The sequence below is a fragment of the Cinclus cinclus genome, chromosome 11 (genome assembly GCF_963662255.1).
Source record: "Cinclus cinclus chromosome 11, bCinCin1.1, whole genome shotgun sequence".
Lineage (NCBI taxonomy): Eukaryota > Metazoa > Chordata > Aves > Passeriformes > Cinclidae > Cinclus > Cinclus cinclus.
The window spans coordinates 20,327,163-20,469,047 of NC_085056.1; the positions used below are offsets into that span (position 1 = coordinate 20,327,163).

Sequence of the window (141,885 nt, forward strand, 5' to 3'; positions counted from 1 at the left end):
AGGGGAGATGTGTGCCTTTGTGCAACTCGTCCTGGCAGGCTGCAAAGGGTATGGGGATTGTTCTGGGGAAACCAGGCACAGGCTGCTTTGGAGGACAGGAGGGATTGGTGGCATAAACAGCTCATGCCTTATAGGTGGTAATCTCAGTGTCTGACACAGAAAGTAGCTCATCTAAGCTGGAATCGAGGATAATTCTAGTTAATTAACCTTTCAAATGCTAGTAACTTTGGAAACATCTGTTATAAAATGTCTTGTCATCTCTCTGAGCACAAAAGAAGATGTCAGAAGATTTCTGGGAACCTTGAGCTTTCTCTGAAAGAAAGGAAATGTGACATTTGAAGAGTTGTTGCAAGGATTTCAACTTCCATTAAAACCTATGCAAATGAGGATGCCAAATTCCCTGGATGGCACCAATCATCTGAACCTGGGCCACTGTGGCACTGCACAGAAATCAGTCACCAGGAAGGACTGGCAGTGCAGGCTGTGCCAGTGAACCTGAAGTTGGACAAAACAGTTGTTTCAACTCTCAGGCTGCTTACCTTTTAAGCTGAGTCTCTCCCCACCACAATAACTAGTTGTTCAACTGTCTGCCTGGTCTTAACCTGACATTTCTTCCAAAGCTTTACCCTTGGGGCCAATAATTTGTACTTAGAAAGTTTGTCTTTACCTTGATCCTTTTGAATTTGGAGGTGAATGTGTAACTTTGTTTTCTTTTCCAAAAGCCCAGCATTTCAGCAGGAGAGTGGTAGCTGTCCCTAAAGAAAGTAACTTAGGCAGTGTTGAGCTGCTTAAGCTTTTCTAGGTTTCCCTGTTGAGGTTTGTTTTGGTTTTTCAAAAAATCTTTCTTGCTTGCTTCCTGGAACAGAGACAAGAATTACAGAGCACTGGACAGCTGGCAGACATCTACCCGAGTCCAAGGCTGATAGAGTTTGGCATGATCCCAGCACTACAGCCTAATTCACAAACTTTTACCCTCTTCAACAACGTCTTGTCCCTACAGACTTCAGGGCAGAGATAGTAAGTATCTGTGGGGCTGTTTTCCAGGGAAATTGACTGGTCAGTAGCAACCATTACTTGGTTTGTAGATGCAAGCTAGATCGCCCTGTGTGAGAGGAGGCAAGATACTCCAATATTCCATCTGAGCGAGGCAAGAGAAACCTGGTTCTGGAGGTTTTAGCTGGGGCACCCCTCAGTGAAATCAGGGGCAGAGATGCTGGAGCACAAATTAGTCTGGGTTGTGTTGACAAGTTCTCCCTTAATTTTACAGAAGGCATTTAGCTGGGTGTGTCACAGTTTTGGAGCTCTGAGATCAAGAGAAACCTGTGGTCCTTTGCTCCCCGGAGCGCATGGATCGCCGTAATGGTTTCCCTACATTTCCCTAGGGGTTCCATCTATCCATTTGCTTTGTGCCAAACTGCTGTTAATAGAGGAGGGCAGGCTACAAGGTCTGTCCTCAGACTGCTTGCGGGGAGGCAATTTTCACAGCTCCTGTGGGTCGAGCCAGTTGGGCTGTCCACACAAAGACATGTCTGGGGGTTGTGCACCCCCACATCCTATGGTCTCTGTGCCTGACACGGTGCCAGAGCTGCTCAGCCAGCTCCCGAGCCCATGCCCAGAGTGGCTGCTCCCCGACCAACGCTGGGCTGGGTAGCAGGAGGGCAGGGCTTGCTCTCTACAGCACACAGATACGTGGAAGCGTGGAGGACAGAGGCAAAGAGAAGACAGGGATCTTCCCTGTGGAACCCAAGTCAGCCTATTCCAAGGAAGGCCCAGGCACAATAGACACAGACACTGAGTGTGCAGGAAACTTTTATACAGGGGAGGTTCTAGGGGAGGGTACAAATCCTCAAGCAATAGGGGGAAGATTGGGGAGGAGCACAAGGCAGGGTTTACAATGCTTTAACCAATGAGGAAACACAGGGGGAGGGAGCAATTCAAACAAACCCATGGAGCTTCAAAGCTTAGGGGATTGCCCAAGGGGATTTCCAAAGCAGGGGCTTGGCACAAGGAGGGATTGACAGCTTGGCAGGGGGAAGGGCAAAGAACATTCCACAGCAAGGGGCAGGTACAATGTGGGATTGACAATTCAGGAGGAGGAGGGACAGAGAACATTCTGTAACAAAGGGGAGGTCTTAGGGAAGATTGACAACTGGGTAGGAGGGTACAACTTGGACTAGACCAGCAATAGAGGGGGGAACAGGGGCAAACCATTAAAGAAAAAACACACCGCAACATGTGCCGCTGAAGAGCATCTTTGGGGACCAGCTGCAGAGAAAGGCAGCTCCTCAATATGTGGAGGTTGCATTGGGCAGAAGGAGCTGGGGCTACTCCCCAGGCAGGGGGAGCAGGGCTGGTGCAGCCAGTGGAGGGCTTGTAGGCTGGGGCTGGGACTGGGGGGATGACTGATGGAGGGGGTGATCTGTGAGCAGCTTGAGATTTGTTCTTCTTAACGTTGGGTGTGTTGAACTTGTGGAGCTGGTTAAAACCTGATACTACGGACTTGTTTGAGTCTGTGGATAAAGCATAAGGCCGTGTGGGAGAGTCCAGGCTCAGCCTCCTGCGCCAAGGAGGAGGGCCGTGAACTTTCCTCTTGCTGCTTTTCCTGCTGTTTGGGGATAACCTTAAAGTGAGGGATTTTTCCAGGACAGCTTTCTCTAGCTCCACAATGAAATTCTGCTTTCAGCCTGTGCAGGGAGCAATGCACCTTGGCTGGGTGGGCCTGGCGTGTCAAGGATGGGTTTCACAAGCTCGTACCAGGGCCGGACCTGCAGAGCTGTGTCCGTGCAGATGTGCTGCTGCAAGGCCTTTCCTCCCTGCCTGGGGCAGCTTCCCACTCTCTTGCCCAATCCATGAAGTCCATGAGAAAGCAGATGAAGAGAAGAGTGGTGGGAAGAGTGGGCCATGTCCACACGGCGCATGTTATCCAGTTTCCTTTTTGCTTCCTGCTTTTCTGCCCTGCTGTAACCATTCAGAGGTGACTTTTCCAAAGCAGAGGGCACTGGGGCGCCTCTCTACAGCTGATGATAAGTGGGAAGTGAGGGCTTCAGTCCTTCAGGGGATGTTGAGAAGCACTGATGGCCCCTTGGGAAAGAACAGTTTGGTGCTGGGGTTTTGCTGAACTGGTTTTGCGGAGTTAATTCTTCAGGCTCTCAGCAGTATCCCCCAGCTCTGTGGTTTCTGGAGTGGGATTTGAGCAGTCCTGGCTTCCTCTGGCCTCGAGCCTTTGTAAGAAGCCACGAGAGACAAAGCAGCTTTCCTTGGCACATAGTGCAGAGAAAGACTGGGGAAGGAACAGTCTCCTGTGGAGGAGTGTCCCATCGGTCGGGCAAAACTGGGATAATTAGGAGAATCTGTTAAAGGAGGGGGAAATACAGGTTGTATAAGCTCTGCTGTTTCCCGATACTATAGCTTAAATTTAGGGAAATTAAGCCCTTACGATTTTTTATCCTCCCCTCTTTAGTCTTTCCTTTTCTTATATCCCCCAGAACACCAGGGTGTGTCATTTCCATCCTAAATGCGTAATATGCTTTTCTTACAGGCCTGCAATCCCCACTGCTATGTCATTGAACCCAGAGAAGGAGTGATCCCCGCTACGGGTGATATTCCTGTGACCATCACAGCAACCTTGGATGACACTGGGATTTTTGCTGACACTATTCAGCTTTTCATTGGGAACAGCCTTTGGACCACCTTCATGGTGCTGGCTGTGGGCACCGGCACCACAATTGTCGTGGACAAACCATTCGTCCCAGAGCTCAGCTTGGGACACCAGTTCAGGTAGGAGATCTCTCCACTGCCACCTCTCCTCCTGTCTCAACAAGGAGCAGTTTTGCTGTAGTTCTTCAGAAAAGATCTTCTTCAGTTTACAAAGCCCTGACACCTTCCCCAAAGGCAGAGACTCCTTTAGAAACATGGGATGGCCAGTTGAATGTTGTTAGATACCCTCAAAAGCCACTGAAAGGGAAACCAGTTGCTAAATGGCCAGTGAATTGTCTTTAGTTCTCATACATTGTCCTGACTTGACCAAGTAATGCTCTCACAGGCTCCCCAGAACAAAAGGTTCTGAAATGGTGCCCGGATGAGGCGGTCCCTCCATGTGGCTGAGGGACCAAGGGAAGATGGCATCACAGCCTTCCCTTCCAAAATGGTGCCTCTCAGGCAAGCAGGGGCCCTGGGAACAAAGAGACAGGAGGGTGATAACGCCCAGCCGGAGGGCAGGAGCCCTCAGAGCAGTTCCAGAGGCAGATGGAAACTTGCTGGTTTGTGTGGGGTCCACAGCACCGCTGCTGCCGCTTCCTCGTGCTGTTCGTGGGCTCTGCTGCTGCCCTCCTCTGCCCAGGACCTCGCTTGGTTTTTCGCTGCCAGCAGAGTTTGCAAAGTTCACTTTAAAACAGCCTCTAATTGCGAAATGGATACCAGTGCAAAAGTTTCTACAAATGGCTACCAGTGCAACCCAAAGGTGCTATGAACCTGGAGGAGAGTCCCTGCTGCCCTGGTTTCCGGTCCTGGAGCAGGCAGATGATTTTTACCAGCTTGCTGGGATCATCCAGAAAGTGCCTCTGAGCTGGCTTTTAAAAATGCCTGCAATCACACCCCCCCACACAAAAGGTCCCCAAGTGCAGGATCTCAAAGATTCAGTAACGGTTTTGGATGTAGAATACAATTATACAATATACAGTCACAGTATGAAGCACCCCAGAACAAGCATTTTGGAGGAAAAACCAGGTCCTGAAGGGCACCTTATCAGACACTGTTTCTGATCCACATTAAGAGTTGGAAATGCAGACAGTCTCCAAGCTATTAACACCTCAGACTGCTCACTGGGAACACTCTGTTGACCAAGGAAATAGCTACTCCCATACTGTTTTCCATCCTGGCCTCTATTCTAGGCTCGTTCCCTGTATTTGTCGGTTCAAAGTAACAAACAGGGGCCACCATTTCCATCGGCTCTTCTGGAGTGTGGAATGTCACAGCCCCCCTAAGAAGAAGGGCCAGAGCATCCCAGCCCTCAGTAGCCCCCTGGCCGAAGATGATTGCCAGAGCCCCAAAGGCACCAGCCCCGTGTTTGGGCTGGAGCCACTGTCGATGGAGCTGCAGCCGGGCGAGTCTGTGGACATGGTGCTGCGAGGCTTCTCCCCCATCGAGCAGGTGAGGTCCCCACCAAGGGCTGAGCCTGGAGAGCCATCAGATGCCCTCCCCTGGGCTTGTTCCACATTCCTTGACACTTGCCTGGGGAGATGAGCAGGGGCCTTCAAGAAACTGGTTTAAGGCCACATGTTCCTGTGGCAGCACCAGTTGCTTTCCTTGCTGGCCACCATCAGACCAGCTAAGGCTTTCTTGTGATTCCACAGCTACAAAACCCAGGGCTGATCCCAAAGCAGGGGCGGAAGGAAATGTTGCCCTTTTGAGGCAAACAGTGTTTCATGCTTAGTCAGCAAAGAAGGGCAGAGAAATAACTTACAGTTAGACTAGGAGTCCAAAAAGAAAGTGAATTTAAAAAGTACCAAGCGGTTTATCTGGGGTAAGAACAGAATAAAACATAAGCTGTGTGAAGGGAGGGAGTTTCTCACAGGTGCCTTTTGTGGTTTTTGGGTGCACTGTTAGGGACAATTGAGTGGAGAATAAAGAAGCTGCCTCACAGGAAGAATAAAGGCACAGTGGCCATAACTCTAAGGCAACAATAGGGCCTGTGGTGGGTAGTGGGTGCTGAGCCAGGGCAGGGCATTGTCTGGATGCTCTGCCACCACCCAGCAGTGACAAGAGACCCTTGCATGCAGGAGGTGCAGGATTATGTGATGTGTGAAGCTGTCACTGGGACAGCCAGCAGGACAGGGAAGATAATGGAAACAACCATTACCTGCAAGTTTATTGATCCCTCCATAGAAATATCAGCCAGACAATTCTCTTTCTGGGTGGAGAAGGTAAGTTTCTGGATTGCATCCTGACATTTAACAGCATGGCTGAGGCGGGGTGTGTGCTTGTGTTAAAGCCCCTCTTTACCCTTCCTGAGGCACTTTGTGAAGTGAGTGAAGATGCTTTTAGGGATGAGAGTGGTATTTAACTTCCCCAATGTAAAATTGCAGTTACAGTTTCACTGCCAAGGGGGATTGTGGCCACTTCCAGAGAAATGCCAGTCTCTCTGCTCACTGTAAAGGGAGGTTTTTCAGGAACCTCCAAGGCACAGGGATGTCTGTACCCCGATGCTGTAGGGAGGCTGGGAAAAATGGAGATTCCTGTGAATTCCTCAGGCTGACAAGGAAAAACCCATCATCTCCTGTGTCTCTTTGCCCTCTCTGCTGTTGGCATGGATGCTTTATGATATAGCTATATGGTATAGCTCTGTGCATTTCCCTGAGCCTCACCTGCTTCAAAGGACCCCCAGACATCCTGCAGCTGCAGTGATGATAACACTGAGGCAGAGCAGGTGTCCTTTAGTCTCTGGATCCCAACTCCAGCATCATCTTTTCCTCTCCTGCCAGTTGTCTGAAAAAGAGAGGCTGTTTCCTTATTTGGTGTCTGTAGTTTCAGGCCTCTCTTCCAATTCCTAGGCTTCCACTGAAGTACAGAATCCCTGGAACAGGCAGTTCAGGTGTAACTAGAAGCTTTTCAGCTCTCCCTGATTCTGCCTGGCTTCTGCTTGATGCCACACACACAAACTGATTCATTGCATGCCATGGCACAGCACCTGCCTGATATCAGTACATGCAGAACTAGTTTCCCAAACCCTCTGGTTTCTGCAAACCGTGCAGGAAGCCCATCACAATGGATAGAGAGGAAGGAGGAGCCTAGGCTGCTCATAGCTTTGAGACCAGACACTGTGTCCCTGTAGCAGGGGCTGCAGGACACATGTTTCAGATGAACTGCTTTGATGAGGCTGCTAGAGCCATTAAGGTTGTAAGAAATGTCTGTATGTGAGTGATGACCATCTACTGCTGTTCTGCCCAACAGAGAGACAAAACTGGAGACAAATGGTCTGGATTGACTTTTGTGATTTAGATCTTGTTTAAGCAATTGCCTCCTCTCAGGGGGCTATTCCCTCATCCATGTGTGGGAGTGTTTCCCTGTCCCCCAGGGAATGCTGTGGTTCTAAACATGAAAAACATCTGCTTTAAAGAAAAATCTCCTGGAAGGGTAGAAACAAATAGAAGGGGGAAATAGAGATGTATGCACTTCTGGGGCTGAAAACTGTGAGATGCAGCAGAAGCAGAAGGAGGTCTGTGGCTAGCTGAGGCTTCTTTTTCCTTGTCTCCCGTTTCCATAGAAACCCAGTGATGATGTCCTGACTCTGCAGTACAAGCCTTTGGCTTTAAAGAACACCTGCTTGCTGCCACTCGACCTTATGCTGGACTTGGAGCAGCCGTTTCTGCTCTGCGATGCGGACCAGCAGCCCCTCCCGGATGGCCAGGTGAGCAGCCCTGGACTCCTCCAGTGGGGTCTGAAGAGGAGGGATGTGGTGGTGCCTTTCTGTTGGGAGAGCCTTGAGTCAAGAAGTTTATTCTGTAGTGTCAGCAGTGGATTGGCCTGAGCTGCATCAGCAGAGCTGCTGAAGGAATCAAAATCTTATCTGAATTGAGAAGGTCCATCCTGGCTTTAAGGCACAAGGAGAAGGAGCAGGCAACTAGGTCTGGGCCAGCCATGCAGTAAAGGTGTCTCCTGGAAAGCATCCCAGCTCTCCAGCAGCCACCCCCTTGTCTTGCTGCTGAGCACAGAAACATGGGCTTGAGGGAATTCTGGACTAGACTGCTGTGGCTGCAGTCACACCCTTGCTGTAAAGAAATGCATGATGAACCAAGAAGCCCATGCTGGGAATCACACTTCAAGCATTTACTGTTTCAACTGTGAGACCTTGGGACGTCATCACTCGGGTGATTAATTACTGTTCATCTCCTTGCAGCCTGTGACAGTGGATGTAGGACAGACCTGTCATCTCTACATTGCATTTGACCCATCTTATAAACTGGATTTTCATAGCTGGAAGGAAGAGAAGGTTCTGAAGATAAACATGGTCAACGGCCATCCTTATGTGGAGTGTATCACCCTTCAAGGAGAAGTCCACTTCCCCAATCTCCAAATCCAGCCCAGCACCCTGGAGTTTGGCTGCATCCCAGCTGGCACTGAAGAAGTGCGTTCTCCGGAGATAACCAACTGCAGCCCACGGCCTGTCCAGTACCACTGGTCATTCCATTCAGACGGCCAGGTGGGCAGGCTGAGGTATGTGCACCTTTGCCCTCTCCTTGAAGCTCTTCTTCCTGGCATCCCGTTTGTACTTTGCAAAGAACAAAGCTGTTTGTGCACTGTACTGTAACAGTGGATAACAACTGGACATAGCCAGTAGGACAGCTGGATATACTTTTCAAACTTATTCTTAGTATTCATTGAAGTCTCATCCTTCTGTACACTTCAGCTCTGCTGTAAATTTCAGAGACTTTTTTTTCACAAACTTCTAACAACTTACTCTGGATCTATAATCACTGAGACCAAATTGAGCCAAAATGCCAAGTGGGATTACTCTTTCTCAAAGCCTGCAGTCACACAGAATGAAGCAGTAGATAAATCCTCGTGTGCATCCCCATACACATAATAGTCCAGTTACTGACAATACTACTTACAAAGGGAGATTCAACATGTGCAATAACTTTTTTACTTTTGCTACAAATTGCCTGAAAGAATAAGCTACAAATAATAACTTGAACCTGTTTAAATTCAGGGATGGCATTGCAATACCCTAAAAAATTCTAAGGGTACCTGGTGCTGGTGCAGTATTATAAGAGAACTGTAAGTGTGTATTACTAGTTGTTATTCGTCTTAGGTAAAAATGGCTCAACTCAGCTTTACAAAGCAGGAAACAAGTCATGGAGAGTTGAAATGAAGGAGTTGGGACAGTGTCACCTGTCTGTTTTCTGTGAGAGATGCTCTTAAGCAGTAGCGGTAGTAATGTACTCATCTCCTATAAGTTTGATCCTTGTCAACTACTATCCACCTCTGCAATTTTTTCTGACCTTTTTGTTTTCTCATTTCTGCAGTTGAGTGCCGAAAGGAAACAGAGAACTTAAATGTTACTTCCAAAATATTATGAATTGTTTTCAAAGTAAAAAATACTCAGAGCTTTTAGAAAACGCAACGGAAGGGTTGGAATGCATAAATAGTAGAAGATCTTGAACAGTATTTTTACATTATACTACGTCAGCCAAACAAATGGACAGTAGGGCTTGAGCAACAAGGATATAAATGAAGTTTTGTTAAAAGGGCTTGTTTTGGTCTCTATGTGATAACTGTCATCCCCATGATGGAAATACTTCACAATCCATTTAAATTTTCCTAAGCTGTATTATTTAGCGATCAGCCGTGATTTTTTTAATTTCTGTTGTACCCATCACTGAATCATCTGAGCACAATGTCCGAACAAGACAAACGGCAAAGTAGAAAAGGGCTGCAATAACTGAGCAGCCAACAGGATAAGTCATATTGGCATATATTGGCTTTGCAAAATCCTGTGTGAGTGCTTTCGTTTCTTCTCCTCTTTGGTTTAAAATGCAACACATTCTCATTACTTCTGATGACTCACCTCTGAAAGAAAAGGGCCGTAGATGCTTTTGGCAGGGTAAGTTGCATTTACAAATTGGTTCACCTTGTTGGCAGCAGGACTGCATTTTTTCTTATAAAAGCTGCTCATCAGCTTGAGAGGGGAGAAGGTGCAAAAGGGTGAGAGGGGCTGATGGATCTCTGATGGTCTGAGGATCCAATGGAGCCAAGAGCTGGAAGGTGAAATACCATTTATTGAGTTCAGGGGTCTTTAGGGGAAAGGAATATGTGCCTGAAAGCTCTGTTCTGTCAGCCACATTCACCTAGTCAAAGGGTTTTTTCCTGCACCCGTGTGTGTGGCCAGTGCCACGGGATGGCAGCTCTTTCTGCTGTGGGGGCACTGCAGCCTCCAGCTGCAGAGTATGCAAACTGAGCTGCATTGAAATGTGTTCCCCAGGGCTCAGTGTTGGGGCTGGTCCTGGTTAACACTTTAATCGACGATCTGGATGTGGGGATTGAGAGCAGCCTCAGTAGATCTGCAGGCTCCCGGTTGGGTGGCAGTGTGGATCTGCTGGAGGCCAGGAAGGCTCTGCAGGGAGACTGGGACAGACTCGATCCATGGGCCAAGCACAGAGGCGTGAGGTTCCACGAGGCCAAGTGCCACATCCTGCAGGTCAGCAGTCGCCTCAGCGTGAGCCAAAGCGTGCGCAAGGGGGCAAGAGGCCAATGGCCCCTGGTCTGTATCAGCACCGGTGTGGGCAGCAGGAGCAGGGCAGCGCCTGCCCCTCTGTGCTGGGCACTGGTGAGGCCACACGTCAAGTGCTGTGTCCAGCTCTGGGCCCCTCACTTGGAAAAGGACATGGAGGGGCTGGAGTGTGTCCAGAGAAGGGCAGCAAGGCTCATGAAGGGTTGAGAAAATGTGCTGCGAGGAACAGCTGAGGGAGTTGGGTTTGTTCAGTCTGGAGCAGAGGCTCAGGAGGGGCTCCAGGGCTCTCTCCAACTCCCTGACAGGAGCGTGCAGTGAGGCGGGGCCGGTCTCTTCTGCTGGGCCTGCAGTGAGATCCAGAGGAACTGGCCTCACGCTGAGAGAGGAAATTCAGGTTAGATTTTAGGGAAAACATAAATTCAGTGTTCAGGTGTTCAGGCCTAGGAACAGGTTGGCCAGGCAGGTGGTGGAGTTGCTATCCCTGGAGGTGTTCAAGAGGCCTCTGGATGTGACACTGGGAAATGGTTCATTGGTTTCGGGTTTGCAGTGGCAGTGCTGGGCTGACCTTGAACTGACGCTCTTCAAGATCTCTTCCACCCCTGACGCTTCTCCCATTCCAAGTGCTTCCCGCCGGGCTGAGGGGAAGGCTCAGTGCGGTCCCGAGTCCGAGGGTGGCCGCGCCCTGAGGCGCTCGGGCGGCGCAGCGGCTGCGGCGGATCCTGAGGGGCCGGGCCGGGCACCGCCCTCAGATCCCCTCCGCGGGGCTGCCGCTGCCCCTCAGTCCGGGGATCCTTTCCCTCAGCCAGGGGATCCTGTCCCTCATCCTGGTGATCCTGTCCCTTATCCCGGCGGGCAGCACTCGGCAGCGCAGACCCGCCTCTCCTCGGGGTCTGCCCGGAGCCCCCCGCGCCGCCAGATCAAAGGTACCTGAGCCGTGCCCCATTTTCTCCCTCGGGAGTCCCCAGCCCTCCCACAGAAGAATGCAGCTGCCGTTTCATCTTTATAGACTGGTGCCTTCCTGTTCCACCCCCCCCCCCCCCCCCATTTAATCTTAAAATTTTGATATGTTCTTTTCCTTTTTTATATTCGGGCTGGAGTGCTTGCTAAGGCTTCAAAGTGGAGCTCTGATAATGAGCTGTAAATCACACACGGCTCCTCTGAGGGAGGACGATGGGAGGGAGCTGAAATAGGCCAGGACACCCCCAAGTCCTGCTCACAGCGCAGCGTCCTCACGGCCTCAGCTGCTGCTGTGGGCTTTGGTTTCCATAGGGAGCCAACAATCCACACTTCTCCCCTCCGGGCTTTGGTCCCTGGATTCCAAAGGATGAGTCCCACCGAGGCTGCCTGGTCTAGTGACCGTGCCAGCCATGTGCTCTAGTGCTGCTGAACACACACATTGACAGATCTGCACTTCTGCGGGAATGGCTTTGGAGGTTTGAAGGGATGTTACTGGGTTATTTTCTGTAACTGATGGAGAAGAGGTAATCTGTTGTATATGCAACATTTGCCAGGTGTTTGTTGAAGCAAATCTAGTTGCTTGTCTTCCCACCTTGCCTTGTGATGGGACAACAGAGGTGTGCTATTTGCATCTAATGAATGGAGGCTGCCTTATAAATACTCTTTTGTGTACCTTCTGTAGGTTGGAAAAGTAAAAGATCCAGGAAAGGTCAAGATGTACCCTTGTATACCTACAGTTTTAAACCCCTTGTGCTTCCTATATTGTATAATTGCATAAACGTGTATTAAATTAAACTCTTCTGAAATGCAATTAGCTCCAGAGTGAAGTCTTTTTTACAGCCTTCCTTTTGTTTGGGTGATTTTTGTTGTATTTTAGGCTGGAGGGGTGGTAGCAGTAGGACAAAGAGGTGAGGAAGGCTCGCAAGCTCTTACCTGTTGTGGCAGGGTTGGATTTGCAGGAAAATGAAATGCAAGTCTGTTATCACTTCTGAAAGGCTAAAGGGAGATGAACTCTCTGAATTCTCCCTCTCTAATGGAAGCAGGAAAGGAACAGGGGCTATCAGTAACTCTAAACAGAAAGCAGGGCTGGCTATTTTCATTAAGATGACCATGATACTGCTTTGAGCCTTTGCTCCACTTTGAGAAGGTAAACAAATCCATTATTAAGCTGGATTTGCCACTGATAGGAAGTTTCTACCTGGAGCTAAGTCATTTTTTGAGTAAATGGCATAGGCTACTGTGATGCAGGACTCAGCACTTGGACTTGTTAAACTTCATGTTCTTGGATTCAGCCCCTCTATCCAGCCTGTCCAGGTCCTCCACAGAGCCCTCCTACCCTCCAACAGATGCTCCCAGATTGGTGTCATCTGCCAAATTACAGTCCACTCCCCTCTCATCCCACTTCTTTTTTAGTCCCTTCTTCAACCCCACCCCTCTCCCAGTTCACAGCAACACTGATCAAACCAAACAGAACAAGTCCAAACAATCCAAACAACAACACATAGAATCAACTACTTTCATTCTTTAACCTAATAACCTTTTGGCTTCAGCAAAATAGCGCCTCATCCCTCACAATCCACCCTTTCCTTTTATTCTCCTTTTCTGCTGAAGCCCTTGATTTAATTATCCCGTCTGGCCAGCTGTTGGGGATTGGTTCTTTCCCTTTTCCCTCTGTGGAATTTTCCCCATTGTCATGCTAAGATACCTGTTGGCTGGGCCCTGATGGCAAGGGGGAGGGGAGAGAAGAGGGAAACCCTGCGAGATTCAAAACAGCCAGAAGAGGAAGCGGAAGGCTCTGGCTCGCCCCATTTCCCCAGCAGAGTTTGGACGAGAAGGACGATCGCCGCCTCTGACCCATTCCTGCCTTCCCAGCGGCGGGAGCCATCCTCACTGCTGTCGGACCCTGCACTGCTGCCTTCTCGCTGTAACCTGCCACCATCCAGCACTCTGCTGAGTCGGGACCGACGCCGTGAGCGGAGGGCTCTCTCTCCATCTCTCTCTCCCACCTGGGACAGCGCTGCCATCACCCCCAGCCCTCCTGCAGCTCTGCGGGACCTGCCCGTCCCCAGAGCCGGGAACTGCAGCTCAGGGAAAAGGTGCCTGCAGCCAGAAAGGGACTGGGACTGAGTTACTGTTCTGTTTGTGGGCAATTTCATAGCTGTTGTTGTTCTTGTTTGTCTTGTTAGATATACTAGTAAAGAACTGTTATTCCTACCCCCATATCTTTGTCTGAGAGCTCCCTTAATTTCAAAATCATCATAATCTGCAGGAAGGAAGGAAGGATCATATTTTTCAGTTCAAAGGGAGGCTTCTGCTTTCCTTGGCAAACACCTGTCTTTCAAACCAGGACACCAGCATAAACAGACTGCTTTTGCGATGCAATTACAAATAAGATCGATCGGTCTTTAATTAGTTCCGTGTTAAATTCAGTCTGTTTAAAAGTTCCTGATTTGTCAGTTCACGTTGCTGTCCGTAGTTCTCCTCCAACTCAAGTAAAGTGAGCTGTAGATATACTTGTATGCAGTGCCTCCCATCAGCAGTTCCATCTGCGCCTGCTCGGATGAAGCAAAGCTCAGATTGTAACTGTGGCAACAGAAATGACCTTCCTCATCCATACCTGCTTCCTAAGTTCTGTGCACTAGAACAGCACGCTGTAGGGATATAGAGGTGAAGCACAGAAGCCATGACACTCCACCCAGCAATTTCCAGAGTCTTGGAACATCATTTCCTATTCCTCTTTTGTCAAGGTCTGGTATGATTTCTATTCCCACTGCTCAACACCCGAGCGATTCAGCCCACAGTGGAGCAAAAGTCTCGCTGGTGGCAAATACAGAGGTCAGTCCAGTCTTACCCTTGACTGTTTACTATTAAATCATCTTTTGAAGATTAACATTCAAGGGTCATTTCCTTGTACCACTGTCCAGGTTTGGGGAGGAGGTTCCACTGGTCCTTTGACTTGAGAGGTGTGAGACCACTCCTTTTCTGCAGTCCTGATAATTGCTTTGAGTTGTTAAAAGTGCCTTAAAGGGATCTTCCCATGCAGGTGTTGAGGTATCATCTTTCCAAGATTTTATTAGAACCAAATCTCCAGGTTCTACCTGGTGTACGTGAAAGTCTGGAGGTGATGCCTGGGGTAACAACCCTTTTCTTTTGAAGTCCGTGAGAGAAAGTGTGATTGCCTGCAAATAGTTTCTGAGATACAAGTCATTAGTTTCAGCCCTTCCTCCCTTCCCAGATAAGGTAACCCAAGTAACATTTCTTAGGGAGAATCTCCTTTGTCCTTTCTTGGAGCAGTTCTGAGCTGTAATAATGCTAATCTGGTTTCAGTCATTAATTTGATAATATGGTTCTTAAGGAAAGCATTCATTCTCTCCACACATCCAGAGCATTGAGGGTGCCATGGGGTATGAAATTTCCAATTTACATCTAATGCAGCACAAGTAAAATGTGTTCCCTTATCTTAGTCCATTCTTTCAATGATCCCATGTCTGGGAATTATTTCTTCTAATAGCATCTTAGCCACTTTGGAGGTAGTTGCAGCTGAAGTAGGAAACCCTTCTACCCAGTGGGCGAGGTGATCAGCTATTACAAGAAGATACTTCCATCTCTGGAGTTTGGGAAACTCAGTGTAATCTATTTGCCTATTTTGAAAGGGTCTAAGGGCTCTTCCCTCACTAGGGTGTATTCTCATCACTTTCTTCTTTCTCTTTGAACAAATCAAGCACTGTTCAGTCACTATTTAGCTACTCTATAGACTCCCTCACAGCAATAAGTGTTTAAGAATTGATGACACAGCGCTCGAGCTCTTCAGCGTATTCCCTGGTGTAGCTTAATTAAAACTTCTCTAGAAATTGCTTTATTCATTATTTGCCTCCCTTCCCTGCCTGGCTGGGACTGGAACTACACCACAGGGAAAGTGCCTGCAGCCAAGCGGAGGCTGTGGGTGGGTATCTGGTTCTGTTTGTTGTTGCTGCCAGTGCTGCTGCTTGTTTGTCTGGTTAGACATCCTAGAAAAGAATTGTTACTCCTTTTCCCGTATCTTTGCTGGAAAGCCTTTTAATTTCAAAGTTAGAATAATGTGGAGGGAAGGGGGTCACATTCTCCATTCCAGAGAGGTCCTGCAGAAACCTGTCTTTCCAAGCAAGACAAGCTGACAATTAACAATTTATTGCCAATTGTTTAATTAAAAATTAGTTAATTAACTTAGGTAATTAAAGATAGGATAAAGGTGTTCACTGGAGCTTGCAAGGGTAGCTGCAGAGGTGTCTGGTGAAGGGTGGAAGAAGCCAGTAGAAGACACGATGTTGCTGGCTCCTGCTGGATGCTGCAGCTAACACAAACGCTGTCACTCAGGTGTTAGTTTCCAGTGCACCTGCTTCTTGGGTCCTTGGCCTTTGTCTGTCTGCCGTAACGCAGAGCGTTTTGGTTTATCAAGACTCTCCTGCTCCTGGGCTCTGCCTTTCACAATCACCTCTACCTTCTTCAGAGCCGGCTTCAGCTTATGAGTCCTAGGAAGAAAGGGACTGGTATTAGTCAGATGAACATTTCCAGCCAGCCACTTTTCTGTCTCCTTGCACTGCACACAGTGTTGCATCCTCTGTCTGTGCAAGCAGTGAGCAGCAAATTAAACAACTGCACTCGCTGCATGGAGGCTGCAGAGGTGCAAGGGCAGCAACATGACCAGCTAAGTGCCTGGGGACCAGCCACAGCACATGGGGTTCCATGTGGAGAAGCAGGCCTTGCTTGTTCCAAAAGGAAGCAGAGCTAGGGACTGGCTGGTCCCCGTATCTCTCGTTACAGATTTTGCAACCCTCCAGGAGCTTAATGTTTCATAGAGTGTCTTTTTGCAGTGTCTCCCTAGCAAGGCCAGATGATGATCTTTCTGTGCTCCTCTGGGTGTTTTGCTGCCTCTCTGGGGCTGCCTGTCTCCAAGCCCACCTCCCCATCCCAGTCAGAGGGACTGAAGGGAGGGTCTTAAGGGATGAACCAGGCTGTGCTTGGTGATGGCCAGCAATAGGACAGGAGGCAATGGGCAGAATCTGAACAGGAAATTCCACTTGAACCTGAGGAAGACCTCCTCTCCTGTGCAGGTGACAGGTTGCCCAGAGAGGCAACAGTGAGGGAGTGTCCCTCACTGGAATTATTCCAGAGCCCTCTGGACCCAACCCTGTGTCATGTGCTCTGGGATGGCCCTGCTTGAGCAGGGAAGTGGGACCAGATGACCTACTGTGGTCCTTTCCATCCCATGCCACCCTGTGACTCAGTGATACCCATCCGAAGCGGGAGTTCTGGGCAAGTGTGTAGACGTTGCCCACCTGAAGAGTATGCTGGTCCTAAACTTCCCCGCGTGCTTTGGGGAGAACAGCACGTGAAAGATCTGCTTTTGGCCAGGAGGGATGATGCCGTGGCAGGGGTTGATGTAGAACAGTGGCAGGTCTTTTTTGTCATCTGGGCAGATTTCCAGGGAGGAACTAACACACTGCAAATAGAGGTGTTTTTGTTTGAAGCGCTGTAGCTTCTTGGAGTGGTCCTTCTGCTTGGGCTGCTGCTGAGAATAATGCTGCTGCTGCTGCTGCTGCTCAGAATCCTGCTGCTGCTGATGCTGCTGCTGCTCAGAATCCTGCTGTTGCTTGGCAAGCTGCCGCAGTCCAGAAGGATGCATCTCAAAAGGATGGTCCTGCTGCCACCAGAAAGGATGCAGCAGCTTTCTGTGATGGCTCAGAGGATTGGAGGAGAGGAACTGACCTGCAGAGAAGAAGAGAACACCTTTCAAAGACCAATCCTATGTTCCCAGCAAATCTGCCTTCTGCTGCAGGTAAGTGGAAGAGATCTGGAATGCACTTGGAACATCTCTAGCCGAGTACTTTCAGCAGGAAATAGAGCATCTGGGAGCAAGGTCTCTGCCTGCAGCACACATTCCTGTGCCAAATGAGAAGAGTTGGTTTTAGACAGTGACTTTACATTTGCCCTGGAGTGGGGAACTGCACACAGACAGTGGCTGCAGGGCAGCTCACTCATTACACCATTGTTTTTCCCAGTCTCAGACTTCTCAAAGAGATGACCTGATGTCCCCTTTCCCAGTCCTGACCCAGCGTGTGGCTCTTCCCAGAGCCTGGCTCAGCTCCTTTGCAGAGCAGAATGGGCAGAGCAAGAACAGAAGGGGCTGAAAGGCAGAGGGGGACAAGGAGAAAAATCTCCAGCTGCACTTGGGAAGATGCTGATGAAAGTGAACGTGTGGACAAGGATGCAAAAGCAATTCAGGGTCAAGTGGCAGGGTCTGCTCCCCAGGCCCTCAGCCACCAAGTGAAATGCCCTTACGCATCAGAGTGGTTGAGTATGGTTTCTTCACTGCTTTACTATCTGCAGCTTCCATCCAGCTGTATTCCAGGGCTATATTTCCTGTGTTGTGTATCCTGAAACTGAAAAGCAAGAAGGAGGAATAAAAAAACCAAGTCCAATAAATGTAAAGCAAATAGTGCAATAACATTGTCTGATGGACTCCTGGTACCACTTTCTGCTGAGGACCATCTTCTTCTCCAGGCAACTCTACTATGCTCAGACTGCTGTCCTGGGTGGCCCAAAAAGTATTTCCAAGTCTGGAAGTTTAAGAGGAAAGGGCCAACGCGGTGCCCAGGACATTGAAGCTAAGAGGCTTACTCTGCACTTTAGGTCTTGGCTTGACTGCAAACTTATTCTTGAGTAGATGAGGACAAGTGACATGCAGTAAAAACAAACCCATGGCTGGTCTCAGCAGAAAGATATGGCAGCACTAAACCTCTGCTGACCACCGTCTCCTGCTTGGCTTTGTATGCACATAAATGGGCTTGTGCTGGTTTTGGCTGGGGTAGAGTTCTGGGAAGCGGGCACTGGCTCAGCCCTGGCAAAGGCAGCTCCCGCTCACAGGGCCCTGCTGGCCTCCAGCACTCACATGTCTTTCCTTGTCTGGTTGGGCAAGGTATCCTTGAGCTGAACCACTATCAGGTTCCGTTTGAACTCAGTGTAGCCAACAACAGCACTGAGGTACACCTTGGCCTCCTGGATGCTCTCATCCACAATGTAAGCCGGTGCCGGTTCTGGTTCTGGGGCTGTCTGGACCATCTGCAAACAGAGGAGGGAAGAATCACTGAGCAGAGCCCACAGAGTCAGGCTGACAAGGGAATCTGTTGGCCCCCAAGATCAGCCTCACAGAGGGACTAGAAAGGACCATTCACTTCTACTTTCCTGGAAAGATGACAAGACTGGGACTGATCCGCTACAGTAGTTGTTCCTACCTGTTGATCAAAGCAGTCACTACCACAGCTGTTAATATATCCATGGAGACTATAGCTGCATTCCAGTCCCTGTACTTCAACCTTGTAAGAGGGACTGGCTTTTTTCCTGGTCCCCTACAAATCCAGCAGGTCTCACAATTAGGATTAAGTTTGCCTGCTGGAGCTCTGTGGATGGAGAACCCCAGGACTGAAGACCTCTAGAAAGCGCCTTTTTCTTCTTGTCTTAAGAGCAAGTGCTCTCCAGATGTCATGTGTGGAGCAACAGCCACACTGCTGGGAGCTGGGAGTGGGCACTTTGGGAAGTGAAAGATCTCAGTAGCAAAGTCTCCAACTGCAGATGTGCTGATAGAAAAGAGGATGGTTTAGAGGCCTTAAAATGGTCCAGAAACTCAGACAGGACTTTCACCCAAGATGAGTATGTTTGGTAATAATGACAATAAAAGCAGGAGTCTCTGGAGATGATCCTTCTCCAGACTCCTCCATTCTGTCATACAGTGCCTGGGCTACTCCATGATGAGATATCCCACACAATACAGAGACCACAACCATACTCTGGTATCCATGCAGACAAAACTCGGAGTTCACCAGTATGTGCAGCAGAAGTGTATTTCTCTCCACTTCAAAAGAAGAGACATGGTGCAAGAGACTTAACTGCTCGTTGGTGAAAAGGCACCTAATGAGATGAAGAGATTTCTAACACCATAAAATGGGATAAAATCATATAACGTTGTCTCCCATTCAACATGGGCTGCAACACTTGTGCTTGTGGCACAGACTGATAGTTTGTGTGTGGCTAAAGGTCTCTTGTCAAAAGGCTCTTGTGTGATTGTATGTGGTCACTGTGCATCTCCCCTAGAATGCACTGCTGCTGAACCCCACGGCTGCCCAATGTCCAGAGGAAGCAGGAGCTGCTCAGCCAGCCGTGATGGTGTTATGGTGGTCTTTTTGTAAAAGCTAGGTTGGCTTTTTGCTGTTTTGCTCCTTACCTTCTCTTTCTCAGGCCAGCTGGCTGACATGTCCTTCCTGGTGGTATCCTCCATTGTGACAATGCACATTCGGTCCTCCCAATCCTGAACCATCCTTTGTGGTAGCTCAGAGTTGGTCTTGATCACCTTACATTTCACAGGGTGCCTCCTGAAGGTGGCTGGGACATCTGATTTCAAGGTGACTGTGATGTCCTTGGCATAGCCAGGATGGAGGTGTCCCATCTAGGGAGAATCAGGCAGTCAAGACCAAACTGGAAGGAAGCACTGCCAAGGGCAGGACTGACAGCAAAAGGGACTGATGTGGTGAGGTGCTGTGCCAGGAATCTGCACCTCGGTGTGGATTTATGTGAACTCTGATAGACAAAAGTGTGAACAGAAGGTGCCACCTCCCATAACGTGAAGCCTTTTCTGCAAGGCTGGCAGCCTTGGCCCAGCCAAGCCAGGGACTGCATCTCCTACATGGATGGCACTGGAAGTGGCTATCACTGCTATGTCAGGACTCCCTGCCAGCGCCCAGGAACAGCAGGGCAGGGCTTGAGCAATGGGGAAAGGGAGAGCAGTCCACGCTCACCTTGGGGGAGAACTGGAATGCGGCGTCTGCCTCCCACTCAAAGCGCATGACCTTCATACTGGTATGGTTGGTGATGGTGAAGGTCCTGCGGTAGGGCCTCCCGACAGGACAGTCCCCAAACTGGATGTGATTCAATCTGACAGCTGTTAAGGAGGAGAGCAAGAGATCTCAGTATGCAGGGAGCTCCACCCGCCCCTTTCACGTGCACAGACAGCTGTATGTTCAATGCTTCCTTGCTCCAAGCCTTCCTCCCCGTGGGAGGGAGTTCCCCAGGCCTCTCCCCATCCCACCACTTTCAGAGAAACACTCTGACACATCCCTAAGCCAGCGACATGCAGCATGGCACACGCTGCTCTGCATGCATGGCTACCACAGCCACAGGCCACCAAGTCCCGTGGCTGACAGCCCAGGCCTGGCTAGAGAAAGGACACACTTGATCAGATATTTTCTTCTTCCTTGCTCCACCTTGGCAGCCTCTCCTCTCTTACCATCAATAATGTCTTTCTTCAGACTGCGCTTAGCTCTCCTCTCATCTGTGTCTTCCTCTAGTCCATCAAGGGTGAATTCATCCTTGTGGCCTTCACCCACCAGCTCTATTAGGGTCTTCTTAGAGTAGATGTCTTCCAGTAACACACAAATCTTCCCTTCCAGATGTTGAGTCAAGGTGGGTTTGAAAATGACGTCAATATTTGTTGATTGCCCATGATGCAGAAGGAAGAAAGGCTTCTCTGGGGGCTTGCTCTCTGCACAGCAATGGAAATCAAAGTGATACAGCTCTACAGAGGAAATACTTCCATAGGATATATGAGGAAGAAGAGGTTGAAACCAGCTGCCCTCTAAGCACAGGTTCTACCCCAGTGGTTCCAAACCCTCTTCCTATGTTCACGAGACTGCCACCTCCAGACACATCAGCACTTAGAGCAGCTGAACCTCATGTTGATGCCCAGCTGTCATTCCATCTGCTTCCAGCCAGTTCCAGCCATATGGAAAGCTGAGCCAGAGAGTGCTTTTGGCTTCTGCTGGCTGTTTGTGTGCTCAGGGGCTGCATCTGTTCCAGCTGGTACCTTCCCAATGCAGCAAATACCTCAGAGGGTCCACTGAGGTAGTGACAGTCCCCCACAGCTCAACCCACCGTGTCTAGAAGAACTGAACAACTTCTCACAACTTTCTAGGAGGAAACCCTGCAAAAGGTCCCCAAGAAAAGCTGGGAGGACAGAGAGCCCAAGGAAAGAAACTGTGTCTAACATCTGGCTGCTGCTCAGAGAAGCCAAGAGCAGGGCACATGTTTTCCCTCTGTGCATGATCACGCTTCATGGTTAATAAATTTACCATTTCCAACGCAGTCCTCTTCCACATCTTCAGTGTAGAATCTCTCAAGTGTGGAGCCCCTGCCTTTCAAGAAGAACGCTCCGTGCTCATCCTCCAGGTGTAACATAAACTGAGAAAAGGGAACAGAGAGCACAGTGATACTGGTGTGAGTACAGGATGGCACAGGGACTGACACCGCAGTGCTGCTAGTCCCGCAGGGGAACCCAGCACCTCTCCCACTGCAAACAGCCCTTAGCACAATAGGTTAAGTCAAACCAGCCAGGAAAAAAAGGGTCTTCAGAGACATCTGGATACCACTAACACAGAACCAAACGGGACAGAAAGTAATGAGCAGATTGTATTTAAACCACAACTAAGTTTGCTTGAAATGTAGTAAACTAGGATCAAATGCAATCTAATGGAACTGGGAAATCACACATCACCGTGAGAACAAAAGGTGACGAGAGACAGGGGGGAAAATACTCCATCACCACTCCACCTGTGTTTAACTTAAAGAAGAAAGACTGGATGGAAAATTCCCAAGAACTCCCTTCTTGGATGTCAGTCACTTGCTTAAAATTAATTTCTCACACCTCTTCTTAGGTGTGCCATGTTTTCTGGGACCCTCCCCCTGTGCCACAGGCATGTGTTCCCAAACCAAGCCATTCCTTGTGCAGGTTCTCACCTTGACAGGTACGATGCCATTGTTATGGATGACCAGGGGGAGCATCTCTGAATCCCCCACCCGGAGTCTCTTGAAGCGCAGCACAGCATTTCCCCTCTTGCTGCGAGCACTTGGGCACACGACTGTCACCTGTGGCTCATGCCCCTTCCCACTGATGGTGAAGGTCAGGGTTTGGGGCTTAATTTGCACAGAGCTGCAGGAGAGGCACAGAAACAATTTCAGCTGGCACTAACCCATTTCTCTCTGGGCAAGGGAAGCAGCAAGCGCCACCCACAATGTTTTCCCTGCCTGGTGCCCCTGTACCCCACAACACAGCCCCCCACCAGCCTCTTCCCAATCCACGCAGGGCCATTCACAAGAGGAATCTGCTCCAAAGAACCAGAGCCTTCCACAATAACAGTTAATAATTTCACTTAATTGAATCATGCAGTACAGCAGGTAAATAATGAGGCACTAGATGAGATATGGCAAATCCCCTGGCTGCAGGGAGATGAGACATCTGCAACAAGCAAAAGCACAGCAGGAAAGCAGTACAAAAGCAAGGAGGCAAAAGTAAATCATCACCATCAATAAAGATAATTTCCAAGAACAGTAAAATAGCAATTTTGTATTAGGAATGAGACTTCTCTTGTTCCAATTCAGCCACTAAAGGGTTGAGGAAGAACAGGTCAAAGCCCCACTAGAGAGGTCCCAGGGCAGAGGAACTGGGCTCCTCTTTCAAACCAGCTCCAATCACTCACATAAAACCGCTTAATGAATGCCAGGGAACCACAGAGGATCACTTAATTTTACAGAATCTAAGAGGAAATTTTGACTGCTGACTTGCTGGCACCAAACTGTTCATCTCAGCCTTTGTCCTTGGAAACCCGCAGCTCAGCTGCAGCACATCTCAGTAACTTCCAGTTGGCTACCTAATATTTCTGTGTCTTCATAGTTCCTCCTCCAGGCTAAACCATCAGCCTCATTTTTCTGCTCTTTCTAACAGCTACTGCCTCCCAGATCAACTCATGCCAAGTACTCTGCCTAAGGCTACTGAAAGCATTAGAGCTAACAAGAGATCTGTGCCTTCCCAGTGGAGAGGCAGTTTTCAGTGAGGCCTCCCCCAGTATTCCACTGGCAATTTACCTTTTTGGGATGACAAGGGAAGCCTTGAAAGTACAGCCGTAGTTCTGCTTCTCTGGTGGGGTGAAGGTCACCGTAGCAACGGCATTGGATGAGCCAGGAATGGACATCATGTCAGGATACAACTTGAAAATGTTATTGATAGGGCTTTTTTCCTTGGGGAAACCCAGAGAGAAAAATTAGGAGAAAGCACCTTTCAACATGACACAGTTTTATTCATAAATGCATTACTGAGAACAGCCCCAGACAGTGTGTCATCCTTCCTGCTTCCCGAGGCAGGCTCCCTCTCTCCCAGGGAATGCTGACCTCGTGCTAAAGCATTGTGTGTTTTGAGTGCTGGCAGCTGCCCCAGCATATACGGAAGGTGGGCGCTGCATGGAAAAACCCTGCAAATAACCTAGAACTGGCCTTCAAATAGAAGGAAAGGCCAGGGAGCCCGAGGAAATGCTCTGCTTTGAGCCCTGGCATGTCAGTTCATAACAGCCCCTCTCTGAGTGTGCTTCCCACTGAAGACCCAGAGGTGTGAGCCAAAACCTTGCTTGGGACATGCAAAATTCAACACAGCTGTTCCCTGGCTCTGCTGCTCTCCCTTGCACTTTAACCTGCACTAAGCTAGACTAGTCTGGGCCACAGGAAGCAATCCATCTGGAGAACAAAACAAACTCTCACAAGGCCTTTAGAGGGCAGCCATCACCTTGGCCTCTTGATCTTACCTTTCCAGGCAGGGGTTTGTTGGAGAGGACCACGTCACATGGCAGACCACTTGTATTGTAGACACTGAAATGAGCTTCAGCCTCTTGCCCAACCAGAACCTTGGTGAAGACAAATTTGTTCTCTTCTCTGACAAACAGACCCGTGCCTTTGACTGACCGCAGCTTGCAGCTGAGGTTGGTGCTGCTGCAGATCGGGTACTCCTCGAAGGTTAACGTGACATCCTCAACAAGTGCTGTGGACAGACAAGAGGAATGAGCGTGGAAAAGCCTCCCTGATGAATTTATCTGCACCCTGCTGGCCTCTCAGAAGGCTTGATGAGCCCCTTCTGCCGATGTGACTGCTAAACCCAAGCTTGGGTGGGGGAGCTGGCTGTGAGGATGGAGCTCAGTCATCCTCAGTCTTAGAGAGCATTGCTTTCCTTTTATCCTTCCGTGCATCCCTCTCAGCCTGGGAGGGATGAGTCCACTGGTGGACTTGAAGAGGGCTGGAACCTCTTCAAGGATTTTAAGGTGGGACACCAGGGTTAGTGTGCCTCTCTATCCTAGCAGCAAGTTGAGGTGCTGATCAGCAGCAGGTGTGACCAAGGGAACCTATGGACAGGATGTACCTGGGAGGCAGGATTCGGCAATCAGGGTAAAGGGAATGCCCACGGGATTGTCCTTGGGGTCTCTGCCCATGATGTCAATGTAGAGCTGCTCCTCACATGTCCCCTCCTGCCCTGCGAGGCATTCCACTGTGATCTTCTGCTGGCCCCACGGAGCGACAGAGCCGGAGCAGGGGGACACCGTGAACATGCCAAGACTGAGGTAACCCTGCAGAAAAAGTTCCAAGAGAGGCTGATGGCTAATAGCTGTGCCCTGAGCACCCCAGCAAAGAGTATGTCCTGCCTTGGCCTCCAGCTGGGGCCAAGTACCCAGTCCCAGGGCAGGGAAGGATGAATCCATGGCCCAAAGGCAGCTCCAGGCTGAGACCAACCAGCCAAGAGGAGCTGCAAGCCTGTCACAAGTGACAGAGAGAAAGGAGTTTGTGTGTACAGAATGAAGGTGGTAGCTGTGATCCTTCAACCTCCAGAGGTAACACAGGACAGTAGAAATGGCTGTGAGAAATGATGGGAGAGAGCTAAGGGACTGGGAAGAAGAAAAAGCAATGTGTTCTGAGCTCTGTGGACTGGGAGTTTAGTGGGGGATGTTTTTGCTTCTGTGGTGTTCACACACCTATGCTGGCTAGCAGCTGTCAAACACAGGACCTGCTCCCCTCTGTTGACCCCACAGCTCCAGGTCTGAGCCAGAGTACAGGACTGTCAGTGGGACTGAGCACATCCTGGACTCCATCCTGCAGACTACATCCCACCCTGTGGTGATCAGCCCCCAGCCTGGGCACAGCAGCATGTTCTCACATCCCCTGCAGCAGCACTGCTGGGGAGCAAGAGTCACCCACCTGTGTCAAGGAGCTTGATTTCAGCTTTGTCGCTGGTGGAGCGGATTCCTCTTGTTTTGAGCTGAGGAAGGAGAAAGCAGAGGTGTCTGTCATGCTGAGCTCCCCTGCCTTTCTCTGAGGTCAAAGCTGGCTTTCCTCCCCACAGAGGAAAGCCTTCCTGCTGCTGATGGCTCCCAGAGAGCAGCCTGCAGCACCCAGTGCTCGACAGAGCAGCTCTACCACCAGCTTCATAGTACACATGGGGATACCAAGGTGATGTTTTGCTCCCTCTCCCCAAGCTAGGGATGCAGATGGATGATAGCCCAGGTCTCCTGGCTGCCTGCCACATACCAGCCATGGGGTGGTGCCTCCTCAGACAGGAAGGGTGGTGCAGGGCTTCTCATACCTTTTGCTTTCCAATGCAGATGCATCCTCGGGTGCTTGGAGGATGTGGAATTTGAAGTTGAGCATGCCTCTGTTCTCCAGCACAACAGTCTGGGTCTTCTTGGTGCCCTTGAGCATGGCCCCAAAGTTGATGGGTGAGGCAGGCTCAATACTGTACTTGCTGTACACAGCTTTTGCCGACACCCTCACTGGGATGGTGGCAACAGTCTGGCTTCCTTCCCCTGAGCTGGCATCTGTCACCTGTGTGCACAGGAAGGGGTGGTAAACAAAGCCAAGAGGCCAGCTTGCTCTACCCCAGTCGCCAGCCTCCACCCCAGGCCTCCATCAATTTACCCTCCCTTAGGAGGTTTAAGCACCTCCTCCAGAGTCAGATTCTCAGCTCCACTTAGGAAGCCTCCCAATGGTTTTGAAAGACTTTGTGTATGTAGGAGAGAGGATTCTCCAGTTAAAGCCTTCCTTCCTTTAGATACCTATCCTGTTGATGCTCCCAAAACACCGTGTGATAACAGAGCCTGGCCCAGGGGGCTCACCTGGCAGTACAGGATGGGTTTGTTCTTGACGACCATTTCCCTTGTGGGGTGGAAGACCATCTCAACATTCACACCAGGCTGGGAGGCAATCAGCATGCCCGACTGAGGCTCAATAGTGAAGTGGGATGCCAAATCTTGCATCCTGGGACCTGCATTCTTCAGCACAAAACTGAAGGGGAGAAAGGGAAGGAATGGAGATCTCTGCAGTTAAAAGTATACATCCCACCAGCACAGCCAGGACTTTGTATAGGATTAGGGAAAAAAAAGAAAAGGGAGAGTCCAACTCTGCTCAGGGAATCCTGGATCTTGTCAGAGAGTGCAGGCAATCACGAGGTTACTGCAAGAACCCTTGACACCAAAATTTTTCATTCACTTCTTTACAGAGTTTCAGAAAGAGAAAGGAGGTGACCATCAAAGAAAGGCAATGAATCTCAGCATTTCAGTGGCTGACATTTCGGGAACTCTCTTTTGGGTTCCTCTTGGGCTGTGGAAAACTGCTGGTTTATGGCTGGGTTCTTTGGTAAAATAGTTGAGATTAGAGAGCCCAGGTTTTGTATTTATCAAGAGGTAGCCAGCATTGAAACACGTTCTAGCCATTGACAGAGGCAGAAGGCAGGCCTGGCAACCCCAGGAAATGTTCACTACCAGGTAGATGGACTCACCGGTACTCAATGTTGTGTATCCCTTTGTTCTTTAGACTCAGGACTTTCTTCACATTTTCCAGGACATGAATGGTTCCAAATTCCAAGCTTCCATCTGGACCTGCAGAAAACCCGCAGAACAAGGTCAAACACGGTATTTGTGAGCTGCTGCAGAATACACCAGGTCACAAGCTACATGGAGGTCTTGGCACAAAACCCTTTTCAGCAAGTTTCTGTTCTTGAAAGTGTTTTCCAGCTACTTGTCTGCCCGTTCTCTTCTTACTCAAAATATCTGCAAGCTTAGTAGCTAAGCCTTAGGAGCTTGGCTTCCATTTCCTCACTTCCAAGCACAAATCCAATTACTTTATATGCTGTGCTGAGCCTGTGGCAGTTGCCAACTGCCTGTTCACATCTCTGTGGTTTCAAAGCCCCCAAATCCAATCTGCACGTGAAGCTGTACACTTCAAAGGTCAGAGGGGAGAGACTTAAGGCTGTCAGTGCCCTGATGAGGTTTTATTACACACAGCTTGCAGGGTATGTGCTTTATGTATCCATCCCATCCCATCCCATCCCATCCCATCCCATCCCATCCCATCCCATCCCATCCCATCCCATCCCATCCCATCCCATCCCAAATGCTTTGGTCTCCCACCTCCCAAGGCAGTGCAGTGCACCTGGACTGCTTTCTTTGGGAGGCATCCACTGACCTTCAGGCATGTCGATACTCAGAGAAACATCACAGACCTCTGCAGAGATCTCAATGTCTTCAGCCTGAACAATCCCCAGGATGTTTCCTGTATCTGAAACCTGAAGCAGCAAGAAACAAACATTGTTCAGATGATTCTTTTAGTAGACAGCCTGTAAGTCCTTGTCTCTGCTGGCAGCTTCCTCTGTGGCCTCCTTGGCTTCACAAATGTTGGTGGACTCCCATGCTTTGTTCACCTGCCCCAGTGGGATTCTGCTGCAGAAAAAAGCCCTATCAGTCTGTGCTCCTACAGCAGGGAATGCTGCTGCCAAAGCATCCTTGAGAGGCACAGGGATGTAAGAACAACCACAAGAACTGTGAGGTGTCTCAGAGCAGATGGCATTGACATGCCTCTCCAATCACCTAGCACCCTCTCTGAAACGCAGCCCCTAAACCACGGGGAACAAAATCCCAGCGGGAGTGTTTGTTGCACTATGCAAGAGGTTCAGACAAAGTCCAAGAGGAATGTAGAGATAACACTGCAGTCTGTACAACCAAACAACAGCCTTCAACCACTCACAGGGACAAAGTGGTTGTGGTACAGGCTCAGGATGCAGTGTCTGGTTATTTGGGGGGATGTGGATGCACTGCACGTCCTGGCAAACGCTGTGTAGAGGCAGAGGTTGGGGTCACAGCACCCTTGAATCTGTCAGGTGCAGCTCTTCCTGAGTCCATCCCTAAGAGCACACAGCTGCAGGGCAGGGCCCAGTCCCTCTCACCTCTAGTCGTAGGGTCTTCTCAATGCTGCCAATCTGCTCGGCCTTGAAATTCAGGGTCACATCAAACTCTGAGCGGGGATCAATGATGCCGTTATCTTGTGACAAGGAGAAGGCCTCAACAAGGTCATCCAGCCCAGTGAGTTGCCAGGCCATGGGCAGTAGGGTGTTGTTTTTCAGGACCAAGGTCCTGCTGTCAGTCCTGCAGAGACAGGAAGGCACTTGGCATCAGCTGCTGGACGGTCACACCAGCCTCACCACTGAATGCAACTTGCAGCAGCTCCATCCATGCCCTGGAAACCAGGTCAAACATTTTCTCTTTGTCACAAGTCCTGGAGTGCTTGTGGGAGGACTGACCTGTGCAGAAGCAGCTTGTCAAAAGACAGCTCCAGGGGGCTGACCTCCAGCATCACGTGCACCCCATGGCAGCACAGGCTGAAAACCACTGGGTCTGGGTTCTTCTCAATGCAGCAGATGAGTTTGTCTTCCAGGAAGCCAGGGGAAGTGGGGTATGCCCAAATGGTCAGCTCCTGGACCCGGCCCCACAGAAAGAAATAGAAAGAGCACTGTGTGTGAGCAGGAGGAGCAGCTCCTGGGCACTTGTACAGTGCCAGCTCTACCTGCCCTCCTCCTACCTGCTTCTCCTTTGGTTTGAGTGTCATGCTGGGAGGGTCCAAAAGGAATGTCACTGCTTTCCCATCATTCTCAAAGGAGAACTGGACCTCTGCATCCACAGGGGAGTTGTTGAGGATGGTTAAATTCTCTGAGTTGCCGGGACAGTTCCGGGCCTTGTACCTGTCCACAAAAGGGGAAAAGGCTGCAGAGGAGACTGTTGCCTTTGCCACACGTCGAGGAGAGCTCCATGTGCACCCAAAGAAGCGGTGCTGGAAGACCCAGTTCTAACAAACAAGTGAGGGAAATGGATCCCAGTCAGGGGCATGGACGTGTGCTCATCCTTGCCTTACTTTGATGCCTTCCCCTGGACTTGGTGCCTCCACCCCAGAAGCCTGATGATGCTCAGGCCACTTCAAGAGTTTTTAATACAATGTAAATTCAAGGGTGCCTAGAAAAGCAACAGTACACCAGGCACATGGGTTCTTTCCCCTTCTTGGGGTGCCTTCCCTGCTGAGTACAAAGAAAGAAAACTCTTTCTTTAAACTCTTCTCTTTTGGAAAAAAGTTTAGCTAATCTCTTTCATAAAAGTCATAAAAATCCTTTGGATTTCATGCGTTAGCTCAACATCTGAGAAGGAAATTTAAAGCATCAATTCCCAAGAGGAATGCAAATAGATAACAAGGACCCTTCTCTCAAAGGCAAAGAGAAATCCCAGATTATCCATCAACCTGGCTAAAGATTGTCTGGTTTTTTAAACTATTTTGATTTCATTTCCTTACATTGGCAAAATAGACCTAGCCCTCCAGATCTCCCATGGAGACAAGAATTTAATGTTAAATAGTATTTAAAAAAAAAAGTGACAGTAAAAGTAGAAATACACAATAGCTTCAATGACAGCGTGTTTAGGCAGACTTTACCTAGCAGTGAGGATGCAATGTCATCACAGGAAAATGTACATGATGCTGTACATTCCCCCTGACACCCATTGGCAGGTGAACCATAAATCTTATTATTAATTACAGATTAATGAAAGGTTCACAAAACCATCTACAGAAGAATTGCTCAATCAGGCTACCTGCAGAGCTCAAAGCACCTCTAAAACCACCATACAGTTCATTCCCTACAGGGTGAAGCTGAGATGTGGAGGGGGACAGAAGTTGCCCCCCAAGTCTCCTTTGGTCTGGAAGCAGCATGCGGCTCTGGCCACCAAGGCGGCCACCAAGACACCCACCGGGTAGGCAGAGCAGCTCCTCCAAGGCCCATTTGCCTCTTATCTGCTCAAGTTCACACATCTGTGGTCCTTCAATCCCATGTGTCTCCCAGGACTCTGCTGGGGACTGCCCTGGATTGTGCCAGCAGGACAGCATGTCTCTCCAAGCATGTCCAGGAAAGAACAAGGCCCAGCAGGGAGCACATACCACTCTCTTGATTTCCCACACAGCAGAGGTCCAAAGTGGAATTGCTTTGTGCTCTCAACATATTCCTTGAAGATGATTTCATCTGCCTCCATGGTCTCCCTCCACTGTGGAAACACCAGCCTGGGCAGAGAAAGTGGGGAAGAAGGAATTACGAGATGCTCCAAGTAGGAAATGTAGTCAGAAAGCCATAACCCTTCCTGGTGGCTGAGGCACCATCTGCCTTCCCAGCTCCCAGCACAGGAAGAGATGCTGGGTGACCTCAAGCAGCACCACCTGCCCAGGCCAGAAGCACCAAGGGGCAGCCCTGGCTGTGAGTTCAGGGGGCAGCAGTGTGGGAGGCTGCCAAGGGCCAGCCTTACCACGGGTTCTGGCTGATGCTGGGGTACACGCCCGTGCCACTGCAGGGCAGCTCGTACTGGCGCTTTGTCTCCACGAGCTCAAACCTCAGTGTGTGCTCAAACTTCCCTGGCCTTTTGGTGGAGAAGTGGACCTTCAGTTCCACCTCACCGTGGTCAGGCACTATCCATCGGTACCGTTTCAGCCTGGCAATTAAAGAGGAGGCTTCAGACATTGCTAAGGAGCAAATGAAACAAGGAGGGTGCACTGGCCATCCCGTGGAGGCACTGGCACAGGGTCACTGTGGAGCTGGGGATGACGGACCTTGTTTGGCAAGAGGACCAAGAAGCAGAGGCATCACCTCTTCCCATGTGGCTCACCTGTGGAATTCTGTGGGGGTTGAGGCTCTTTTCAGCACACTGTTGGATCTGGTTGCAGAGGAATCCTGGGGACTTTCTGTTCTGTGTGTGGAGATATGGTTCTCCTTTGGAGAGTTGTCTCTGCTGGCTGCTTTATGTGTCTTTGGTTGGCCCTCGGCAGAACTGCCCTTGGCATCTGGGGCCTTGGCCTAAGGGGAGAGAGAAAAGGGAGGGACAGGTGAGCCCTAAGACATCCCCATCCTGGAAAGCAAAGCAGGTATTTCTCAACCAATGGAAGAGAGAATAAATAAACAAGTCCACCTGCCCAGGGTCTTGGTCTTCCTTACTGGTGTTTGTTTTACCTAGGACACCCCTTCTCACTTCAGGACCCTGTTCTCAAAGGAAGTTGACAGTTTTAGGTGATTTTTTTTCCCTCTTGTCTTACAGAACTGCTCTGTCTCCCGCAGAGCTGTCGCTTTTGTCCCATCCCTGACAGAAAGGAGACCTGCAGACATGGGGCCCCATCACATCTTCACTACCTCTCCACAGTGATCCTTCTCCATCCAACCTGTCCCCCATGCCCCCATCTAGCCTGGTCCCTGCCCTGGCACCTTCAGTGCCAGCACCACTGGAGCACCCACCTGATTGTCTTCCATAGCAGCACCTTCCGGTGCAACAATGGTGAAGGGCTTCACACACTCTGCAGAACCCAACCACTCCTCTGGGTAGTTGACTATGGAGAAGACAGCAGCAGGGGGCAGGGGAGGCCCTTCGGGATGCAGTCCCAGATGTCTCAGCATCTAAAACAGAACAGAAAATCCTGCTTATACTTCTCTTACCTTCATCCTCACAGCTCCTTCTTTAAAGGCACTGATCTTTTAGCAATGGGGTTTTTGATTTATCTGAAGTATACAAGTGCTTTGTTATGCCCAGTGGGGTGAGCAGGCTCCAGAGCAGAGGCAAGAGCTACAAGCAGGACTGGGACAGAAACCTCTCCCAAGTGACTCAGCTGAAGAAAACAATGACCATGAGCTGCCCTGTCCTGGGACCATTTCTAATGATTTCCAGGCTGGGAAACTCTGAACAGATGGGATACTTGTACACAGAGCACTCCCACTTTCTGCCCACTGAGGGATGGATGGTGATAACCTCCCCATCCACACAGATGCTACGGAGTCATTGTGGAACATCATCAGGGGCCTGGACAAGGCTCTGTGCCATTATCACCTGGGGGGACACAATACTCCAGGACCCAAGACCACAGCAAGCTCAAAATCTGAGCCTTCCAAGGTTTTACCTTATCTTTTGTTGGCAGCCTCCCATCCCTCAGGATCTCCCTAATCATGGCCTTTGGATCTGTGACCTGGATGTCCAAGCACCGCACCCTGACATGCTCATCTCTGACTGCCCCTTCTGCAACTTCGCTTCGTGTCTCCAGATGAGATGACTGAAGACTCCTTTGGCCTCCACCTTTTTGTTCAGGCTTCTTCTCCACCTTCTCCTGAGGCTTTATGGTCTTGTGAAGCTTGTTTTCAGCTGAAGGCTGGGATGTGTTTTCATTTTGGATCACAGGTAACTGTACAGAACCCTGAACCTTGTCACAGGAGGAGAAAACCTGTGCGTTGTCCTGCTGCGATGACTCATAGATCTGAAACCTCTTCTCCATCTCAGCTGAGTACTCTAGGATTTTGGTTTCCCCCTCCTCTGGGGCTTTGGGTTCCCCCTTTCCAAGGGCTTTGGGTTCCCCCTTCTCTGTGATTATGCTTTTCCACATCTTTGGGGCTTTGTATTTCCACTGTTCTGGGATTATGGTTCCCTCCCTCTCTAGGATTTTGATTTTCTTCCTGTCTGGTAATTTGGTTTCCTTTTTCTCTGGGGATTTGCTTTCCTTCCTCTCTGGGGTTTTGCTTTCTTTCATCTCTCGGTGTTTGCTTTCCTTCCTCTCCGGTGATTTGCTTTCCTTCCTCTCCGGTGATTTGCTTTCCTTCTTCAATCGTATTTTGGTTTCCTTCTTCTCTGGGGGTTTGCTTTCCTCCCTCACGGGGGGATTGCTTTCCTTCCATTCTTGGGGTTTGCTTTCCTTCCTCTCTGGGGGTTTACTTTCCTTCTTCACTGGTATTTTGGTTTCCTTCCTCTCTGGTGATTTTCTTTCCTTCCTCTCTCGGGGTTTGCTTTCCTTGCTCTCTGGGGGTTTACCTTCCTTCCTCTCTGGGGGTTTACCTTCCTTCCTCTCTGGGGGTTTACCTTCCTTCCTCTCTGGTATTTTGGTCTCCTTCTTCTCTCGGGGTTTGCTTTCCTTCCTCTCTGGGGGTTTGCTTTCCTTCCTCTCTGGGGGTTTGCTTTCCTTGCTCTCTGGGGGCTTGCTTTCCTTGATCTCTGGGGATCTGCTTTCCTTCCTCTCTGGGGGTTTACCTTCCTTCCTCTCTGGGGGTTTACTTTCCTTCTTCTCTGGTATTTTGGTCTCCTTCTTCTCTCGGGGTTTGCTTTCCTTACTCTCTGGGGGATTGCTTTCCTTACTCTCTGGGGGATTGCTATCCTTCCTCTCTGGGGGATTGCTATCCTTCCTCTCTGGGGGATTGCTATCCTTCTCTAGCAGTTTGCTTTCCTTCCTATCTGGGGGTTTGCTTTTCTTCTTCTCTGGGGATTTCCTTAATTTCTTCCCTGTTTTTGCAGGCTGCTTCCCCAAGGAGAAATCCTTCTTTTCCTTCTTCCACTTCTCTTCCTCCTTCCGCTTCTCTTCCTCCTCTAAGGCTTTTGCTTCCTCCTCAAGCATTTGAGCCAGCCGCTTCAGCTCCCTTCAGCAAACAAAATAGAAAACATCTCTGAGAGTCACCACCACAAACCTGCGCTCATCTCTGAGAGTCACCACCACAAACCTAGGCTCACTAGTCCTGGCTGGCCCTGCACTTTACTGCTTGACCCTGAGGCCAGGCAGAAGCACAATCTTCCTCCACCCACACAGATTGGGAACATCCCAAGTGAGGGGAATGGTGGAAGAGGCCCTCCAGCACCAGCCAAACCTAAGCCTTGCCATCGTAAGGTCTCGACTGTGCAACCTCCCTCTTAAGGCACACCCAGACACCCCCAGCCCACTGCCAAAGGCTGATCCACCAGCTCTCTGCACTGATGACTGAAAGCGCCCTTCGTCCCTTGATTTCCCAGTTTAAACCACTTCACAAATTGCTAACATCTGCTTGTCCCTCCTACAATTCTAACTCAATTCATTCACCCCACTTCTCTCTGGGCATAGCCTGCTCCTTAATGACAATAATCCTATCAGTCAGAAAGCAAAGGCTGCAGGAATTCCTCTCCTGCAAGACATGCTCTTGTCAGACAGATTTCCTGCTAGAACCCAGCAAACTTGTGCTATCTGCCATGGAAACTATTTGAAGCGGCCTCGTCCGTCTCTTCCCCATGAAACCAACTTCAGCCTGAGCTGAAAGAAGACCTGATACACAGGCTTGCTTTAAGCAGCCTCCCCTCCCAGCTCCACACTTTTCCTGTGTGACGTGACCTGACCTGGGCTACCTTGCTGGAGCAGAGCTTCTCCTGGGTTTGCCTACTGCTGCAGCTGCAGGGGAGTCTAAAGGACATGAGCTTTTATGGATGGTGTCCCACCATAAGGAGAACCCTGGCAGATCAGCATTGCAAGGACCTCATCTGTGGCAAGACCAGCACCAAGGGTTTGTCTGGGCCCCACACCTACCCATACCACAATCCCACTGTTTTGGTGAAGAAGAGAGATGATGAAGAAGGTGTAAATCAACATCATAGACTTAAAGACACTTCTACAGGTAGTGCCAAGGCAAACCCAGAGCCCAGCTCCCTGCAGGCAGCATCTAAACTGGGAGAGCTCACCACTAAAATATAAAAGATGTTCTATCTCAGCAGAAGAAGATCCTTCCTCTCTTGGGAGCCAGGGAGCTAAGAGTGGCCATCCTGTGTTGCTGCTGGCTTTGCTATCAAACACCTCTGAGCTCAGAGTCTTTGGAGCAGGGAAACCCTGCAGGGACACTACCCTGAGCAGTAACCCATGGAAGGCTTACTCACCTCTCTCTCTGTATACACTTCCTTTCTGGTATTATTTTGTCCACTAGAGCTTTCTTCTCAGGAAGGGCATCATCCTCATCCTCATCCATTTGCAAGACATATTCTGTGCTCCTCTGAATAGGTTTTTTCCTCTGCCATTCTTTAGCACAAACCAGAGGAGAAACCATGAGTGACCAGAAGCAGAGCTGAGTGCTCTGGGTCAGCCGCAAGGATTCACAGCTTTTCCCAACCCAGCCTATCATACCAGGAGATGCTGGGGAGCTCATAACCCTGCTCCAAAATTCAAACAATCACCCAAACTATGGCCGGGCAGTGAGTTCCTGTGCTTTGCCTGGCTTAAGCGCACCAAGGCTGAGGACAGTCTTTTGTCACTGAGCTACAGCAGCTTGCACTTGTGCCCAAGCTTTAATGTTAGAGATTAGGGTGAGTCTTAAAACCTCAGATCTCCTGCAACTCTGAGATGAGTGCTGGTTACACTGAGGTAGAAGGCAGAAAGATGAATAAAAACATTTCTTACAAGCTCTGGCTGCAAACCCAGATGCACAGAGATAAGGTTGAGGGCTTGAGAGAGAAGATTTGAGAGGGACAGATATATCTCACCTTCCTTCTCTCTTTCAGCTTCCTCCTTGGCTTTCCAAGAAGCATAATCCTGATGCAGGTTCACCATGTAGATATGATGATGATTGTTGACAGCTTTGAATACACAGAGCAGAGAAGATTCCAGGCTGCTTGTGAAGAGGCTCTCCAAGCCATCAAAGACCACTCCCTTGGAGCAGTCTTCATGCTGCAAATAAGGGGAAGAACAAGTCAGCCATTGCACACAGGGGGCTCACAGCTGGACAGTTAAGAGATGTCACAGGGTACCAGCTATCCTTGTTCCAAGGGCATTAGCTAAGAACAGCTTGGATCTGTCCTTAGGCTCTGCCAACTAGGGGCATCTGCAGCTTCCCCCAAGGTTCCCTGCACACAGTCCAGGATCCTCCAGCAGCACGTATGGACCTCCTCCTCCTCCTCCTCCTCTCCAAGTCATACCCCTCTGCCTGTCTCTCCAGAGCAGGATCGTCTCCTTTTCCCCCACCCCACACACCTTCAGCCTCTCACAGAGGATGTCCACCAGCAGGTCCTCGGGCAGCACACAGCTCAAGCAGATCAGCTCTTCCCCATGACTGCTGATGATGTTCAGCTGCTGTGGTGCAGGAGCAGTGGAAACTGTGAACTGTAATGTGGAGCATTGTTAGGAAAATAAACCACGGTGGAAAGCCCTGAACAATTCCCACTGCTGGGCTTGGAGCTGGGGGTTCACACTAGTGGAGAGTAGAACAACCCTGCAGTGCAGGCTGGAGCTCCAGGTGAAGGGCCCATCTCTTGGCCAGCAGGGACCTGAGTCTGCAAGCCCCCAGTGCAGCCTCCCAGCACTTTGCTTACTGCCTGCAGCCATACTTGCCAGTAAACCATTGAGAACCAGTGGAGTTTGTTGCGGTGCGTATTTGTTTCATTCAGTTCATTGTTAAAGTTGTCATAATGGCTTGTTCTTACTTTTCCGTGTCGTTTTCTGTGTTTTCCCCAAGTTGGTTTATCCCTAAGTTCTACCCGCCCCTGAAACTACCTTGTTTGACATTCCCCACCCCTTGTTCCCAAACCTTCCCTGTCATTCTGAGAATACCCTGGGCCAATCCCTTGTTGCTCTGCCCCCCTGGAAATCCCCTAATACTCGATGCCCCATTGGCCCCATTGGCCCCATTGGCCCATGTCACCCTTTCTCCCTCCCCCCCGGCTTCCCTCATTGGTTTGTACTTTGTTAGACCCTGCCATTCACTCGTCCCCTAAGAATTCCTTATTGGTTGATCGTTTGTACCCACCCCCCCAGTGGGTACAAATCCCGGGCACAGCAGTGCTTGGGGCTCTATTGCTCCTGCTCCCTTCAGGCCTAATAAGCCTTTTGTTGGAACCTCAGCAGCTGAGAGCCTTCCCTTTTCTCCTTTGCCTGACCTCTGATGCTATTATACCGTTTGAGCAAGTGGCACATAAGGTTCTGCCTGCAGTAAACCCACACTGAGGCAGTTCCCCGCACCTTTTGTGGTGCCAGTGTTTCTCTTGAGCTAGCCCGGACTCCAGTAGCCGTGTCAGAGTTGTCTGCCAGAGCACATTCTCAGCCCAAGTCATGCCCAGCCTGCCAGCTGGGCTTGGCACTATGGACCCACATAAGAGCCCCCGCCCATCTCAAAGACAATGCAAAGGTCCCAGGGCAGGTCATGTTTACCTTGGTGTCCTTTTTGTTGGGTTTGCTGGCTGGCTCCTTCTTTTGTGCTGCAAGGTTCTTGCCTTTGGGATTCTTCTTCTTCATGTTGTTTTTTTCTCCAGAGGCTTGTTTGTTCTTGCTCTGAGCAGTAAGCAGAGGCTTTTTACCTGCACAAGGGACAGATGGTTGAGGAGGACTTTGAAAAACAATTAGGTACCTTTCCCCACAATGGGCATAACCTTGGGCCCTTGAAGGAATGTGGCACTTTTTCCCCAGTCTGTTGGGCACTGGCAGCACTGTTTCCCAGAAGCAGCTCCTTCCCTCCTTCTCCTAACAGCATGATAAAATATGCCATCCCATATTTGATTTTAAAGCCAGCACTATGTCCCTCCTAACAACTGTGCGTGCAAGTGACACTGCTTGCATAGCAGTTGCCCTGCAGATGAAAGCCAAAGACTGGTCCTCCATGACTGTTTTTCCATACACGGCACCCATCCTGCATTCTCATGTGGAGACCTGCAGCCCTACCCTACTTGTATCATCTGTCTCCACTGAAATTAAATCCTCCTTGTGGGAAAAACCCAGCTGGAACCCAGACTTTTCTTCCTTCCACCAGCTTCCAACCCAGCCAGGTTCAAAACTGAGCAATGCAAAACTTCCCCCTGCACCAAGCCACGTCTGCCTCACCCTGCAGAGCTCAGGGTACACACTTCCCAGTAAATTTCATTAAAGTCTTCAGTCTCACATGGAGAAGAGCCCAGCATGCATGAGCTGTGTGCCCTGACAGTGGGTATAGGTAAATCTCTGGAAAAAAGAGCTCATCTGTAGCATGTCTCATTGGAAATTCCTCTGGGAGGTTGTCCTTCCCTTCCTCTCCTTTGCAAGGTTAAACCCATAGTCAGTCCTCTTGTGCTTAATGAGCCACCTCAGAAGGCTTTTTCCTTGTTAAAGTGGGCAGCAGTTCTGCCTGCTGCCCATGAGGAGCAAGCTTGATTCAGCTTTGAGGGAATATAAAATATTTGGGAAAGAAACAGACGTGCTTCACCACCCGCAGAAAAATGAACATGTGCCAAGAACGGCAGCAAAGCAGGCTATGAAAGAACCCCTGACTGAGCCCTTGTAATTGGTTTCTTTCTTTTTTTTTTTTTTTTTTTTTTAAAGACAAGCTACAGATGCATTTCACTCACATTCCCAGACAGTCATGGAGGGTTTTTCAAGCACTGGCTCTGGGTCCAGCATTTCTCCTTACCAGCATCATCTTGGTCTTCGCCTTTCAGCTCCATGGCAGCCTTGGTGCAAAGCTCCCGGGCGCGGCGCCCTGCTTGGCTCTGATCATTGGCGATGGCCTCTTTCACCATGGTGTCAATGGACAAGTGAGCAGTGTCATAATAGTGACACAGGGCCGCCACTATCTCTGTCTTTCCTGAGAGAGAGGAGGACTGCTTGGTGACACTTGCATACGAGGCATTACAGGGACAGGCCTTGGAAGAACCTCAAACAAGATGTCGAAGTAAAAAGGACAGTGGGAAAGCAAGTGTCCCTCTGGGGAGGCCATGAGGGAGGCAGCTGGAGTGTGGGTACAAGCTCTGAATTCTAGAGCCAAGAGGATCATCTCCACCTCCTGTTCAGCTGAGGACTTTGCCTTAAGCACCATGGTCCACCAGGATGTGTTCCTCCTGCCTGCCCCTCTCCCTGCAGCCCAGGGCTGCAGCTCACATACCTGCCCGGGGTGGCCCATGGACAATAACAACAATCCCTCTGTCCTGCTGTGCTTCACAACTCTCTGAAGATGGGTCGATGCCCAGGTGGCGCATGACAGCCTGAGAGATAGGGCTCCCAGTCACTTCCACCATGGGCTCAGGAGAGGGTGTGACAGCCCCATGATATGCTGCAGTGCAAAACCAGGGGGAAAAGTCAGCCTCCCGCCCTCCTTTGATCCTCATCATCCTCCCCATCTCCTCAGATCCCACGAAAGGAGACTTGGTGAAAGCAACATGAGCTTGTTTTTTTGTTGCTCGGAAGGTGCAAATATAAAAGAGCCAGGGATATTAGACCTGGTCCTACTGGCTGAAGAACTCATCCAATCCTAGTCTTTGTGGCTAAGGGACACAAGGGAATATCCTGATTTTATCCCCAGTCTATAGCAGCAGAGAGGAGCTTCCTTTGGTGACATTCAGGGTAGAGAGAGGATGCCCCAGCCCTTCACCCAAGAGTTCCTCCACCAAGCTGGGGAACAGGCAGCTGCTAAAAGCATGGGCTTTCCCTGGAGAACAAGGTGACAGACAGTTCAGGGTGTATGGGCTGGACTCCCTGCTGTGGCCACAATCAAGACAGACATGGCCAAACCCTCACTGTTTTCCTGACCTGGTGCTGCCTTGTCTATGGCCTCAGCCATGTCCTTGGCCTCTGCCATGGCCTTGAGCTCTGCCTGTTGAGCCTTCGGCCTCTTCTGTGCTTCACAGTCCTCCAGCACCTCTGGGGGCAGCATCCCACCCACGGTGCGTGGAGGCATTAGAAAGTTCTTTTGGTACTCAGACCCCGCTGCCATCCACAGGATCTGTGCAGGTAGGGAAGAGAAACCATACACAACGTTCCTTTTCTCGCCTCTCTTCACACACACTCAACAAACCCATTTTCTGTCTCCTCCCATCCTCCCAACAACACAAACTAGTTAAGTCCTCCCACAGCACATCAGCAGACTTGGCTTTACTCTGGGGATTGCCTCCATCTCCCTGGCACAAGCCTGGGAATGCTGGAGTGCTGTGAAGCTTGGGCAGCATATACATGGGGACCAGACCTGCCTTCTCACCTTCTCCTCCTCAAGGTACTGCTCATCAAAATCCAGTGAGTAAAACTCAACAGGGAAGTTGCATGGGTTCTTCACCACCACTGTGGCATCCACCCCATCACTGTCCACCAGCACCCATCCCATCTTGAGTGCTGGGGGGCTAAACTCCAACCGTGGCTCTAGACCTTGTCCTGAGAGGTGCAGCTTTAAGTGATTGCTGCTTCCACAAATGTTAAGCTTCAGCTCATTCTTGTAAGACCTCTGAAAAGAGAAAAGTGCAGAAAACTCATCCACAGAGTCCCGGGTGACAGGACCCCAAATACAACGCTTGCCCCAAGGTCAGGGTGTTACCAGTCCCTCCAAGGTGAATGGAAACCAGGTATTTACTTATGCTAGATACTACAGCCTCTGTGTCCTGGGTCTGAGTAACTGGGATGAATCCTGGTGTGCATTCTAACTGCGTGTTTGGGTATCAGATGGAAGTACAATGGACTGTCAGGCGTTTCCACCTAGTCATGCAGGAGTGCAGTGCTCATGAGAAGGGCCCTCGGGGTTACAGTGTCCAGACACAGTCCTGGCACTGCCAAGTCAGGCAAACACCAGCTCCAGGAGAGAAGCAAATGAGCTCTCACTGGCTAGAAATAAGGGTCATCTTCTCTGCTTAGTGTCTGGCTCTGGTCATAGCCAGACACAAGATGGTTACATCTCTCGAGCAAATAAAGACCCCTGCGACTGTTAGTGGGCACAGAAGCACTTGTGTCCATACTGGTACACACTGTCAGTTTCCAAGAGCCAGCAGCCACAGGCAAACTGCTCTTGGGAATACTCCATCCTTTAAGTTGAATCCCCAGCTGCATAGGAATGAGCAGGCAGGCCAGAGCCCTGGCTACTGCTGGCAGCACACCAGTACAGGTGATTGTCCTGCCATGCCCAGGAAGGTGTCTGGTGACTGTTTTGTCTGTCAGTTCTGCAGCAGGACGAGCCTAGACTGGCCATTCCAGGACTGTCCTCTGCAAGCGTGCAGCTGCAAATACAGCCAGGCAAGAGGGAGGCACAAGGGGAGTTGGGCACATCCCCCTCCTTGTGCCAGGAGGCAGCCACAGAGCCCTGATGCTCTCTCTCTGTGCAAGCTCCCTGTGGGCATTTCGAAGCACATCTCGCAGGAGTACTCTTGGGGTGAACTGAGCCATGCTGAGAACGGGGCTTGCAGAAAGCTCCCTGTGAAGGCAGAGCTCATACCTCTGCACCAGGCCCTCATTTCCAGATAGCCCTGACAGGCCTCCTGGGCTGACACCTGCCAATCTCACCTCCTGCTTGGGTGTAAACTGGATTTGTAAGTTCTGCCACCTTCCTGGATTGAGGGTTCCTTTGGAGGGCGTCACTTCAAAGGGACAGGGCTCATCCTCCAGCACCTGCTGCTTCTGACGCATGGCTGGTATAATGCGTTTGCGTTGATTGTCCTGGGCACAGAAACCAATCGTGTGAGGTCTCCTCAGTGTGTGAGGACAGAGCCTCAGTTCTTGTAGTGCTCTGAGACACTGATGATACTGTGCTCAGAGTACCCACAGCCAAACCAAGTGTGGCCCCCATAGCCTGGAGCTGCAGCAAAAACCTGTGAACTGGGCAGGCAGATAGGGAACTACTGTCCTGAGAGGAGGAGGAAGGGGTGAAGATGGCAGAGAAGCAAAGCATCAGATAATGGAACAGGTCCAGGCAAAACAGTCTTGATTTAGACCCTCAGAAGCTTCCTCAGACACACTGTAGATCCAAGTGCTCAGGCAGCCACAGGAGCAGAAAGGGCAAGAGACACAAAGAAAACCCAACCAAGAAGTTACATGTTCGACGTCGCCTGTGCTTTACCTTCCTGACAGGCTTGATGGCAGTAATGAACCACTTGCAGGGTATTTGGAACCAGTTGTAGAGCTGGACTGTCTCAATCTGGCACTGCCCAACGAGGGTATCAGAGAACTGCAGCATGTTCTTGGAGAGGTTGAGCGACAGTCCCAACACAGTGGCATGGAGGTGGATGTTATACGTGGGGCCTTTTGCCACCTGGAGAAGGACAGAGAAGTCAGCGGAGGGTGCAGGTGACATCTGCTGCTGCACCCAGCCTGCTGCATGCCCCAAGAGCTCTGGTACCTCTATGGGCAGCAGCACATCCACATCACCCCATGGCCGGCGGGTGCTTTCAAAGCACACCTCAAACATTATGGTGTGTCTGTGAGGCAGACCCTGCATCTGGTCCAGATTCACTCTGAAACCTTGAACAGATGAAAACAAAGCAGCTGAGATACTCAAGAACCACAAAATGTGTCTTAAGCACGTTAAGGTCTTACAGGTGCCCTGGCTGAGAAGTCTGGGAAAAACCCCATGCCATGGTGTGACCTGGACAAAAAAGAGTGCACCTGAACACCCCTCAGACACAGTGAGCCCTTGTGTGATGGAAACACAGCCCTGCCTCAAGGCCTCTTTTGGAAGACTCTTTTGATCCACCAGAGGATGACACAGGCTGTTTCCTCAATAAAGGCTGAATACAAGTGCTGTGACAGTGTGGACTCCAACCAAAGCACTTCCAAAACACAGCAGAGTCTGCTGGTTTGCAAAACAAGCCCACTGAGTGCCCAGAGAGACTTGATGCTTGTGAGAGCCAAGGGCAGAAGATGCTGAGAGGTGATCAGGGTGATGAGCCCTTCTGGCCTCTGCACTGAAGCATTAGGGCAGTCACAGACAGCCCAGGTCCCCTGGGCATGGCTGGCCAGGAGAATTCTGCCTCTAAAGCTCCCAGCAGGGGCACTGAGAAGAAAAAGCTCAAAAACCTCACCAAGTTCAGTGGCTTAAGCTAATCTGTCTGAGACACCTCCTTCAAGCCCACAGGAAGTGTCTCCAGCACTGCTTACCTGTGTCCTGCAGGGCAGATACATCGACCTGGAAGGACACTGGGATCTGCCCAGGGTTGGTGATCACCAGAGTGCGTCTCTCAGTGTAACCCTTACGTACAGTGCCCATGTCCAGCACATATTCAGGCAGCTCAACTCTGCAAGGAGGAATAAGGACAGTCCTTAAACCACAGCCTGGCTGCATGTCCAAGTGGATGGGGGATACAAATAAAGTGGCTAGTTCTTTATTCTCTGCTGTAAAAACTCAGCTCAAGCCCATGAAATCCATGGCCTGATCACCTGACAATGACTTTGGGAAGTCAGGAGTACAGGTCCTAGGTTTTATCAGCTACTAATGGTACGTGAAAATGAAATTAGTTTTAAATGGACACCTGCCACAGCTGCTCTGCCATGAAAAGCCAGTATAGGTGAGTACACTGGGCCTTCACTGATCTCAGTGAAACTGCTTAGCCTGTGTATAGCCTGAGCCTGAAATTGCTTTGGGGCCTAGCAATAAGTTTGGCCTGCACAGGAGATCTTCATTGTTCTGCAACCAGATTACATGATCTGCTCTGCAGAGCATCTTCTTCCTGAATTGAAGCATCCTGTACTTGTGCTGCATCATGGTGGTGTAAAGGGACAGACCAAGTTACCTAGATAAGCCCTGCCTGCCCACCAGGATTCAAGCCATCTGATTTTGGGTTTTAAAGGGTTTGCTGACATGTGCAGTTCCCTTCCCTTCTCTTTCTTTTTTGTTTTGTTTTGTTATTGTTGTTGTTTTTGTTTTTGTTTAGTGTGCTCTGCTACTTGGAACCAAGACATCAGCTGGGAGTTGTCTCTTTCAGAGCTAGTCAGCAGGGACAGAATTTGTGCTGTCTGGAAGGCCTTGAAGGTCTGCACTGGGTCCCCTCAGCTCAAGGGACAGAACCCCACACCTGTGGGGAGCTGAGCAGTCCAAAGCTCAGCACGGTGCTGGGGAAAAGAGGACACTCCACTGCTCACATGGAGAGTGTCACAGCCACCAGGACCACATCCTGTCTCAAGTCCAGGCTATTCCCAGCTCTGCAGACACAAGGAGATCTCAGGACAAGGGGACATTGCTGGGTGTTCCCCACGAGGCACCTGGTGATGGGGATGGGAGTCCCTACTCACTTGACAAGACTCTGGCGCATCTTTTTGTCAGGGAACCTGCTGTATGGGGGATGGGATGGGAGCTTTTCCTGCAGCTCCAGGGCAGCCTCCTCTATCAGCATCATCACCGTCTCTATCTGCAGCTCAGTGTTTGGCTGAGGAAAGGGAAGACAGTGCCTGGTTAGCAAAGGTCTTTCCCAACGTTGGCATCTGAGAAAGGATCCCACCCTGCTCTTATGGACAGGGGGTGTGGGGTCCTCCTGTCTGGCTGCTCAGTGTCGGTGACACCTCCTGCTCTCTTAGCCAGGACCTCATCTCCACAGCAGTTAACTCCAGCATCTTCACCTGCCCAGCCCCTGTTAGCAAAGTTTGCCTCATCTGGCCAGGCAGACAAGCCAGGAACCTTCCAGAGCTCCAGAGACTTGCCTGCCCCCAGCCAGTACCAAGGCAGCTTGGACAAAACCTGTCTTGAAAGGGAACTGGGACCAAGCTCATCTTGGAGGTGAGCACTACCAGCACAGTCCCAGGGCACAGTCAAGCAGCTGCTGTTCAGGTCTGTAAATCTAGCAGGGCTTGGGTTGGGACCAACAGACTCCCCAGCAATGACCTGCATCTCCTTCAAAGCACCATCAACTCCATCCCTTGAGCATGGCCTTCAGGATCTCTCCCTGGGGTAGCCAGGAATCTGGTGCAACCCCAGAAGAGAGCATGAGCAGAGTGGAAGCCCTAGGGGCAATGCTGTGGTGACACATGCTTGTAAGTGGGCAGGGAGGTCCCAGGTGCCATCAGGGCACCGGTGGGCTGTAAGGGGCTCGGGTGCCATGGAGAGGGTGGCATGTGCCAAACGGGGCTGCAGCTGCTCTTACTACAGTGCCAAAGCCAGGTGCGTGGGGCTTCAGGTTCTGAGTCTTCAGGGTCTGAGTCTTTGGAGTCTGAAACTTCAAGGCCTTAGTCTTCGGACTCTGAGTCTTCTGAACAACTGATTGATTCCTCTGACTGAATTGTTGCAGGGGTTTTATGAGCTTCTCATATTTTTCATTTCCTGAAGGAAGAAAACGTCCACAAAGTGAAGTGTGAGCAATGTGCCAATCCCATTTAAGCTGGGAAGTCCCCACCTCTCAACACTGGTTTCTTCCAGAAAGAAATCCCTCCAGCCATCTATGGAAGGTGGATGCTGCTGTTCCTCTCTGAATCCTCATTTTATTTGCTCCCACCCATCAAGTTTGTCCATCCCCACAGAGGAGCATCTCATTGCCTGCAATGTCACGCAAATCCAACCCTGTCAGAAGCCCTGCCATCCTCCCTTACAGTTTTCCCAAGCCTTTCAGTCTAGCCATCATCCTTCAGGACCCTGCCAGATGTGCAGGCAAGCTCTGCAGGATGGCTTCTGGGACAAAGCCCACGTGGGATCCTCTGCTCAAGACTCATGAAGCAGTCAGAGGGCTTGAGTTGGTCCGGGAGTCCTGTAACCCTCAGGCTTGGTGGAGCTGAGCATGAGATACCCTATGTGCATATGGTAGGGAACAAAACCAGAGGGACCCTTCCTAGGGGCAGACAAGCAGTGCCCACCTTCGATGTTCCAGGGCAGGTTCACACTGATCACAGGAAAGAATGCTTCTCCTTTCAGGCAGATATTCTCTGGGTCCAGTTCTGCCACTTTAAGCTGGAAAGTCCTGCTGAAGGCTCCTGGTACTCCTGGCATGTAAGAGAATTTCAGCACTTGCTTCTCACCAGGTGCAACGGAGCCCTGCAGGGATGGGAGAGGAGGGAGGGAATGCATCAGAGTGTTTGATGGGGGGATGGCTCAGGGGACAGACAGGCTGAGAGGACAGGTCCTCATCTAGAAGAAACCATCAGACCACATCACCTTCATGATAGACGTATTACAGTCTTGGCTTTGGCGATTGTTAAAGTGAATATTACGTGTTTCATAATGTTTTCTTTTGTAAAAGATGTTTTGCTAAAGTTTAGAGTTCTTTCAATGTGAATGTTATCTTGCATTGCAATACCAATGTTGGGGAAGAGTTGATGCAACATTAACATTTAACCAGTGGAGGAATGGAAACCTGTTGAATGTGCTGAAGAGTGACAAATGACCAGGACTAGGACAACTGCACGTGCTCCAAAAAGGTGGGACGGAGGAGGAACTATGTTAAAATATTTCAATACATATAACCATTTGTAAATATGTATGAGGCTGTTGCAATACCCAGGGTATATAAGGGGTCTTGATGTGTGGTGTGGTGTGCCTCTGGCTGCAGCTAAGCACCCAAGTCAAGCACCCAGTGCTGTGACTTGATTTATTGACTTTGTCCCCTGTTGTCTCTTACTTAATTTTCTTTAAATTTTAACTGAGGCATGGGCTTCGCTTCTCACACCTTCTACATCCCTTGTGCCCATAAGGTCGAGCCTCCAGCCGCAGGGTGCAGTGTGTTTTCCCAAGGGCTCATAAGGCTGCAGCCTCAGCACAGCCTGATATAAACACAGCTCTGCTGCCAATGGGGTTTGCCCTCTGCCAGCAAGAGCCCACCTCAACAAAAAAAAAAAAAACAAACCAAAAAAAACAAACCAAAAAAAAAAGGCTCTTTTGCTGCTGCTGTGGAAGAGAAATCCCTGCACTCAGCAGGGCCAGCAGCTCCTCTCATCCCTTGTAGGAGACAGGCATGAAGAAATGGGAACGCCATCGGCTTCCTCCTCCCGCTGCAAGGAGGGACAAAGGCAGGAGTGCTACTTCGGCTGGGAGACATCCAGGCAGGACTGAGAAGCTTGGACAGTGGTGGGATGCTGCTAATTTTTCTCCTTGCTCTTCCAGCCCTGCTGCTCCCTAGCTCCCTCACTGCCCCACAAAGCCGCTGCACAGCAGCAGAGCTGCAGGAGGCAGGGAGCAGCAAGCCTAGGAAGGGATATGGAAGTGCTGCTTAGCGCTGGCAGCAGGGAGGCAGGGCCAAGGGCTATGTCCTGTGTGATCGCACAGCCTGGCTAAGGTGACCCTCAGCAACGCTCCAGTGCCAGCACAGCCTGAGATCTCAGCTGTCAGGGTCCCAGAGTGACTGTGAGGAACCAGTTAAATTTTAATTTATGCCTCAATATATGTTAAGAAGACACTTTCTGATACGGGGTGAAAAATTACTATGGGGGCTGTACCCTAACCCTTAACACCCTCCACGAGGAAAAGAAGTTGCGAGGAGAAAATGCATGCAGGCTCCACCTCTGGGGGGCTGCGAGCAGACTCCAAAGCCCAGGAGAATTTTGCCTGTCTGACCAATAGTCTTCCTAAAAGGGCTGAATTACAGGAGGAATCTTTCCATATGAAAGCAGTCAACGCTGCCAGTTTTTCCCTGCCGTTTTTGGCTTTTTGTTGGGCTGGGAACAGCTGGAGGGTCCGGCTCCCGGCAGAGCCACTCCCCGCTCACCGCGGCACCCTGGTGCTCGGCTGTTTGCCCGCGGGCCAGCCGCGCCTGCTGCCGGCTGCGGGTGGTGGCCAGCACTGCGGCAGGCGTGCCCGCTCGGGGCGGCTGGCCGCACACAGCTCCATCTGCCGAGCGGCACACGGACAGAGCGCCCCAGGGTTACAGCAGCACCGCTCTGTGCCTGCCAACTGTTACTTTGCGTTTCTCACTTTCTCTCTCCGCTGTTTTATCCCCTTCTGGTTGGGACCGCACACTTTCTTCATGAAAAAACAGTTTTCAGATATAATACTTGTTTTGTTTACACTTTGTTTTCATCTGAGAAATCTAGCAAGTAGAATTGTTCTCTGTTCCCCTTACAGCAGCACAAGACAATAACTGTGAAGGGCAACCAGCCTGCTACTGGCACTGTACCACTTCAGCTCTGGAGAGGCAGAAGCAGGCAAGGAGAAACGCCCCTCCAGGCTGGGGTGAGAAGTGCCTCCCTCCCAGAGGCCTTTGCAGGCACATGTTAATATCTTGAGTTCTATTGGTTTGTACAGTTGTTCCACCCCTGTTCACCTTGGATGTACCCTTTCTGGAAAGTTCTTCCTTTCCTTGATGCCCCTTGGCTATAGTTTGCCCTATTGCTCCAGCCCTGTTACCCTATTGGTTCCCCTGGTTGGCTGCCCCTCCTCTGCACTGCTTTTCCCTGTCCCTATAGGACCTTGATCCTCAGGACTCGCCTCTTTTGTCCCATATTTAACCCTGTGCCCTCAACCTAGTTTTGTCTTTGTCCCTGGATTCCCTTCCAGACCCAATAAAGCTTCACTCAGATTTCCATACAAAGACCTGCCCTTCGCCTGTTTTGTCAGCCACTTCTTGTTTTTAGCAAGTGTGCTCGGGGCTCCAAAAGCACAGCTCGTTCTCAGAGGAACCCAGTGAAGCGCATCACTTGAGGTGACCAACAGACTTGTGCCTCCTCCCACTGGTGTGTGCCCTGTGACAGCAGAGCCACCCACCAGCCAAGGCCATGAGGGAGTCTGTCAGGAGAGCACTTGCTTCTCTGCACCCAGCAGAAACAGCAGAAATTACTTACAGCCCTCTCTCTCTAACAGCTGGGTTTGGGATTTTCCCCTCTGATTTTTTTCCCCCTTCCCCCCCTTCTTTTTTCCCTTTAACACTCTCCTGGGCCACTTGACACAGGACTGGGGTCGGTCACTTGTGGTACTTACAGTGGGGGGGATGACCAGAAACACGCCAGGCAGATGTTGCTCTGCAGTGCTAGGATTTAGCACCCAGTTGAATTTAATCTTGCCAGTGTTCGCCAGGGTGACTGTGCTGTGACGAATTTCATTAACTATCTGGAGAGAAGGCATAGGAGTGGGAAGTTACAGACCCAGGCCTGCTGCTGGGAATCTCCTTCCTCTCTCCTGGGGCTGAAACCAGACACATAATGGGAGCAGGGACCACGGAGGAGATACAGGCACGGGGGGACCTAAGGAACCCCCAGGCACAGGGCACCTGCACAGGAGCTGGGAGCTCTGGCAGCACACAGAGGTGTGGTAAACAACCATGTGAGGGCCAGTAATAAAGGAACCAGGGGACCCAGGCCCTCTGCACTGTGAGGGTTCACCAACTGCCAGGAGAAACAGAAACAGCACTGAGGCATCCCAGAAGAAAAGGCACCTGCATTCAAGTATTGGCAAGCAACATACATGCAACAAGGGAGTCACACAGGGCAAAACAGACAGGGCCAGCAGCTGGAAATATCTGTGTGCTTTCAACTGAAAAAGAGTGAAGTGGGAGTTATTCTGGGACAGACTCTCCAACTAGAGCAACTGGAAGCCCAACTTGTTCCCTTGATTATTGTGTGGATTAAGCAAGACCTTTAGACAAGAGCATGTCCTTGGGAGATCAGGCTTTAGGAGTGGATCAGCAAAGGGATGTCTCAAGACATGTCCCTCCGAGCATCCCCCCTGGGGCCCTGCCTGCCCCAGGAAGCAGTGTTAGGTACCCTGAAAAAGAGGCATTCCCAGCCTTTTGGAGAGGGTTAGAGATGGCCATTTAAAACCAGTTTGGATGCCAGATGTGTCCCTCAAAGGTTGCAATTCCAAGCCCCAGAGCCAACAAAGGGGCTGGGAAGGGGGAGGAGCCCTGGACTGAGGTGGGCAGGAACCCATCAGCTGTGGTTCAAAGGCAAGGAGCTGTGCCAGGGCACACGTGTGGTACCTGAAAGCCGCAGTTGATCTCCTGGAGGCTCAGGGAGTAGCTGATGCATGAGGCCTCCCCGGTCAGCTCCACCTTGTAGGTGGGGCCTCCCTCTACATGGCACAGCGCCGTGACACTGGCGATGGTGTTGAGGTGGCCAAAGAAGCTGAAGGAGACCTTCTGTCTCTCTCCTGGCTGCAGCACACCTGACTGCGGCAGGACACTGAAAACCTGGAGGACAGGAACGATTGAGATGTTCAGTGTGGAAATGGATGCAGAAGAGCACCTTGGAGCAAACTGCAGCTGTAGCTGGAGGTGCCTATTCCTCAAGCACAGCCAGAATCATCCTGATCTCATCCTGTGTCCATGCCACTGACCAGTGGAGAGACCACAGGGAAGATCTTTTCCCATACTCACAGATCAATGCATTAATTGTACATTCAAGTGAACTGGGATATCTCCTGGCAGTAGAAATTCCCTCTGATGCACAACTTGCCTTTAAAAAGCGTTTCCTACTGCTTTTAGAAAAGGAGGAGACTCAGAGTGAGAGCTCTTGGAGCTCAGGGATCTCAGTGAAGGACTCCAGCCCAGCTGTTCTGACTCCTGAGGCTTTTCCCCTTGCTCTCTGATTTATATGCTGCATTCTCAAGGTGCTACAGCAAAAGGCCCTGCAAAAATGCCCTATGGACCACCTGATGAGCTCCAGGGGGAACAATGCCCTCCATAGGTGCTGCACAGTGTCCTTGGGCAGCCCTATGACATGTCCTGCACGGCCTCTCCAACAACCAGTTGCTTCAGCAGCGCTTTGTGATGGGTCTAGAGGGATGTGAGGCCCCTCTGTGGGCAATGCTGAGGGCTGCCAACGGGACTGGGAGCTACAGCTCTGCTTGCCATACCGAAAATGTGGAAGTGAGACAGATTCCCTCTTACATTCTCCACTTTGAGGGGAGTGTGCAGTACGTCCGTGGATAACCTGAATCCCCCCCCCCAAGCCTAGTGGGATGTAATACTTTTCACAAATATATGGCAGCACCTGAAAAACAAGCCATTTTCTATGCTAGGAGGAAGAGAAAGCCACTTTGCAAAGTCTCAGTTTATAAGACAGCTTCAGGGCCACCACTGCAATACCAGCTCTTGGGTAAAAGCAGAGACCTGAAAACAGTTGGTTTTGGCTGGGTTGGGAAGAGGGTACATGGAGATCAGCACTCATCACAGCTTGCTCTGGGAAGGAAGCTGGAGGTCTTATCATCATGATGCAGATAAAAGCCTCATCTTATCTTTGTGAAGAAAACATGGCCACAAAGTCCCACACTCCGCACAGGTCTGTAGGATCTCAGCAGGCTTCTCCAAAGAAAACTCTCTCCCTCCCACACACCCCATGTCCAGCCACTGGCCCTGCTGCCCAGCGCACTCTCGGGGCACAGGACAGTAGGGCAGCAAAAAGGGAGGACAGCAGGAGCATGACTTGGTGGTGGTAAGCTGGGGAGGCAACACAAGCAGTAGGTGTACAAGAAAATCTACCTCTGCTCCTAAAGACTGGACAGGCACCCACGATTCTCTGAGGGCTGTGGCTGGGTCCTCCCCATTTCTAATCTTGAAGCGTCTCCTTTGAGATGCTGAGTAATCCAAGCAGGTTCTCTTCTCCTTTGGTGGTTGGGGTTTGAACTTAGGTGGGCAACGCTCATGCCTGGAAAATAATGTAACTATGAACAGGGACCTGCCATGGGAGGAAGGGACACCTGCACGAATAGCTCCTGGTCAGGATGCAGCTGCTGGGTGGGTGCTGGTGCGTTGAACTGAGAAATGGTTTGATCCAGCCCTTCTCAATCCAGGCTGGAGCAGCTCTGTTCTAAAGACAGCCCAGGGATGATACTGGTAGCAGTGGTGCAGGCAGCTGCAACTGCTTGCATTGAGGAACTCCAGAGGATGGGGATTAACACCTTGTGGGGATGCAAAAAGCACAGTGGGAGAGGAAAAGACAGAGAAGGCAAGCCAAGAAGGTGAGATCTGAGGCACCAAGGGGCACACCTGGCCAGTGATGAGCCAGCACAGCCCCCTCCCCAGTGCCCAACATCAGAAACTCTGCAGCTCTACCAGGTATTTATCAGGGATGTTTCCCTGACACTCTTGGGGGGTTGGATGATATTTTCCAACACTCCCAAGTGACTCAGGTCACATTCCCCATTTTAAATTGAAGCAGGTGCTCAGGGTAACTCTGCTTGTGTTTCTAATGCCACGTCAGAGACACAGTTGAGCCATGCCTGCCTGTCACCCTGCCGAGCTGCAAGTGCTCCCCACACAGTCAAACACAACCTGGATGTTCCATTCCCAGACCGGCATTCAGTGCCTATAATGACCTGCTCCCCAAAGAAGCCCTGTCTTTAGCTTTGTAGCTTGTTATCTAAAGCTGGGTTTTATTTCTGGATGAGGGGCTCTCTCATCATAACCCCCAAGAGCCCCCTAATCATCTGTTCTACTGTCTTTAGTTTTAATGAATGGTTTGAGGCAACTTCTCAGGACCATGGTGCCCAGACAATGACATTTTTCACTCTAAAGTAGAAACTCTCTCGGAGGCAGGGATAGGAGATGATGTGATGAACAAGTCCTGCTGTCAAGCAGTACAGTCCCCATAAGGGACATGTTGCAGTGGGGAAAAGTTAAAAATAGTAATAAGTGTCACCAAAAAAAGGGAGTGGAGAATCCAAGGTGTCCACTGAAAGCGGAGCCCTGTGAAAGAAATCATCCTGACACTAAAGGAGTTGCTTCAGAAAAGAAGGAAAGGGATGGTAACAAGATGTTCAGCATCAGCCCAGGCTCTAAGTAGCTCTTTCTCTGGTGTTGGGACTTTCTGGGCATCCTCCAGCACAATGCAAGGGAGGAAGATAAGGAGCAGACAGGAGCTCCTGCAAAGAGAACCCATCCCAAAGCAGAGGGGTCAAAAGGGCCTACCAGAAGCACTGTGGGAGCTGGGACTAGGGGCCCTTCATCAAGGTGGACATTGCCTCAGGCCACAGAGGTCTGAGAAAGCAGCTTTCAGCCCAGCTTTAGCTTTCCTTCCCAAGGGAAACCACTACGGGTTTGCCCCAGGAAGTATAAAATTGGTGGAAAACCAATTCCCTGAGCATCCAGCTTGACCACGGCTGGTCACTGCTACTTACAAAAGGAAAAGTCAGAAGCAGTCTGTCAGATCCTAGGCAAACAGCTTTGTTCTTTGCAAAGCAGAAACAGGACACCAGGAAGAAGAGCTTCAAGGAGAGGGCAAAGGTGCACATACCTCAGCCTGTTCACCTGGCCGTCTGAATGGAATGACCAGTGGTACTGGACAGGCAGTGGGCTGCAGTTGGTTATCTCCAGAGAACGCCCTTCTGCAGTGCCAGCCAGGATGCAGCCAAACTCCAGGGTGCTGGGCTGGATTTGGAGATTGGGGAAGTGGACTTCTCCTTGAAGGGTGATACACTCCACATAAGGATGGCCGTTGACCATGTTTATCTTCAGAACCTTCTCTTCCTTCCAGCTATAAAAATCCAGTTTATAAGATGGGTCAAATGCAATGTAGAGATGACAGGTCTGTCCTACATCCACTGTCACAGGCTGCAAGGAGATGAACAGTAATTAATCACCCGTGTGATGACGTCCCAAGGTCTCACAGCTGAAACAGTAAATGCTTGAAGTGTGATTCGCAGCATGGGCTTCTTGGTTCATCATGCATTTCATTACAGCAAGGGTGTGACTGCAGCCACAGCAGTTTAGTCCAGGATTCCCTCAAGCCCAAGTTTCTGTGCTCAGCAGCAAGACAAGGGGGTGGCTGCTGGAGAGCTGGGATGCTTTCCAGGAGACACCTTTACTGCATGGCTGGCCCAGACCTAGTTGCTTGCTCCTTCTCCTTGTGCCTTAAAGCCAGGATGGACCTTCTCAATTCAGATAAGATTTTGATTCCTTCAGCAGCTCTGCTGATGCAGCTCAGGCCAATCCACTGCTGACACTTCAGAATAAACTTCTTGACTCAAGGCTCTCCCAACAGAAAGGCACCACCACATCCCTCCTCTTCAGACCCCACTGGAGGAGTCCAGGGCTGCTCACCTGGCCATCCGGGAGGGGCTGCTGGTCCGCATCGCAGAGCAGAAACGGCTGCTCCAAGTCCAGCATAAGGTCGAGTGGCAGCAAGCAGGTGTTCTTTAAAGCCAAAGGCTTGTACTGCAGAGTCAGGACATCATCACTGGGTTTCTATGGAAACGGGAGACAAGGAAAAAGAAGCCTCAGCTAGCCACAGACCTCCTTCTGCTTCTGCTGCATCTCACAATTTTCAGCCCCAGAAGTGCATACATCCCTATTTACCCTTTCTATTTGTTTCTACCCTTCCAGGACATTTGTCTTTAAAGCAGATGCTTTTCATGTTTAGAACCACAGCATTCCCTGGGGGACAGGGAAACACTCCCACACATGGATGAGGGAATAGCCCCCTGAGAGGAGGCAATTGCTTAAACAAGATCTAAATCACAAAAGTCAATCCAGACCATTTGTCTCCAGTTTTGTCTCTCTGTTGGGCAGAACAGCAGTAGATGGTCATCACTCACATACAGACATTTCTTACAACCTTAATGGCTCTAGCAGCCTCATCAAAGCAGTTCATCTGCAACATGTGTCCTGCAGCCCCTGCTACAGGGACACAGTGTCTGGTCTCAAAGCTATGAGCAGCCTAGGCTCCTCCTTCCTCTCTATCCATTGTGATGGGCTTCCTGCACGGTTTACAGAAACCAGAGAGTTTGGGAAACTAGTTCTGCATGTACTGATATCAGGCAGGTGCTGTGCCATGGCATGCAATGAATCAGTTTGTGTGTGTGGCATCAAGCAGAAGCCAGGCAGAATCAGGGAGAGCTGAAAAGCTTCTAGTTACACCTGAACTGCCTGTTCCAGGGATTCTGTACTTCAGTGGAAGCCTAGGAATTGGAAGAGAGGCCTGAAACTACAGACACCAAATAAGGAAACATCCTCTCTTTTTCAGACAACTGTCAGGAGAGGAAAAGGTGATGCTGGAGTTGGGATCCAGAGACTAAAGGACACCTGCTCTGCCTCAGTGTTATCATCGCTGCAGCTGCAGGATGTCTGGAGGTCCTTTGAAGCAGGTGAGGCTCAGGGAAATGCACAGAGCTATACCAAATAGCTATATCATAAAGCATCCATGCCAACAGCAGAGAAGGCAAAGAGACACAGGAGATGATGGGTTTTTCCTTGTCAGCCTGAGGAATTCACAGGAATCTCCATTTTTCCCAGCCTCCCTACAGCATCGGGGTACAGACATCCCTGTGCCTTGGAGGTTCCTGAAAAACCTCCCTTTACACTGAGCAGAGAGACTGGCATTTCTCTGGAAGTGGCCACAATCCCCCATGGCAGTGAAGCTGTAACTGCAATTTTACGTTGGGGAAGTTAAATACCACTCTCATCCCTAAAAGTATCTTCACTCACTTCACAAAGTGCCTCAGGAAGGGTAAAGAGGGGCTTTAACACAAGCACACACACCCCCCCCCCCCCCCCCTCAGCCATGCTGTTAAATGTCAGGATGCAATCCAGAAACTTACCTTCTCCACCCAGAAAGAGAATTGTCTGGCTGATATTTCTATGGAGGGATCAATAAACTTGCAGGTAATGGTTGTTTCTATTATCTTCTCTGTCCTGCTGGCTGTCCCAGTGACAGCTTCACACATCACATAATCCTGCACCTCCTGCATGCAAGGGTCTCTTGTCACTGCTGGGTGGTGGCAGAGCATCCAGACAATGCCCTGCCCTGGCTCAGCACCCACCACCCACCACAGGCCCTATTGTTGCCTTAGAGTTATGGCCACTGTGCCTTTTTCTTGCTGTGAAGTAGCTTCTTTATTCTCCACTCAGTTGTCCCTAACAGTGCACTCAAAAACCACAAAAGGCACCTGTGAGAAACTCCCTCCCTTTACACGGCTTAATTTTTATTCTGCTTTTACCCCAGATAAACCGCTTGGCACTTTTTTAATTCACTTTCTTTTTGGGCTCCTAGTCTAACTGTAAGTTATTTCTCTGCCCTTCTTTGCTGACTAAGCATGAAACACTGTTTGCCTCAAAAGGGCAACATTTCCATCCGCCCCTGCTTTGGGATCAGCCCTGGGTTTTGTAGCTGTGGAATCACAAGAAAGCCTTAGCTGGTCTGATGGTGGCCAGCAAGGAAAGCAACTGGTGCTGCCACAGGAACGTGTGGCCTTAAACCAGTTTCTTGAAGGCCCCTGCTCATTTCCCCAGGCAAGTGTCAAGGAATGTGGAACAAGCCCAGGGGAGGGCATCTGATGGCTCCCCAGGCTCAGCCCTTGGTGGGGACCTCACCTGCTCGATGGGGGAGAAGCCTCGCAGCACCATGTCCACAGACTCGCCCGGCTGCAGCTCCATCGACAGTGGCTCCAGCCCAAACACGGGGCTGGTGCCTTTGGGGCTCTGGCAATCATCTTCGGCCAGGGGGCTACTGAGGGCTGGGATGCTCTGGCCCTTCTTCTAAGGGGGCCTGTGACATTCCACACTCCAGAAGAGCCGATGGAAATGGTGGCCCCTGTTTGTTACTTTGAACTGACAAATACAGGGAACGAGCCTAGAATAGAGGCCAGGATGGAAAACAGTATGGGAGTAGCTATTTCCTTGGTCAACAGAGTGTTCCCAGTGAGCAGTCTGAGGTGTTAATAGCTTGGAGACTGTCTGCATTTCCAACTCTTAATGTGGATCAGAAACAGTGTCTGATAAGGTGCCCTTCAGGACCTGGTTTTTCCTCCAAAATGCTTGTTCTGGGGTGCTTCATACTGTGACTGTATATTGTATAATTGTATTCTACATCCAAAACCGTTACTGAATCTTTGAGATCCTGCACTTGGGGACCTTTTGTGTGTGGGGGTGTGATTGCAGGCATTTTTAAAAGCCAGCTCAGAGGCACTTTCTGGATGATCCCAGCAAGCTGGTAAAAATCATCTGCCTGCTCCAGGACCGGAAACCAGGGCAGCAGGGACTCTCCTCCAGGTTCATAGCACCTTTGGGTTGCACTGGTAGCCATTTGTAGAAACTTTTGCACTGGTATCCATTTTGCAATTAGAAGCTGTTTTAAAGTGAACTTTGCAAACTCTGCTGGCAGCAAAAAACCAAGCGAGGTCCTGGGCAGAGCAGGGCAGCAGCAGAGCCCACGAACAGCACGAGGAAGCGGCAGCAGCGGTGCTGTGGACCCCACACAAACCAGCAAGTTTCCATCTGCCTCTGGAACTGCTCTGAGAGCTCCTGCCCTCCTGCTGGGGGTTCTCACCCTCTTTCTTGTCTCTTTGTTCCCAGGGCCCCTGCTTGCCTGAGAGGCACCATTTTGGAAGGGAAGGCTGTGATGCCATCTTCCCTTGGTCCCTCAGCCACATGGAGGGACTGCCTCATCCGGGCACCATTTCAGAACCTTTTGTTCTGTGAGAGCATTACTTGGTCAAGTCAGGACAATGTATGAGAACTAAAGACAATTCACTGGTCATTTAGCAACTGGTTTCCCTTTCAGTGGCTTTTGAGGGTATCTAACAACATTCAACTGGCCATCCCATGTTTCTAAAGGAGTCTCTGCCTTTGGGGAAGGTGTCAGGGCTTGTAAACTGAAGAAGATCTTTTCTGAAGAACTACAGCAAAACTGCTCCTTGTTGAGACAGGAGGAGAGGTGGCAGTGGAGGGATCTCCTACCTGAACTGGTGTCCCAAGCTGAGCTCTGGGACGAATGGTTTGTCCATGACAATTGTGGTGCCGGTGCCCACAGCCAGCACCATGAAGGTGGTCCAAAGGCTGTTCCCAATGAAAAGCTGAATAGTGTCAGCAAAAATCCCAGTGTCATCCAAGGTTGCTGTGATGGTCACAGGAATATCACCCGTAGCGGGGATCACTCCTTCTCTGGGTTCAATGACATAGCAGTGGGGTTTGCAGGCCTGTAAGAAAAGCATATTACGCATTTAGGATGGAAATGACACACCCTGGTGTTCTGGGGGATATAAGAAAAGGAAAGAATAAAGAGGGGAGGATAAAAAATCGTAAGGGCTTAATTTCCCTAAATTTAAGCTATAGTATCGGGAAAGAGCAGAGCTTATACAACCTGTATTTCCCCCTCCTTTAACAGACTCTCCTAATTATCCCAGTTTTGCCCGACCGACGGGACACTCCTCCACAGGAGACTGTTCCTTCCCCAGTCTTTCTCTGCACTATGTGCCAAGGAAAGCTGCTTTGTCTCTCGTGGCTTCTTACGAAGGCTCGAGGCCAGAGGAAGCCAGGACTGCTCAAATCCCACTCCAGAAACCACAGAGCTGGAGGATACTGCGGAGAGCCTGAAGAATTAACTCCGCAAAACCAGTTCAGCAAAACCCCAGCACCAAACTGTTCTTTCCCAAGGGGCCATCAGTGCTTCTCAACATCCCCTGAAGGACTGAAGCCCTCACTTCCCACTTATCATCAGCTGTAGAGAGGCGCCCCAGTGCCCTCTGCTTTGGAAAAGTCACCTCTGAATGGTTACAGCAGGGCAGAAAAGCAGGAAGCAAAAAGGAAACTGGATAACATGCGCCGTGTGGACATGGCCCACTCTTCCCACCACTCTTCTCTTCATCTGCTTTCTCATGGACTTCATGGATTGGGCAAGAGAGTGGGAAGCTGCCCCAGGCAGGGAGGAAAGGCCTTGCAGCAGCACAGCTGCACGGACACAGCTCTGCAGGTCCGGCCCTGGTACGAGCTTGTGAAACCCATCCTTGACACGCCAGGCCCACCCAGCCAAGGTGCATTGCTCCCTGCACAGGCTGAAAGCAGAATTTCATTGTGGAGCTAGAGAAAGCTGTCCTGGAAAAATCCCTCACTTTAAGGTTACATTTATCCCCAAACAGATGGAAAAGCAGCAAGAGGAAAGTTCACGGCCCTCCTCCTTGGCCCAGGAGGCTGAGCCTGGACTCTCCCACACGGCCTGATGCTTTATCCACAGACTCAAACAAGTCCGTAGTATCAGGTTTTAACCAGCTCCACAAGTTCAACACACCCAACGTGAAGAAGAACAAATCTCAACCCCCTCACAGATCACCCCCTCCATCAGTCATCCCCCCAGTCCCAGCCCCAGCCTACAAGCCCTCCACTGGCTGCACCAGCCCTGCTCCCCCTGCCTGGGGAGTAGCCCCAGCTCCTTCTGCCCAATGCAACCTCCACATATTGAGGAGCTGCCTTTCTCTGCAGCTGGTCCCCAAAGATGCTCTTCAGCGGCACATGTTGCGGTGTGTTTTTTCTTTAATGGTTTGCCCCTGTTCCCCCCTCTATTGCTGGTCTAGTCCAAGTTGTACCCTCCTACCCAGTTGTCAATCTTCCCTAAGACCTCCCCTTTGTTACAGAATGTTCTCTGTCCCTCCTCCTCCTGAATTGTCAATCCCACATTGTACCTGCCCCTTGCTGTGGAATGTTCTTTGCCCTTCCCCCTGCCAAGCTGTCAATCCCTCCTTGTGCCAAGCCCCTGCTTTGGAAATCCCCTTGGGCAATCCCCTAAGCTTTGAAGCCCCATGGGTTTGTTTGAATTGCTCCCTCCCCCTGTGTTTCCTCATTGGTTAAAGCATTGTAAACCCTGCCTTGTGCTCCTCCCCAATCTTCCCCCTATTGCTTGAGGATTTGTACCCTCCCCTAGAACCTCCCCTGTATAAAAGTTCCTGCACACTCAGTGTCTGTGTCTATTGTGCCTGGGCCTTCCTTGGAATAGGCTGCCTTGGGTTCCACAGGGAAGATCCCTGTCTTCTCTTTGCCTCTGTCCTCCACGCTTCCACGTATCTGCGTGCTGTAGAGAGCAAGCCCTGCCCTCCTGCTACCCAGCCCAGCGTTGGTCGGGGAGCAGCCACTCTGGGCATGGGCTCGGGAGCTGGCTGAGCAGCTCTGGCACCGTGTCAGGCACAGAGACCATAGGATGTGGGGGTGCACAACCCCCAGACATGTCTTTGTGTGGACAGCCCAACTGGCTCGACCCACAGGAGCTGTGAAAATTGCCTCCCCGCAAGCAGTCTGAGGACAGACCTTGTAGCCTGCCCTCCTCTATTAACAGCAGTTTGGCACAAAGCAAATGGATAGATGGAAGCCCTAGGGAAATGTAGGGAAACCATTACGGCGATCCATGCGCTCCGGGGAGCAAAGGACCACAGGTTTCTCTTGATCTCAGAGCTCCAAAACTGTGACACACCCAGCTAAAGGCCTTCCGTAAAATTAAGGGAGAACTTGTCAACACAACCCAGACTAATTTGTGCTCCAGCATCTCTGCCCCTGATTTCACTGAGGGGTGCCCCAGCTAAAACCTCCAGAGCCAGGTTTCTCTTGCCTCGCTCAGATGGAATATTGGAGTATCTTGCCTCCTCTCACACAGGGCAATCTAGCTTGCATCTACAAACCAAGTAATGGCTGCTACTGACCAGTCAATTTCCCTGGAAAACAGCCCCACAGATACTTACTATCTCTGCCCTGAAGTCTGTAGGGACAAGACGTTTGTTGAAGAGGGTAAAAGTTTGTGAATTAGGCTGTAGTGCTGGGATCATGCCAAACTCTATCAGCCTTGGACTCGGGTAGATGTCTGCCAGCTGTCCAGTGCTCTGTAATTCTTGTCTCTGTTCCAGGAAGCAAGCAAGAAAGATTTTTTGAAAAACCAAAACAAACCTCAACAGGGAAACCTAGAAAAGCAGCTCAACACTGCCTAAGTTACTTTCTTTAGGGACAGCTACCACTCTCCTGCTGAAATGCTGGGCTTTTGGAAAAGAAAACAAAGTTACACATTCACCTCCAAATTCAAAAGGATCAAGGTAAAGACAAACTTTCGAAGTACAAATTATTGGCCCCAAGGGAAAAGCTTTGGAAGAAATGTCAGGTTAAGACCAGGCAGACAGTTGAACAACTAGTTATTGTGGTGGGGAGAGACTCAGCTTAAAAGGTAAGCAGCCTGAGAGTTGAAACAACTGTTTTGTCCAACTTCAGGTTCACTGGCACAGCCTGCACTGCCAGTCCTTCCTGGTGACTGATTTCTGTGCAGGGCCACAGTGGCCCAGGTTCAGATGATTGGTGCCATCCAGGGAATTTGGCATCCTCATTTGCATAGGTTTTAATGGAAGTTGAAATCCTTGCAACAACTCTTCAAATGTCACATTTCCTTTCTTTCAGAGAAAGCTCAAGGTTCCCAGAAGTCTTCTGACATCTTCTTTTGTGCTCAGAGAGATGACAAGACATTTTATAACAGATGTTTCCAAAGTTACTAGCATTTTAAAGGTTAATTAACTAGAATTATCCTCGATTCCAGCTTAGATGAGCTACTTTCTGTGTCAGACACTGAGATTACCACCTATAAGGCATGAGCTGTTTATGCCACCAATCCCTCCTGTCCTCCAAAGCAGCCTGTGCCTGGTTTCCCCAGAACAATCCCCATACCCTTTGCAGCCTGCCAGGACGAGTTGCACAAAGGCACACATCTCCCCTTGCACTCACCCGTGGGTTTCTCTCATCCCCAAACACGCTGATAAGAACACTGGTGCGATGCTCGCCCAATGTTTGGACTTCGATTGTAACTGGAATCTCTGCGATGCTGTGAGGCTGGACAATCCCACAGGGTTTGGGGCTGGAGTAGAACACAGGAGTGTCCTCCCTGCGTTTCTACAAGGGACAGAATCAAATGCAATTTAGGAGGGACCTCTGAAGAAATTTCAAACTCCTTAACATCCACCACAACGGCAACTTACACACATTTTTAAAAATCCCCAGGGCAAAGATAAAAGGCAGAAACAAGATGCAAGAATTGTAGGCTTAGCATCCTCAGGGGGACCTGCAAGGAGGCTGCCAACACAGGCATGGGTGTCTGTGTGTGCAGCAGCTTTTCACAGCCCTCTAAGGTGTCCCACAAGAAAAGACCCTGAAGACTAAAACATAAACTGTTTCCTCAGGAGATTACACTGCATCCTAAAGTTTACATTCAGGTAGGATCCTGCTCTCAGCAGATCTTTAAGACTGAATAGAAACCAGCAAGGACTTATCCAAACCCTTTTCCCCTGGAATAATCTCCTCAGTAATATTTGCAAGAAGGAGGCGCATGTGATGCCAAACCTGGGGAATAAGCCCGTAGCAGCCAGGAAGGTCGGTGTTATTCACAACGAGGAACTTCCTCTCGTAGGGCACCTTGAGGCGGCACTCATCGTACAGCAGGACGTGAGGGTACACTCGCAGCTCAGGAATGAGACATCTGGGCAATGAGATGACCCCAGGGGAATCAGAGATACTGAGAGGATGGGGAACGTTTACCCTCGAAGATTGTGAAATGGAGCATAACACGTTTGTCACTGTCAAATAGACGTTTAACAGCCCGACACTGATAAATTGCCTTCAAAGTCTTCCCACTCAAACATGTCCTGTCAAGGAGGGGCAAATCCTGAGAGGCAGCACCCAGAGACTGCCAAGTGCCCCAAGCAGAGCACAGCTGTCCCACAGCTGCCTCAGCCCCTCCTTTACTCAAGAAGGCTTACAAGGACTCCTGTAACAGTTCCAGTGATCCATGAACTCTGGGGGAACCTTCCCAACAAGGAGCAGTGCTCACCAAGGCTCAAGGAACACACGACTCTAGTGTCTCATTAAAAATGACTCCCTTCTCTCCCTTGGCACTGTTGCCCTGCCTGAGAACTCAACAATTTGCCCTAACCTTGGAGGGCATGAGACACCACCTGTCCTGCAGAGTGGGTGATCACCCCTTCCCAGTTCCTACATCTCCCTCAGTCCTTCAGTCCACAGGTCTATGCCTGTTTCCAGTTGCACGTGCTTAAAAAAAATGCAGCCCAGGCACTGACTGGATGGCTCTACCTGGGAGAGGGAACAGCACCAGGGAACTGCATCTCTCTTGTCATTAAACTGACGCCTGCGGCAGCATAGCAGAATGGAATGCAGCTGCAGCAAGAACAACTTTTGGTTTTAGTCTGAGAACATTAACGCTCAAAATGGGAAGCAGAGGCAAGGAGAAAAACAAGAGCTGGCCTGTCACTTCAAGGGCTGTTTCCCCCTTGTAAGATCCTGCCCTCACCACTCTTGCTGTGAGCCACTTCCCCACGGTCACGTGCCCTCATTAACAGAAGCAGGCCCTGACTCTCAGCAAGCTGCTTGGTGTGTCCCAAACCAGTGCAGGTTGGTTACAACCCAGCACAACTCCACCTCTTGCAGGAAGGACGAGAGGAGTCCCCCGGGAAATTTCTTCCACTTCAAGCACCAAAAACGAGGCCAATAAATCACATCATTCCTGGTCCCTTTAGAAAAAGGCCCAGGACCATGCTGGGCTGTGAGCAGGGGTGCTTTTCAGCACAGGCTGCTTTCCAAGCACTGCTGTTCTCTCATCCGGCTGGGCAGAACATGAGGTCATTAAACAACACGTCTCCTTGGCAGCTCCAGCCAGAAAATCCAGGTCAAGGCAGCGTGCTGGGGGAGGCCAGGGAAGTGCTGGTACCTGGCCATGATGGTCATTGATGCCACTCCATTGCCAATACCCTCCAGGTCCACCAGCATTCTCCGGCAGAAATCCATCACGGTGTTGGAACACAGGGTCACCTGGTGGGAGAGGAGAGGAGAGGAGAGGAGAGGAGAGGAGAGGAGAGGAGAGGAGAGGAGAGGAGAGGAGAGGAGAGGAGAGGAGAGGAGAGGAGAGGAGAGGAGAGGAGTAAATTCCTCCATACAAAAGCTCGTTACCCACGTGTGATATCCTCCAGTTCTTTTTTCATGCTAAAGGAGAGGGAGGATTTTGCCTTAATTCTTCTGCTGGTCCATGTGTAGAGCACAGTCTCTGAGAGTAACAAAAGACTCCTGGCGATACCAGATTTGTTAAACACACCTTGCTATCAGGGTATAGGTCAAATAAATTAAAACATTAGACGAAAGCTCTACACACCACTGTATTCAAATTAAGGGGCCAATTTTTCATCTCACTACAATGACATAAATGCAGAGGAAATCTGCTGACTTGCACAGAATCAGCTTTACAGCAGGAAGTTGAGGGCAAAGTGTGGCCCAGCAGGTGCTGGGCAGTTCATAGCTGCAGAGTTTTTTGTTTGTATGTGATCTCGGCATACGATTTTGGAAACAAAACAGTGCTTCTTCAGGAGCGTCCCGATTAACCCAGCTAACAGAGGCCTCACGCCAGTGCAGATCTCACTCACACGATGCTCAAAGCTGGCAGCAGAGCTAAAGCCCTCCCACACTGCAGTGAAGCTTCAGCTGGATTCTTCCCATACCTTGATATCCTGGTGTCCCTGGGGAGCGATGGTCCCTTGGCTGGGATTCATTGTAAACTCCCTTGGCTCCACATAAAAATGAATTCCCTGCCTCCAGGATGGGTCACTCTGCTTTTGTATTTGATCAAAGCTACTAACAGCAGGCTGAGTGCCATCGTCAGACATGCGGAGCTTGAACCTCAGGGATGCTGGGGAGGGGTTAGTGAGGCAACAGGTCATGGTGTAGGGAAAGCCTAGGAAAAGGACATAAAATTCCATTTAGGCACCAGTTATGTCATGACTCCTGGTGTGCATATCCTGGTAGGATTAAAGTGTGATTGGAGTTCAGCTCTTTATTGTCTGAACTACAGCTCACCGAGAAGCTGCATGAGAAATTAATTGTCATTTAGTTCTCTTTGACCCTGATTCCAGACTGCAGCCTTGAAAATGCCCACTCTTAGCCCTGCTGAGTATTGCAAGCTTCTCTCTGATGGGGAGGAGCTCCCTCACCTGCCCCAAACCAGCACCAGTTATTTCCCACTGATGAGTGTGCACCCACACCAAGCATTTACTCTGAAAATCCAAGCTGTAAAATTCCCTGTTAAGTCTGCCAACACTCTCACAATTTTTAAGATACATAAACAGTGAGTCGTCATTGAGAGAAGCTACATCAAAGAAAGTGAGGATGGAATCAGGAACTAGAATATGATGCAAAGCACCCTAATGCAGTTTCTCTCTGCAGGATCCTTAAGGCATCTCTTGGTTTGGGCCAAACACACTGAGCACGTGACAGCTCAGAGCCCACTCAGCTGGAGGCAAACCCGAGTCTTGCTTTGAGATTAGCAATTAATAACATGTCCCACCTCACCCAAAAAACCCGGACATCACACCCGTGCTGCTCCCTGTGATTGCTGCCTGCAAGTGTTTACCCCGCTTTAGCTCTGAGATTTGCTTTCCCTGCTGGAAAGCCAGAGATACAGCCACACATGGTGAAGCGTGGAGACCCAGGGGCCTGCCAGGGAGATACCAATCTCCATGCCCTGGAAGGAAAGACAAGGAGACGTCTAAAGGGCATTTAACCCAGGGTGACAAAAAGGGATTCTCCCCACAATTCTTTGCTCCTCTATGTTAATGTACCCCAGTTATGTCATCCCTAATGTCCTCCCCAGTTCTGCAAAGTTCTCCTTTCCCTCTTTACCAACTGGCCCAAATTTTCCACAGTGTTCCACCCCCATTTCTTTGTTGGTTGTTGCCCTTTGCCGCACCTTTGTATCGCCCCTGTGCTCTCAGCCCCTTGGACCCTCGTGTTCTACTCTGCCCCCTCTTGCCTTGTACTTAAGCCTCGACCCTCCTTTTTTCTGGCTCTTCTGCTCCTGGACCCCTTTGGTGTGTGGCTACAATAAACCTCCATCAGAACTCCATACAGAGGATCCCTCTCGTCTTTTCTCTGTGGGCTCCTTTCTGCTCCTTGCGGCCGTGTGGACTTAGTGTGTGTTTGTGTGCCTGCCTGACCGCCTTCTACTAAAGGCACTTTTCAGGAAGGTAGCGGCACTTCACCCTCTAGTGCACGCTGCTACGGTGAGGATGTCCTGCAGAGCCCGGACACCAGCCACAACCTGCTCTGCAGTGGACATCTGGCTTGGCTGGCCAGCTCGGTGGGGAGGAGACTTCTCTCCAGGCCTGCTCACCAAGAGTCATTTGAACACAGATGGGGGGAAAAAACAACTGCGGGCACAGCCCAGGGCTTCTTTGTGCACATCAACAGTGATCAGTGCCAGCTCCAGCAGTGACTCCAGCAGGGAGGCAAGAGAGGCCACAAGAAGGACAAACACAGATTTCAAAACCTCCAATGAGACTGAGGTCACCACATGCAGACAGCAATCAACAGTTAAAAAGAAGCAAAACTACAACAGCTGCCTTCAGCTGAAGAGACCTCAGGAATGAAATCGGATTAAGCAGCAAGAATCTGCTATTACAGAACCTGTTGCCTTTCTTGCTTCATTGATTCAAAAAGCAACTTAACAAGTGCCTCAGGGGTGATGTAGAGTCGGGAATAAGCAGCTCAAGAAAGGCAATTAGTTTTCTTGAAAAGTTCATGAACTTCATTGTTATGGGTTTAGCCTTTGTAGTGAATTTCCCTCTCAGTCTGGGAAGGGGATAGGGGTTTGGGGGGTTTTGGCTGTGGGGGGGTGGGTTTTTCTGTTCATGGTTTTTTGGGAGTTATGGCATGATGCCATGGGCAGTTTTGAAGTGGGACCTGAGGTTTTGCAGGGAGCGGACCTTTCCTTCCTTCCACTCGGGGATGGGGAAGCTCGGCCGTGTGGTGCTGTGGGAGGTTGAGTGCTTGTCCCCAGCACTTCACTAGGCTGCAGCTCAGCACCATCATCAAACTCGCCTGCCCTCCCTGCTTCTGCCTGCTGCTGTTTGGCACTGCCGAGATCCCCTGCTGCCCGTGAGTTTGCACAGTTCCTTCCTTCTTCCCTTCCCTTCCCTTCCCTTCCCTTCCCTTCCCTTCCCTTCCCTTCCCTTCCCTTCCCTTCCCTTCCCTTCCCTTCCCTTCCCTTCCCTTCCCTTCCCTTCCCTTCCCTTCCCTTCCCTTCCCTTCCCTTCCCTTCCCTTCCCTTCCCTTCCCTTCCCTTCCCTTCCCTTCCCTTCCCTTCCCTTCCCTTCCCTTCCCTTCCCTTCCCTTCCCTTCCCTTCCCTTCCCTTCCCTTCCCTTCCTTCTTCCCTTCCCTTCCTTCTTCCCTTCCTTCTTCCCTTCCCTTCCTTCTTCCCTTCCTCCTTCCCTTCCCTTCCCTTCCCTTCCCTTCCCTTCCCTTCCCTTCCCTTCCCTTCCCTTCCCTTCCCTTCCCTTCCCTTCCCTTCCCTTCCCTTCCCTTCCCTTCCCTTCCCTTCCCTTCCCTTCCCTTCCCTTCCCTTCCCTTCCCTTCCCTTCCCTTCCCTTCCCTTCCCTTTTCCCTTCCCTTCCCTTTTCCCTTCCCTTCCCTTTTCCCTTCCCTTTTCCCTTCCCTTCCCTTCCCTTCCCTTCCCTTCCCTTCCCTTCCCTTCCCTTCCCTTCCCGGAACTTCCCTTCCCTTCCCTTCCCTTCCCTTCCCTTCCCTTCCCTTCCCTTCCCTTCCCTTCCCTTCCCTTCCCTTCCCTTCCCTTCCCTTCCCTTCCCTTCCCTTCCCTTCCCTTCCCTTCCCTTCCCTTCCCTTCCCTTCCCTTCCCTTCCCTTCCCTTCCCTTCCCTTCCCTTCCCTTCCCTTCCCTTCCCTTCCCTTCCCTTCCCTTCCCTTCCCTTCCCTTCCCTTCCCTTCCCTTCCCTTCCCGGAACTTCCCTTCCCGGAACTTCCCTTCCCGGAACTTCCCTTCCCGGAACTTCCCTTCCCTTCCCGGAACTTCCCTTCCCTTCCCGGAACTTCCCTTCCCTTCCCACACCTTCCCACACCTTCCCACACCTTCCCACACCTTCCCACACCTTCCCACACCTTCCCACACCTTCCCTTCCCACACCTTCCCTGCCAGCTGGGAGGGGATCACTGCCCTGCCAGATCCCACAGCTCCTCCTGCCTGTGATCGTAACTACACCAAAGGGGAAAAACAGTACTTGGCAGGTTAGAAACTTCTGTTACTGCCTTGTTGTTTGTGCTGTTCTGCTATATTCTAGTAAAGAACTGTCATTCCTTTTCCCATAGTTTTGCCTGGAACCCCTGGAATTCCACAGGTACAATAATTTGGAGGGAGGGAGTCATCTTCCCATTCAGCAAGATTCCCTCCTTTCTTGGCAGACATCTTGTCTTTTAAACCAGGACGGAGACACCAGAAAATACTGCCTTTCTATTAGCTGGTACTATTTGATCTCACAATGGCAAAATGCTACCTGAGGCACAAGCAGCCCTGGAGTTCACACCCTGAAGATGCTGCTGCAGTGGCAGAACATGAGTGACGGATGCCTTCACGTTCAAGCGTTCCACTTTGGAATGCACAGATCCCTCATGCTGTGTCTAAGCCCAGGGAACACTCACCAAAGGAAATGTCACCGAAGTCGAGCTCATCGACGTTGAAGTGTACAGTCGGTTCACAGACATGTCCCCTGCGATGAGGAGGAAATGGCTTGGTTAAAGGCAATTGCAAAGTGTCTGGCTGTAGTGGCTTGGGGGCAGAAAACCTAGTCGGGGGCACTGTGGGTTTCAGATCAACACACCACCATGTGCTCAGCACAGTGTCATGTGGACAGGAGGCAGCTAAAGCCCAAGTGGCTAGCAGCCACAGCCACAGATGGGGTTCGGGCACAGGGCAGGCAGGAAAAGCCCCCAAGTTGCTGGTGGTCCCATGAAGGACCCTGAACACACACCCAGACATGGCTCTGTGCCTCAGTTTCCCCATCTGTAAGATGACAGACATAAAGGTGTCCCCACAAATTTCTGTAACCAGCCTTTCCAGCCACAGGTTCCCTGCTTTGCTGCTTCTTAACTGTAACTGGTGTTCCCATGGAGGAACTTTCTCAGCAGATTTTAACCCACACAATCATTACAGAATTTTGAGACATGGAGTCAAGGGAGCCTCAAGAATTCTCTGGAAACAGCAGCAACAATTCTACCCAGTCAACAGATGAATCCTAGAGGAAAGCACGGAGGCTCAGGAGCCAGCCACTGGGGCTGTGCCGCTTCAGCTCTGGAGGAGCAGGAGCAGGCAGGGAGAAACACCCCTCCAGGCTGGGGTGAGAAGTGCCTCCCTCCCATAGGCCTTTGCAGGCACATGCTGATGTCTGAAGTTCTCTTGGCTTGTAGAGTTGTTCCACCCCTGTCCAGCCCCTGTTCACCTCATTGCTATTCCTCCTAGAATGTTCTCCCTTCTCCTGATCGCTATTGCTCCTGATATGCCCATATTGCTCCAGCCCTGTTACCTTATTGGTTCCCCTGGTTGGCTGCCCCTCCTCTGCACTGCTTTTCCCTGTCCCTATAGGACCTTGATCCTCAGGACGCGCCTCTTTCGTCCCATAGTTAACCCTTTGCCCTCAACCCAGTTTTGTCTTTGTCCCTGGACTGCCTTCAAGACCCAATAAACCTTCCCTCGGATTTCCATACAAAGACCTGCCCTTTGCCTGTTTTGTCAGCAACTTTTTGTTTTTAGCAAGTGTGCTCGGGGCTCCAAAAGCACAGCTCGTTCTCAGAGGAGCCCAGTGAAGTGCATCGCTTCAGGAAAGGATCAGCTTGTCACAAGTGCACCAGCTGGCACAGCCAACAGCTACTGCACTTCATCCGTTCAGGACGTGGATGTCCTGAATCTACCACACCACCTCAGCTGTGCTTGAACTCAGCAGACAGGCCCCAACATCCACTGAAATCAGCACTTGAAGCTGCACAACACTCACGAGTTTATTTCATGGCTGATGCCAATCAATGCCCACTCGGCCTTTGGTTAAACATCCAGGACCTGTGAACTGTGCCTTCTGTTGTGTTCACGGGACTGCCACTGGCTCTGCTCTACACACCTCAACAGGGCACACCTGCCCTTGCTCAAGGAGAAAGCTGCTTATGCAATAACATCCTGTGACCACTTTGGGGAAGGGACAGAGGAGAATCAATCATTTGATGGTGGATGGTTCCCTCTTAATTTCCAAAATAAAAAAGCAGTACTCCAAAGACAAAGCCAGCATAATTGTTTCTCTACTGTGGGAAGACCTACTCACCACTTTTCTCTTGCTAAGTGATCACTTGCTTGTCCTTTTTTATCCATCTCCCTTATCTCATTGGTATAATGGACTGCAGATTGTTTTTGTTTCTTTGCTGCCTTGATCCAGGGCCTCCCAACAGCAACAGCCCAGCTCCAAAGCTCCAGTGCAGCCAGCATCAGCTTTCCTGCTTACACTACATCATCCTTCCAGCACATGGCTCGGGCTAGCAGGGACAAGCCCTCATGCTGCTGTGGTCCTGAGGACTGAGCTCGGCCTCCCCTGTTATCACCCCTTCTCCCTTCTACTGGACCAGGATTATCTCTTGCAATGGCACCAGCCCACGGGATCAGCCCTTTCCTGGCTGTGGAAAGGAGGTACCAGAGCACTCTCTGCACAGGAGTTGGGAGCACAGATTGTCCCCCACAGCATGGCCATGAGAGGTGAGGTGAGGCTGCTGCTGCCCATTTGGGATGGATTATTCACAGAAGTTTTTAAAATCACTGCTGCTGGTGCAGAATCACCCAGGCTGGCCCATCTCCAAAGCCCTGGGAGCCTTGCTGGGTGTTCAGGTGGGACATCCCAGAGCAGCTACTGCCCAAAGCTGATCCCTCCCACTGCCTGCTATGGCCCAAGGCAGAGGGAGATCCCTGCAGGGAGGTGTCATTCCAGCTCTCAGGTAGCACACAGGGCAGCAGGCACCTCCCCCCTAAGGCAATGCCACAATCAGAGGAGAGATGAGGACCTCAGGCAGCACCTTTCTTCTCTTCTTAACCCCAAAATGAGGTCGGTGGGGGATGTCCCAGAGACAGCTACAGATGTGCCCAGCAAGCTCCCAGAGTCCTTACTTGATTGTCAGGATTGCAGGCGTAGGAGATCCAGCCACACTGAACTGGAATTCTTCCTCAAACCTCCCCAGTACGGTGGCATTGAAGGAGATCTGGATGGTCTGGATCCCACCTGGTGCAATGATGCCCTCCTCAGGTGCAAACTTGAAGCAGTAGCCCACGTTTGCAGTTGTACAGATATAGGTGAAGGGAGCATCAATAGGTGCTTGGTTAATCAGTTTCACCTGCAGCAGCAAGAAAGCAAAACGGAAATGCACGTGCAGTCTTCCCTTTGTGTGAATTGTTGTCTAGTGACACAATTAACACCCAGAAAAAGCAGCAGAAGATGCTTTGTGATGCTGAATGGCAGAAATCAAAAAAATACAACAGGACAAATTCTGCCTTTGGGTTTGCATGCAAAGCAGTGTTAACTCCACATAACCAGAGTCACTCTGGGGCTATCCCATGGACACAGAGCAGTCCACCTCTGGTCAGCATCAGCAAGCTCATTCAGACCTGGCCCTGAGAGCAGCATGGGGTGATTGCAGCTGCACAGTGAATCACCACAGAGCTGCTGCTGCTGCCCCAGTTAACAGAGCTCCAGCAGTACCATCTACTCATTCACCTTGTCCCATATCATGAAAACAATACATTGAAAATGAGGCATCAGCATCAAAATGTATAGACAGCACCATCTTTTGGTAAGAAAACTCAGCATGTCTTTCCCTTCCACAGCCAAGCTCTTGAAAGTGTCTGGCATGATGTAGTGCCTCATTTTTTACCTCTTTTAGTTGTTCTCCGTTTTCTTTTGCAAACTTGACACTACTGTGGCGGGGAGGGGGAAGGCAAATAGGTAGAAAAATCCTTTGCTTTATTCCTAGGAACACTCTTCTCTTTCTAGAGTCAGAGATGCACCAAGGCTGAAGTGTGGTGCGGGACTGGTCAGCAAGGGAAGAACTGCCAAGCCCTTTGAAAGGGCCAGCACTGAGCCAGAGGGCTGGATGGCTTTCCTGTGACTTCCAGGAATAAGCAGGAGACACCTGACTGAAAATCGTTTGCAATGGACCGAAGCTCAAACGTAGCCAGTTTGTTCCAGCTGCTTCTGAACAGCTCAGTACAAAGGTGCCTTGTGTCTGGAGCTGCCACAAAAGCCTCTGAACATGCAGCTTTTTGAACCCAGTGCTGGTTTCATATGCCAGGGGGCTGTTTTGCAGGAAGCCTCCCAGCTGATCCCCAAGGAAGGCCACACAAAAGCAGGGATTGGGGTTTCATGAACAACAGACACACCTTCCTGACCTCCCAGATTTGACCAGTACATCAAATATTCCCTGCTCACAACTAGCCAGGTTGGCAGGAATTCCACAGATCCACCAGGCTTGCTGCTGCCTCAGGAGCCATCAGGATCCATCCCTAGGCCTGCTGCTCACCTCATAGACGTAGGGGGTGTTGACAAAAATGTTCCCAAGGTTCAGTGTATGAGAGCTGAGTTCAACGAAGGGTCCTTGGCCTTCCCCTATGAGGTGCAGGGGCAGCCTGCTCTCTCGGCCTGGGGAGAGATGTCCATTTCAGTACAATAATTCTCTCTGTTATACTGCATTTTCCAGGCTGCCTCAATGCTAGTCCCTGACTCTGAGCTAGATGCAACCAGCTCCTGTTGCTACAGGAGAAGATCTGGACTCTTCTCTTCCCTTGGGAGATATTCCTTGGGGCTGACTTCCAATTTCTAAGCCATTCCTTGGGCTGCTTTCCAATTTTAGCCACCCATCTGCCGAGTTTAAAACATCCCTGATGTCTTGTAGTGACAGGCCAAGAAGTAATGGGGAAAATTGAAAGAAAGGAAGTTTAGGTTAGATATTAGGAAGAAATTTTGTACTGTGAGGGTGGGGAGACACTGGAGCAGGTTCCCCAGGAGAGTTGTGGAGGTTCCAGCCCCAAAGTGTTCAAAGCCAGGCTGGATGGGGCTTGGAGCTACCTGGTCTTGCCACTAAGGTCCATTCCATCCTTAATATCATTAACTTACTATGATTCTATGGCTTCTTTCCTATGCGCTTAGAGGAGCTTTGAAATCCATTCAATGAAGGCACAAAGCTCATGGTTTGGCAACTGCCAAACTGTCTAGCCCAGTAGCACACGACTTTGTTGCCAAAGCCCTCAACTTCTGACACTCGGCACTCTGTTCCATTTCCACAGACAGAGCTGCAAGGCGACAATTGCCACACAGGGAGAGAAGAAGCTGCTGGCTGAGGGTGGTCCTTCTACAAACACCCTGGGCTCAGCAGGGCTCAGCCACCTCTGGTCTGCTGGTGTCTGGGCAGTGGGATGTGATCCAGGGGCAGGGAGCACATTTCTAACTCAGCTCCTACTGCCTGATGATGGATCCATGTCAAATGGACCCATCCTGGAGGTCAGTGGTCTAGAGGGGCTTAGTGCTGGTTCACTAAAGCTGTTCTGCTCTGTAGCTCTTTGCCCTTTGTGGAAATGCTGGCAAAGTCATGGCATGAAAACGTCTCCCTGCACTGCCTGGCTTGTTCTGGGATCAGTAATCCAGACACAGGTGTTCTGAGCCCTGGCCTTGCACGAGAGACTCCCTGGAAGCTGCAGGGACAGTGGGAATGTGCCAGCTCTGCCTTGCTGAGCAGGGACTCTTCCGAGCAGTTACAGGGGAGCCCAGCGGGCTCAGGCTTGCACCATGGCTTCACTGTGGGTGAGACAAGCAGGGGAAAGGAGCTGTACCTGAGATGTTGCAGTAAGCCACACTTCGATACTCCAGTGCTTCTACAGGTTTAAAGGTCACCTTGATTTTGGTGCAACAGTTCGGCCCAATTTCTCCCTCCTAAGGCACAAAGAGACAGCAAAACGTTAATCTTCCAACTTCACATTTCTTGTTTTCAACCTCAGTCCTCTAAGCCTTTATTTAGAGCATCAATGATGAATGAACAACACAAGGAGCCCAAGGAAACACTCCAAACCCAGCTCAACACAGTGCTGGAAGTGTGTGTTAATGCTCAGCTGATCAGCTCCCACTCTCCACAACAATCCTACTGCTCTGACACAGCAAGCTCTTTGTCACATCATGCTGCTGTCAGCTACAGCAGTGTGGAACTGCCATTGTGCACTGGTGGCTCTTCTCAAGAAGAGAACATGATCCCCTTCCTTGGAAATAAAAAGAATAGTTTCCCGTGTTCTGAAAGAAAGCGGAGGTTGGCATTATTCTAGGGTTTACTCCAGGATGAGAAGGGATTTTGCACTGTGCAGGCACCAGGCATTCATCATCTCTCACAATACCAATACTCAGAATCAGGGCTCTGGTTGATGGCAGGACATGGGGGTTTGCTTGCACAAACAGGAAAGGCTTTCTGTCCCTGTGTGCAAGAGAACTCAAAAGGCCCATTTAGACCTTCCAGCCTTGAGTCCAGGCTCACAGATGACACAGGAAGGGAGACTCAGAAATAGTGCAAGTCATGGATGCAGGAAGGGATTGGCATTTCTAGGATTAACCTTGGGCTGAATTTGGCCTCCTTTTCCCAGCAAACCATTGCATGCTTCAGGTCAAGATGGGAACTGGCAGAGCTCCAACACCCTCTGCTAAACCCTGCACACCACGTACCTACAAGAACTGGTCCCTGTGGACAGTGCAAGGACACGCAACGAGTGCCCTTGAGCTGGAGCCCTGGCAGCAGAGCTCAGCCTTGTCAGGCTCCCTGCCTTGAGCCTGCAGGGCAGAACTGCTTTTAGCAGCGAGCTCTGCAGCCACACCAGAGACATGATGTCTTTCCTCCCAGCACATGGATCCACCTGAGGATCTGCTGAGTGAGTGCATCGGCATCCAGGAGGATGGGGAGGGAGGGTGGGAGGAGGAAGAGAGGGAGGAGGAAGAGGAGGAAAATGCTATCACTTACCACTGGTTCAATGGAAAAAATGTCATCGGAGAACAGCATGGGGTCTTCTTGCACCTTTGCCATCTCCTCCTGGACTGTGTGGCTCACAAGGGCAGTTTTATCTTCACAATAGCCCTTCTCCTGCTCTATATTCTTCTCCTCAATGAAGTTTTCCAGCGATACCTCTGTCAGTGGCTGCAGAAAATAGCACTGCCTGCATCCACAGGGAGAGACAAAGCCAGCAGATCATTTAATAAACCACGCATTTGCAGAGAGAAGTCTGAGTGCAGGAGAGCAAAGCACTTGGGGAGGAGCAGCAGCAGCTCCCCAGCAAGTGCTGACCCCAAGCCACGGGGGTCCCAAATCAATGAGAGGATAACTTGTTCACTGGCACAGCAGGTAGTTTTACTTCACACTTGCAAGCTCAGGAGAGTTTTGGAAAGCCAGCACCCCTCAGAAGAACCCCCTGGCTCAAAGCCTCTGCCAAAACTGAGGGAGAATCCCCCAGGCACCTCAACTGTGTTTTCCTACCCCTGAGCTGCTCGGGGGAGGCAGATAAAGATCACGGAGTGTCCACTGCAGGACTTCCCTGGGAAGGGGAGACAATGCTGGTTTGCAGCTACGTGTTACCAGCATCACTCTTTGTTTCTTCCATTTTGGACCTGGCCTGTTCCCTACTCTGTCTTTCACAAGAGCATCCCAGAGCACTTCCAAAGGAAATCAATTAATTGAGACACCGAACCCCTTCAGTGACATTCAAGGTTTTATATGGATGAAAAGAGAGGCTCTGAGAGAGCGAGGGACTTTGTTGTGCAGGAGGGAGACAGCAAACTCCTGGAGAGACCTTTTCATGATCCAGAGCTTTTTGGGTCCCATGCCAGTACATGGTAGTAGAATGTCCTGAGAGGGAAAGGATCTTGCACTACCTCCTCTCATAAACAAGTCCTCTCTGCTCTGAGATCTCAGAAGCTTCTGTGACAGCAGGACAGTGGTCTTGGAGATAAAACCATCCCTAAGATGGAGGGAAGGAAGGAAGGAAGGAAGGAAGGAAGGAAAGAAGGAAGGGAGGGAGGGAGGGAGGGAGGGAGGAAGGAAGGAAGGAAGGAAGGAAGGAAGGAAGGAAGGAAGGAAGGAAGGAAGGAAGGAAGGAAGGAAGGAAGGAAGGAAGGAAGGAAGGAAGGAAGGAAGGAAGGAAGGAAGGAAGGAAGGAAGGAAGGAAGGAAGGAAGGAAGGAGAAAATGTCCTGGTGATAGTTTAACTAGCATGTGGACAGATGTAACTGGGAAAAAAACCCACAAAACCAAAACCAGTTGGAAATTTACCCTGGGGAAACCTAGTTGCTTCAGAGGGAAAAGTGGATCAACTGGCATTCAGGCTGAGGCAGCCAAATGAGAAAAAATGGAAATCAACAGCCCAGGAAAGTAGCCAGAGAAGGTAAGAGGATTTTCTTTTAGCACGGGGAGCTTGTATGGAAGTGAGATGCTGTCTAAGTAGATAGAGAACAGTGGAAAACCAAGAAGTCCAGGGCACTAAAGGATCCTCTTGCCAGCCATTCAAGTGGGTGAGGGTCCATCTCCTGGTGCTTTGGAGGCAATTTTAAATTACTCTGGGGAGTGTGAGCGACCTGACCCAAAGGAAACTGGAGCTTGGCAATTTGGACATGGCAGTTCTGGCACAACAGTTCTGCCAAGGCAGTTTTGGGCATGGCAGTTTTTTGGCATGGCAGTTTTGGCACAGCAGTTTTTACATGGCAGTTTTGGCACAGCAGTTTGTGTGGTGTTTTTTCAATTTTGCACTTCAGTTCATGCAAGCAGCTGAGCAGAAAGGGTGTAGCCAGCCACCCTCGTTGTGTAGTGGATTGTGTCTTTTGGCTGGTTGAGAGGTGATTGCCTTTTTCTTTCTTTCTTTCTTTCTTTCTTTCTTTCTTTCTTTCTTTCTTTCTTTCTTTCTTTCTTTCTTTCTTTCTTTCTTTCTTTCTTTCTTTCTTTCTTTCTTTCTTTCTTTCTTTCTTTCTTTCTTTTCTTTCTTTCTTTCTTTCTTTCTTTCTTTCTTTCTTTCTTTCTTTCTCTCTTTCTTTCTTTCTTTCTTTCTTCTTTTTCTTCCCCCCCCCTCCCCCCCCCAGCAATGGTTTACAAATGATCAAAAGCCATTGCTGCTTCTGCCAGCAAGAGTGTACTAACTCAAACAGAACCCCCCAGGAAGGACTCAGCTGTCCAGCCCCTGGCTGCAAGGAGGGTCTGAGCCTGGTGTTAATATCAGAGGATAGTGCAAAAGACACCTGCGTGCAGTGTCAGCAGGTGAATGATCTGCTCTGTCTGGAGGCAAAGCTTTAGGAGGAAGTGCAAAGGCTGAGGAGCATTAGGGAGAGCAAAACAGAAATTAACTGGTGGAGTTACACCCTTCCAACCCTGAGAGAAGCTCAGCAGGAGTCAGAGGAGCCTTGCCCTTGTTGCAATCAGGCAGAAGGAGGAGACCTAGGAGACAGTGGGGAATGGAAATGGCTCTCTATTGGAGAGGCAATAAAATTATATCCTGACCCCTATCACCTACCCAGTGCCCTGACAGAATAGGTATGAGGCCCTGCATCCAGAGGGTCAGGCAAATGACACTAAAGAAAAAATTCTGTCTGGAGAATGTCCCAGTTGCACTTTGTCTGTCAGCCAGATCACAGCCTCAAGTACTAAGAAGAAAAGAAAAAGAAAAGAAGGGTAGTGGTAGTGGGTGACTCCCCTGTAAGGGGAACTGAGGGCCCTGTGTATTGACCAGATCCATTCCACAGGGAAGTCTGCTGCCTCCCTGGGACCCAGGTACTGGATATCAGCAGGAGATTCCCTAAGAACTAATGAACTTCATCTGTTCACCACTGTCTGGTGTACAGTGACTGTGAAAGAGTTCTCAATATTCAGTGAAACAAGGAGAGGCATCAACAAAACTTCCACTCTGGACTTCTGGAGGGCAGACTTCAGCCTGTTCAAGAGACGGGTTTGGAGAGTACCTTGGGAAACAGCCCTTAAAAGCAAAGGGGTCCAGGAAGGATAGACATACTTCAAGAAAGAAGTCTTGGAGGCACAGGAACAGACTGTCCCTGCGTGCTGAAAGATGAGCTGACAGGGAACACAACCAGCCTGGATGGGCAAGGAACTTTTGAAGGAACTAAGGGGGGGGGGGGGGGGGGGGGTGGTAGTAGGTGTATCACCTTTGGAAAGAGGGGCTGGCAACTCAGGAAATGTTTAAGGATGTTGCCAAATCATGTGGGAAGAAGATTAGAGTCAAAAGCCCAATCAGAACTTCAGGAAATCCAGTCACTGCAATCAACCTTCCCTTCCCAAAATGCTATCCTTAGCTGGAGTACAAATGGAAATGGAATGCTGAGTGCTGAGCTCCTGAAGCCCAAGACACACATCCTAATACCAAAGATGCTTTACTTGGCCTAAACCATTCAAAAGCACCAACACCCCCCTGAGGCCATACGTTAGATTTAGTCTTGGGCCATGTATCTCTCTGAAATGCATCTTTCAAACCAACCTTCTCTTCAGTTTATTCTCATCTTCCTCAGTAGGAAAAGTCTTCCACTGGAAGTGGGCTGTGATGTTACTCCTGTTTTCGATGAGCACGGTTGTGTAGTTTGATGTGGTGATGAAAGTGTTCTCAACCTTCACGGAATTGGTGCTCAACCCAATGTTGACATCTACAGCTTCTCCGTGAAGGTTTGTGCAGATACCTTTTTCACCTGGAACAAAGCAAAGAGGAGTCTTTGCTCAGCTCAGTTGCTGATGGAAGCACAAGGAGCTGAGCAAACCACAGTTTGCACAAGGAAGTGTCACAGTTTTTAGCTGAATGACCATTCTATGGATCAGTACATTTATCACATCCTGAGAGCTCTGTGTGTACAGCGTGAGGATGTCCTGGGCACCTCCTCAAACACCTTATTTCTCACTGTGTTGGTAGAGGTTTGGCCCCAAGGTGACAGTATGTACAGTGAGATTGGGCAGATGTGCTCAGGTGACCCACTCAGATCACCAGGATTTCTGCATCAAAGCCCTCCAGGTGACGCTGAGGAGCCCTGTTCAGTCTGGCCTTGCCCAGGGTCTCCCCTGGGCATCCCACGAGACTCCTGTCTCTCCTGATCCCTTGGACCCCTTGTTGCTGACAAGCAAATATGCCTGGGGGCATGTGGGCAGAAAAAGGAGGCCCAGAGGAACCAGTGAAATGACAGCCCACAGCAGGAGGGGACACAGGTGAGGAAACACAACCAGCCCGGCTCTGCAAGATGACAAAACTCTACAAAATGAACACCATGAAAATCATCATCATCATTATCTCCCTGTCCAAACCCACAGCCACATCAGTCTTGAAATATTTTGTATTGTTCTGATCTCAAGACCCATTTAAAATTAAATTTAAAAGGGACAAAAGAAATATTAATAAGTACAGAGCAGCGTCTATATGAAGAATGAATGGGATTTCTCAGTCTACAAATCAAATGGGAGATAGATGTGAGAAATTTGCAACATCCATGAGCAGCCTAGGAAATGGGGATGTGGAAAAATTTGTCTTGATTTGTCACCAAACAGGAACTCGAGGGCCTGAAAATGTTATTGGACAGAAACTAGATATGTGTGTAGAGGCCAAAACAGAAAAAGGGTCCGTGCCAATGGAGAAGCAGCAGATGGGGACAGAGGTGTGCAAGGAATACATTGCATTGGAGAGACTGTGCTGGAGACCTCACGCCTCACATACAGCACTGCCCAACAATAAAATAATTTAACTGCACCCAGGCATAGCCACACAATAGTGGAGAATCAGGATTCCTCCTTCCTCTACTCAGCAACTCCCAGCAAAACAGGATTCCAAAAATCTTTGCCCTGTTAGAGGGGATCCACTTTATCAACCCCCTAAACACCAATGAGTTCTCAGTTTTCTTTGGGGTAAAGCTGTAACAGGGGTGGTGGTACACCTAGAGGGAATCGAGGGGGATGGGACAACAGGGAGTGATGGTGGAGAACTGTCCTGTGCCCCATGCAGTGCCCAGCACTCACCTGTGTTGCAGCACACTACCAGGGACCCGGAATGGTCACCGACCGTCAGCGGGTGAAATCCCACTGTCACCTGCATGGTGTCACCAGCGGCCAGAGTTCCCCTGTCTGGAACCACGCAGAAAGGACTGCAACACAAAGACAGAGATCAGGACTCAGTGCCACATCTGGGGATGATACTCCTTCTGCAGTGCAGGTCACTTCAGCTCACTTGGGCAAGCAGGGAGCAAACAGATCACAGTCAACAGAAGACAGACAGAACAGACAGGATCAGGAACAGCTACTGACCCACTTCTGAGAAGATCCAGCCCTCAGAAGATCCTGTGGGATAAAATGACCTCATGTTCCCCGTACTCTGCATCCAGCCCCCTGCAAGGAGACTCAAGGGTCTGACTGCCAGCAATCCCATCAGAGAATGGTTTGTGAAAAGCACAGAGAAGTTTAAGAGCTATTTGCATGCACAACTTGACACCGACTGCCTCAGGAATTTCCCTTTTCCTGCTGCCTATAAACCTCATTTCAAGAGATGCAAATGTTAGGGCATTACCTGTCCTGTGAGATTACAGCCTAGGAATCAGACAGGGAGAATTAACTTTTCCTTGAAGAGCAAGGAATAATTACTGTGAATTTATAGTGTGGTTCTTTGGTTTATTTTACCTTGATAACATCCCGATTTAGCCTAGAAAGGGCAAATTTTATCAGCATTTCAATGGAAGCTGCTCTAAGAAAAGGAGCAGTCCACACTCTGAAACAGAGGGCAAATGCAGAGAATACAGTGACTTTGGAAACAAGACCCAAAAGGAGGATGCCATGTACAGTGTGAAGGATCCAATCACAGCTAAATGTAGCATCCTTATCAGGAGCACATCAAGGAAGCAGAACAGGAGCTTTCTGAGTATTTACCAGCAATGCAGTCTGGGACTCTGGGTTGTCATCCAGGCTGGTAACTGTTTGTTTGGCCCACCAGACAAACTCTGTGCAATGTGTTGGAAATAATTATGCAGATGTGTTGGTGCACTTTGGATTTAACAGGAGCAATTAGGATTGGTCACCAGGTCAACAGCTCTTGCCTGACAAACACAAGGCTCCGTACTTTGATGCTCAGGGACAGCTCAGGTGAAATGTGCTTCTGCCCAGCAGCTACTGGGCTTTGTGCTCTTCTGCAGCACCACTGAGGAAACAAAAGTTCCTGGCCTCGGTGATTTGTTGGTGGTCAATCTGTCACTTAAGAGTGTGTTCTGTGGAGTTAGGTGATGCATGCATCGCATGCAAAAATAAGGAGAACATCTGGCAAGCTGAACTTTATTCATGTGAGCAGTGACAGCTGATGAACTTGCTTGAGGTTGTGCTCATTAAGGACCTCTTGCTGCAGTTATGGGCCTGAGCTGTTCCCATTACCACCAGTGAGAACATCACTACTGGCTGAGGGAGAAGCCTTGGGCCAGCACTGTTCATATGCTGGACGAGAGACTTTGGAAAGAGGGGAGGGAAGACAAGACCCCACCAGCCCCAGAGCTAGATTACTGTACGTGCTCCTGCATCTGCCCCAGGAGTGATGCCAGGACTGCTGCAGGTCTCTGCTGGGGCTTGATGTGGGCAAGGCACAGGACTTTTTCCTTATTCTTTCGCCAAAAATTTCACCAGAACAGAGATTCTACCAGTTAAGGGAATTTCTGGCCACACTTCAGCACTACTTTCTATGCCATGCCATGCCATGCCATGCCATGCCATGCCATGCCATGCCATGCCATGCCATGCCATCCCATCTCAATCCATCCCATTTCCACTCTTGCCCCATGTTACATACTCCTGCCCTCAGATGACAGGATGGGAATAACAGTCCTGGGGGTGACTTCAGCAGTCACCTGAGAAAGAGGGGATCTTCTTATTTTCAAATGATCAAGAGAAGAGGATACAGCCAAGTTCAGGACTCAATTGTCAGGACTAAAAACTGAGCGCAAATCAGCCCCTGCATCTCCTACATCCCACCCCAGGCTGTACCCAGCAGACTCCCCTGTTAGTGCTGTAGCAGTCATCTCTCACATAGACCTGGCTCCCCAAGACCCAAGGACACAAGCTCTGCAGTTAATTCCTCTGAATTTCAGCCAACATCACGAAGCTGTTCCCTGAGGCCACAGATAGAAGAGCTGTGAAGAAGACATCGCTGACACTGATAGAACCAAAAGAAACCACTACCAAGAGATGGGGCTGGCAGGCTAAATTTTGGCCTTTTATCTGTTAATTGTGATCTGTTCCTTAAGATAGTTCTCATCCTGATCTAGATCTAGATCTACCCTTTCAATGAATCACTACTGCACCCAAAAGGCAGAAAAGAGAAGGTAGGGAGGGAGTTTTTAATGGGTTGTTTTCTTCTGCTTTTTAACTAGGTCCATTTGTATGCTTGTTTTCTTGTATGGCATCTAAAGACAGGTCCAGATCTCCCAATGGAACCTTGCAATCCCCAGACACCGGTGTTGCTTTGAGCAGTGGGTCTGCTCAGATGATTTCCAGAGGTCCCATCCAGCAGAAGTTATTCTGTACTTCTATACTTCTATCTTCTAAATCAGCCCAATTGCTTTTCACATATTCACTAAATATCTTGTATTTCCTACACACCTGTGCATGTTCCTAAGGGCATGTGGTATGTTGACAGGCATTAGAGGAGCTCACCCTTTATGAAGGTTCCCAAGGAAGAATTCATGATCTTTTGGCAAACATTGTACACAAACTAAAATGAAAACCCAGCAGAAATACAGGAACTTCAGAGTATTTAAAAAGAAATCTCAAAGAATGGGGGCAAGACCTTATTCAGAGATTTAAATCATCTGTTTGAAAATTTAAACTGGCTTGCAAAGGCTTGTCATAGAACAGAAGAGGTGACTGATGCCCTCAGCTGACAAGGGAAATCAGATCAGCTTTAAGTGACAGGAATGGCACCAGCTCCCTGTAACACAGCTCATGTTGGGCATTTGATGCAGGGACCACAGGAAAGCCACATGCCTCTGGCCTCCCAGAGAACGGGTCTGTTTGGCTGACAGTGCTGAGTAACCATTTCAGAAGCTGCTTGTGCCCAGGAGGGTTCCAGCAGCCTCCAGAAAATCTGGGACACAGAAAACTCAAAGGCTGCATCCTGCTTAAAACATGAGAAGCACCAGCAAACCCCACACATCCTGCCCATTTCCAGCCAGGGCTGCAGGGCAGCAGCTCCCATGCTCTGGTTCTTTTGTTGCTCTTTTCCAGCTCTGTTATCACCCACAGGTGTTTTGCACAAGGACAGATGAGCTGCCTCACCTCTGGGTGCTCAGCTGGTAATGAGCTTCCACGTTACCAACATTGCGAACCAGCAGAGTCTTCTGGCTGCTGTACTTGACTGGGCACTCTGAGAAGTCCAGCTGGTCAGGGAAGTCCAGGATAGCTTGGGCAGCAATGGCCTGAATAGGCACAACTATCCTGTCCCTTGCAGTGAGACAGATGAGTTCGTGGGAATAATCCTGCAGGAAAAGAAACTGTCTCAGCACAGGGCATTTAGTGCCATCCCCATGGCAGAAGAAAAGCCATTTCCTATAACCCTTCGAGGGCATCAATTTACCTCTTCCACCCCAAAATGAATGCTTAAGTTGTACTAAACTGTCACGTTTTAAAGGCAGCAGTGCACTTTGCAAAACCTGTCTCAGTGGCACTAAAATCTTGTGCCACTTGGATCATACAGAGAACTGCTCTAGGCCACCACAATTTTTACTCTAAATTTTCGTGATGTTAAGTAATTCCTAAGTTCCTTCTAAGGAACATGGGGCTAGGGAACACAGGACATTCCTCTTTAGGTTTCTATCCCCGCTATTTGAGAATAGGACAAAGTGTTAAAGTGACTCTAAGCAGCAAAAGGAAGATGAGAAAACAGTTGTACCCAAAGAGCTCCTGCACCTCTGGCCTGGTGTAGAAACATCACTTGGCTCAGAACTGCACTCTAACTTTGCCTCTCCAACCAAGTCAGGAGAAGAACAGTGTTAAGAGGCAGCAGGATGCTACTGGAAAGAGCCTGTCTTTGTTTCCCTCCTCCCTTCCATGCCATGTCCTAAACCCTTCTGCATGAACAAGCCTCCAGATCACAGCGCTGAGATCAGACTTGCCAGGGCCTCAGCACTGGTATTCAAACCTCCACACAAAAGCATGCTTGGCATGGAATGGGTTCCAGTTAACAGAGCAACCACAGTGACAGGCATGAAGACAGAGCCACAGCAGTGTCACCGCCACAGGCTCTGGGGTCACAGGTCTGCCCGCAGGTTGTACCTGTGCTACACGAGCTCTTTCAGGCAGGTGTCCAAGTCCCCTGCAGCTCAGCAACCTGCTGCTGACTAAGGGCCCCTAGAGCTCAGTGTGCCTGTGCCAGGCTGGGCTCACAGGCATAGCACATGCTCTGGCCTGGCCTTGCAGCTGTGTCATGGTCACTTGTGCTCTGGGACAGCACAGCTGCAAGGCTGGAGAACAGAGGGTGTGAAAAAGCACCATCTTTGCTGCAGCCCAGGGTGAGGCAGGGAAGCTGTTGCCAGCCAGGAAGGAGGAAAGCTCTTTGTTCCGCTACTGTTTTCCATCTAATTAAACCCTTTCCAATGTACCTAGAGATGGCTGAATATCCATCAACACCCCTCTGTTATTTTCAGACTGCTCCCTGTGCATCTTCCCTCGGGAATGCTCAGCAATGTGCAAGGAGGGCAGGCAGAGCCCGTCAGGCCTGGCTGCAGTGCCTGACAGCACATGCCAAGGTGTGACTGGCTGCAGGCTGCCTGTCCCCAGCCTGGAGCCAAGCTCACAGCATGGAGTGGGCCGTACCCAGAGTGCAGGGAAAACAATGGCATTGGAGATAATTCTGTGTTTTGGCTCCTCCAGTCTCACCTTGGTCTCGTCGGGGGTGAAGCGGATGCGCACATGGGAAGATGTGCCTGGTGGGATGATGCGGTATGCATCATTGGGGCACAACAGCTCAAAATAAGGTGATCTCTCCATGTAGACCTTCACCAGCCGAGTAAACTGCAGGAAAGACATGAAACAATGATTTTGCCGCTTGTGGAAACAGATCAAGAGGAGACCTGTCCATGTCCTGGTGACATCCTTCCCTGACCCCTTTTCCAAAGCACTTGCAGCTGTGGAGGTACAGGCGCATAATTCACAAGGGTGAACTTGAACCCCTTCTGTCTGGGTGCAGCATTTTGGCCAGGGGCAGTAGGGCAATGTCTGGTGGGAAGGAAGGGCTGAGCAGGTCAGCACCAGCAGGATGGGGACAGAGCCCCTGAACCAAGTGATCTGCATCTTCAACAAGGCCAAAACACCTGCTGGCTTCTGCCTGCACACAGCCATGCTGTCGTGTTCCAGAGGGGGGATGTGCTACCGGAAAGCAAAACAGCACATTGTCCTGAGGGAAGGAAGAAATTCCCTTCTAGCAGATCAGGTTTGGGTAAGGCAGTTCTGGGGATACGGCCATGCAGGCAGACCAGCAAGAGAGGAGACCAAATATTGTGGCCTTATTGGGAATGGAAGCAAACTGAAAAGCAAAAGAAGGAACACAGCAAGACAATCCCTAAAACAAGGAGATGGCAAAGAGCATTTAAATGGGCAGTAAAGTAGCAAGGAAGAATCACAAAATGATGAGAGCAATCAGCTTGTTAAAGGTGACAGAAACACAGCCAGGCTGTGCCCATCAACTATGGGCTACAAAGGCATTTTCTTCCTGGAGAAACATGACCAGCACTGACTCACACTCTGGTTCCAGTATTAAAAGCCAGTCTTGGCTCTCCAGGGGTTCCTGCTGCCTGTGCAGGCAAGCTGGGCTCCTGGGCATTCCTGACAGGTCCTGCCCTCTGGGAACCACAGACACAGCAAACGTGCATTTTGCAGCACTTAGATAATCAACCCTGAGCACCTGTAACATGCTCTCAAAAAGTCAAAACCAGCTGATTTTGAGACCCTCCTGTCTCTTCCCACCAGCCCACCCTTGGCACAAGCTTCATTTGAGAAAATGTTTCCCTGACTGAAATTCAAATGGTCTCAGTTTTCCTCTTTACAGTGGAACACAACTGCTGACATTTTCACCTTTTTCCCATTCAGCTCTCTTGGGAAACTGCAAAACAATCTCAACTTCTTCAAGCGAAGATGAAAACCTCTAGGACCATGTGGCTTTGGATGTGCTGTGGTTTCTCCAAAGGGAAAGCAGAGCGCCATGTTGCTTTTGGAAAACCTGAGTGGAGCTGGATGAAGCTTAGCAGGAGCCTGAAGTGGCACCTAAAGGCCTCCTCCTGCTTCTGCTACATCAGTCTGATTGCAGGGATGTCTCAGAACACATATCCTGCAGTGCCAATGCCATTAATAAGAAGTGATTCCAGCATAAATTGGAGAAGACTCAGCCTCTGGGCTTTGACTGTGAGCTGCACAAAGGGAGCCAAACAGGCTGAGAGAGGCAGAGAGTCCTCCCAGGAACCCAGATTAGCCAAGGAGACACAGGATGTGGCATACACTCAAGACAAAGCATGAGAGCAGGTAAGAGCTGTACAGCCCCCAGCATTCCTATCAATCCAGAGCTTTCAAGAGAAGGAAACTCCTTTGAAGTGGATACCATCAATGCATGGCCAAAGTCAGTGGAGAATTCCCAGCACACAAAGATTTCCACCTGCGACATTTTCTTCTGCATGTGCTGCAGCAGATAACTCGCTTTGCTGTACACTGTGGGAATTACACCACTCTCCTCATTCAGCACAGTCTTGAAGCTCCACGTGCCAGCACTTACCTTGTCCTTGTTTGTGAGAGACAGTACCATTTCCGAGACCTCATGAGCGATGAATTTCTGAAATACCATCTCTGGTGGGGAAACTTGGAGCAAGCTCTCTATCGGAGGAACTGGCAACAACTGGAGAGGCAAGAGAGAGCAGGGAGAGGTTCAGCTGCTGGGAGGAAGGTTCATGAAGGAGAATTTTACACTGATCCCCACTGAAGTACAGACACTGGGTGAGCACATGTGCCCAGGACACATTGGGGAAACAGTAGCTCACCCACCTCCGCTCTGAGTTGATCAAGAGCTGCTGGGCCACACAGAGCAGGTTCAAGCCAAGCTGCTCTTTTGGCATGCATTTCTCCAGGTTTCCTCTCCAGAATGCCAGGCAGCACTTACCTTACGCACAGCTCTGTGCCCATGTGATCACACAGGTCTGGGGCACTGACTGAGCACTCATGGAGTCAGTAAAACCCGCAAATTTACATCAGACCCTTGGGAAACAATTTTGGGATGTCCTTTACTCTGAGAAACCGAGGCCAACGCAGTTGCAAATATCTTTTTTGATCTAGAACTTAGACATCAGTAAGAAGAGAACAGTACCAGAGGAGGTGTGAGAGATGAGGTGATATTTTGCTGAAGCCAAAAGGTTATTAAGTGAAAGAATGAAAGTTGTTGGTTCTATGTGTTGTTTGTGGTTTGGATTGTTCTGGTTGGTTGGTTGGTTATTGCTGTGAGCTGGGAGAGGGATGGGCTTGAAGACCTGACCAAAAGGAAGTAGGATGAGAGGGGAGGGCACAGGAAATTTGGCAGTCTGGAGAGTACGTGAGTTCCCCAGTACCCATCCACTGGCAAAGAGGACAGGGAGTGCCCTGGACAGGTATAAAGGGTATAGAAAGATTGCCATTTTACTTGAGGGTGTGTTTGTCTCAGCGGTGAGGGAGACACGCCTGCCTCAGCTGAAACATTACTAATAAACAGTTTTCTTTTGCTTCAATGATTTTGTCCCCTTGTATTTAAGCGTCAGTGCGTTCCTAACATAGGTAAAGGCAAAAGTAAAGTAATAGAGAAGTTGGGAAAAAGACAAATGAAGTGAATGCTGAATGATGATAAGGTTCAGTTCTTTTCTCAGCAACTTGGGTAAGAGTAGAGTTGGTATCTCCTTTTTCCATGAGCTTTAAATGGGTGCTTTCTTGTAATCTATTATTGCTGTCTTATTTGATATCATTGCAGAGGCACGTCTGGAATGCCACAACAGCAGCAAATGCTTCTGGAGCAGACATAGCTTTGAGAAAACTCTCCCCTGCTTTGTCTGCCTTCTCCAGCTGCACTGCTGTCAGTGCAGAGACACAAGCAGGTCTCCTGTGTGCCTTCACAGCAGACACAATCTGCTGAAGGGAATGGCTGCAGCACACTTGTCCCTTAGTTGTGCCCCTCTCTGAGGTGTTCCTAAGGCCCTTCTCCAGGGCAATCCTTAACCCATGTATTACATGTCTCTTGCTGCCAATTTCCTGCTCAACAGCCCACCTCGGTCACCTACCTGTTTGGACAGTGCTTTATACTGAGCCAGTCCTGCAAGAAAGGCAGCTTTAAACACACCTCTCTATGTAGGCACTGATCCAGATAAAGCACATCCATTGCCTCTGCCCAGGGGGAGTCCCCTGTACATCTGGCAGCCTGCAAAATCAAACACCCCATCCGGGTCCCAACACATTGTTCCAACCCAAAACATTAACACATTAAGTTTTGTTAAATCTGAAGGAATTACTGCAGGTCCTCGGCCTTCAAAGGCCAACACTGCCACTCTGGAGGGAATCCTAAGACCCCAAGCATTTGATGGTGACCACACCAAAGCAAGAGGTGGCTATTTCAGCAGGAGAATGGCAAATGGCAATTTTGTGTCTTTGTGTCCCCAGCCTTTCCCCCCTTGTTTTAGCAATGGCAGCTACACTCAAGCAAACCCCAGCAGCTTCAGCAGAGGTTATTTGTGTTGGCTTGGTGCAGATCAGGACTCCAAGTCCACCACTACCAGCAGTTGGCAATGACAACAGGACCTGGACACTGAAGTATTTTGCTGGAGACAAGCCTGTCACAAGCACACGCCCTCTTCCAACTTTGCATCAAACAGAATAGAAAAGAGCAGGAAAAGGCTACCTTTTGACAAGTCTCACTCATGTGTCGAAATGGGCCAATTTTGGGCAGAAAACTCGCCCCAGTGCTGGCCACCTTCTTCACATTGAGAAACTTCTCCTTCAGGAACTTAGAAGGAAGCAGCTGAAAGGCAAAAAAAAAAAAAAAAAAAAAAAAAAAAAAAGAAAAAAAGAAAAAAAAAAGAAAAAAGTTAGCTAGAACCTCAGAGATGCACTTGTTCAGAAAGGCTTTCCTTGAACAAGTGGCACCGGTGAATAATTTGTGACCCCATCATCTAGGATAGTTCTGGAAGCCCTGGAAGTTACCTGCTGAAATACTTAGCATCAGTAAATTCATAATGCACATGCTCCAAACACATGGCTCTGTGCCATTAGCTTCTCTGTGATTAGATGTGACATGTTTGGGGATTTCTGCTCTTTGGGCATCTGTTTCCTCTTTTGTGTCATTGGACTGAGGCAGTGACCTTTTCAGAGAGTTGGGAGGAGCTCTCAGAACTCCCCTAACTCCATCCCTGCACAACAGTCAAAACTCACAGCGTGGAGAGAACACTGCTGGGTGAGTCCAAGAGACACAAGAAAGCCAAGTTGTACCAAGAGTGAGGTGCACAGGAGTGTGTCCAAGTTTTAGTTCTCTCTGTTAATTAGCATTTGTGTTCTCTGTCTGGGCTCACAGATGCCTCCACAGAAGAAACCAAAGGGATCTCCTTGACAGAACCTCAGCACTGGGGCATCTTCAGTCAAGTGAGCTCCAGCCAGCCATGAGACCTCTGTGGCCCTGACTCCTCCTCTGCTGTCTGCAGGGCTGGATCTGTGCCCCACACAGGAGATGAGACAGAGCAGCTGGTGTGGAAGCTCCCCTAGCTGGGACCAGCTGTGTCTCTCAAGGCTTTGGGCAGAGTTTGAGCTTCCCCCCCCCCATCCTCACATGCCCAGGAGCAGGTTGGTCAGAGCAGCACAGGTGAGTGTCCAGCCTGACAGAAGGAATCACCGTGGGAAATGGAAAGGGAAAGAAGCACATGCTCAGGGCTTCAGCTTTACATTGGCTGAACCTGGCTTAACTTGGCTGCGGTGGCACAGCCAGGCAAGACACTGGGCTGTCCCTGAAGAAACACACGATGTTCCCTACTGCACCAGGACAGCCCCCAGCCACAGGAACACGGCACAGAGAGGTGGGGAGGGGTTCTGCAGCTTCACAGTGCTGCTGCACAACAGGCAGGGCAGGGAGAGGAGGGACACGAGGGGGGTTTCCAGCCTCAACACAGCCCCAGTGGGTACTTACAGTAATAGACTTCAGTCTTTCCCTGGACAAAAGACGAGGTGTCGATGTCTTTTTTGGGGATGCAGAAGCCATTGTGGAGGCAGGATGTCGCAGATGAACGATAATGCCTCAACAAAACTGGAAGGAGCAACAATGGAACTCTGAAAACCCAGAACCCAATTCATGGCAGACTCAAAGGATACTGGTGCTAAAAATTTTATATTATTTGAAAGTAGCTAAGTGCTTGTCTGAAGTAAGTAGCTAGTATTGTTAGGCCTCTAGTTGGACTTTAAATATATGGCTATGTTCTGCAATGCAAAGATGGATCATACTGAAAAGCAGAGCTAAAAATCTGAAAATTAATAATAGTTAAAAGAGACAAAGCTGTAGCTAAAATACTACTTTAAAATAGGTAGAGTGGACCTCCTCTTCTTTAGGCTAAACAACCCCTGCTCTCTCAGCTGCTCCTCACAGAACTTGTGAGAGACTGGAATGCTATGCCGAATGGCTTAAATATTGTTTTAAAGGACTTTTTGCCCATTGTGACAAAACTGTATGAAGAAGCTGTGACCACTGAGGCTCACCCCTCGCTGAAAATGCCTCCTGGCTGGAACTTTGGACTGTGAGCTAAGCTGCCTAAAGGAACTTGAGACAAGGTACAGGCAACACTATTGTCCTATTATCTCATGTCTGGGGAGATGTAAACAAGGCTGAGGGAGAAAAATGTATCCACAACAAAGCCAAACGCAGCAGCTGTCCAGAAAATCAGCTCTGTCTGGGTTCAGGGTGGGGAAGTCATAGCCACAGGCTCCTCTGCTGAGGCCAGGTTTGCACACAAACCTCCCGTCAAGAGAGGGAGAAGGAGGAGGAAATTTTGGGTGTGGTGTAACCTCTGGCAATAGGCAGTGGACACCCATCCTCCATCACACAAACTGGCTTAGCTCTAAAACTCCCCACTCCCACGAGACCACATCCAGAGGACGTTCCCACGGGGGCAGCTGAGGGGGTGTCATAGCCCACCAAAGTGCCCCCAGACCCACGCCTGAGGCCTTGCACCAGATGACTGCATGGGATGCAAAGTAACACAACAGATCTGAAAATCCAGAGCCCAGTTCATGGCAGACTCGAAGGATGTACTGGTGCTAAAGATTCTATATTATTCAAAAGTACCAAGAGACAAGAGTCAAACTTGCCCCACCCCAGGGAGGTATGGTGATATTTTCTACTTAATCGTCTCTGACACTCTTTGTCCCCCCCCTTCCCAAACGCCTTTCACCCTCCCTCCCTTTTTCTACTTGTTTTTCTCTCTCTCTTCCTCCCATTTCCATGAAATGCAGATTCTTTACTTTGGCATATGGTCTCATTTACTCCTTAATTCAGGAGTGTCTCCCTAATAATTTTAGTAACCAGATGGTAACAACTCACTGAAACTTGAACAGAACTCGTTCACCTTTAGGCAGTGTAAGTAGTCACTATAGGGAAACCAATGTATGGACTAGTATACTTCGGAAAAGTTGCATGTCTTCAGTGAAAAAAAGCCCAATCAGTAGACCATATGTTGTTCATCCACTCAGCCCCTGTTCAGTACATGCCACTGAACTGCTGCACCCGAAGACTGGCATTATCACATCCTGTATTTCCCTTCGGCATTCTCTTTCAGAGCACAGATGTGACAAAACCAAAAAGTGCAACTTTAGTCAACCTTTACCTTCAAACCTAATTCAGCATCGGCTCGCAGGGCCCGAGCAAAGCTCTGCGAGTTCAGTTCTCGCCCTCAGAGACCAAAGCTCTGAGAACAATTCACTTGGCCACTGGCGCAGTGTGGCCGCCCGCACACGCTCAGGCTGCGACCAGCGGGCCAGGAGCGCGTTCAGCGGGTGCTGAGGCCACAAAGCTGCCGCAGACGCAGGGGCCGCGTTCGCGGTTACCGGGCAACCGCGGCACCCGACAGGCGGGGCGGGGCCGGCCCGGGGGCGGCGGAGCCGGCCGGGCCTCGCTCCCTCCTTCGGTCCCGTCTCGTTCCCCCCCTCGATCCCCGCTCGGTCCCCGCCTGTTCCAGCCTTGGTGCCCCTCGGTCCCCGGGCCGAGCGGGAGCGATCCGCTCCGGGGCCCGGAACGTGACGGGCACGGCGGCAGCGCTCGGTACCGCCAGAGCCTCGCACCCAGCTCCGCGCCGCCCGTCAGAACGGGAAAACCCAGGGTCTCAACAGTTTGTGTTCGGCGCATCGTGCAAGTGCCAGTCAGCGAGCTGCAGGTCCTGGGCACTAGCGTGCACCTTCCCGTTCTTCTTAGGGACACACAAGCAGCAGAAGTAATTTCCTGGTGTCATGGTTCAGCACCTAATCAGCAGCCAGGAATTGGTGCTCCAGAAGACTGGCATTACCACATCCTGTATTTATTTCTCTTTGTCATTCTATTTCAGAATAAAGATGTGCTAAAAGAAAAACCAAAAAGTGCAATATTTATCAACCTCTGTCTTCGAATGAAATGCAAGACTGATTTTCAGTTGTATTACCAGCATTGCAGTTAAAACGCGCTGGAACCATAATGGTTGCAAGTTTCCTACTTGCAGTAAACTTGGGGTTTTAATATTCTTTCCAAGTTTATCTGTAATACATAGGTTTATATATTTTAAAGAACTTAGGTTTGTTAAATGAGTGCATACTCCATGCTGCTGAGTAATACCACAGATTGTTTGTGTCTTCAGCAGAAGTGTTTTGTCTTAGTGAAACAACTTTGAAGTGAAAAACTTTCTGAGTCAACCAGAATTAAGAAGGTAGTTTTGAAAATAAAGGAGGGAAAAAATTATCAACCCTTTTACTTTATGATGTTTCAAAGTTTACTACTCTGTGCAGCCTAAGGAAGCTGTAATGGAACAAGGGAAGAAGGATCTTACAGCCGTGTTATCCCTCAGTGTACAGAAAACCTTCACACGGAGCTCCTGCGTGGCTGCTTTAAAGACTGGTGACAAAAGAGCAACATGGGATTGAACTAAGACAGACAAACATCCAATTAAAGTCAAATTGCAATTACTTTACTTTCAGATGGGGCTGCAGACTGTATGCTGCTCACCATCCTGGCGGTCAGAATGTCCTGCAGCATGGCTGAGCCATGAGACTTGTGCAGTAGAATTAGAAAAAGGTGAAGCACAAACATTTCTTATGCACCTACATTGCATTACCAACTCGTCACTTTAAAAGTGGTTTTGCTCTTTCAGTGGAAGTTTCTAGCTGGGATTGAAGGGTTTTTAATTGTTGAAAAGCTCTGAGTAGAAGCAAATATTCTCCCTGGGTACCTGTGGTAGGTAGGTACCTGGCACCTGGCAGTGGAGGAATGTGCATGTACTTCCATCTAGATCTCTGAAGTATTCATTATAGTCAAGAGCATACCCAACCACAAATTTATCTGGAATTTCAAAGCCTGTATCTGTAAGAAAATACAGTTCTTTTTATACTTCAGTGGTGTAAGTAGCTTTTAAGTGCACAGTTTCTATTCAACACATACTCGAGCTAAGAGTAATAGGCATCATCTCTTTCAGGATGCTTCCTTAAGAATCTGAGCTGTAAATTGATGACAGAGTCTAAACCATTTCCATCAGTCACTAATATAATTAGGGTGCTAAGAGAATTATTTTTATTAACAAAGTAATTGTTTAAAACCTACTTATGAGTTGCTCCTGGTGGAGGAGACAAGGAGTGAGATTTTACTTGAGTGAAAGTAGATGAACTGTGATTGAGTAGGACTTCTCAGTTTGGAAACAAGGCAAGTTTAATAATGCCAAATGTCAAAACAAATGCCCTCTAGGGTCAAAGCAAAGCAAAACAAAGTTAAGGTTTGATTCTGTTTCTCCTATCTAAATAGTTAAATTTGTATATCAAGTAGCTAAACCTGAACTCAGGCCATCCAGGGGAAAATAGATGGTCATGAGGTCTTGGGGATAACATAGCTGGTCATTGTCCTGGTTTGAAAGACAGGTGTTTACTAAGGAAAGCAGAAGCTTCCCTTTGGACTGAAAAAAATGTGATTATTCCGATTATTATAATTTTGGAATTAAGAGAGCTCTCAGGCAAAGATATGGGGGTAGGAATAACAGTTCTTTACTAGTATATCTAACAAGACAAACAAGAACAACAACAGCTATAAAATTACCCACAAACAGAACAGTAACTCAGTCCCAGTGTTTTTTGGCTGCAGGCACCTTTTCCCTGAGCTGCAGTTCCCGGCTCTGGGGACGGGCAGGTCCCGCAGAGCTGCAGGAGGGCTGGGGGTGATGGCAGCGCTGTCCCAGGTGGGAGAGAGAGATGGAGAGAGAGCCCTCCGCTCACGGTGTGGGTCCCGACTCAGCAGAGTGCTGGATGATGGCAGGTTACAGCGAGAAGGCAGCAGTGCAGGGTCCGACAGCAGTGAGGATGGCTCCCGCCGCTGGGAAGGCAGGAATGGGTCAGAGGCGGCGATCGTCCTTCTCGTCCAAACTCTGCTGGGGAAATGGGGCGAGCCAGAGCCTTCCGCTTCCTCTTCTGGCTGTTTGAATCTCGCAGGGTTTCCCTCTTCTCTCTCCTCCCCCTTGTCAGCAGGGCCCAGTCAACAGGTATCTTATAGCATGACAATGGGGAAAATTCAACAGAGGGAAAAGGGAGAGAACCAACCCCCAACAAAGACCCTGCGACTAGAGGTGAGAGGGACTGGGCCCTGCCCTGCAGCTGTGTGCTCTTAGGGGTGGACTCAGGAAGAGCTGCACCTGCCAGACACAAGGGTGCTGTGACCCCAACCTCTGCCTCTACACAGCGTTTGCCAGGATATGCAGTGCATCCACATCTACCCAGATAACCAGACACTGCATCCTGAGCCTGTACCACAACCACTTTGTCCCTGTGAGTGGTTGAAGGCTGTTGTTTGGTTGTACAGACTGCAGTGTTATCTCTACATTCCTCCTGGATTTTGTCTGAACCTCTTGCATAGTGCAACAAACACTCCCGCTGGGATTTTGTTCCCCGTGGTTTAGGGGCTGTGTTTCAGAGAGGGTGCTAGGTGATTGGAGAGGCATGTCAATGCCATCTGCTCTGAGACACCTCACAGTTCTTGTGGTTGTTCTTACATCCCTGTGCCTCTCAAGGATGCTTTGGCAGCAGCATTCCCTGCTGTAGGAGAACAGACTTGGGCTGATAGGGCTTTTTTCTGCAGCAGAATCCCACTGCAGCAGGTGAACAAAGCATGGGAGTCCACCAACATTTGTGAAGCCAGGGAGGCCACAGAGGAAGCAGCCAGCAGAGACAAGGACTTACAGGCTGTCTACTAAAAGAATCATCTGAACAATGTTTGTTTCTTGCTGCTTCAGGTTTCAGATACATCAAACATCCTGGGGATTGTTCAGGCTGAAAACATTGAGATCTCTGCAGAGGTCTGTGATGTTTCTCTGAGTATCGACATGCCTGAAGGTCAGTGGATGCCTCCCAAAGAAAGCAGTCCAGGTGCACTGCACTGCCTTGGGAGGTGGGAGACCAAAGCAATTGGGATGGGATGGGATGGGATGGGATGGGATGGGATGGGATGGGATGGGATGGGATGGGATGGGATGGGATGCAGGGATGGGATGGGATGGGATGCAGGGATGGGATGGGATGGGATGCAGGGATGGGATGGGATGCAGGGATGGGATGGATACATAAAGCACATACCCTGCAAGCTGTGTGTAATAAAACCTCATCAGGGCACTTACAGCCTTAAGTCTCTCCCCTCTGACCTTTGAAGTGTACAGCTTCACGTGCAGATTGGATTTGGGGGCTTTGAAACCACAGAGATGTGAACAGGCAGTTGGCAACTGCCACAGGCTCAGCACAGCATATAAAGTAATTGGATTTGTGCTTGGAAGTGAGGAAATGGAAGCCAAGCTCCTAAGGCTTAGCTACTAAGCTTGCAGATATTTTGAGTAAGAAGAGAACGGGCAGACAAGTAGCTGGAAAACACTTTCAAGAACAGAAACTTGCTGAAAAGGGTTTTGTGCCAAGACCTCCATGTAGCTTGTGACCTGGTGTATTCTGCAGCAGCTCACAAATACCGTGTTTGACCTTGTTCTGCGGGTTTTCTGCAGGTCCAGATGGAAGCTTGGAATTTGGAACCATTCATGTCCTGGATAATGTGAAGAAAGTCCTGAGTCTAAAGAACAAAGGGATGTACAACATTGAGTACTGGTGAGTCCAGCTGCCTGGTAGTGAACATTTCCTGGGGTTGCCAGGCCTGCCTTCTGCCTCTGTCAATGGCTAGAACGTGTTTCAATGCTGGCTACCTCTTGATAAATAAAAAACCTGGGCTCTCTAATCTCAACTATTTTACCAGAGAATCCAGCCATAAACCAGCAGTTCTCCAAGGCCCAGGAGGAACCCAAAGGAGAGTCCCAGAAATGTCAGCCACTGAAATGCTGAGATTCATTGCCTTTCTTTGATGGTCACCTCCTTTCTCTTTCTGAGACTCTGTAAAGAAGTGAATGAAAAATTTTGGTGTCAAGGGTTCTTGCAGTAACCTTGTGATTGCCTGCACTCTCTGACAAGATCCAGGATTCCCTGAGCAGAGTTGGACTCTCCCTTTTCTTTTTTTTCCCTAATCCTATACAAAGTCCTGGCTGTGCTGGTGGGATGTATACTTTTAACTGCAGAGATCTCCATTCCTTCCCTTTCTCCCCTTCAGTTTTGTGCTGAAGAATGCAGGTCCCAGGATGCAAGATTTGGCATCCCACTTCACTATTGAGCCTCAGTCGGGCATGCTGATTGCCTCCCAGGCTGGTGTGAATATTGAGATGGTCGTCCACCCCACAAGGGAAATGGTCGTCAAGAACAAACCCATCCTGTACTGCCAGGTGAGCCCCCTGGGCCAGGCTCTGTTATCACACGGTGTTTTGGGAGCATCAACAGGATAGGTATCTAAAGGAAGGAAGGCTTTAACTGGAAAATCCTCTCTCCTACATACACAAAGTCTTTCAAAACCATTGGGAGGCTTCCTAAGTGGAGGTGAGAATCTGACTCTGGAGGAGGTGCTTAAACAGGGAGGGTAAATTGATGGAGGCCTGGGGTGGAGGCTGGCGACTGGGGTAGAGCAAGCTGGCCTCTTGGCTTTGTTTACCACCCCTTCCTGTGCACACAGGTGACAGATGCCAGCTCAGGGGAAGGAAGCCAGACTGTTGCCACCATCCCAGTGAGGGTGACAGCGAAAGCTGTGTACAGCAATACAGTATTGAGCCTGCCTCACCCATCAACTTTGGGGCCATGCTCAAGGGCACCAAGAAGACCCAGACTGTCGTGCTGGAGAACAGAGGCATGCTCAACTTCAAATTCCACATCCTCCAAGCACCCGAGGATGCATCTGCATTGGAAAGCAAAAGGTATGAGAAGCCCTGCACCACCCTTCCTGTCTGAGGAGGCACCACCCCATGGCTGGTATGTGGCAGGCAGCCAGGAGACCTGGGCTATCATCCATCTGCATCCCTGGCTTGGGGAGAGGGAGCAAAACATCACCTTGGTATCCCCATGTGTACTATGAAGCTGGTGGTAGAGCTGCTCTGTCGAGCACTGGGTGCTGCAGGCTGCTCTCTGGGAGCCATCAGCAGCAGGAAGGCTTTCCTCTGTGGGGAGGAAAGCCAGCTTTGACCTCAGAGAAAGGCAGGGGAGCTCAGCATGACAGACACCTCTGCTTTCTCCACAGTTCAAACCAAGGGGAATCTGCTGTATTGGCTACAAAGCTGAAATCAAGTTCCTCACAGGTGGGTGACTCCTGCTCCCCAGCAGTGCTGCTGCAGGGGATGTGAGAACATGCTGCTGTGCCCAGGCTGGGGGCTGATCACCACAGGGTGGGATGTAGTCTGCAGGATGGAGTCCAGGATGTGCTCAGTCCCACTGACAGTCCTGTACTCTGGCTCAGACCTGGAGCTGTGGGGTCAACAGAGGGGAGCAGGTCCTGTGTTTGACAGCTGCTAGCCAGCATAGGTGTGTGAACACCACAGAAGCAAAAACATCCCCCACTAAACTCCCAGTCCACAGAGCTCAGAACACATTGCTTTTTCTTTTTCCCAGTCCCTTACCTCTCTCCCATCATTTCTCACAGCCATTTCTACTGTCCTGTGTTACCTCTGGAGGTTGAAGGATCACAGCTACCACCTTCATTCTTTACACACAAACTCCTTTCTCTCTGTCACTTGTGACAGGCTTGCAGCTCCTCTTGGCTGGTTGGTCTCAGCCTGGAGCTGCCTTTGGGCCATGGATTCATCCTTCCCTGCCCTGGGACTGGGTACTTGGCCCCAGCTGGAGGCCAAGGCAGGACATACTCTTTGCTGGGGTGCTCAGGGCACAGCTATTAGCCATCAGCCTCTCTTGGAACTTTTTCTGCAGGGTTACCTCAGTCTTGGCATGTTCACGGTGTCCCCCTGCTCCGGCTCTGTCGCTCCGTGGGGCCAGCAGAAGATCACAGTGGAATGCCTCGCAGGGCAGGAGGGGACATGTGAGGAGCAGCTCTACATTGACATCATGGGCAGAGACCCCAAGGACAATCCCGTGGGCATTCCCTTTACCCTGATTGCCGAATCCTGCCTCCCAGGTACATCCTGTCCATAGGTTGCCTTGGTCACACCTGCTGCTGATCAGCACCTCAACTTGCTGCTAGGATAGAGAGGCACACTAGCCCTGGTGTCCCACCTTAAAATCCTTGAAGAGGTTCCAGCCCTCTTCAAGTCCACCAGTGGACTCATCCCTCCCAGGCTGAGAGGGATGCACGGAAGGATAAAAGGAAAGCAATGCTCTCTAAGACTGAGGATGACTGAGCTCCATCCTCACAGCCAGCTCCCCCACCCAAGCTTGGGTTTAGCAGTCACATCGGCAGAAGGGGCTCATCAAGCCTTCTGAGAGGCCAGCAGGGTGCGGATAAATTCATCAGGGAGGCTTTTCCACGCTCATTCCTTTTGTCTGTCCACAGCACTTGTTGAGGATGTCATGTTAACCTTTGAGGAGTACCCGATCTGCAGCAGCACCAACCTCAGCTGCAAGCTGCGGTCAGTCAAAGGCACGGGTCTGTTTGTCAGAGAAGAGAACAAATTTGTCTTCACCAAGGTTCTGGTTGGGCAAGAGGCTGAAGCTCATTTCAGTGTCTACAATACAAGTGGTCTGCCATGTGACGTGGTCCTCTCCAACAAACCCCTGCCTGGAAAGGTAAGATCAAGAGGCCAAGGTGATGGCTGCCCTCTAAAGGCCTTGTGAGAGTTTGTTTTGTTCTCCAGATGGATTGCTTCCTGTGGCCCAGACTAGTCTAGCTTAGTGCAGGTTAAAGTGCAAGGGAGAGCAGCAGAGCCAGGGAACAGCTGTGTTGAATTTTGCATGTCCCAAGCAAGGTTTTGGCTCACACCTCTGGGTCTTCAGTGGGAAGCACACTCAGAGAGGGGCTGTTATGAACTGACATGCCAGGGCTCAAAGCAGAGCATTTCCTCGGGCTCCCTGGCTTTTCCTTCTCTTTGAAGGCCAGTTCTAGGTTATTTGCAGGGTTTTTCCATGCAGCGCCCACCTTCCATATATGCTGGGGCAGCTGCCAGCACTCAAAACACACAATGCTTTAGCACGAGGTCAGCATTCCCTGGGAGAGAGGGAGCCTGCCTCGGGAAGCAGGAAGGATGACACACTGTCTGGGGCTGTTCTCAGTAATGCATTTATGAATAAAACTGTGTCATGTTGAAAGGTGCTTTCTCCTAACTTTTCTCTCTGGGTTTCCCCAAGGAAAAAAGCCCTATCAATAACATTTTCAAGTTGTATCCTGACATGATGTCCATTCCTGGCTCATCCAATGCCGTTGCTACGGTGACCTTCACCCCACCAGAGAAGCAGAACTACGGCTGTACTTTCAAGGCTTCCCTTGTCATCCCAAAAAGGTAAATTGCCAGTGGAATACTGGGGGAGGCCTCACTGAAAACTGCCTCTCCACTGGGAAGGCACAGATCTCTTGTTAGCTCTAATGCTTTCAGTAGCCTTAGGCAGAGTACTTGGCATGAGTTGATCTGGGAGGCAGTAGCTGTTAGAAAGAGCAGAAAAATGAGGCTGATGGTTTAGCCTGGAGGAGGAACTATGAAGACACAGAAATATTAGGTAGCCAACTGGAAGTTACTGAGATGTGCTGCAGCTGAGCTGCGGGTTTCCAAGGACAAAGGCTGAGATGAACAGTTTGGTGCCAGCAAGTCAGCAGTCAAAATTTCCTCTTAGATTCTGTAAAATTAAGTGATCCTCTGTGGTTCCCTGGCATTCATTAAGCGGTTTTATGTGAGTGATTGGAGCTGGTTTGAAAGAGGAGCCCAGTTCCTCTGCCCTGGGACCTCTCTAGTGGGGCTTTGACCTGTTCTTCCTCAACCCTTTAGTGGCTGAATTGGAACAAGAGAAGTCTCATTCCTAATACAAAATTGCTATTTTACTGTTCTTGGAAATTATCTTTATTGATGGTGATGATTTACTTTTGCCTCCTTGCTTTTGTACTGCTTTCCTGCTGTGCTTTTGCTTGTTGCAGATGTCTCATCTCCCTGCAGCCAGGGGATTTGCCATATCTCATCTAGTGCCTCATTATTTACCTGCTGTACTGCATGATTCAATTAAGTGAAATTATTAACTGTTATTGTGGAAGGCTCTGGTTCTTTGGAGCAGATTCCTCTTGTGAATGGCCCTGCATGGATTGGGAAGAGGCTGGTGGGGGGCTGTGTTGTGGGGTACAGGGGCACCAGGCAGGGAAAACATTGTGGGTGGCGCTTGCTGCTTCCCTTGCCCAGAGAGAAATGGGTTAGTGCCAGCTGAAATTGTTTCTGTGCCTCTCCTGCAGCTCTGTGCAAATTAAGCCCCAAACCCTGACCTTCACCATCAGTGGGAAGGGGCATGAGCCACAGGTGACAGTCGTGTGCCCAAGTGCTCGCAGCAAGAGGGGAAATGCTGTGCTGCGCTTCAAGAGACTCCGGGTGGGGGATACAGAGATGCTCCCCCTGGTCATCCATAACAATGGCATCGTACCTGTCAAGGTGAGAACCTGCACAAGGAATGGCTTGGTTTGGGAACACATGCCTGTGGCACAGGGGGAGGGTCCCAGAAAACATGGCACACCTAAGAAGAGGTGTGAGAAATTAATTTTAAGCAAGTGACTGACATCCAAGAAGGGAGTTCTTGGGAATTTTCCATCCAGTCTTTCTTCTTTAAGTTAAACACAGGTGGAGTGGTGATGGAGTATTTTCCCCCCTGTCTCTCGTCACCTTTTGTTCTCACGGTGATGTGTGATTTCCCAGTTCCATTAGATTGCATTTGATTCTAGTTTACTACATTTCAAGCAAACTTAGTTGTGGTTTAAATACAATCTGCTCATTACTTTCTGTCCCGTTTGGTTCTGTGTTAGTGGTATCCAGATGTCTCTGAAGACCCTTTTTTTCCTGGCTGGTTTGACTTAACCTATTGTGCTAAGGGCTGTTTGCAGTGGGAGAGGTGCTGGGTTCCCCTGCGGGACCAGCAGCACTGCGGTGTCAGTCCCTGTGCCATCCTGTACTCACACCAGTATCACTGTGCTCTCTGTTCCCTTTTCTCAGTTTATGTTACACCTGGAGGATGAGCACGGAGCGTTCTTCTTGAAAGGCAGGGGCTCCACACTCGAGAGATTCTACACTGAAGATGTGGAAGAGGACTGCGTTGGAAATGGTAAATTTATTAACCATGAAGCGTGATCATGCACAGAGGGAAAACGTGTGCCCTGCTCTTGGCTTCTCTGAGCAGCAGCCAGATGTTAGACACAGTTTCTTTCCTTGGGCTCTCTGTCCCCCCAGCTTTTCTTGGGGACCTTTTGCAGGGTTTCCTCCTAGAAAGTTGTGAGAAGTTGTTCAGTTCTTCTAGACACGGTGGGTTGAGCTGTGGGGGACTGTCACTACCTCAGTGGACCCTCTGAGGTATTTGCTGCATTGGGAAGGTACCAGCTGGAACAGATGCAGCCCCTGAGCACACAAACAGCCAGCAGAAGCCAAAAGCACTCTCTGGCTCAGCTTTCCATATGGCTGGAACTGGCTGGAAGCGGATGGAATGACAGCTGGGCATCAACGTGAGGTTCAGCTGCTCTAAGTGCTGATGTGTCTGGAGGTGGCAGTCTCGTGAACATAGGAAGAGGGTTTGGAACCACTGGGGTAGAAGCTGTGCGTAGAGGGCAGCTGGTTTCAACCTCTTCTTCTTCATATATCCTATGGAAGTATTTCCTCTGTAGAGCTGTATCACTTTGATTTCCATTGCTGTGCAGAGAGCAAGCCCCCAGAGAAGCCTTTCTTCTTTCTGCATCATGGGCAATCAACAAATATTGACGTCATTTTCAAACCCACCTTGACTCAACATCTGGAAGGGAAGATTTGTGTGTTACTGGAAGACATCTACTCTAAGAAGACCCTAATAGAGCTGGTGGGTGAAGGCCACAAGGATGAATTCACCCTTGATGGACTAGAGGAAGACACAGATGAGAGGAGAGCTAAGCGCAGTCTGAAGAAAGACATTATTGATGGTAAGAGAGGAGAGGCTGCCTAGGTGGAGCAAGGAAGAAGAAAATATCTGATCAAGTGTGTCCTTTCTCTAGCCAGGCCTGGGCTGTCAGCCACGGGACTTGGTGGCCTGTGGCTGTGGTAGCCATGCATGCAGAGCAGCGTGTGCCATGCTGCATGTCGCTGGCTTAGGGATGTGTCAGAGTGTTTCTCTGAAAGTGGTGGGATGGGGAGAGGCCTGGGGAACTCCCTCCCACGGGGAGGAAGGCTTGGAGCAAGGAAGCATTGAACATACAGCTGTCTGTGCACGTGAAAGGGGCGGGTGGAGCTCCCTGCATACTGAGATCTCTTGCTCTCCTCCTTAACAGCTGTCAGATTGAATCACATCCAGTTTGGGGACTGTCCTGTCGGGAGGCCCTACCGCAGGACCTTCACCATCACCAACCATACCAGTATGAAGGTCATGCGCTTTGAGTGGGAGGCAGACGCCACATTCCAGTTCTCCCCCAAGGTGAGCGTGGACTGCTCTCCCTTTCCCCATTGCTCAAGCCCTGCCCTGCTGTTCCTGGGCGCTGGCAGGGAGTCCTGACATAGCAGTGATAGCCACTTCCAGTGCCATCCATGTAGGAGATGCAGTCCCTGGCTTGGCTGGGCCAAGGCTGCCAGCCTTGCAGAAAAGGCTTCACGTTATGGGAGGTGGCACCTTCTGTTCACACTTTTGTCTATCAGAGTTCACATAAATCCACACCGAGGTGCAGATTCCTGGCACAGCACCTCACCACATCAGTCCCTTTTGCTGTCAGTCCTGCCCTTGGCAGTGCTTCCTTCCAGTTTGGTCTTGACTGCCTGATTCTCCCTAGATGGGACACCTCCATCCTGGCTATGCCAAGGACATCACAGTCACCTTGAAATCAAATGTTCCAGCCACCTTCAGGAGGCACCCTGTGAAATGTAAGGTGATCAAGACCAACTCTGAGCTACCACAAAGGATGGTTCAGGATTGGGAGGACCGAATGTGCATTGTCACAATGGAGGATACCACCAGGAAGGACATGTCAGCCAGCTGGCCTGAGAAAGAGAAGGTAAGGAGCAAAACAGCAAAAAGCCAACCTAGCTTTTACAAAAAGACCACCATAACACCATCACTGCTGGCTGAGCAGCTCCTGCTTCCTCTGGACATTGGGCAGCCGTGGGGTTCAGCAGCAGTGCATTCTAGGGGAGATGCACAGTGACCAGATACAATCACACAAGAGCCTTTTGACAAGAGACCTTTAGCCACACACAAACTATCAGTCTGTGCCACAAGCACAAGTGTTGCAGCCCATGTTGAATGGGAGACAACGTTATATGATTTTATCCCATTTTATGGTGTTAGAAATCTCTTCATCTCATTAGGTGCCTTTTCACCAACGAGCAGTTAAGTCTCTTGCACCATGTCTCTTCTTTTGAAGTGGAGAGAAATACACTTCTGCTGCACATACTGGTGAACTCCGAGTTTTGTCTGCATGGATACCAGAGTATGGTTGTGGTCTCTGTATTGTGTGGGATATCTCATCATGGAGTAGCCCAGGCACTGTATGACAGAATGGAGGAGTCTGGAGAAGGATCATCTCCAGAGACTCCTGCTTTTATTGTCATTATTACCAAACATACTCATCTTGGGTGAAAGTCCTGTCTGAGTTTCTGGACCATTTTAAGGCCTCTAAACCATCCTCTTTTCTATCAGCACATCTGCAGTTGGAGACTTTGCTACTGAGATCTTTCACTTCCCAAAGTGCCCACTCCCAGCTCCCAGCAGTGTGGCTGTTGCTCCACACATGACATCTGGAGAGCACTTGCTCTTAAGACAAGAAGAAAAAGGCGCTTTCTAGAGGTCTTCAGTCCTGGGGTTCTCCATCCACAGAGCTCCAGCAGGCAAACTTAATCCTAATTGTGAGACCTGCTGGATTTGTAGGGGACCAGGAAAAAAGCCAGTCCCTCTTACAAGGTTGAAGTACAGGGACTGGAATGCAGCTATAGTCTCCATGGATATATTAACAGCTGTGGTAGTGACTGCTTTGATCAACAGGTAGGAACAACTACTGTAGCGGATCAGTCCCAGTCTTGTCATCTTTCCAGGAAAGTAGAAGTGAATGGTCCTTTCTAGTCCCTCTGTGAGGCTGATCTTGGGGGCCAAGAGATTCCCTTGTCAGCCTGACTTTCTGGGCTCTGCTCAGTGATTCTTCCCTCCTCTGTTTGCAGATGGTCCAGACAGCCCCAGAACCAGAACCAGCACCGGCTTACACTGTGGATGAGAGCATCCAGGAGGCCAAGGTGTACCTCAGTGCTGTTGTTGGCTACACTGAGTTCAAACGGAACCTGATAGTGGTTCAGCTCAAGGATACCTTGCCCAACCAGACAAGGAAAGACATGTGAGTGCTGGAGGCCAGCAGGGCCCTGTGAGCGGGAGCTGCCTTTGCCAGGGCTGAGCCAGTGCCCGCTTCCCCGAACTCTACCCCAGCCAAAACCAGCACAAGCCCATTTATGTGCATACAAAGCCAAGCAGGAGACGGTGGTCAGCAGAGGTTCAGTGCTGCCATATCTTTCTGCTGAGACCAGCCATGGGTTTGTTTTTACTGCATGTCACTTGTCCTCATCTGCTCAAGAATAAGTTTGCAGTCAAGCCAAGACCTAAAGTGCAGAGTAAGCCTCTTAGCTTCAATGTCCTGGGCACCGCGTTGGCCCTTTCCTCTTAAACTTCCAGACTTGGAAATACTTTTTGGGCCACCCAGGACAGCAGTCTGAGCATAGTAGAGGTGCCTGGAGAAGAAGATGGTCCTCAGCAGAAAGTGGTACCAGGAGTCCATCAGACAATGTTATTGCACTATTTGCTTTATATTTATTGGACTTGGTTTTTTTATTCCTCCTTCTTGCTTTTCAGTTTCAGGATACACAACACAGGAAATATAGCCCTGGAATACAGCTGGATGGAAGCTGCAGATAGTAAAGCAGTGAAGAAACCATACTCAACCACTCTGATGCGTAAGGGCATTTCACTTGGTGGCTGAGGGCCTGGGGAGCAGACCCTGCCACTTGACCCTGAATTGCTATTGCATCCTTGTCCACACATTCACTTTCATCAGCATCTTCCCAAGTGCAGCTGGAGATTTTTCTCCTTGTCCCCCTCTGCCTTTCAGCCCCTTCTGTTCTTGCTCTGCCCCTTCTGCTCTGCAAAGGAGCTGAGCCAGGCTCTGGGAAGAGCCACACGCTGGGTCAGGACTGGGAAAGGGGACATCAGGTCATCTCTTTGAGAAGTCTGAGACTGGGAAAAACAATGGTGTAATGAGTGAGCTGCCCTGCAGCCACTGTCTGTGTGCAGTTCCCCACTCCAGGGCAAATGTAAAGTCACTGTCTAAAACCAACTCTTCTCATTTGGCACAGGAATGTGTGCTGCAGGCAGAGACCTTGCTCCCAGATGCTCTATTTCCTGCTGAAAGTACTCGGCTAGAGATGTTCCAAGTGCATTCCAGATCTCTTCCAGTTACCTGCAGCAGAAGGCAGATTTGCTGGGAACATAGGATTGGTCTTTGAAAGGTGTTCTCTTCTTCTCTGCAGGTCAGTTCCTCTCCTCCAATCCTCTGAGCCATCACAGAAAGCTGCTGCATCCTTTCTGGTGGCAGCAGGACCATCCTTTTGAGATGCATCCTTCTGGACTGCGGCAGCTTGCCAAGCAACAGCAGGATTCTGAGCAGCAGCAGCATCAGCAGCAGCAGGATTCTGAGCAGCAGCAGCAGCAGCAGCATTATTCTCAGCAGCAGCCCAAGCAGAAGGACCACTCCAAGAAGCTACAGCGCTTCAAACAAAAACACCTCTATTTGCAGTGTGTTAGTTCCTCCCTGGAAATCTGCCCAGATGACATCAAAGACCTGCCACTGTTCTACATCAACCCCTGCCACGGCATCATCCCTCCTGGCCAAAAGCAGATCTTTCACGTGCTGTTCTCCCCAAAGCACGCGGGGAAGTTTAGGACCAGCATACTCTTCAGGTGGGCAACGTCTACACACTTGCCCAGAACTCCCGCTTCGGATGGGTATCACTGAGTCACAGGGTGGCATGGGATGGAAAGGACCACAGTAGGTCATCTGGTCCCACTTCCCTGCTCAAGCAGGGCCATCCCAGAGCACATGACACAGGGTTGGGTCCAGAGGGCTCTGGAATAATTCCAGTGAGGGACACTCCCTCACTGTTGCCTCTCTGGGCAACCTGTCACCTGCACAGGAGAGGAGTTCTTCCTCAGGTTCAAGTGGAATTTCCTGTTCAGATTCTGCCCATTGCCTCCTGTCCTATTGCTGGCCATCACCAAGCACAGCCTGGTTCATCCCTTAAGACCCTCCCTTCAGTCCCTCTGACTGGGATGGGGAGGTGGGCTTGGAGACAGCAGCCCCAGAGAGGCAGCAAAACACCCAGAGGAGCACAGAAAGATCATCATCTGGCCTTGCTAGGGAGACACTGTGAAAAGACACTCTATGAAACATTAAGCTCCTGGAGGGTTGCAAAATCTGTAACGAGAGATACGGGGACCAGCCAGTCCCTAGCTCTGCTTCCTTTTGGAACAAGCAAGGCCTGCTTCTCCACATGGAACCCCATGTGCTGTGGCTGGTCCCCAGGCACTTAGCTGGTCATGTTGCTGCCCTTGCACCTCTGCAGCCTCCCTGCAGCGAGTGCAGTTGTTTAATTTGCTGCTCACTGCTTGCACAGACAGAGGATGCAACACGGTGTGCAGTGCAAGGAGACAGAAAAGTGGCTGGCTGGAAATGTTCATCTGACTAATACCAGTCCCTTTCTTCCTAGGACTCATAAGCTGGAGCCGGCTCTGAAGAAGGTAGAGGTGATTGTGAAAGGCAGAGCCCAGGAGCAGGAGAGTCTTGATAAACCAAAACGCTCTGCGTTACGGCAGACAGACAAAGGCCAAGGACCCAAGAAGCAGGTGCACTGGAAACTAACACCTGAGTGACAGCGTTTGTGTTAGCTGCAGCATCCAGCAGGAGCCAGCAACATCGTGTCTTCTACTGGCTTCTTCCACCCTTCACCAGACACCTCTGCAGCTACCCTTGCAAGCTCCAGTGAACACCTTTATCCTATCTTTAATTACCTAAGTTAATTAACTAATTTTTAATTAAACAATTGGCAATAAATTGTTAATTGTCAGCTTGTCTTGCTTGGAAAGACAGGTTTCTGCGGGACCTCTCTGGAATGGAGAATGTGACCCCCTTCCCTCCACATTATTCTAACTTTGAAATTAAAAGGCTTTCCAGCAAAGATACGGGAAAAGGAGTAACAATTCTTTTCTAGGATGTCTAACCAGACAAACAAGCAGCAGCACTGGCAGCAACAACAAACAGAACCAGATACCCACCCACAGCCTTCGCTTGGCTGCAGGCACTTTCCCTGTGGTGTAGTTCCAGTCCCAGCCGGGCAGGGAAGGGAGGCAAATAATGAATAAAGCAATTTCTAGAGAAGTTTTAATTAAGCTACACCAAGGAATACGCTGAAGAAGTCGAGCGCTGTGTCATCAATTCTTAAACACTTATTGCTGTGAGGGAGTCTATAGAGTAGCTAAATAGTGACTGAACAGTGCTTGATTTGTTCAAAGAGAAAGAAGAAAGTGATGAGAATACACCCTAGTGAGGGAAGAGCCCTTAGACCCTTTCAAAATAGGCAAATAGATTACACTGAGTTTCCCAAACTCCAGAGATGGAAGTATCTTCTTGTAATAGCTGATCACCTCACCCACTGGGTAGAAGGGTTTCCTACTTCAGCTGCAACTACCTCCAAAGTGGCTAAGATGCTATTAGAAGAAATAATTCCCAGACATGGGATCATTGAAAGAATGGACTAAGATAAGGGAACACATTTTACTTGTGCTGCATTAGATGTAAATTGGAAATTTCATACCCCATGGCACCCTCAATGCTCTGGATGTGTGGAGAGAATGAATGCTCTCCTTAAGAACCATATTATCAAATTAATGACTGAAACCAGATTAGCATTATTACAGCTCAGAACTGCTCCAAGAAAGGACAAAGGAGATTCTCCCTAAGAAATGTTACTTGGGTTACCTTATCTGGGAAGGGAGGAAGGGCTGAAACTAATGACTTGTATCTCAGAAACTATTTGCAGGCAATCACACTTTCTCTCACGGAATTCCAAAGGAAAGGGTTGTTACCCCAGGCATCACCTCCAGACTTTCACGTACACCAGGTAGAACCTGGAGATTTGGTTCTAATAAAATCTTGGAAAGATGATACCTCAACACCTGCATGGGAAGATCCCTTTAAGGCACTTTTAACATCTCAAAGCAATTATCAGGACTGCAGAAAAGGAGTGGTCTCACACCTCTCAAGTCAAAGGACCAGTGGAACCTCCTCCCCAAACCTGGACAGTGGTACAAGGAAGTGACCCTTGAAAGTTAATCTTCAAAAGATGATTTAATAGTAAACAGTCAAGGGTAAGACTGGACTGACCTCTGTATTTGCCACCAGCGAGACTTTTGCTCCACTGTGGGCTGAATCGCTCGGGTGTTGAGCAGTGGGAATAGAAATCATACCAGACCTTGACAAAAGAGGAATAGGAAATGATGTTCCAAGACTCTGGAAATTGCTGGGTGGAGTGTCACGGCTTCTGTGCTTCACCTCTATATCCCTACAGCGTGCTGTTCTAGTGCACAGAACTTAGGAAGCAGGTATGGATGAGGAAGGTTATCTTTGTGGCCACAGTTACAATCTGAGCTTTGCTTCATCCGAGCAAGCGCGGATGGAACTGCTGATGGGAGGCACTGCATACAAGTATATCTACAGCTCACTTTACTTGAGTTGGAGGAGAACTACGGACAGCAACGTGAACTGACAAATCAGGAACTTTTAAATAGACTGAATGTAACACCTACCTAATAAAAGACCGATCGATCTTATTTGTAATTGCATCGCAAAAGCAGTCCGTTTATGCTGGTGTCCTGGTTTGAAAGACAGGTGTTTGCCAAGGAAAGCAGAAGCCTCCCTTTGAACTGAAAAATATGATCCTTCCTTCCTTCCTGCAGATTATGATGATTTTGAAATTAAGGGAGCTCTCAGACAAAGATATGGGGGTAGGAATAACAGTTCTTTACTAGTATATCTAACAAGACAAACAAGAACAACAACAGCTATGAAATTGCCCACAAACAGAACAGTAACTCAGTCCCAGTCCCTTTCTGGCTGCAGGCACCTTTTCCCTGAGCTGCAGTTCCCGGCTCTGGGGACGGGCAGGTCCCGCAGAGCTGCAGGAGGGCTGGGGGTGATGGCAGCGCTGTCCCAGGTGGGAGAGAGAGATGGAGAGAGAGCCCTCCGCTCACGGCGTCGGTCCCGACTCAGCAGAGTGCTGGATGGTGGCAGGTTACAGCGAGAAGGCAGCAGTGCAGGGTCCGACAGCAGTGAGGATGGCTCCCGCCGCTGGGAAGGCAGGAATGGGTCAGAGGCGGCGATCGTCCTTCTCGTCCAAACTCTGCTGGGGAAATGGGGCGAGCCAGAGCCTTCCGCTTCCTCTTCTGGCTGTTTGAATCTCGCAGGGTTTCCCTCTTCTCTCCCCTCCCCCTTGCCATCAGGGCCCAGCCAACAGGTATCTTAGCATGACAATGGGGAAAATTCCACAGAGGGAAAAGGGAAAGAACCAATCCCCAACAGCTGGCCAGACGGGATAATTAAATCAAGGGCTTCAGCAGAAAAGGAGAATAAAAGGAAAGGGTGGATTGTGAGGGATGAGGCGCTATTTTGCTGAAGCCAAAAGGTTATTAGGTTAAAGAATGAAAGTAGTTGATTCTATGTGTTGTTGTTTGGATTGTTTGGACTTGTTCTGTTTGGTTTGATCAGTGTTGCTGTGAACTGGGAGAGGAGTGGGGTTGAAGAAGGGACTAAAAAAGAAGTGGGATGAGAGGGGAGTGGACTGTAATTTGGCAGATGACACCAATCTGGGAGCATCTGTTGGAGGGTAGGAGGGCTCTGTGGAGGACCTGGACAGGCTGGATAGAGGGGCTGAATCCAAGAACATGAAGTTTAACAAGTCCAAGTGCTGAGTCCTGCATCACAGTAGCCTATGCCATTTACTCAAAAAATGACTTAGCTCCAGGTAGAAACTTCCTATCAGTGGCAAATCCAGCTTAATAATGGATTTGTTTACCTTCTCAAAGTGGAGCAAAGGCTCAAAGCAGTATCATGGTCATCTTAATGAAAATAGCCAGCCCTGCTTTCTGTTTAGAGTTACTGATAGCCCCTGTTCCTTTCCTGCTTCCATTAGAGAGGGAGAATTCAGAGAGTTCATCTCCCTTTAGCCTTTCAGAAGTGATAACAGACTTTCATTTCGTTTTCCTGCAAATCCAACCCTGCCACAACAGGTAAGAGCTTGCGAGTCTTCCTCACCTCTTTGTCCTACTGCTACCACCCCTCCAGCCTAAAATACAACAAAAATCACCCAAACAAAAGGAAGGCTGTAAAAAAGACTTCACTCTGGAGCTAATTGCATTTCAGAAGAGTTTAATTTAATACACGTTTATGCAATTATACAATATAGGAAGCACAAGGGGTTTAAAACTGTAGGTATACAAGGGTACATCTTGACCTTTCCTGGATCTTTTACTTTTCCAACCTACAGAAGGTACACAAAAGAGTATTTATAAGGCAGCCTCCATTCATTAGATGCAAATAGCACACCTCTGTTGTCCCATCACAAGGCAAGGTGGGAAGACAAGCAACTAGATTTGCTTCAACAAACACCTGGCAAATGTTGCATATACAACAGATTACCTCTTCTCCATCAGTTACAGAAAATAACCCAGTAACATCCCTTCAAACCTCCAAAGCCATTCCCGCAGAAGTGCAGATCTGTCAATGTGTGTGTTCAGCAGCACTAGAGCACATGGCTGGCACGGTCACTAGACCAGGCAGCCTCGGTGGGACTCATCCTTTGGAATCCAGGGACCAAAGCCCGGAGGGGAGAAGTGTGGATTGTTGGCTCCCTATGGAAACCAAAGCCCACAGCAGCAGCTGAGGCCGTGAGGACGCTGCGCTGTGAGCAGGACTTGGGGGTGTCCTGGCCTATTTCAGCTCCCTCCCATCATCCTCCCTCAGAGGAGCCGTGTGTGATTTACAGCTCATTATCAGAGTTCCACTTTGAAGCCTTAGCAAGCACTCCAACCCGAATATAAAAAAGGAAAAGAACATATCAAAATTTTAAGATTAAAACGGGGTGGGGGGGGGGGGGGGGACGACAGGAAGGCATCAGTCTATAAAGATGAAACGGCAGCTGCATTCTTCTGTGGGAGGGCTGGGGACTCCCGAGGGAGAAAATGGGGCACGGCTCAGGTACCTTTGATCTGGCGGCGCGGGGGGCTCCGGGCAGACCCCGAGGAGAGGCGGGTCTGCGCTGCCGAGTGCTGCCCGCCGGGATAAGGGACAGGATCACCAGGATGAGGGACAGGATCCCCTGGCTGAGGGAAAGGATCCCCGGACTGAGGGGCAGCGGCAGCCCCGCGGAGGGGATCTGAGGGCGGCGCCCGGCCCGGCCCCTCAGGATCCGCCGCAGCCGCTGCGCCGCCCGAGCGCCTCAGGGCGCGGCCACCCTCGGACTCGGGACCGCACTGAGCCTTCCCCTCAGCCCGGTGGGAAGCACTTGGAATGGGAGAAGCGTCAGGGGTGGAAGAGATCTTGAAGAGCGTCAGTTCAAGGTCAGCCCAGCACTGCCACTGCAAACCCGAAACCAATGAACCATTTCCCAGTGTCACATCCAGAGGCCTCTTGAACACCTCCAGGGACAGCAACTCCACCACCTGCCTGGCCAACCTGTTCCTAGGCCTGAACACCTGAACACTGAATTTATGTTTTCCCTAAAATCTAACCTGAATTTCCTCTCTCAGCGTGAGGCCAGTTCCTCTGGATCTCACTGCAGGCCCAGCAGAAGAGACCGGCCCCGCCTCACTGCACGCTCCTGTCAGGGAGTTGGAGAGAGCCCTGGAGCCCCTCCTGAGCCTCTGCTCCAGACTGAACAAACCCAACTCCCTCAGCTGTTCCTCGCAGCACATTTTCTCAACCCTTCATGAGCCTTGCTGCCCTTCTCTGGACACACTCCAGCCCCTCCATGTCCTTTTCCAAGTGAGGGGCCCAGAGCTGGACACAGTACTTGACGTGTGGCCTCACCAGTGCCCAGCACAGAGGGGCAGGCGCTGCCCTGCTCCTGCTGCCCACACCGGTGCTGATACAGGCCAGGGGCCATTGGCCTCTTGCCCCCTTGCGCACGCTTTGGCTCACGCTGAGGCGACTGCTGACCTGCAGGATGTGGCACTTGGCCTCGTGGAACCTCACGCCTCTGTGCTTGGCCCATGGATCGAGTCTGTCCCAGTCTCCCTGCAGAGCCTTCCTGGCCTCCAGCAGATCCACACTGCCACCCAACCGGGAGCCTGCAGATCTACTGAGGCTGCTCTCAATCCCCACATCCAGATCGTTGATTAAAGTGTTAACCAGGACCAGCCCCAACACTGAGCCCTGGGGAACACATTTCAATGCAGCTCAGTTTGCATACTCTGCAGCTGGAGGCTGCAGTGCCCCCACAGCAGAAAGAGCTGCCATCCCGTGGCACTGGCCACACACACGGGTGCAGGAAAAAACCCTTTGACTAGGTGAATGCGGCTGACAGAACAGAGCTTTCAGGCACATATTCCTTTCCCCTAAAGACCCCTGAACTCAATAAATGGTATTTCACCTTCCAGCTCTTGGCTCCATTGGATCCTCAGACCATCAGAGATCCATCAGCCCCTCTCACCCTTTTGCACCTTCTCCCCTCTCAAGCTGATGAGCAGCTTTTATAAGAAAAAATGCAGTCCTGCTGCCAACAAGGTGAACCAATTTGTAAATGCAACTTACCCTGCCAAAAGCATCTACGGCCCTTTTCTTTCAGAGGTGAGTCATCAGAAGTAATGAGAATGTGTTGCATTTTAAACCAAAGAGGAGAAGAAACGAAAGCACTCACACAGGATTTTGCAAAGCCAATATATGCCAATATGACTTATCCTGTTGGCTGCTCAGTTATTGCAGCCCTTTTCTACTTTGCCGTTTGTCTTGTTCGGACATTGTGCTCAGATGATTCAGTGATGGGTACAACAGAAATTAAAAAAATCACGGCTGATCGCTAAATAATACAGCCTAGGAAAATTTAAATGGATTGTGAAGTATTTCCATCATGGGGATGACAGTTATCACATAGAGACCAAAACAAGCCCTTTTAACAAAACTTCATTTATATCCTTGTTGCTCAAGCCCTACTGTCCATTTGTTTGGCTGACGTAGTATAATGTAAAAATACTGTTCAAGATCTTCTACTGTTTATGCATTCCAACCCTTCCGTTGCGTTTTCTAAAAGCTCTGAGTATTTTTTACTTTGAAAACAATTCATAATATTTTGGAAGTAACATTTAAGTTCTCTGTTTCCTTTCGGCACTCAACTGCAGAAATGAGAAAACAAAAAGGTCAGAAAAAATTGCAGAGGTGGATAGTAGTTGACAAGGATCAAACTTATAGGAGATGAGTACATTACTACCGCTACTGCTTAAGAGCATCTCTCACAGAAAACAGACAGGTGACACTGTCCCAACTCCTTCATTTCAACTCTCCATGACTTGTTTCCTGCTTTGTAAAGCTGAGTTGAGCCATTTTTACCTAAGACGAATAACAACTAGTAATACACACTTACAGTTCTCTTATAATACTGCACCAGCACCAGGTACCCTTAGAATTTTTTAGGGTATTGCAATGCCATCCCTGAATTTAAACAGGTTCAAGTTATTATTTGCAGCTTATTCTTTCAGGCAATTTGTAGCAAAAGTAAAAAAGTTATTGCACATGTTGAATCTCCCTTTGTAAGTAGTATTGTCAGTAACTGGACTATTATGTGTATGGGGATGCACACAAGGATTTATCTACTGCTTCATTCTGTGTGACTGCAGGCTTTGAGAAAGAGTAATCCCACTTGGCATTTTGGCTCAATTTGGTCTCAGTGATTATAGATCCAGAGTAAGTTGTTAGAAGTTTGTGAAAAAAAAGTCTCTGAAATTTACAGCAGAGCTGAAGTGTACAGAAGGATGAGACTTCAATGAATACTAAGAATAAGTTTGAAAAGTATATCCAGCTGTCCTACTGGCTATGTCCAGTTGTTATCCACTGTTACAGTACAGTGCACAAACAGCTTTGTTCTTTGCAAAGTACAAACGGGACGCCAGGAAGAAGAGCTTCAAGGAGAGGGCAAAGGTGCACATACCTCAGCCTGCCCACCTGGCCGTCTGAATGGAATGACCAGTGGTACTGGACAGGCCGTGGGCTGCAGTTGGTTATCTCCAGAGAACGCACTTCTTCAGTGCCAGCTGGGATGCAGCCAAACTCCAGGGTGCTGGGCTGGATTTGGAGATTGGGGAAGTGGACTTCTCCTTGAAGGGTGATACACTCCACATAAGGATGGCCGTTGACCATGTTTATCTTCAGAACCTTCTCTTCCTTCCAGCTATGAAAATCCAGTTTATAAGATGGGTCAAATGCAATGTAGAGATGACAGGTCTGTCCTACATCCACTGTCACAGGCTGCAAGGAGATGAACAGTAATTAATCACCCGTGTGATGACGTCCCAAGGTCTCACAGCTGAAACAGTAAATGCTTGAAGTGTGATTCGCAGCATGGGCTTCTTGGTTCATCGTGCATTTCTTTTACAGCAACACTGTGACTGCAGCCACAGCAGTCTAGTCCAGGATTCCCTCAAGCCCATGTTTCTGTGCTCAGCAGCAAGACAAGGGGGTGGCTGCTGGAGAGCTGGGATGCTTTCCAGGAGACACCTTTACTGCATGGTTGGCCCAGACCTACTTATCTGCTCCTTCTCCTTGTGCCTTAAAGCCAGGATGGACCTTCTCAATTCAGATAAGATTTTGATTCCTTCAGCAGCTCTGCTGATGCAGCTCAGGCCAATCCACTGCTGACACTACAGAATAAACTTCTTGACTCAAGGCTCTCCCAACAGAAAGGCACCACCACATCCCTCCTCTTCAGACCCCACTGGAGGAGTCCAGGGCTGCTCACCTGGCCATCCGGGAGGGGCTGCTGGTCCGCATCGCAGAGCAGAAACGGCTGCTCCAAGTCCAGCATAAGGTCGAGTGGCAGCAAGCAGGTGTTCTTTAAAGCCAAAGGCTTGTACTGCAGAGTCAGGACATCATCACTGGGTTTCTATGGAAACGGGAGACAAGGAAAAAGAAGCCTCAGCTAGCCACAGACCTCCTTCTGCTTCTGCTGCATCTCACAGTTTTCAGCCCCAGAAGTGCGTACATCCCTATTTACCCTTTCTATTTGTTTTTACACTTCCAGGAGATTTTTCTTTAAAGCAGATGCTTTTCATGTTTAGAACCACAGCATTCCCTGGGCGACAGGGAAACACTCCCACACATGGATGAGGGAATAGCCCCCTGAGAGGAGGCAATTGCTTAAACAAGATCTAAATCAAAAAAGTCAATCCAGACCATTTGTCTCCAGTTTTGTCTCTCTGTTGGGCAGAACAGCAGTAGATGGTCATCACTCACATACAGACATTTCTTACAACCTTAATGGCTCTAGCAGCCTCATGAAAGCAGTTCATCTGCAACATGTGTCCTGCAGCCCCTGCTACAGGGACACAGTGTCTGGTCTCAAAGCTATGAGCAGCCTAGGCTCCTCCTTCCTCTCTATCCATAGTGATGGGCTTCCTGCACGGTTTACAGAAACCAGAGAGTTTGGGAAACTAGTTCTGCATGTACTGATATCAGGCAGGTGCTGTGCCATGGCATGCAATGAATCAGTTTGTGTGTGTGGCATCAAGCAGAAGCCAGGCAGAATCAGGGAGAGCTGAAAAGCTTCTAGTTACACCTGAACTGCCTGTTCCAGGGATTCTGTACTTCAGTGGAAGCCTAGGAATTGGAAGAGAGGCCTGAAACTACAGACACCAAATAAGGAAACATCCTCTCTTTTTCAGACAACTGTCAGGAGAGGAAAAGATGATGCTGGAGTTGGGATCCAGAGACTAAAGGACACCTGCTCTGCCTCAGTGTTATCATCGCTGCAGCTGCAGGATGTCTGGGGGTCCTTTGAAGTAGGTGAGGCTCAGGGAAATGCACAGAGCTATACCATATAGCTATATCATAAAGCATCCATGCCAACAGCAGAGAAGGCAAAGAGACACAGGAGATGATGGGTTTTTCCTGGTCAGCCTGAGGAATTCACAGGAATCTCCATTTTTCCCAGCCTCCCTACAGCATCGGGGTACAGACATCCCTGTGCCTTGGAGGTTCCTGAAAAACCTCCCTTTACACTGAGCAGAGAGACTGGCATTTCTCTGGAAGTGGCCACAATCCCCCATGGCAGTGAAGCTGTAACTGCAATTTTACATTGGGGAAGTTAAATACCACTCTCATCCCTAAAAGCATCTTCACTCACTTCACAAAGTGCCTCAGGAAAGGTAAAGAGGGGCTTTAACACAAGCACACACCCCCCCTCAGCCATGCTGTTAAATGTCAGGATGCAATCCAGAAACTTACCTTCTCCACCCAGAAAGAGAATTGTCTGGCTGATATTTCTATGGAGGGATCAATAAACTTGCAGGTAATGGTTGTTTCCATTATCTTCTCTGTCCTGCTGGCTGTCCCAGTGACAGCTTCACACATCACATAATCCTGCACCTCCTGCATGCAAGGGTCTCTTGTCACTGCTGGGTGGTGGCAGAGCATCCAGACAATGCCCTGCCCTGGCTCAGCACCCACCACCCACCACAGGCCCTATTGTTGCCTTAGAGTTATGGCCACTGTGCCTTTTTCTTCCTGTGAGGCAGCTTCTTTATTCTCCACTCAGTTGTCCCTAACAGTGCACCCAAAAACCACAAAAGGCACCTGTGAGAAACTCCCTCCCTTCACACAGCTTATGTTTTATTCTGTTCTTACCCCAGATAAAGTGCTTGGCACTTTTTAAATTCACTTTCTTTCTGGGCTTCTAGTCTAAATTATCTCTCTGCCCTTCTTTGCTGACTAAGCATGAAACACGGTTTGCCTCAAAAGAGCAACATTTCCATCCACCCCTACTTTGGGATCAGCACTGGGTTTTGGTAGCTGTGCCTGCAAAGGCCTATGGGAGGGAGGCACCTGTCACCATAACCTTAGAGGGGTGCTTCTCCTTGCCTGCTTCTGATTCTGCAGGACTGCAGCATATGGCCCTAGTGGCAGGCCCCTGGGCCTCCACACCCCTTCCCTTCCCTTCCCTTCCCTTCCCTTCCCTTCCCTTCCCTTCCCTTCCCTTCCCTTCCCTTCCCTTCCCTTCCCTTCCCTTCCCTTCCCTTCCCTTCCCTTCCCTTCCCTTCCCTTCCCTTCCCTTCCCTTCCCTTCCCTTCCCTTCCCTTCCCTTCCCTTCCCTTCCCTTCCCTTCCCTTCCCTTCCCTTCCCTTCCCTTCCCTTCCCTTCCCTTCCCTTCCCTTCCCTTCCCTTCCCTTCCCTTCCCTTCCCTTCCCTTCCCTTCCCTTCCCTTCCCTATTCCAGCATGTGTTAGTAGTAGAGGAAAGTAATGACTGAAGGAGGGGTGAAATGCCACAGATATTTTTCTCCCTTTGTTTCAAATTAATACATCTTATGTATAACAATAATTAATTGTGTTACTGGGCTGCCAGGTTAGTGTCCTCTAATTTAATCCACTGACAATCTGGTTTTCTTTTCAAATGTGAAGGATAACTTATTTTTTTTAACCTTTCAGGACATTATTGAGACTGGTAGAATGTGGACACCCTGAGAGGCGTTCCCTAGTTAGGGAGACCCAAGAGGCTTCTCTAGACGCTGCTCTGTTATGCCAATGTAGCCCTGTTTTGTTCCCTCAGTCAGCCCTGTGCCCCCTCCCTGTCCCTCCGTCTTTCAGTCACTCCCACACTGTTTCCCCATCGGCTCCCATACCCAAACTCCACCTTTGTGCCACCCCTATGTCCCCTGATAATTGATCTCTGATGCTCTCCCTGCCCCGACCACCCATATGCTTGAACCTAGACCCTCACCATGAGGCTTTTGCCTTGCCTTTGACCCTGGAGTGTCCACGTGTGTGGCTGAAATAAACATCTCTGTGGAACCCATTCAAAGGCCCTTGCCACCTCTTTACCTTCCACCATATTAACAGCTAGCCAGGCTACAACAGTGGAACAATGAAAGCATTGCTTTCAAAAATAAAACACAAGGAACCAAGGATGGTAGAAGTTGTAAGGTGCAAGGATATAGCCACTCACTAACATATTCAAATCATCTGGGTGAATACTCAGTGTATGCTGACAGGTGCTTGTTTAACTTCAAGTTTGGGGGGGAGGAAGCAAATGCAGAATGTGACCCTTATCCAGCTGCTTAAAAATTAAGTTGCTTAAACTGGGAAATTCACCCATGCACCACCATCTCCACTGCTCAAATTAATAAAAAAAGGTTTTATGGCTCTTCTGTGTAGTCCATGATGTCTGATGGATTCCCTGTTTCTTACTTCATGTTTCAAGGAAATTCATCCCTTTCCATAGATTTTCTAATGACAAGACCCCGGATATTTCTTAATATCCTTAACCGTAGAAGTTTCCAGAATTTAAGTGTCTGTCAGCACTTGGAAGTTGACGACAAGTAGCATTCTAGATCTACTTTTAGTAGATCTCTATCAGGAAATTTTGTGGAATATCCCTGAGTCTGTCAAGTAACTACAATGCTTTAGAAAAAAACATTGCTTTATGCAGCAGTTATTCAGACAGTACTTCTAGTGACTGTCCAGGAGGTTCTCAGTTTCTTCTGAAGTGCACAGGCAAACCAAGAATAGAAATTATTTTGCAGAAGAAATTGTCCTTTTCTCCCTCCCTTCCTCCCTACCCACTGAAATCATTACCAGCCATTTGGACATGCTTCCCCCTCTGTGCTATTCTAGTGTCCTGGGGCATTGCTACATGGAAGGGAAGTGATCTGAGACACAGGACTGGAGGGAACTGGAGGGAACAACGTAGAGCCACTTGGATATAGAGAATGGACTTAGATCAGAGCCTTTGCTTCTCCCTCCACTCCAAGGCTGAGCACTACTTCCTTCTCTGCAATAATCTCCCTGTTTTGACTTAAAAGCATGATTCTAGAAGCCTATGGGGAGGCGTGGCAGAAGGGAAGTCTACAGCTTAGAGCAAGAGGTATTTTAATAACCAACCTGCTCTGCTCTGCCTTACAGCCAGCTTGTTTAAAGGATATGTCAGGGTCCAGGTTACACCCAAGACTGTAAGTATTGTGTTTTCCTAGTATCTTTTTTCTGTATTTTCCCAAACATAGTCTTACAATTTCATTTCAGGCAGCACATCTGACAACTGGCACATAAGTTTAATGAAGGCCAAGAGAAATGGGGAGAAAGGACATAAAAACCTGTGAACTAATGACCAGCTATGCCATCCTGAGACACCTCATGACCACCTTCTTTTTTTCCTCTGCTTGGCCTGAGCGCAGCTGTAGCTATTTGATATACAAATTTAACTATTTAGATAGCAGAAACAGAATCAAATCTTATCTCTTTTGCTTTGACCCTTGAGGGCATATGTTTTGATTCTGCATTATTAAACCTGCCTTATTCCCAAACTGAAAAGTCCTACTCAATCACAGTTCATCTACCGTCACTCAAGTAAAATCTCGCTCCTTGTCTCCTCTCCTAGTTCTAACTCATAACTAGGTTTTAAACAACTACTTTGTTAATAAAAATCATTCATTTAGCACCTTAATTATCTCACTGAGTAAAGGGAATAGTTCAAATTCTAACCTCTGCCATCAATTTACAGCTCAGATTCTTAAGGAAGCATCCTGAAAGAGATGATGCCTATTACTCTGCTCGAGTATGTGTTGAATAGAAACTGTGCACTTAAAAGCTACTTACACCACTGAAGTATAAAAAGAACTGTATTTTCTTACAGATACAGGCTTTGAAATTCCAGATAAATTTGTGGTTGGGTATGCTCTTGACTATAATGAATACTTCAGAGATCTAAATGGAAGTACATGCACATTCCTCCTCTGCCAGGTGCCAGGTACCTACCTACCACAGGTACCCAGGGAGAATATTTGCTTCTACTCAGAGCTTTTCAACAATTAAAAACCCTTCAATCCCAGCTAGAAACTTCCACTGAAAGAGCAAAACCACTTTTAAAGTGACGAGTTGGTAATGCAATGTAGGTGCATAAGAAATGTTTGTGCTTCACCTTTTTCTAATTCTACTGCACAAGTCTCATGGCTCAGCTATGCTGCAGGACATTCGGAGCACCCAGGGTGTTGAGCAGCATACAGTCTGCAGCCCCATCTGAAAATAAAATAACTTGTAATGTGACTTTAACTGGATGTTTGTCTGTCTTAGTTCAATCCCATGTTGCTCTTCTGTCACCAGTCTTTAAAGCAGCCACGCAGGAGCTCCGTGTGAAGGTTTTCTGTACACTGAGGGATAACACGGCTGTAAGATCCTTCTTCCCTTGTTCCATTACAGCTTCCTTAGGCTGCACAGAGTAGCAGACCTGGAAACATCCTAAATTAATAGGCTTGATGGGTTTTCTTCCCCCTCCTTTGTTTTCAAAAGTACTTCTAAAATTCTGGGGAACTTGGAAAGTGTTTCACTTCAAGGTCTTTTTACTAAGACAAACCACTTCTGCTGAAGACACAAATGATCTGTGCTATTGCTCAGCAGCATGATGGAGTGTGCAGTAATTTAACAAACCTAAGTTCTTTAAAATATATAAACCTATGTATTACAGATAAACTTGGTAAGAATATTAAAACCCCAAGTTTACTGCAAGTAGGAAACTTGGAACCATTATGGTTCCAGCGCGTTTTAACTGCAATGCTGGTAATACAACTGAAAATCAGTCTTGCATTTCATTCGAAGATAGAGGTTGATAAATATTGTACTTTTTGGTTTTTCTTTTAGCACATCTTTATTCTGAAAGACAATGACAAAGAGAAATACAGGATGTGGTAATGCCAGTCTTCGGGTGCAGCAGTTCAGTGGCATGTACTGAACAGGGGCTGAGTGGATGAACAACATATGGTCTACTGATTGGCCTTTTTTTCACTGAAGACATGCAACTTTTCCGAAGTATACTAGTCCATACATTGGTTTCCCTATAGTGACTACTTACACTGCCTAAAGGTGAACGAGTTCTGTTCAAGTTTCAGTGAGTTGTTACCATCTGGTTACTAAAATTATTAGGGAGACACTCCTGAATTAAGGAGTAAATGAGACCATATGCCAAAGTAAAGAATCTGCATTTCATGGAAATGGGAGGAAGAGAGAGAGAAAAACAAGTAGAAAAAGGGAGGGAGGGTGAAAGGCGTTTGGGAAGGGGGGGGACAAAGAGTGTCAGAGACGATTAAGTAGAAAATATCACCATACCTCCCTGGGGTGGGGCAAGTTTGACTCTTTGTCTCTTGGTACTTTCGAAGAATATAAAATCTTTAGCACCAGTGCATCCTTCGAGTCTGCCATGAACTGGGCTCTGGATTTTCAGATCTGTTGTGTTACTTTGCATCCCATGCAGTCATCTGGTGAAAGGCCTCAGGCGTGGGTCTGGGGGCACTTTGGTGGGCTATGACACCCCCTCAGCTGCCCCCGTGGGAACGTCCTCTGGATGTGGTCTCGTGGGAGTGGGGAGTTTTAGAGCCAAGCCAGTTTGTGTGAGGGAGGATGGGTGTCCACTGCCTATTGCCAGAGGTTACACCACACCCAAAATTTCCTCCTTCTCCCTCTCTTGACGGGAGGTTTGTGTGCAAACCTGGCCTCAGCAGAGGAGCCTGTGGCTATGACTTCCCCACCCTGAACCCAGACAGAGCTGATTTTCTGGACAGCTGCTGCGTTTGGCTTTGTTGTGGATACATTTTTCTCCCTCAGCCTTGTTTACTTCTCCCCAGACATGAGATAATAGGACAATAGTGTTGCCTGTACCTTGTCTCAAGTTCCTTTAGGCAGCTTAGCTCACAGTCCAAAGTTCCAGCCAGGAGGCATTTTCAGCGAGGGGTGAGCTTCAGTGGTCACAGCTTCTTCATACAGTTTTGTCACAATGGGCAAAAAGTCCTTTAAAACAATATTTAAGCCATTTGGCATAACATTCCAGTCTCTCACAAGTCCTGTGAGGAGCAGCTGAGAGAGCAGGGGTTGTTTAGCCTAAAGAAGAGGAGGTCCACTCTACCTATTTTAAAGTAGCATTTTAGCTACAGCTTTGTCTCTTTTAACTATTATTAATTTTCAGATTTTTAGCTCTGCTTTTCAGTATGATCCATCTTTGCATTGCAGAACATAGCCATATATTTAAAGTCCAACTAGAGGCCTAACAATACTAGCTACTTACCTCAGACAAGCACTTAGCTACTTTCAAATAATATAAAATTTTTAGCACCAGTATCCTTTGAGTCTGCCATGAATTGGGTTCTGGGTTTTCAGAGTTCCATTGTTGCTCCTTCCAGTTTTGTTGAGGCATTGTCGTTCATCTGCGACATCCTGCCTCCACAATGGCTTCTGCATCCCCGAAAAAGACATCGACACCTCGTCTTTTGTCCAGGGAAAGACTGAAGTCTATTACTGTAAGTACCCACTGGGGCTGTGTTGAGGCTGGAAACCCCCCTCGTGTCCCTCCTCTCCCTGCCCTGCCTGTTGTGCAGCAGCACTGTGAAGCTGCAGAACCCCTCCCCACCTCTCTGTGCCGTGTTCCTGTGGCTGGGGGCTGTCCTGGTGCAGTAGGGAACATCGTGTGTTTCTTCAGGGACAGCCCAGTGTCTTGCCTGGCTGTGCCACCGCAGCCAAGTTAAGCCAGGTTCAGCCAATGTAAAGCTGAAGCCCTGAGCATGTGCTTCTTTCCCTTTCCATTTCCCACGGTGATTCCTTCTGTCAGGCTGGACACTCACCTGTGCTGCTCTGACCAACCTGCTCCTGGGCATGTGAGGATGGGGGGGGGGAAGCTCAAACTCTGCCCAAAGCCTTGAGAGACACGGCTGGTCCCAGCTGGGGGAGCTTCCACACCAGCTGCTCTGTCTCATCTCCTGTGTGGGGCACAGATCCAGCCCTGCAGACAGCAGAGGAGGAGTCAGGGCCACAGAGGTCCCATGGCTGCTGGAGCTCACTTGACTGAAGATGCCCCAGTGCTGAGGTTCTGTCAAGGAGATCCATTTGGTTTCTTCTGTGGAGGGATCTGCGAGCCCAGACAGAGAACACAAATGCTAATTAACAGAGAGAACTAAAACTTGGACACACTCCTGTGCACCTCACTCTTGGTACAACTTGGCTTTCTGTGTCTCTTGGACGCACCCGGCGGTGTTCTCTCCACACTGTGAGTTTTGACTGTTGTGCAGGGATGGAGTTAGGGGAGTTCTGAGAGCTCCTCCCCACTCTCTGAAAAGGTCACTGCCTCAGGCCAATGACACAAAAGAGGAAACAGATGCCCAAAGAGCAGAAATCCCCAAACATGTCACATCTAATCACGGAGAAGCTAATGGCACAGAGCCATGTGTTTGGAGCATGTGCATTATGAATTTACTGGTGCTAAGTATTTCAGCAGGTAACTTCCAGGGCTTCCAGAACTGTCCTAGATGATGGGGTCACAAATTATTCACCGGTGCCACTTGTTCAAGGAAAGCCTTTCTGAACAAGTGCATCTCTGAGGTTCTAGCTAACTTTTTTCTTTTTTTTTCTTTTTTTCTTCTTTTTTTTTTTTTTTTTTTTTTTTTTTGCCTTTCAGCTGCTTCCTTCTAAGTTCCTGAAGGAGAAGTTTCTCAATGTGAAGGAGGTGGCCAGCACTGGGGCAAGTTTTCTGCCCAGAATTGGCCCATTTCGACACGTGAGTGAGACTTGTCAAAAGGTAGCCTTTTCCTGCTCTTTTCTATTCTGTTTGATGCAAAGTTGGAAGAGGGCATGTGCTTGTGACAGGCTTGTCTCCAGCAAAATACTTCAGTGTCCAGGTCCTGTTGTCATTGCCAACTGCTGGTAGTGGTGGACTTGGAGTCCTGATCTGCACCAAGCCAACACAAATAACCTCTGCTGAAGCTGCTGGTGTTTACTGAATGTAGCTGCCATTGCTAAAACAAGGGGGGAAAGGCTGGGGACACAAAGACACAAAATTGCCATTTGCCATTCTCCTGCTGAAATAGCCACCTCTTGCTTAGGTGTGGTCACCATCAAATGCTTGGGGTCATAGGATTCCCTCCAGAGTGGCAGTGTTGGCCTTTGAAGGCCAAGGACCTGCAGTAATTCCTTCAGATTTAACAAAACTTAATGTGTTAATGTTTTGGGTTGGAACAATGTGTTGGGGCCCTGATGGGGTGTTCGATTTTGCAGGCTGCCAGATGTACAGGGGACTCCCCCTGGGCAGAGGCAATGGATGTGCTTTATCTGGATCAGTGCCTACATAGAGAGGTGTGTTTAAAGCTGCCTTTCTAGCAGGACTGGCTCAGTATAAAGCACTGTCCAAACAGGTAGGTGGCCGAGGTGGGCTGTTGAGCAGGAAATTGGCAGCAAGAGACATGTAATACATGGGTAAAGGATTGCCCTGGAGAGGGGCCTTAGGGACACCTCAGAGAGGGGCACAACTAAGGGACAAGTGTGCTGCAGCCATTCCCTTCAGCAGATTGTGTCTCCTGTGAAGGAACACAGGAGACCTGCTTGTGTCTCTGCACTGACAGCAGTGCAGCTGGAGAAGGCAGACATAGCAGGGGAGAGTTTTCTCAAAGCTATGTCTGCTCCAGAAGCATTTGCTGCTGTTGTGTCATTCCAGACGTGCCTCTGCAATGATATCAAATAAGACAGCAATAATAGATTTACAAGAAAGCACCCATTTAAAGCTCATGGAAAAAGGGGATACCAACTCTACTCTTACCCAAGTTGCTGAGGAAAGGACTGAACCTTATCATCATTCAGCATTCACTTCATTTGTCTTTTTCCCAACTTCTCTATTACTTTACTTTTGCCTTTACCTATGTTAGGAACGCACTGACGCTTAAATACAAGGGGACAAAATCATTGAAGCAAAAGAAAACTGTTTATTAGTAATGTTTCAGCTGAGGCAGGCGTGTCTCCCTCACCGCTGAGACAAACACACCCTCAAGTAAAATGGCAATCTTTCTATACCCTTTATACCTGTCCAGGGCACTCCCTGTCCTCTTTGCCAGTGGATGGGTACTGGGGAACTCACGTACTCTCCAGACCGCCAACTTTCCTGTGCCCTCCCCTCTCATCCTACTTCCTTTTGGTCAGGTCTTCAAGCCCATCCCTCTCCCAGCTCACAGCAATAACCAACCAACCAACCAGAACAATCCAAACCACAAACAACACATAGAACCAACAACTTTCATTCTTTCACTTAATAACCTTTTGGCTTCAGCAAAATATCACCTCATCTCTCACACCTCCTCTGGTACTGTTCTCTTCTTACTGATGTCTAAGTTCTAGATCAAAAAAGATATTTGCAACTGCGTTGGCCTCGGTTTCTCAGAGTAAAGGACATCCCAAAATTGTTTCCCAAGGGTCTGATGTAAATTTGCGGGTTTTACTGACTCCATGAGTGCTCAGTCAGTGCCCCAGACCTGTGTGATCACATGGGCACAGAGCTGTGCGTAAGGTAAGTGCTGCCTGGCATTCTGGAGAGGAAACCTGGAGAAATACATGCCAAAAGAGCAGCTTGGCTTGAACCTGCTCTGTGTGGCCCAGCAGCTCTTGATCAGCTCAGAGCGGAGGTGGGTGAGCTACTGTTTCCCCAATGTGTCCTGGGCACATGTGCTCACCCAGAGTGTGTACTTCAGTGGGGATCAGTGTAAAATTCTCCTTCATGAACCTTCCTCCCAGCAGCTGAACCTCTCCCTGCTCTCTCTTGCCTCTCCAGTTGTTGCCAGTTCCCCCGATAGAGAGCTTGCTCCAAGTTTCCCCACCAGAGATGGTATTTCAGAAATTCGTCGCTCATGAGGTCTCGGAAATGGTACTGTCTCTCACAAACAAGGACAAGGTAAGTGCTGGCACGTGGAGCTTCAAGACTGTGCTGAATGAGGAGAGTGGTGTAATTCCCACAGTGTACAGCAAAGCGAGTTATCTGCTGCAGCACATGCAGAAGAAAATGTCGCAGGTGGAAATCTTTGTGTGCTGGGAATTCTCCACTGACTTTGGCCATGCATTGATGGTATCCACTTCAAAGGAGTTTCCTTCTCTTGAAAGCTCTGGATTAATAGGAATGCTGGGGGCTGTACAGCTCTTACCTGCTCTCATGCTTTGTCTTGAGTGTATGCCACATCCTGTGTCTCCTTGGCTAATCTGGGTTCCTGGGAGGACTCTCTGCCTCTCTCAGCCTGTTTGGCTCCCTTTGTGCAGCTCACAGTCAAAGCCCAGAGGCTGAGTCTTCTCCAGTTTATGCTGGAATCACTTCTCTATGGCATTGGCACTGCAGGAAATGTGTTCTGAGACATCCCTGCAATCAGACTGATGTAGCAGAAGCAGGAGGAGGCCTTTAGGTGCCACTTCAGGCTCCTGCTAAGCTTCATCCAGCTCCACTCAGGTTTTCCAAAAGCAACATGGCGCTCTGCTTTCCCTTTGGAGAAACCACAGCACATCCAAAGCCACATGGTCCTAGAGGTTTTCATCTTCGCTTGAAGAAGTTGAGATTGTTTTGCAGTTTCCCAAGAGAGCTGAATGGGAAAAAGGTGAAAATGTCAGCAGTTGTGTTCCACTGTAAAGAGGAAAACTGAGACCATTTGAATTTCAGTCAGGGAAACATTTTCTCAAATGAAGCTTGTGCCAAGGGTGGGCTGGTGGGAAGAGACAGGAGGGTCTCAAAATCAGCTGGTTTTGACTTTTTGAGAGCATGTTACAGGTGCTCAGGGTTGATTATCTAAGTGCTGCAAAATGCACGTTTGCTGTGTCTGTGGTTCCCAGAGGGCAGGACCTGTCAGGAATGCCCAGGAGCCCAGCTTGCCTGCACAGGCAGCAGGAACCCCTGGAGAGCCAAGACTGGCTTTTAATACTGGAACCAGAGTGTGAGTCAGTGCGGGTCATGTTTCTCCAGGAAGAAAATGCCTTTGTAGCCCATAGTCGATGGGCACAGCCTGGCTGTGTTTCTGTCACCTTTAACAAGCTGATTGCTCTCATCATTTTGTGATTCTTCCTTGCTACTTTACTGCCCATTTAAATGCTCTTTGCCATCTCCTTGTTTTAGGGATTGTCTTGCTGTGTTCCTTCTTTTGCTTTTCCGTTTGCTTCCATTCCCAATAAGGCCACAGTGTTTGGTCTCCTCTCTTGCTGCTCTGCCTGCATGACCGTATCCCCAGAACTGCCTTACCCAAACCTGATCTGCTAGAAGGGAATTTCTTCCTTCCCTCAGGACAATGTGCTGTTTTGCTTTCCAGTAGCACATCCCCCCTCTGGAACACAACAGCATGGCTGTGTGCAGGCAGAAGCCAGCAGGTGTTTTGGCCTTGTTGAAGATGCAGATGACTTGGTTCAGGGGCTCTGTCCCCATCCTTCTGGTGCTGACCTGCTCAGCCCTTCCTTCCCACCAGACATTGCCCTACTGCCCCTGGCCAAAATGCTGCACCCAGACAGAAGGGGTTCAAGTTCACCCTTGTGAATTATGTGCCTGTACCTCCACAGCTGCAAGTGCTTTGGAAAAGGGGTCAGGGAAGGATGTCACCAGGGCATGGACAGGTCTCCTCTTGTCCTGCTTCCACAAGTTGCAAAATCATTGTTTCATGTCTTTCCTGCAGTTTACTCGGCTGGTGAAGGTCTACATGGAGAGATCACCTTATTTTGAGCTGTTGTGCCCCAATGATGCATACCACATCATCCCACCAGGCACATCTTCCCATGTGCACATCCGCTTCACCCCCGACAAGACCAAGGTGAGACTGGAGGAGCCAAAACACAGAATTATCTCCAATGCCATTGTTTTCCTTGCACTCTGGGTACGGCCCACTCCATGCTGTGAGCTTGGCTCCAGGCTGGGGACAGGCAGCCTGCAGCCAGTCACACCTTGGCATGTGCTGTCAGGCACTGCAGCCAGGCCTGACGGGCTCTGCCTGCCCTCCTTGCACATTGCTGAGCATTCCCGAGGGAAGATGCACAGGGAGCAGTCTGAAAATAACAGAGGGGTGTTGATGGATATTCAGCCATCTCTAGGTACACTGGAAAGGGTTTAATTAGATGGAAAACAGTAGCGGAACAAAGAGCTTTCCTCCTTCCTGGCTGGCAACAGCTTCCCTGCCTCACCCTGGGCTGCAGCAAAGATGGTGCTTTTTCACACCCTCTGTTCTCCAGCCTTGCAGCTGTGCTGTCCCAGAGCACAAATGACCATGACACCGCTGCAAGGCCAGGGCAGAGCACGTGCTATTCCTGTGAGCCCAGCCTGGCACAGGCACACTGAGCTCTAGGGGCCCTTAGTCAGCAGCAGGTTGCTGAGCTGCAGGGGACTTGGACACCTGCCTGAAAGAGCTCGTGTAGCACAGGTACAACCTGCAGGCAGACCTGTGACCCCAGAGCCTGTGGCGGTGACACTGCTGTGGCTGTGTCTTCATGCCTGTCACTGTGGTTGCTCTGTTAACTGGAACCCATTCCATGCCAAGCATGCTTTTGTGTGGAGGTTTGAATACCAGTGCTGAGGCCCTGGCAAGTCTGATCTCAGCGCTGTGATCTGGAGGCTTGTTCATGCAGAAGGGTTTAGGACATGGCATGGAAGGGAGGAAGCCTTGCAAGAAAACAAAGACAGGCTCTTTCCAACAGCATCCTGCTACCTCTTAGCACTGTTCTTCCCCTGTCTTGGTTGGAGAGGCAAAGTTAGAGTGGAGTTCTGAGCCAAGTGATGTTTCTACACCAGGCCAGAGGTGCAGGAGCTCTTTGGGTACAACTATTTTCTCATCTTCCTTTTGCTGCTTAGAGTCACTTTAACACTTTGTCCTATTCTCAAGTAGCGGGGATAGAAACCTAAAGAGGAATGTCCTGTGTTCCCTAGCCCCATGTTCCTTAGAAGGAACTTAGGAATTACTTAATATCATGAAAATTTAGAGTAAAAATTGTGGTGGCCTAGAGCAGTTCTCTGTATGATCCAAGTGACACAAGATTTTAGTGCCACTGAGACAGGTTTTGCAAAGTGCACTGCTGCCTTTAAAATGTGACAGTTTAGTACAACTTAAGCATTCATTTTGGGGTGGAAGAGGTAAATTGATGCCCTCGAAGGGTTATAGGAAATGGCTTTTCTTCTGCCATGGGGATGGCACTAAATGCCCTGTGCTGAGAGTTTCTTTTCCTGCAGGATTATTCCCACGAACTCATCTGCCTCACTGCAAGGGACAGGATAGTTGTGCCTATTCAGGCCATTGCTGCCCAAGCTATCCTGGACTTCCCTGACCAGCTGGACTTCTCACGGTGCCCAGTCAAGTACAGCAGCCAGAAGACTCTGCTGGTTCGCAATGTTGGTAACGTGGAAGCTCATTACCAGCTGAGCACCCAGAGGTGAGGCAGCTCACGTGTCCTTGTGCAAAACACCTGTGGGTGATAACAGAGCTGGTAAAGAGCAACAAAAGAACCAGAGCATGGGAGCTGCTGCCCTGCAGCCCTGGCTGGAAATGGGCAGGATGTGTGGGGTTTGCTGGTGCTTCTCATGTTTTAAGCAGGATGCAGCCTTTGAGTTTTCTGTGTCCCAGATTTTCTGGAGGCTGCTGGAACCCTCCTGGGCACAAGCAGCTTCTGAAATGGTTACTCAGCACTGTCAGCCAAACAGACCCGTTCTCTGGGAGGCCAGAGGCATGTGGCTTTCCTGTGGTCCCTGCATCAAATGCCCAACATGAGCTGTGTTACAGGGAGCTGGTGCCATTCCTGTCACTTAAAGCTGATCTGATTTCCCTTGTCAGCTGAGGGCATCAGTCACCTCTTCTGTTCTATGACAAGCCTTTGCAAGCCAGTTTAAATTTTCAAACAGATGATTTAAATCTCTGAATAAGGTCTTGCCCCGATTCTTTGAGATTTCTTTTTAAATATTCTGAAGTTCCTGTATTTCTGCTGGGTTTTCATTTTAGTTTGTGTACAATGTTTGCCAAAAGATCATGAATTCTTCCTTGGGAACCTTCATAAAGGGTGAGCTCCTCTAATGCCTGTCAACATACCACATGCCCTTAGGAACATGCACAGGTGTGTAGGAAATACAAGATATTAAGTGAATATGTGAAAAGCAATTGGGCTGATTTAGAAGATAGAAGTATAGAAGTACAGAATAACTTCTGCTGGATGGGACCTCTGGAAATCATCTGAGCAGACCCACTGCTCAAAGCAACACCGGTGTCTGGGGATTGCAAGGTTCCATTGGGAGATCTGGACCTGTCTTCAGATGCCATACAAGAAAACAAACATACAAATGGACCTAGTTAAAAAGCAGAAGAAAACAACCCATTAAAAACTCCCTCCCTACCTTCTCTTTTCTGCCTGTTGGGTGCAGTAGTGATTCATTGAAAGGGTAGATCTAGATCTAGATCAGGATGAGACCTATCTTAAGGAACAGCTCACAATTAACAGACAAAAGGCCAAAATTTAGCCTGCCAGCCCCATCTCTTGGTAGTGGTTTCTTTTGGTTCTAGCAGTGTCAGTGATGTCTCCTTCACAGCTCTTCTATCTGTGGCCTCAGGGAACAGCTTCGTGATGTTGGCTGAAATTCAGAGGAATTAACTGCAGAGCTTGTGTCCTTGGGTCTTGGGGAGCCAGGTCTATGTGAGAGATGACTGCTACAGCCCTAACAGGGGAGTCTGCTGGGTACAGCCTGGGGTGGGATGTAGGAGATGCAGGGGCTGATTTGCGCTCAGTTTTTAGTCCTGACAATTGAGTCCTGAACTTGGCTGTATCCTCTTCTCTTGATCATTTGAAAATAAGAAGATCCCCTCTTTCTCAGGTGACTGCTGAAGTCACCCCCAGGACTGTTATTCCCATCCTGTCATCTGAGGGCAGGAGTATGTAACATGGGGCAAGAGTGGGAATGGGATGGATTGAGATGGGATGAGAGGGCATGGCATGGCATGGCATGGCATGGCATGGCATGGCATGGCATGGCATGGCATGGCATGGCATGGCATGGCATGGAATAGAAAGTATTGCTGAAGTGTGGCCAGAAATTCCCTTAACTGGTAGAATCTCTGTTCTGGTGAAATTTTTGGCGAAAGAATAAGGAAAAAGTCCTGTGCCTTGCCCACACCACGCCCCAGAAGAGACCTGCAGCAGTCCTGGCATCACTCCTGGGGCAGATGCAGGAGCACGTACAGTAATCCAGCTCTGGGGCTGGTGGGGTCTTGTCTTCCCTCCCCTCTCTCCAAAGTCTCTCATCCAGCACATGAACAGTGCTGGCCCAAGGCTTCTCCCTCAGCCAGTAGTGATGTTCTCACTGGTGGTAATGGGAACAGCTCAGGCCCATAACTGCAGCAAGAGGTCCTTAATGAGCACAACCTCAAGCAAGTTCATCAGCTGTCACTGCTCACATGAATAAAGTTCAGCTTGTCAGGTGTTCTCCTTATTTTTGCATGCGATGCATGCATCACCAAACTCCCCAGAACACACTCTTAAGTGACAGATTGACCACCAACAAATCACCGAGGCCAGGAACTTTTCTTTCCTCAGTGGTGCTGCAGAAGAGCACAAAGCCCAGCAGCTGCTGGGCAGAAGCACATTTCACCTGAGCTGTCCCTGAGCATCAAAGTACGGAGCCTTGTGTTTGTCAGGCAAGAGCTGTTGACCTGGTGACCAATCCTAATTGCTCCTGTTAAATCCAAAGTGCACCAACACATCTGCATAATTATTTCCAACACATTGCACAGAGTTTGTCTCGTGGGCCAGGCAAACAGTTACCAGCCTGGATGACAACCCAGAGTCCCAAACTGCATTGCTGGTAAATACACAGAAACCTCCTGTTCTGCTTCCTTGATGTGCTCCTGATAAGGATGCTACATTTAGCTGTGATTGGATCCTTCACACTGTACATGGCATCCTCCTTTTGGGTCTTGTTTCCAAAGTCACTGTATTCTCTGCATTTGCCCTCTGTTTCAGAGTGTGGACTGCTCCTTTTCTTAGAGCAGCTTCCATTGAAATGCTGATAAAATTTGCCCTTTCTAGGCTAAATCGGGATGTTATCAAGGTAAAATAAACCAAAGAACCACACTATAAATTCACAGTAATTATTCCTTGCTCTCCAAGGAAAAGTTTCTTCTCCCCGTCTGATTCCTAGGCTGTAATCTCACAGGACAGGTAATGCCCTAACATTTGCATCTCTTGAAATGAGGTTTATAGGCAGCAGGAAAAGGGAAATTCCTGAGGCAGTCGGTGTCAAGTTGTGCATGCAGATAGCTCTTAGCCTTCTCTGTGCTTTTCACAAACCATTCTCTGATGGGATTGCTGGCAGTCAGACCCTTGAGTCTCCTTGCAGGGGGCTGGATGCAGAGTATGGGGGAGATGAGGTAATTTTATCCCACAGGATCTTCTGAGGGCTGGATCTCCTCAGAAGTGGGTCAGTAGCTGTTCCTGATCCTGTCTGTTCTGTCTGTCTTCTGTTGACTGTGATCTGTTTGCTCCCTGCTTGCCCAAGTGAGCTGAAGTGACCTGCACTGCAGAAGGAGTATCATCCCCAGATGTGGCACTGAGTCCTGATCTCTGTCTTTGTGTTGCAGTCCTTTCTGCGTGGTTCCAGACAGGGAAACTCTGGCCGCTGGTGACACCATGCAGGTGACAGTGGGATTTCACCCGCTGACGGTCGGTGACCATTCCGGGTCCCTGGTAGTGTGCTGCAACACAGGTGAGTGCTGGGCACTGCATGGGGCACAGGACAGTTCTCCACCATCACTCCCTGTTGTCCCATCCCCCTCGATTCCCTCTAGGTGTACCACCACCCCTGTTACAGCTTTACCCCAAAGAAATCTTGAGAACTCATTGGTGTTTAGGGGGTTGATAAAGTGGATCCCCTCTAACAGGGCTGGGATTTTTGGAATCCTGTTTTGCTGGGAGTTGCTGAGTAGAGGAAGGAGGAATCCTGATTCTCCCCTATTGTGTGGCTATGCCTGGGTGCAGTTAAATTATTTTATTGTTGGGCAGTGCTGTATGTGAGGCGTGAGGTCTCCAGCACAGTCTCTCCAATGCAATGTATTCCTTGCACACCTCTGTCCCCATCTGCTGCTTCTCCATTGGCACGGACCCTTTTTCTGTGTTGGCTTCTACACACATATCTAGTCTCTGTCCAATAACATTTTCAGGCCCTCGAGTTCCTGTTTGGTGACAAATCAAGACAAATTTTTCCACGTCCCCATTTCCTAGGCCGCTCATGGATGTTGCAAATTTCTCACATCTCTCTCCCATTTGATTTGTAGACTGAGGAATCCCATTCATTCTTCATATAGACGCTGCTCTGTACTTATTAATATTTCTTTTGTCCCTTTTAAATTTAATTTTAAATGGGTCTTGAGATCAGAACAATACAAAATATTTCAAGACTGATGTGGCTGTGGGTTTGGACAGGGAGATAATGATGATGATGATTTTCATGGTGTTCATTTTGTAGAGTTTTGTCATCTTGCAGAGCCGGGCTGGTTGTGTTTCCTCACCTGTGTCCCCTCCTGCTGTGGGCTGTCACTTCACTGGTTCCTCTGGGCCTCCTTTTTCTGCCCACATGCCCCCAGGCATATTTGCTTGTCAGCAACAAGGGGTCCAAGGGATCAGGAGAGACAGGAGTCTCGTGGGATGCCCAGGGGAGACCCTGGGCAAGGCCAGACTGAACAGGGCTCCTCAGCGTCACCTGGAGGGCTTTGATGCAGAAATCCTGGTGATCTGAGTGGGTCACCTGAGCACATCTGCCCAATCTCACTGTACATACTGTCACCTTGGGGCCAAACCTCTACCAACACAGTGAGAAATAAGGTGTTTGAGGAGGTGCCCAGGACATCCTCACGCTGTACACACAGAGCTGTCAGGATGTGATAAATGTACTGATCCATAGAATGGTCATTCAGCTAAAAACTGTGACACTTCCTTGTGCAACCTGTGGTTTGTTCTGCTCCTTGTGCTTCCATCAGCAACTGAGCTGAGCAAAGACTCCTCTTTGCTTTGTTCCAGGTGAAAAAGGTATCCGCACAAACCTTCACGGAGAAGCTGTAGATGTCAACATTGGGTTGAGCACCAATTCCGTGAAGGTTGAGAACACTTTCATCACCACATCAAACTACACAACCGTGTTCATCAAAAACAGGAGTAACATCACAGCCCGCTTCCAGTGGAAGACTTTTCCTACTGAGGAAGATGAGAATAAACTGAAGAGAAGGTTGGTTTGAAAGATGTGTTTCAGAGAGATACATGGGCCAAGACTAAATCTAACGTATGGCCTCAGGGGGGTGTTGGTGCTTTTGAATGGTTTAGGCCAAGTAAAGCATCTTTGGTATTAGGATGTGTTTCTTGGGCTTCAGGAGCTCAGCACTCAGCATTCCATTTCCATTTATACTCCAGCTAAGGATAGCATTTTGGGAAGGAAAGGTTGATTGCAGTGACTGGATTTCCTGAAGTTCTGATTGGGATTTTGACTCTAATCTTCTTCCCACATGATTTGGCAACATCCTTAAACATTTCCTGAGTTGCCAGCCCCTCTTTCCAAAGGGGGGCAAAATTTCAAATTTTTTTTTTTTTTCCCCCTTAGTTCCTTCAAAAGTTCCTTGCCCATCCAGGCTGGTTGTGTTCCCTGTCAGCTCATCTTTCAGCACGCAGGGACAGTCTGTTCCTGTGCCTCCAAGACTTCTTTCTTGAAGTATGTCTATCCTTCCTGGACCCCTTTGCTTTTAAGGGCTGTTTCCCAAGGTACTCTCCAAACCCGTCTCTTGAACAGGCTGAAGTCTGCCCTCCAGAAGTCCAGAGTGGAAGTTTTGTTGATGCCTCTCCTTGTTTCACTGAATATTGAGAACTCTTTCACAGTCACTGTACACCAGACAGTGGTGAACAGATGAAGTTCATTAGTTCTTAGGGAATCTCCTGCTGATATCTAGTACTTGGGTCCCAGGGAGGCAGCAGACTTCCCTGTGGAATGGATCTGGTCAATACACAGGGCCCTCAGTTCCCCTTACAGGGGAGTCACCCACTACCCTTCTTTTCTTCTTAGTACTTGAGGCTGTGATCTGGCTGACAGACAAAGTGCAACTGGGACATTCTCCAGACAGAATTTTTTTTCTTTAGTGTCATCTGCCTGACCCTCTGGATGCAGGGCCTCATACCTATTCTGTCAGGGCACTGGGTAGGTGATAGGGGTCGGATAGAATTTTGTTACCTCTCCAATATAGAGCCCTTTCCATTCCCCACTGTCTCCTAGGTCTCCTCCTTCTGCCTGATTGCAACAAGGGCAAGGCTCCTCTGACTCCTGCTGAGCTTCTCTCAGGGTTGGAAGGGTGTAACTCCACCAGTTAATTTCTGTTTCACTCTCCCTGATGCTCCTCAGCCTTTGCACTTCCTCCTAAAGCTTTGCCACCAGACAGAGCAGGTCATTCACCTGCTGACACTGCACGCAGGTGTCTTTTGCACTATCCTCTGATATTAACACCAGGCTCAGACCCTCCTTGCAGCCAGGGGCTGGACAGCTGAGTCCTTCCTGGGGGGTTCTGTTTGAGTTAGTACACTCTTGCTGGCAGAAGCAGCAATGGCTTTTGATCATTTGTAAACCATTGCTGGGGGGGGAAGAAAGAAAGAAAGAAAGAAAGAAAGAAAGAAAGAAAGAAAGAAAGAAAGAAAGAAAGAAAGAAAGAAAGAAAGAAAGAAAGAAAGAAAGAAAGAAAGAAAGAAAGAAAGAAAGAAAGAAAGAAAGAAAGAAAGAGGCAATCACCTCTCAACCAGCCAAAAGACACAACCCACTACACAACGAGGGTGGATGGCTGCACCCTTTCTGCTCAGCTGCTTGCATGAACTGAAGTGCAAAATTGAAAAAACACCACACAAACTGCTGTGCCAAAACTGCCATGTAAAAACTGCTGTGCCAAAACTGCCATGCCAAAAAACTGCCATGCCCAAAACTGCCTTGGCAGAACTGTTGTGCCAGAACTGCCATGTCCAAATTGCCAAGCTCCAGTTTCCTTTGGGTCAGGTCGCTCACACTCCCCAGAGTAATTTAAAATTGCCTCCAAAGCACCAGGAAATGGACCCTCACCCACTTGAATGGCTGGCAAGAGGATCCTTTAGTGCCCTGGACTTCTTGGTTTTCCACTGTTCTCTATCTACTTAGACAGCATCTCACTTCCATACAAGCTCCCTGTGCTAAAAGAAAATCCTCTTACCTTCTCTGGCTACTTTCCTGGGCTGTTGATTTCCATTTTTTCTCATTTGGCTGCCTCAGCCTGAATGCCAGTTGATCCACTTTTCCCTCTGAAGCAACTAGGTTTCCCCAGGGTAAATTTCCAACTGGTTTTGGTTTTGTGGGTTTTTTTCCCAGTTACATCCGTCCACATGCTAGTTAAACTGTCACCAGGACATTTTCTCCTTCCTTCCTTCCTTCCTTCCTTCCTTCCTTCCTTCCTTCCTTCCTTCCTTCCTTCCTTCCTTCCTTCCTTCCTTCCTTCCTTCCTTCCTTCCTTCCTTCCTTCCTTCCTTCCTTCCTTCCTTCCTTCCTTCCTTCCTTCCTTCCTTCCTTCTTTCCTCCCTCCCTCCCTTCTTTCCTTCCTTCCTTCCCTCCATCTTAGGGATGGTTTTATCTCCAAGACCACTGTCCTGCTGTCACAGAAGCTTCTGAGATCTCAGAGCAGAGAGGACTTGTTTATGAGAGGAGGTAGTGCAAGATCCTTTCCCTCTCAGGACATTCTACTACCATGTACTGGCATGGGACCCAAAAAGCTCTGGATCATGAAAAGGTCTCTCCAGGAGTTTGCTGTCTCCCTCCTGCACAACAAAGTCCCTCGCTCTCTCAGAGCCTCTCTTTTCATCCATATAAAACCTTGAATGTCACTGAAGGGGTGCGGTGTCTCAATTAATTGATTTCCTTTGGAAGTGCTCTGGGATGCTCTTGTGAAAGACAGAGTAGGGAACAGGCCAGGTCCAAAATGGAAGAAACAAAGAGTGATGCTGGTAACACGTAGCTGCAACCCAGAATTGTCTCCCCTTCCCAGGGAAGTCCTGCAGTGGACACTCCGTGATCTTTATCTGCCTCCCCCGAGCAGCTCAGGGGTAGGAAAAGACAGTTGAGGTGCCTGGTGGATTCTCCCTCAGTTTTGGCAGAGGCTTTGAGCCAGGGGGTTCTTCTGAGGGGTGCTGGCTTTCCAAAACTCTCCTGAGCTTGCAAGTGTGAAGTAAAACTACCTGCTGTGCCAGTGAACAAGTTATCCTCTCATTGATTTGGGACCCCCGTGGCTTGGGGTCAGCGCTTGCTGGGGAGCTGCTGCTGCTCCTCCCCAAGTGCTTTGCTCTCCTGCACTCAGACTTCTCTCTGCAAATGCGTGGTTTATTAAATGATCTGCTGGCTTTGTCTCTCCCTGTGGCTGCAGGCAGTGCTATTTTCTGCAGCCACTGACAGAGGTATCGCTGGAAAACTTAATTGAGGAGAAGAATATAGAGCAGGAGAAGGGCTATTGTGAAGATAACACTGCCCTTGTGAGCCACACAGTCCAGGAGGAGATGGCAAAGGTGAAAGAAGACCCCATGCTGTTCTCCGATGACATTTTTTCCATTGAACCAGTGGTAAGTGATAGCATTTTCCTCCTCTTCCTCCTCCCTCTCTTCCTCCTCCCACCCTCCCTCCCAATCCTCCTGGATGCCGATGCACTCACTCAGCAGATCCTCAGGTGGATCCAAGTGCTGGGAGGAAAGACATCATGTCTCTGGTGGGGCTGCAGAGCTCGCTGCTAAAAGCAGTTCTGCCCTGCAGGCTCAAGGCAGGGAGCCTGACAAGGCTGAGCTCTGCTGCCAGGGCTCCAGCTCAAGGGCACTCGTTGCGTGTCCTTGCACTGTCCACAGGGACCAGTTCTTGTAGGTACGTGGTGTGCAGGGTTTAGCAGAGGGTGTTGGAGCTCTGCCAGTTCCCATCTTGACCTGAAGCATGCAATGGTTTGCTGGGAAAAGGAGGCCAAATTCAGCCCAAAGTTAATCCTAGAAATGACAATCCCTTCCTGCATCCATGACTTGCACTATTTCTGAGTCTCCCTTCCTGTGTCATCTGTGAGCCTGGATTCAAGGCTGGAAGGTCTAAATGGGCCTTTTGAGTTCTCTTGCACACAGGGACAGAAAGCCTTTCCTGTTTGTGCAAGCAAACCCCCATGTCCTGCCATCAACCAGAGCCCTGATTCTGAGTATTGGTATGGTGAGAGATGATGAATGCCTGGTGCCTGCACAGTGCAAAATCCCTTCTCATCCTGGAGTAAACCCTAGAATAATGCCAACATCCACTTTCTTTCAGAACACGTGAAACTATTCTAGTTATTTCCAAGGAAGGGGATCATGTTCTCTTCTTGAGAAGAGCCACCAGTGCACAATGGCAGTTCCACACTGCTGTAGCTGACAGCAGCATGATGTGACCAAGAGCTTGTGTCAGAGCAGTAGGATTGTTGTGGAGAGTGGGAGCTGATCAGCTGAGCATTAACACACACTTCCAGCACTGTGTTGAGCTGGGTTTGGAGTGTTTCCTTGGGCTCCTTGTGTTGTTCATTCATCATTGATGCTCTAAATAAAGGCTTAGCGGACTGAGGTTGAAAACAAGAAATGTGACGTTTGAAGATTAACGTTTTGCTGTCTCTTTGTGCCTTAGGAGGGAGAAATTGGGCCGAACTGTTGCGCCAAAATCAAGGTGACCTTTAAACCTGTAGAAGCACTGGAGTATCGAAGTGTGGCTTACTGCAACATCTCAGGTACAGCTCCTTTCCCCTGCTTGTCTCACCCACAGTGAAGCCATGGTGCAAGCCTGAGCCCGCTGGGCTCCCCTGTAACTGCTGGGAAGAGTCCCTGCTCAGCAAGGCAGAGCTGGCACATTCCCACTGGCCCTGCAGCTTCCAGGGAGTCTCTCGTGCAAGGCCAGGGCTCAGAACACCTGTGTCTGGATTACTGATCCCAGAACAAGCCAGGCAGTGCAGGGAGACGTTTTCATGCCATGACTTTGCCAGCATTTCCACAAAGGCCAAAGAGCTACAGAGCAGAACAGCTTTAGTGAACCAGCACTAAGCCCCTCTAGACCACTGACCTCCAGGATGGGTCCATTTGACATGGATCCATCATCAGGCAGTAGGAGCTGAGTTAGAAATGTGCTCCCTGCCCCTGGATCACATCCCACTGCCCAGACACCAGCAGACCAGAGGTGGCTGAGCCCTGCTGAGCCCAGGGTGTTTGTAGAAGGACCACCCTCAGCCAGCAGCTTCTTCTCTCCCTGTGTGGCAATTGTCACCTTGCAGCTCTGTCTGTGGAAATGGAACAGAGTGCCGAGTGTCAGAAGTTGAGGGCTTTGGCAACAAAGTTGTGTGCTACTGGGCTAGACAGTTTGGCAGTTGCCAAACCATGAGCTTTGTGCCTTCATTGAATGGATTTCAAAGCTCCTCTAAGTGCATGAGAAGGAAAGCATAGAATCTTAGTAAGTTAATGATATTAAGGATGGAATGGACCTTAGTGGCAAGACCAAGTAGCTCCAAGCCCCATCCAGCCTGGCTTTGAACACTTTGGGGCTGGAACCTCCACAACTCCCCTGGGGAACCTGCTCCAGTGTCTCCCCACCCTCACAGTACAAAATTTCTTCCTACTATCTAACCTAAACTTCCTTTCTTTCAATTTTCCTCATTACTTCTTGGCCTGTCACTACAAGACATCAGAGATGTTTTAAACTCGGCAGATTGGTGGCTAAAATTGGAAAGCAGCCCAAGGAATGGCTTAGAAATTGGAAGTCAGCCCCAAGGGATATCTCCCAAGGGAAGAGAAGAGTCCAGATCTTCTCCTGTAGCAACAGGAGCTGGTTGCATCCAGCTCAGAGTCAGGGACTAGCATTGAGGTAGCCTGGAAAATGCAGTATAACAGAGAGAATTATTGTACTGAAATGGACATCTCTCCCCAGGCCGAGAGAGCAGGCTGCCCCTGCGCCTCATCGGGGAAGGCCAAGGACCCTTCGTTGAACTCCGCTCTCATACACTGAACCTTGGGAACATTTTTGTCAACACCCCCTACGTCTATGAGGTGAGCAGCAGGCCTAGGGATGGATCCTGATGGCTCCTGAGGCAGCAGCAAGCCTGGTGGATCTGTGGAATTCCTGCCAACCTGGCTAGTTGTGAGCAGGGAATATTTGATGTACTGGTCAAATCTGGGAGGTCAGGAAGGTGTGTCTGTTGTTCATGAAACCCCAATCCCTGCTTTTGTGTGGCCTTCCTTGGGGATCAGCTGGGAGGCTTCCTGCAAAACAGCCCCCTGGCATATGAAACCAGCACTGGGTTCAAAAAGCTGCATGTTCAGAGGCTTTTGTGGCAGCTCCAGACACAAGGCACCTTTGTACTGAGCTGTTCAGAAGCAGCTGGAACAAACTGGCTACGTTTGAGCTTCGGTCCATTGCAAACGATTTTCAGTCAGGTGTCTCCTGCTTATTCCTGGAAGTCACAGGAAAGCCATCCAGCCCTCTGGCTCAGTGCTGGCCCTTTCAAAGGGCTTGGCAGTTCTTCCCTTGCTGACCAGTCCCGCACCACACTTCAGCCTTGGTGCATCTCTGACTCTAGAAAGAGAAGAGTGTTCCTAGGAATAAAGCAAAGGATTTTTCTACCTATTTGCCTTCCCCCTCCCTGCCACAGTAGTGTCAAGTTTGCAAAAGAAAACGGAGAACAACTAAAAGAGGTAAAAAATGAGGCACTACATCATGCTAGACACTTTCAAGAGCTTGGCTGTGGAAGAGAAAGACATGCTGAGTTTTCTTACCAAAAGATGGTGCTGTCTATACATTTTGATGCTGATGCCTCATTTTCAATGTATTGTTTTCATGATATGGGACAAGGTGAATGAGTAGATGATACTGCTGGAGCTGTGTTAACTGGGGCAGCAGCAGCAGCTCTGTGGTGATTCACTGTGCAGCTGCAATCACCCCATGCTGCTCTCAGGGCCAGGTCTGAATGAGCTTGCTGATGCTGACCAGAGGTGGACTGCTCTGTGTCCATGGGATAGCCCCAGAGTGACTCCGGTTATGTGGAGTTAACACTGCTTTGCATGCAAACCCAAAGGCAGAACTTGTCCTGTTGTATTTTTTTGCTTTCTGCCATTCAGCATCACAAAGCATCTTCTGCCTTTTCTGGGTGTTAATTGTGTCATTAGACAACAATTCACACAAAGGGAAGACTGCACGTGCATTTCCGTTTTGCTTTCTTGCTGCTGCAGGTGAAACTGATTAACCAAGCACCTATTGATGCTCCCTTCACCTATATCTGTACAACTGCAAACGTGGGCTACTGCTTCAAGTTTGCACCTGAGGAGGGCATCATTGCACCAGGTGGGATCCAGACCATCCAGATCTCCTTCAATGCCACCGTACTGGGGAGGTTTGAGGAAGAATTCCAGTTCAGTGTGGCTGGATCTCCTACGCCTGCAATCCTGACAATCAAGTAAGGACTCTGGGAGCTTGCTGGGCACATCTGTAGCTGTCTCTGGGACATCCCCCACCGACCTCATTTTGGGGTCAGGAAGAGAAGAAAAGTGCTGCCTGAGGTCCTCATCTCTCCTCTGATTGTGGCATTGCCTTAGGGGGGAGGTGCCTGCTGCCCTGTGTGCTACCTGAGAGCTGGAATGACACCTCCCTGCAGGGATCTCCCTCTGCCTTGGGCCATAGCAGGCAGTGG

General features: G+C 49.5%; 1 protein-coding gene across 1 annotated transcript; it reads right to left on the reverse strand.

Annotated features, from left to right (window-relative positions):
• Nucleotides 1-15,530: 15,530 nt before the first annotated feature.
• LOC134048153 (hydrocephalus-inducing protein homolog) lies at nucleotides 15,531-91,743 on the reverse strand. Its single transcript, XM_062499753.1, has 68 exons — nucleotides 91,446-91,743; nucleotides 91,226-91,290; nucleotides 88,264-88,383; nucleotides 86,128-86,247; nucleotides 84,243-84,377; nucleotides 82,644-82,843; nucleotides 79,350-79,480; nucleotides 77,842-78,037; nucleotides 74,338-74,530; nucleotides 73,172-73,271; nucleotides 71,866-71,984; nucleotides 70,460-70,683; nucleotides 67,963-68,030; nucleotides 64,116-64,210; nucleotides 63,436-63,468; nucleotides 63,197-63,297; nucleotides 61,816-61,951; nucleotides 61,204-61,368; nucleotides 57,418-57,656; nucleotides 56,053-56,185; nucleotides 55,739-55,769; nucleotides 55,281-55,381; nucleotides 53,785-53,928; nucleotides 52,979-53,295; nucleotides 51,257-51,421; nucleotides 49,726-50,023; nucleotides 48,729-48,857; nucleotides 45,677-45,854; nucleotides 44,974-45,149; nucleotides 44,129-44,262; nucleotides 42,998-43,134; nucleotides 42,240-42,361; nucleotides 41,961-42,152; nucleotides 41,408-41,560; nucleotides 40,122-40,361; nucleotides 39,677-39,869; nucleotides 39,033-39,200; nucleotides 38,562-38,804; nucleotides 37,334-37,479; nucleotides 36,161-36,259; nucleotides 35,674-35,857; nucleotides 35,074-35,212; nucleotides 34,730-34,811; nucleotides 32,321-32,566; nucleotides 31,665-31,823; nucleotides 31,045-31,232; nucleotides 30,688-30,870; nucleotides 30,329-30,448; nucleotides 28,931-29,090; nucleotides 28,653-28,825; nucleotides 28,299-28,497; nucleotides 27,542-27,641; nucleotides 26,856-26,955; nucleotides 26,194-26,362; nucleotides 25,665-25,903; nucleotides 25,280-25,340; nucleotides 24,450-24,654; nucleotides 23,842-24,074; nucleotides 23,132-23,283; nucleotides 22,007-22,199; nucleotides 21,343-21,451; nucleotides 20,502-20,756; nucleotides 20,014-20,156; nucleotides 19,443-19,664; nucleotides 18,114-18,283; nucleotides 17,504-17,604; nucleotides 16,501-16,633; nucleotides 15,531-15,693 (listed from the first exon to the last, which is right to left on the reverse strand). The coding sequence occupies exons 1-68, from the start codon at nucleotides 91,741-91,743 to the stop codon at nucleotides 15,531-15,533; spliced, it is 10,818 nt and encodes a 3,605-aa protein (XP_062355737.1).
• Between the last annotated feature and the right edge of the window lie 50,142 nt (nucleotides 91,744-141,885).

Bases quoted from the DNA above. Each gene is read 5' to 3' on its own strand.
- LOC134048153 (XM_062499753.1), bottom strand. From the start codon at position 91,743: ATGCGCCGAACACAAACTGTTGAGACCCTGGGTTTTCCCGTTCTGACG. The intron at 53,929-55,280 runs GTAAGTTTCTGG...CCGTTTCCATAG, and splicing joins TCTCTTTCTGGGTGGAGAAG to AAACCCAGTGATGATGTCCT. The intron at 45,855-48,728 runs GTAAGTACCACA...CCATCCCTGCAG, and splicing joins TTCTGGTCATCCCCCCCACT to GGCTCCGTTGCACCTGGTGA.